A 139,182-nucleotide genomic window follows, 5' to 3' on the forward strand; every position below is an offset into this window, starting at 1 on the left:
TGAACGCCCTGAAAATTTCTTTCGATATATGTGGGATTTACCACTTCAAAGGGGGTTATGTCACTGTTTTAATCTCATAAAGCAGGGTTTGCAGGAATAAAAATGTTGGTTTTATCACTTATGTGAGTAGATGAACAAAGTGTTCCATCTGATATACCAACTGAAAAATAGAACATTTGTTGGTGTTCACAGTTGGCTCTGGTGTGCATACGCCTGCCTTTTGGGCCAAGAAACACCAGATACTGTTGTGATGCGTGGGGCTGTGGTCTCCAATACCTTCGCTTGAACCTGCCTGCTGACCTCGCACCTGTACACATTTTTGTTTAACTGTATTTATTGGGAAAGGACTAGACAGTAAACCATATTAAGAAAAACTTGTTGCTTACAATACTGTGGCAGACACTGAGCTAAGTGTTTTACGGGTACGATTTCATTCCAGTCTCCCAAGCACTCTCTACAGCAGGTCCTACCACTGTTTCCATCTTAAGGGGGAGTAAATCGAGAGACAGGGAGTTGAAGACGTGTGTCCCAGGTCACACAGCCAGTAAGTGGTAGAGCCAGGATTTTAAAAGCCTTCGTGGGCCCTGGCCAGTTTGGCTCAGCGGTTAGAGCGTCGGCCTGCGGTCCGGAGAGACCCGGGTTCGGTTCCCGCTAAGGGCACGTACCTCGGTTGCAGTTTGTCCCCGGTCCTGGTTGGTCGTGCGGGTGGCAGCCACTCGATGTGTCCCTTCACATCGATGTTTCTCTCTCTCTCTCCCTTCCTCTCTCTCCCTCCCACTCTATCTGTACAAAAAATGGAAAAATATCCTCGGGTGAGGATAAATAAATAAATAAATAAATAAATAAAAAATAAAAGCCTTCGTGGCCCTGGCCTGAAGGCTTCCTTCTTATTTCAATACCAGCTCACGCTCCATGTCTTGCTAAGTTACTTTACAAACACTTCCACTTTAAAAAATAAAAAATAATAATAAAAATAATAATAATAAATATAATAATGTAATTATAAATAATAATAAATATAAATAATAATAATAAATAAAATAAGTCTTCACCCAGTTCATTAGCATCACCAAGTCATATTTCAGCGCACAGCCTTCTGCAAAAGAAAGTCACGAATCACGGATATTTTTGCACAGAAACATCATTTTTCTATATGCTAAATGGAAACTCACTGGCTTCTTAATTGCTCAGAAACAAAATTAAGTAAACAATTCACGCTCTTTGCCCTCAGCAAAGAACTATCGCCACTTGCCCGAGGTTCGTGGCTTGAAACAGACCAAACCTATTCTTCTTTATGAGCTAGTTTAGGGAACCGGCGGCCCTGGCAAGTCTGCATCTACGTTTCTCTCCAGCAGCGACTCACCTGATGCCAGTGAACGCACCCCAAAGGCCGAGCAGCCCGAGGAGCCAACGGCCCCCCCCCCCCCGCGATCACTCTCGGCCACGTGAGACCAACTGAGCCTCTTCGCGGTGGAAGCCGTGGGTCGTTCAGGAGTTCGAAGGCACGCAGACACTGGCCCCACGTTCCGGCCGCCGAGTCGGAGGAGCCCAGAGGCACGCTCTCCACAAACAGTTCTGCAGCTGTTGAAAATGCCGAGTGGTTTAGCAAGTCCTCGTCTGAGAACAACTGCCTCCCCGCCCCCGGGGTCATGCAAGATCGGAGGGGAACGGGCTGCTCCGGGCTGAGTTCATTCTTCTCGGGCAAGTTGCCTGAAGCTCTGAGTCTGCCTCTGCCCCTTCCGTGGGGACAGAGAACCACCATTTACCAAGGCGATTTTTGACTGGACGGCAGTGCAGGGAAACCCAAGGTGAGGTGCGTTATGGCCCAGATAGGAACAGGAAGTCACTGACTGTGGATACAGGAGAAGAGCATTCTTCTCGGCCACGCACTGCACGTGCTGGTCACCACCTCCTAGTCCTCTCCGACTGCGACTGGCCCAGGGCTCTGCGTTCCCTAAGCAGCATTCCTTCTGGGACCTAACAAACACTTATCTGTAACTGGTATAAACATATCCAAGCATAAGGATATGTTTCCCTTTTCAGTACTCCTGCAATGAAAAAAAGGAAAGTGCATTTAACCCAACATCAGTGCCGCTATATTTAAACACACTTCGACATATATTTAAATGTGCTTCAACGTATATTTCTCCATCCAATATGGATGTTCTCTTGCATACATCTGACTATCACTTGCAGAGGCACCGCTGGTCTGTAACACAGGGTGAATGTCAAAGGACTGCAATGACCCTGGAGTTTGGACAACTGGAACTTGGCAATTCAATGAGACAGATGGACCACAGCTTCTCAAATTATAATGTGACCAGGAGTCACCCGGAGACAGTGCTGCACTGCTGGTCTTGTCTGTGTTGCTAACAAGCGCCCCGGTGATGGTGACGACGTACGGCTCTGAGGGCACAGAGGGCAGCTTCCAGAGCAGTGCAGAGTTTCCCCAAACTGGCATGGCTACATCACATCGGAAAGCGGTTTCAGGGCGAAGGCCCATGGGAGGCGGGGGGGGATGATTAGTCTTGTTTGCAGAGTTCGAGCTCTAGCAAAACTAAGACTTACCTGGTCCGCGATGGGTAGAGTGCCTACCAGACCAATTGGAAATTCTGCTCGTGCCTATTGGCATCGCGTAATCATGATACCAGCTGCAAGAAGTTGAAAGGACTAAAAGCAACCTTTTGTTTCTCAGAGGCAGATTCTGTTTCTTTCTTCCTGCGCTCTGTACTTTTCCTTCCATGCTTCCTCCTGACAACGTCTTCCTCCGTGGCTGTTCCTGAAAGACATCTCTTATGCCCCAGTTTACTCAAGAAATAGACGCTTCCGGTCGTCAGGACATCATTGTGTGGGCAGGTCCCAGCACATTCCACTTTGGGTTTTAAGCCAGACAAGTCTGATCTCTTAGGTTAAAGCGGGCCTGGAGAGGGGTGGGCACCAGGATAATGAGAGGAGAGTGCTGGGTTCAACAAGTAAAACCACTGCTTGTGTTCAGCCCTGGGGGAAACGTTTGACGGTCAGTGCTTTAAAACTTCTCCAAGACACTAACACGTATGGATAAAGATGTAGGAATAAAAAGATTTATCAAAGCAATCAAAAGCAAATAATCAAAGTTTCCACTGACAGAAGCCGTTCGGTACTCATAAGTATACATACTGGAATATTAGGCAGCCATGAAACAGGATGTCACCTACCTTAATTGACATAAGATGCTCATGATATAATTTGGAAAGCAGAGCAGGTAACAATAGTAGAATCCCATTAAGGTTGTATCTGTGTCTGTGTGTGTGTAAAAGTATAGAACAATATATTCTAAAGAATATGTGAACAATTAACTCAGAATTGTGGATAATGTTTATTTTCCTGTGTGTACACGCTAAGTTTTCTCAAAACGTAGTATTTAAAAAATAACAGCAATGACAATGGTAAGAAGCTATTTCCACGTGAGGGGAAAACGCCTGCTAGGCAAGTGTCATGAACCATGAACATCTGGGCCAGGGAGGAAGTAGTAACAGGAATTTTGTGAGTCATTGGTGTTAACGTTGAATTCTCTCCCGTGTCCTTCTCATTCCAACTCCGGCTTAAGACTTTCAGGCAGAAATGGCTAGCTCACCGTCCATACCGTTTTCCCCAAAGTGCTTTCCTTGACAGCACCGTGGATGATAAATGAATGGAAATTAATTTCATCATTAATTTTAATACAGTTAGTCTACTGCCTCTTGACCACCAATTTAGGAAAGAAGGAACAAGATCCATTTTTACAAGCATGTTTTAACTGGGCTGGACTGACCAAGCACGGTAGCTAGTCTTCAGAGGTGCCCCCCCGCCCCCCATGAACACATGTCCGAGCACTCACAGTGGAAATTACACCGTGTCATTTCCTTGCAGCTTCTGCCTGGGATGTTTGGGTCACTAGTTCTGGGAAAATCCAGCTGCCATGGAGGAATTCCGACTACTCCGAGATGGCCAGGCTGTGAGGAGCCCGAGCTAACCACACAGAGAGGCCACATGAAGAAAGAAATGCCTTATTAGGCCCCAGATTCACCCGTCCGGCCACCGCAGCCCAGGCACCGGACATGGGAGGGAAGAAGCCCTCGCTGAGTCTTGCTCGGATGACCTGACCACAACTGCGTGACCAATGACAAGCAAGGATCCTCCAGCTGAGCCCAGTCAGCTTACAGCACTCGGAGAAATAATCATAAACTGCTGTTTTAAGCTATTAGGATTCGGGGTTTGCTCTGCTATGGGAGGGGACCAGAACACCAAGAAACCACCACAGAAAGCTGGTATTAGCTCCGAGGTCTCTCTCCATTTTCTACTTTCACAGTGTCCTACAAAATCTTGGGTAAGCAAGCCAGGAGTCACTGTAACGGTGTACCAGGAAAGAAGGCATTCTGCCCATCAAAGGAAACAGCTAAAATACCTGCTACGTTAAACATGAAAGGAAAGAATGGCTTTGGAGTACCTTCCTATGCAAAGCACGAAAGGGTGTGGAGAAGTGGGTAAAATCACCTTCACACATGGTGTCCGAGAACCTCGTTTAATTAGGCCCCCTCCCATCCACATACCTCAACCTCTTATAGCAACTTAAAATTCCTAATGGCCAGGAAGGCCTCGCACTTAAGAAAAATGGAGGTCTGCAGCAATCTTAATACAGAGCAGGAGAAGACTTCAACGTGAGAGAGACCACTGTCTCAGGCAAGCCACGTGAGTGAGGAGTACAGAAGTAGGGGGCGTCCTCCGGTGTGCTCCAACTCTGGAAATGACGTCTGTCTGAGGTGAGACACTAGGGGCCTTTAAAGGGGTCGACTCTGATTCAGCAACATCCCTGTTTAGGCAATACGCAAGACAGAGGTGAACGTGTGCCTCTGGGTATAATTGGTGATCCATGCAAGTTGTCGGCATTAAGTCTGGCCGTTCTCCAGTGTGGATCAATGTGGATCCAAGTCAATCAGTCTAGCCACTCCGTCTATAAGAGAAACCAAACGATTCGGCAGACCCAACCATATTTACTTGTAAGATTTTCTTTCTTTCCCAGAACATCTGCATCACACCTGCTGATACAAAGCAAATTTCCTAATATTGTGTATAATGTGCATAGGATCCAGAAAAAATGTGGATGACTAGTTGGCCTAATAGCTCAGCGTCAGGAACACAGGAGGCCAAGAAGTCTTCGTCTTAATCTTTCTGTTTAAGCCATCTGGACTGGCCCTACCACAAGCCATTTGATTCTGATGATGAAACCCTGGCCTTCACTTCTAACCTAGCAACACCGGTCATGTGTAACTCTCACATCAATGTTTCTCTCTCTCTCTTCCTCTCTCTCTCCCTCCCGCTCTATCTGAAGATAAATGCAAAGATGTCCTCGGGTGAGGAAATATATATATTATATTATATATATTATATATATATATTATAGTCCGGCCCTGGCCAGCTTGGCTCAGCGATTAGAGCATCGGCCCTTGGACCAAAGAGTCTTGGGTTCGATTCTGGTCAAGGGCATGTACCTCGGTTGTGGTTCGGTCCTCAGCCCTGGTTGGGGTCATGGGGGAGGCAGCCAGTTGATGTGTCTCTCTCACATTGATGTTTCTCTCTCTCTCCCCCTCCTACTCTATCTGAAGATAAATGGAAAAATATCCTCGTGTGAGAATTAAAAAAAAAAGAGTATTAGTCCAAAACTCCCTGTGGATGAAATGGCTTTCTAATGAGTCTTTAAGACCGCACTACTGTTGTTTTGTTCCATTAGGTTTGGGAAGTGCGGTTAAGAGAGACGGGAAGAAAAAGTACAAACACTGCAAGCAAAGCTTTGACCTGTAGGGCTTTGCTACCTAAAAGCAGCCTTTCTGGAACAAAAGATTTCCATGAACCACTCAATTAATATACAGACTCAGTGCACTTTGGAAGATACCTTTTATTGGTTGTACATGTTCTGGTGAGATCAACGCTGACACCACTTCCTTGAAGGACACCGTGCTTTTGAACGCATGTTGTCTGTCCTTGCTGTGACAGGCACAGCTAACAGTTCGACACCGAAAGGTGGGTGGGTGTCTGGCCACTGTCACTGTCTTCTCCATCTTCAAACGTGTTTGAGTCCATTCACAGACTGACACACCTCCAAGCACAACACACGGTGCGCCGTTGTACACATGCATGTCCACACATCCGGAGGCCAGTGACAGCGTCTGTAGATTGTCCCTTCCTCCTCAGCAGCGGTTATGAAACGGAAGAACATCCTGAGATGGAAAACCAGAGTGTAAGCTCCTCATCCACAGAGGGGCCTACGCTTGACTTAATCTCTCAATGTCCTTTTCCTTGGGAGGTGGCGAGCGAGGAGCAGGGCAGTCGCCCGGGAGCCAGGGAACAGCCGCTCAGTTCGACACCTCAGCCGTCTCCTTGGTCAAGAACATGGATGCAGACAACCATATCCCAGCGCGTCACAGCCTTTCTCCTGCTTCACTGCGCTCTTACACCAGAAAGAGGAAACCACCAACTCACGCTTTCTACAAGATACCCTGGTGGGAGATTTCACCCTAGAACTACCTCTAAAAGGCAAAACTGCCCCCACCTTTGGCAATTATCATTCCTTGGTTATTGGTTGTTAACCCCGTGTTTGCGAACAAATGAAGTGTTCAAGAACAAGAACAAGGAAGGACAGTGGCCTCCCGGAGGTGAACAGCAGACCTGGTTTCTTTAATGCCACGCTTGCCCCAATCCAGTACATTTCAGGTGACTCTATAAAAGCTTAACCTACATCAGTACAAACGCTTGCGCATTAGCTAGTTCACTTGTTTCAGGATTTTGAGATAACATCAACAATTATAATAAGCAGTAGTTCAAAAGAAAAAAAAATGCACACGGCCTGGGTGGCGGGAAAGCTGAGCTAAAATAAAAATGCATGGCGGTCGCCAAAGCCAATAAAGCAAAGACAATAAAGTCACTCGCCCACAAAGAAGGTTTTGTTAAATACAGCCCTGCAGCTTGACTCAACTTATCAATTGGTATTCCTAATTTCCCCTCTCCCTACAGTGACTAGGGGGGAAAGGAAAGTTCCCACACACATTTCCCTGTAGGAAAACACAGAGTTAAATATATCTCCCAACTCCTTTGCTTCTGCAGCTCCCAAGCAGAAAATTCCCAGGGCCAGAACACAAATTGAACATTAACCTCAAAGGCATGGACACTCTCCACCCACTCCCTTCAGCGGTCTTTACTTGATGAACGTCTAATGAATCCCATACTCTGCAGTTCAGCCCACCTTATCCACAGCGAGGAGATGCCCCAGTGTGTGAGAGAGCTGATGTCCACAAGGGGAGCTGGCAGCACGCTGTCCATGGCGGGCGGGAAGAGGGGTGCCCGATGATCACGGAACCCAAACATGGTAGCCGTCCTTCTATTTCAGACTCTCCAGAGACACCGTGTTGGAGGTGGGTTTTGAAGGGCAGGGGTGCACAGCCCTCCAATCCCCTTCCAGAGTATGTCAGGTACCGGGAGAGGGCAGCAGAGCCTCCTAACCGGCACATGGAATTCCTTCATCCTAGCATCAGGGGATTTAAACCCAGGCATGTTTCCCCTTGTCCAACAGCTGTATTTACAACAAACATGAACACAAAACAAAGTTGGAGTGCAGCATGGGAAAACAGTCACATATACAAATACAAGAAAGGTCTATTATAAAAGCCACACGACATAACGTAAGGGGAAAAGTGGGTTGCTTTTTTTGCTTACAAAGACCAGATGAATAATGCAGGCAACAGTTTCAGAGATAAAATTGAAACACAAAAGAAGCTAGGGAAACCCACCTATTTTCCTAAAATTCTTGTAAAGTTCAATTCCATATAGAAATTATATCCAGTATCTCATCGAGATTTTCACAAAATATATAGAAAAAATGTCCACGTATTTAAATTAAAAATTGAACTACATCCCTAACACCTCTTTCAGCTTTAAATGGCCCAATGGGATTATTGGGAAATATGTTCCAATTTGGAAGTGAATTACATAAAGAAAACATTTTTCCTCTAAAAATACCTGTTACTTTTGTAAAACATCATTTCATCTTTTCAGTGCATGTAGAAAATCACTCCACTCAAAAAATATATTGGAGACTAAAGAGTAAGTCAAACACAGGAGTAGAATGACAGGTAAATGGTCTGCGTTTTCTTCATCGAATCTCCATACTGTCTTTTACAGAGAATGGCCGAGAATTCTACACATTGTTGCCAACCGGGGCTTTTTGGCGCAGTGTTCTGAGAGGCTGCTGTCAGCCGCAGCTGTTACACTGGGTTCTGTGGCAAACACACCGTGATCAGAACTCACCACAGACTCTTCCTGTGTGTGTAGAAGGCACCTGACACGATGGCGTTGAAGTCCAAGCAGTCCCTGACAGGTACACCTTTGTGGTTTTCAGCTTCCAAAGGCGGTACCAGGTTCCCATTCCGTGGAACCTCTGTAACCCCAGAGATTCCGGTAGCTTGCACTACAGCTCGTGCCCTTCTGTGCCCAGACTGTCCAAAGAGCGTTCCTTTCTCCTACGCATCAGGGAGCCACGATCACAACTGCTGCCTCTGCACACAGGCACTGAGAAATGCCGCCGCCGCGGAGCCCAGCAGTCACGCCGCCCCTGCCGCTGAATCCGGTTATTCTCGATCACTTTAGAAAAAGAACCAGTTCCATCCCGAATCGATCTTCGCATTTTCTTTCAAAGGCAGTCTTAAAAATTAAAACAAATGACCCTCTCTTCTTGCCCTTCCGCCTCCAAACTATCAATACAGCAAAAGCCACAGACTCACAGACAGTGTTGGCTACAGAATGTCCCAGATTCTTGGGCTGTTTAGGATCTTCAAGTTGTGACTTCATCCAAAGTTCCAAGCCTTGACTAGCCAGACTTCCAGTTAAATGGAAAAAAATATTGGTAGCCGAATCTTCTGAATGGAGGTTGATGGGGATCCCAGCTGGGCAAGGCTGCCCTTCATCACACTCTCTTCCCCTTCTCATCATGACGAGAGACCCCCCCGGGGACCCCTGAACAGAGCGTGGAAACCAGTTCTGTGCTCCTGACTCTCAACTCCCCATGTGCTGAACATGCACGAGGACAGACACCGTGGGGTCAGAAGAAAAGAAAGGGGAACGATGACTTTTCCACGTGATTCACTGCTTCTGAATATTCAACTAGCTGTGAGTGGTGTTTCAAATGACACCTTCAAGCTCTTCTGGTGCGGACCTGTGGTACATTTCCACGAACATTCACGGCTCTCTGCACGGTGGGAAAGCACACGTGTACCTCACCTTTGGTGCTCCCCCTTCTTGAGGCACCCAAACTAAAGACTGAGCGGCTCAGCTTTGGGTTGGTTTTCCTTTAGCCAGGAGGCAGCTGGGGATGAGTTGTCTACTCTCCGCGTGCGGCCTCACTCCTCTAACCGTGTACCTTTCCGGGTGCCCTGTCTCCAAATGGTGACTCTGTAGAATCAGTAACACCAGGTAAACACGAGAAAGTGTTCTGATATCCAAATCAATGCCACTCTCTGCATCTTCTTAAAGTTCATTATTTTTTTAGAGGAAATAATAAATAAAGGTTTGGCTTTCTGATTGGGTTTTTCCCAAAGGAGATCATCTCTATAGGAATACTGAAAATAAATTAAGGGATATATACCTGTCTTCCAGCTTCTTTTACCAGCTTGCTGGCCCGTGGGCCTCCTAGCTTAGCACTGCTCTCTGCATTTACCTTTTCTCCGGCCCTAAAACATGGCTTCACTTCACGGTCCAGCTTTACACTCCCAACTCCAGTGACCATCCCGAAGGCAGCGGCCTGACTTGTTTGTTGAAATAGCTTGCAGCCTCCAATACAAACATTGGTAGTGCCCAAAATGATGTTAACTACTCATTTCTGGCCACAATAGAATATGACTTAAGAGGAAAAATACCCAACCCAGCTGCTCGTCTTCAAAGGCCAAAGGGAAGTTTTATTATAAGGTCTAATATTTTGAATGAGGGTTTGGCTTAACGTTTCCTTGGATATCCTTTACATTTTCAAGATCTGGGGACAGCCACTCCATGTAGGCAGACCATGCAAAAGTGTTGATTCTGAGCTTTGATACATGGAAATAGCTGGGTCGGTTCCTTTCCACGTGTGGTGAGTCGGCCCAGGTCACATGTGGTGGGCAGAGGAATGACAAGATGTAATCAAGGAAAACCGAGGAGATGGCGAGGGCCTGGCTGGAGCCGCGGACCCTGGGGATTGCTCAGGAAGTTCTGTTTCCTATATGAAGACACAAGTAAGTGCCTAAGCCCTGCGTGCTTCCCAGAACTCAAGCTCCGAGTCGTAAGAGCGGCAGCCTGGTTCCTTGAGAGAGCCCCCAAGTCCCAGAAATGCACACGTGTAGCCTACGGAACACCCAGGCATGCCAAGATTACTGCCCACTGTCCGCACTGCCCATACTGACAACTGTTAAGAAAGGAATACAAACCTCCCCCAAATCGAACTGTAATCTCCCAAGAATAAAGGGCTCAATGTCCTAGCTCGTGACAAGATGAACAATATCAATCTGACATTCCTGGGGAAGCAGACTGGATGTTTTGAAATTCTATTAACATATGTTGGGTTACAAGGACATATTGATTTCTTTAAAACACACACGCACACGCACACGCACACACACATATATATATCCCTCCGAAGTCCTTGGCCTGTGTTTCTACACAGGCCACGTCCTCTTCACCTCAGAGAGAAAAGAGGATGCTAGAGAAATGCCGCCTGTAAAAGGAGCGTGGGCGGAAGTGAACGACTAAATCCCAGCTAGGTTTTCATTCCAATGACTGATCCAAAGACCTGCATGGTAAATGCTGTTCGCAGAGCTGTGGACCACGAATCTCTAACCCTCAGAAAAATGACCCATTTCTGTAGATACCAGGAACAGGTAGGGGGGATGGATCCGCAGGCAGTGGGCATCCCCCAGAGAATAATTTCATTTTCAAGGCTCTGGAATTCAGATTTTATTTCCCTAGATGACGAGAAACACCTTTTAGGTAAGTTTTCAGATCGAATACTTAAACATGCTTTCCCCAGGGGCTTCCGAGTGTCCTTCGAAGTGTGATTTCTGTTTGCTTGATGATGCAGTCTGAAGAACACGGAGACAGCGTGGGTGCCTGGCAGACAATGTATCTGTGTCTGCGCAGAAAGGAAGGTGTACTGACGGGCCGTGCAGACAGAAGGCGAAGCCAGCTATACAGCTGTTGTGGTCCCGCAGGGGAGACAGAGTTTTCACTAGAGGCTCTAGGGCCCAGAAATTCAACCCGGGCTGGCAACCCAAGATCATCACATCAGAAAAAAGGCAATTTGCATCGACCCCTTAAAACAGAAATGTACTGATGATTAAAGAAAGGATTAAGGCAAAGCAGCCCCATCTCTTCAAGTCCAGAGATGGTATTCAAAGGGTAGGCCGAGGTCCCTGTCACCATGAGGGCCTGGAGCTCCCAGTCCCCTCAGAACAAGTATTTTGACCCCAAGTCCATGGAGAACAAGTATTTTGACCCTACACCGTTCTTTCTTACTTTCTTCAAAAATGGCCAAGGATGAGGTGGATGAGTTGAAAGATTTTAAGAACTCTGTCTGCCGTCTGCTTCTGAGGTAAGTATGACCTCTTGAAGTCTCAAATCCTAACACAGTTCAGGGAGAAGGAAAACCAGATGATTAGCACCCAGGTTCATGACTCTCTGCACATGAATCACACCACAGAGAGACACCAAAAGAGAAGCTAAGAGACAAGCATGCAGTAATGTCTCAGAGAAGTGTGCCTTGCATTTCCAAGTTGAGGTAAGTTATGTTGGTTATTGCAAAAAAAGAAAAAGAAAAAGTAGGCCCTCAATTTAATCTGAAGAAAACTGTTCCATTGGCTTCCAGAGCAAGGAATACTTACCTGAGATTAAGAGGCAATCGTCATGGGACTGAACAGTCTCTCTCCTTTCCAAATGCATCTTTCTACATCCATCTTCCTAATCTGCCTCAATAGCAACTGAGCTAAATTCTCACTAAATGGAAGAACTCTATACACAGAGTCAATGAATTATTGAATTTGATGGTCTAGGGCAGGTGTTGGCAAACCATGGCCTAGGGGCCAAATCTAGCCCATTGCCTGATTCCCTAAATAAAGTTTTATTGAAACACAGCCCCACGCTCATTCACTGACATATTGTTATAGATGCTTTTGCACCTACTAGTTGCAACAGAGACTGTATGGAACACAAAGCTAAAGATATTTACTATCTGGCCCTTTGCAGAAAATGTTTGCCAGTCCCTGATCTAGAATGTCACAGTCCGCATTCTACAGAGCAGAGCTTATTGACCCTATGGGGTCTTTACACTGGGCTCCCTTCCCCTGCCCCTCAACAACGGATGTTTGTAAAACTGTGTTCATGTACAATGTGCATTTTCCTAGGGAAAAGTACTAGAAATTAACAGATTTCCAGAGGAATCCAGAGTACCCCCATTAAAAAGTGTCTTTAGTTGTCAGCACATTTAACAATGCTAACACACATACACATACACACACAAACCCCACACATACTACACACACCACACACACATATACCACACCCCCCCCACACGCACCCCCCCACACACACACCCACACACACACACACACATCCCACACCCCACATATACACACACCCCACAAACACCCCACATGTGCCACACACACATACCACACACATCCCCCATCCCCACACATACACCCCCCACACCACACACACCGCACCCCACACATACACCCCACACAAACCCACACACACACCATACACACCACACACACCACACACATACACCCCACACACCCCACCCCACACCCCACACATACACCCCACACACTCCCCACATGGACCCCACACACACCACACACACATACCCCCACATATACACCACACACACCACATACACCCCACCTCATACCACACACATACACCCCACACAAACCCACACACACACCCCACACACCCTACACACACCCCCACACATACACCACACACACATACACCACACACACCCCACACCCCACACCGACACTGCACCCACCACACATACCACACACACCTACATGAGAGGAATACCGACCCTCCAGAATAAAGTATTTTCTTTTCTCTTCTATCAGGTTTGGTAGCTTCCTCTTTCTACATTTACTCTGGCATTTTTCCACCTGAGTATGTAAATGTTCAGGGGTCCAACTGAAGACTGGGCATTCTACGTGCTAATTCAATAAAAGTAGAAGATTCCTTAAGCCAGCAAATCTCCCTTTAATTCATAGACAGACATTAAGAAGGCAGAATCCCCAGCACAGAAGAGGTTTAATTCATTTTACTAGATCGACCACTAGCTCTAGTGAATTTCATGGATCTGTGAACCCTACCTCCCAGGTCAGGGAGTGACATCGCCAAGAAAGCATTTGGGTAGGAAATCGGGAACCAGGCATCCACTGCACTTTCAGGTAAGAGATAAAACGCTTTTCTCGACATTGTGGAAAGAAAGAGAGTAGCTTCTGAGCAGAGCAGATGAAGCCCCTTGGTGAACAGAAGCATCTTCAGGTTCAACTATGAAAACACAGCCCCACCTTGCCTCCCTGGTGCTTATGTTCCACGGATACAAAACCAACTGCATTTGGAAAACCAGGGCCCGTTAGTCTTCGTGCTGGCCTCCTCTAATGCTGGGGCTGATGCATATTTCATTTCCCAGATAATGACTATGGCACTGCAGGACTGATGAACAGCAAAGGAGGCTAGGACCTCAATTAAAAAGCTAATCAAGCAGAGACAAGCAAAAACAATAATAATGACGGCAAAACACACAGAGTGAAGTAATACAGAAGATTGAGTGGCCAAGAATTCCATTTTGAGGATCACCAACTATGGACATCGCAAACATCAATATAACGTACTGATGGTCCCCAAACTGTGTGCTGAGACATATGAAGCAGGGCAGCAAACCACAGTGGTACCACCAGACCACGTAGGTTTGAAGGAAACACAGCAACTCTGTAGGACACTGTGCAAACAACCATGATTAAGCTGGACCTAGTTACCTACTAAGTGGAATTATTAAGTATTTATTTGGCCTAGGGTACCATGAAGAAAAATCACTAAGACAACTAATGGCACCATGAAGAGGGAGTTTGGGAATCCCTGATCCCTGCCATACACTTTCTTTTTATTTTTTATTTTTTTGGTGAGGCTTGGAGGATAGACAAGAACAGTAAAATACAAGCAATATTGAGCTCTCTCCACACATACCCATTGTCCATTTCAAAGGGCTTCACAAAAAGACAGAAGCTGCATTACCCAATTCTCTCTGACTATATCAGTGTTACCAAGTGGTCATTAGAATGATGGACTGGTCCTCCTTATCAGGGCTGTCCATCATGGTTAAAAGATGAGTCCTAAGTATGAAATCAAGGACAATCCACAGATGTTTCATCATTAAACGTTTACATTAGGTGAGTTCTTTCTCCTTCAAAGTCGTCAATTTGGGAAGCTCTACACTTATTCCAGGAAGGCAGACATAACTTAAAGACAAATGCACACTTTCTGGGGGACATACACATTTGAAATCATCTTCAGAGCCCATGACATGGTCTTTTAAGAAGGCTCAGTAATGGTAAAACTTCAGCTCTGAGGGCAGCCTGGAATTCTAGAAATTGCTAAACACAGCTGGGTGCTAAGTCTGACAATAAAAGGCAGGTACAGCCAATAAGAATATACCTCGTAAGGATTTTTGTAAAACAAACAATGATTCCGCATGTTATGCATATGGGAGAGGAAATGAATTCGGAAGCCTTTGTTGAAAGAGAAGTGGCAAACATATTTAGCAGCATTACTTATATAAATACATAGCCTTTCACAGTGGCTACTCCGAAGGGCAATACTATCGATGCATACACACACAAGGCAGCTGTCTTCAAGCCGGCCCATTGCTTTTTTGGCACACCTTGGAAATCAACAGTATATCAAGAAGGACATTTTTATGAACATAAAGCCAATTTATAATATGGACAATTATATGACATCAAAACAAATACATTTGTGAAAAAAGAGCAAGGTCTCTTTCGTAGAGACACAATAACTTTCTAATACACTGACATAGACAGGGCTAATATTCAGATGGTCCATGCTGCTCGCTCGCTCTCTCTCGCTCTCTCTCTCTCTCGCCTCTCTCGCTCCGTCTCTCTCTCTCTCTCTGTGTGTGTGTGTGTCTCTCTCTCTCTATATATATATATAGACACACACACACATACACACACAAAAACATACATATATATGTACCCATACATATGTATATGTGTGGGTGCATAGATGTATATGGGTGCATATGTGTATGTATATGTATACATCTATAAGTGTGTATGTGTATAATATATATACACACACCTGTACATGTGCATATACATACATATATATGCATGTATATATGTACAGGAGATTCTCAACTTATATAAACTTAAATATAGCTTATGCATCTCTATATTTATTTTAAAATTAGTTGTTTGTAACTGATAACACAGTTCTTAAAAAAAAAAAGCACATTCTAAATTTAGACTTGGAAGGCTATTAAGCCATTTGACTTTGGTACATAAGATACTTAATCACCATGTAGCACATGATTTCTGTGGGAAAAGACATCCTATTTCAAATGAGTCTTCCAGGAACCTGCCTTCTCTGATGCTGGCAAAGATGTCGCCAACGGTGAGGACAAGGAAAGAAGTGGGCTCCTGCTCCTCTCTACAGTCACTCCTCTCTCTCTGCAAATAGTCAAGAGAAATTTTAGGTCAATTCCTTCTTGAGGAGGCACTAGACCAGTGTTCTCAACCCTGGTGCACATCAGACTCATGAGTGGCTTGTAAAAACTACCAACTCCCAGGCCCCACCCAGGAGCGATGAAATCCAAATCTCTGGGACCCTGACACTGATGGTGTTTCCAAGTTCCCAGCAATTCAATGTGCACCAGGGTTGAGGACCATTGACTAACTCCTTCTCTACCTGAGAATGATTATTTTGCAAGTCCAGGCCCCAGGGATCACTGACTGGAGAGGCGTACACATGAGAAACACACTTGGTTAAGAATATTTCCAAGCAGAAATCACACTGAACAACAGCTAAGAGTTATCTAACCCAGACGAGAGATGTCTGACTTTGCATAGTTCACAAAGCTGCAATGGAAAGACCTAAGATTTGTTTTCTACTACTTTCTTTTGGCATAAAATGGATGAATAAAGCAAAAAAATAGTTGTGATTGTTTTCCTCTCTGACTCAGAGAGGAACCTGCAGATTTTGGAAGGGGGATCAGAAAGTGAATGGCCATGATCACTAGGATAATACCCCTTTTCTGGCTGGAAAAAGATGAGAACAGGGGGAGCTTCAACTGATGTTGAATCCAACAGGTATCTCTTGGAACTGAACACAAAGACATGTATGGAAATGCCATACCCACTCTGGGCAACTGCAATGAGCTAGAGAGAGGTCAAGAGCAAAGAGAAAATGCAAACACAGAAAAATATACGATTGTACTTCAAAATCCAAAAAGGGAAGAAGGGGAGGATTCGAGAGAGCAATCCTCTCTCCATATCTGTGAACTTGAGGCACAGAAAGAAACAGTGTGTGTTCTCTTCTTCCTCTTTTCATCAAAGTCTTCTGCCCTCGTATTGCAAGAGTAGCCTTGCATTAACACAATGTCCCAAAGACATGTTTCCTGGTTATTATCGGTAGTATTCTCCCCGTGGATCACTTCGCTCCTTGATCTTCGAGGAACCTAAAGCCCCAAATCAGAGAATCCATGGGTGTGTTTGGCCATGAGGAAGAGTCCTGTTCCTTGCTTACTCAGGCTGCTAGGAATGCAGAGGGGAGCGAGCCTCCTGCTGTGGAGCGAGCTACTGCATGCTGCGAAAGAGGGCTGTGGCCTCAAGTCAACTCGTGGACGTTTGCCAGTCTATTCCCAGGAATTAATTCACCCCTCCCCATTATCTCCTCATCTTATCAAAGAACAACTAAGTGCCTTTAATTTTCTTCTACTGCAGCCCTTCCATGAATAGTAAGGCTTCTTCATTGAACAAGAAAACAAAACAAGATAAAAAAGCAAAAGAGCACGTGACCTACAAGGCAATCTTTGGGGTCTGTCCATTGTAGGAAGGGCAACAGCAAAAGAAACCAATTCTCTGGGTGGCTTGATGTGATATTCCCCCTTGGGACTGACAAATGTCCTCCTTACTAAATACAGATGTTCACAGAAGCCACTTGGCAGAATGTGCGACTTATCAAATACACACACACACACACACACACACACACAGAAAGACAGGTGATAGAAAAATCACATCACAAATCACATTCCATTAATATTACACCACAAATGTCAAGAAAACCAAATCTATGACTCTTTGAGCTACAATAAAAGTGATCGCATGTTTTCCAACGCTGGGGAAAGAGTCTGACCAGGACACCTTGCACTTTACCTGGAGTATCCGGAGACTACCCAGGAAAGAGCAGGAATTTGAGAACATGCAGCAGCCACAACAACTGAAACAGATATTTCACAAGAAATGCTTGTTGACATTTTTATAATACTCTTAAAGATGCATATTAAATAATTTCTTCTGGACCATAGACACAATTGAACTTAAAAAATAAAAGCCCTATAAATATTGACAACCCAACCTTTTGTATCTCCTTCCTTGCATAAAATGGAATCTTTTCAACCAAGCGCTTAAACATAAATATTAAAATAATAAGTGGGACAGACTACAAATCTACTTACAATTTCATCACTACTAGCACCTTTTTACCAGGGCCAATGCATTCATTTTGCAAAGAACAAGAGAACTCTGAGAAGCTTAAGGACTCATTATGACACATCATTAAATATTTAATCACCTTTTTAAGTCCTAAGCCTTTATCATATTTCATCCATCTAGACAGTTCATTCTATACTATAGATTCCAAGGCCCCTTTTGGAGTGGGGGAAGAAAAAGAAAATAAGGAGAAAACAGCCTTCTGAGAGGCAGGGTTAAATTATTTCAAGGATGAGTTTCTATTGGCGCTTTAGTGAACCTGCTTCACCCCGTAAACCCACCAATCCACAGGAGGGTCAACCGATCGAGTCCATTGTATTTAGTCTCCAATAATCAGTTTTACAAAAGATGCCACGTCTGTTGCTTTGGATTCATGTAGGGTGAAAAATGGATGTTGCTGGGAAAGAAAAAAAAAAATACATGGTATTAATATTTGTCACTGATGATGTATGAGATTAGCTGATTAATAGATCTCTTTGGTAAACACGTTAAGCACCCCTATCAGGGCTAAACTGGACTCTTCCTGTCCCATCCCAAAATCAAGCTCGCATCTGGCGACACAAACGTTTTAAAGATATCTCTGCCTCACTGCCACTCGCCCGTTCAGATATGTTCCCACTGCAGCAGATCTATTGCTTAAAAATATATATGAAATGAGGCTACATAAGATCCCATCTATGATAAAATACAAAGATCAGCAAAGACAATCCAAACTGCTTTACACATAACCCCTGCCCTACAAAGTAATTTTAGACGGAGACACTAATAAAATAATTAGGAAGTTCATGGGTTTATGTGGTCATTTCTCGGGAAATGGGTGGTAGAATAAAAGACCGATTTTGCGGGGCAGTAAATGTGCAAGGCGTTGCCTGCCCCTGACACCGGAGAGCTGGTTTAGACAGAAAGAGTTACCAAAGCCACTTTCTAAGCCCCATTTCCAGCCACGTATGTGAGTTACACTTATGCTTCTCTTGAGGAAGAGTTGATCCTTCTGAAAAGTAAGGTAGACCTTCAAACTCTAGGTGTGTGCGGAGAAAACTCAACCCGGAGACCAAAGATTGAAAAGCAAAAGAAATGGTCTCTGTCCCTGAAGGTCAGATTGCATCATCTGCACGTTGCTGGGGGAACAGACACAGTACATGACAGGCCACACACTGCAAAACAGTTTTGAAGGAAACAAAGCTGTTTACTCTACACCAGAACTATCCTCCCTGAATAACTCAATTTTGTCACAATGAGCGCCCGGTTGGCTGTCGCACTGGAATCTTCCACCTTAGATTGGAAGGCGAGACATGGGCTCATGATGCACAGTTGTCACAGAGGAAAGAGGACCAACTCAGAAGGACATTCCTCCAGGTGGAACCAGTGCCGTGCCCTGCTCCCCACTGCCTCAGCCTCCACGGCTCCCTTCTGGGGTGTCCGCTGGTATTTCCAACGACGAGTAGAGCAGCTAAATATGAGCATTTTGCATGCAGACAAGCACGTACATGACTCACTCTGTTTCCCTGACTTGGGATTTTAGTTTATAACCTTCCTGTTGCCCAGCTGTGGGGTTTCTAATTATATTTGTTGTAAAACTGACAGCAGAGGGCTGATGAGTCAGCCCTGTGGGGAACTGAGTGCCCACCCATGGAAGTTTTAGGAAACAATGCAAATGGGAAAGGAACAACAATAACAACCAATAAAACCCCAAAGAAGGTAGGTGGTCACTGTTCAGTATCAGGACACAGAACATGGGAAAGGTTTTTTGCTTTGGCCCATCTGAGACAGAGGTCGGGTGCTGGCTCGGAACCTCACACCCATGACATGAACTGAAGCTCTTGATGTCGGGCCCTTCGCCCTGAGCTCTCTGGATAAATAAATACAGCACTACTTCTGATCACTAACCACTTACACAGCACACTTACCAAGTGCTTCACCATCGTGCTTATTAGCCTTCCCACATCCTCTTGACATTTGGCGATCTTTTAATGTACTTAAAAGCATTTTACTATCAAAACAGGACACGTAAACCTCAGATTATCTCAGTGACTGCTTCCCAGTTCCTGCCAGCCCCATCTTGCCTCTGGTTCTGCTGGTGGCTTTCAGCTCAGTGGATGTAGCCCAAGTCTGTGAATGAATTCAATAACCTGACCTGACATCTTAGAAAAAACAATTCTCAGACATCTTTCAGTTTATTCTCAGGCTGGGAAAATGCTGTGACAGCCAGAGAACAGAGAGAGGGGAGGCAGGCAGGCAAAATGGAAAGTGTGACTCTCCTTCTTCTGTGGGTTTACAGGCTATAAAGGTTAGGGGGGGACCCAGTCCCTTCTATAAGCACTAAGAATAGCAAGGACAGCAACGAGGAGATGAGCAAATTAGACACCATGAAATCATCTCCAGGATGGGTTTCTCAAAAAAGGAGCTAGGTGCAAAAGGAAGGGCTGTACTAGCGGTTGTGCCTGGAGAAAACATGGAGATCTGTGAACGTGATGCCAGGAGCACTGGAACAAGCTGCAATCACCCATGGTCTCCAGATCCTATGCACAGCACCTCATCCCTCAAGACAGTGGTTTTCTGTGGTTTCCGTCCTCCTTAACACTGCGATTCAACCTGGAAGGTCCCAGGATATTTGGAGAACATAATCACCTCACTAGGCAATCACTTGCCTTGCCTGATTATCATCTGGGACAGGGGTCAACAATCAATGGTCCAGGAGCCAAATCTAGCCCACTGCCTATTTTCCAAAGAAAGTTTTATTAGCACGTGGCCACACCCATTTGTTTGCATACTGACTGTGGCTACTCTTCCACCCAAACACAGAAGTGAGCAGTCCCATAAATTCCGAAACACTCACTATCTAACCGTTTACAGAAAAAGCTGGCAAGCCCCTACTCTAGAAGAACAAATCCTACTGAGTCTTGTCCCCCAATGGGAGTTTGAGAGAACAAGCAAATGAGACGATATGAAAGCAAATACACCCACTCAATCCAAGTTAGAAAGAAAAACATTTGAGATTTCTATAAGAGGTACATGTCTGGGTTGGGGCCTTAATTATAGTGTCCTTCACCTGAAAAAAGGATTTCTGTTTTCTTTTCTACCTCTTCGCCAACTCCTACAATCTAAACAATGGCCTCTCAGCATGCTTTCCCAATGTCAAGTCAAAGAGCCTGGACTCAGATTTTCCACTTAAAAACCTCAATTCCACAGACAAGCAGGGAGCAGTGATGGCCTTAAAAGGCAAGTCCAGTTGGAGCACCGCAGAGACGAATGCCGTAAAAGGAAAGGGCGGTCCACACGACTTTACAGCACTGATGTGTAGGCCACGGAAGACCACCATGTGAGAAGGCACTGGAAAGGGGAATCAACGTCAGCGCCTGATGCATAGTAAGCTGAACTCAGCAAGTTTTCTCCAGTGTGTCCCACTAAAACCTCTAACAAGGGGAAAAAAATGGTTTGCATTTTAAATAGTCAGAAACATACAGGAAATATTCTTCTTTTATCTGAAAATACTGACAAACAAGGCAAGTTTCAAACAGAAGTTCAGGCTCCATAGGACCCCACAGGGCTCACCCATGTCTATTGTACTTTAAGTAAAATTTATTTTTAAATGCTCTGAGGGCTACATAAGCAAACCAAGAAGGGGAACCCGGGACTGAAAAGGCCGCCAGCTGGCTACTGAACCCTAACCGGGGAGAAGGAGCCGACGCAAGCATGTAGTGCGCTAAGGTTTTCTCAAGCATCGTTCATCTTTCTCCCTCAGCTGTGGGTCGCAGTTGAGTAAAATGGGGAGACTGTTGAGCTGCTCTTCAGAAAAGGCAGGGTTCCTTTTCAGCCACCCAGTTGGAGAATGGTTCGGATTTAAAGCTTAACCAACAGAACTAAAAGTCCATTGGATTGGCTGTCGTAGATTCGGTTTTCCCTCACTCTTCCTGGCTTGACATCTCCAATCTATACCTTTTCTCTTTTTTCCAGCTCTACTGAGATAGGACATACAACACTGTAAGCTGAAGGTGATAATTTGATACATCTGTGTATGCAAAGTAATCATGACCACAATAAGGTTGGTGAACATATCCATCACCTCACCTGGTTACCATTCTCTTTAGGTTGGTGAGAACATTTAAGAGCTACTCCCCTAGCAACTTTCAAGTACACAGTACAATGTTGTCAACTGTAATCACCCTGTTGTACATCACACCCCCAGTATCTCCTTCTTACACCTGGAAGTTTATACCCTTTGACCACTGTCACCCATATTCTCCACCCACCACCCCTGGCAATGACCCATCTACTTTGTATTTCCATGATTTCTTTTTTTTTTAGATTCCACACAGATGCAATCATACAGTATTTGATTTTTTCTGTCTGGCTTATTTCACTTAGCACAATGCCTTCAAGCATCATCCATGTTGTTGCAAAAGGCAGAATTTCCTTCTTTTGCGGCTAAATAATATTCCATTATGTGTGTGTGTGTTTGTCACTATTTCTTTATTTATCCATCAACAGACAATTAGATTATTTCCATGCCGTGGCTACTGTAAATAACACTGCAATGAACAAGGGGGAACTAATACCTTGTCGAGACAGTGATTTCATTTCCTTCATATACATACCCAGAAGTGGAACTGCTGGGTCATATGGTAGTTATAATTTCAATTTGTTTAAAGAAATTCCATATTGTTTCCCACAGTGGCTGTACCAATTTACATTCTCACCAACAGTGCACAAGGGTTCCCCTTTTCTCCACACCCCTACTAACACTTCTCTCTTGTCTTTTTGATAAAAGCCATTCTAACAGGTTTGAGATGATATCCATGATGGTTTTCATTTGTATTTTTCTGATGATTTGTAATGGTGAGAACCTTTTCATGCACTCATTGGCAAAAATAACAAGTGGGATTACCTCAAACTAAAACGTTTCCGCACAGCAAAAGAAACCAACCACAAAATGAAATGGCAATCTACAGAATGGGAGAAAATATCTGCAAACCATATATCTGCTAAGGGGTTAATATCCAAATAATATAAAGAACTCATACAACTAAATAGCAAAATAACAAATAGTCTGATTTAAAAATGGGCAAAGGACCTCCTGAACAGACATGTTTTCCAAAGAAGATATACAAACGGCCAACAAGCTATACTTCTTCCAAGTGGGAGACACCCCACCACACCACTTGTTAAGAGATATCAGGAACCTGGACCTCTCTCACCTGCCCCGAGTTGGTCATGAAGCTGAGCACTGCTTGTGGGTGGGGTGGGACAGGAGCAGCGTTTTATGCCTGCTGAGTACCTTGCTCCAGTAAGAAATGGTGGCAACGCATTCCCTTAGCTCTTCCGAAATAGTGCATGCATAGAACTTGCCCATCCCCTGCTAAAACTAAAACCTGGATAATTGTAACAAATCTAGAGAGGGGTTAACACAAGTTAGTAAATCGTCTAAATTTTATAATATTTAAACAGAAAAGTGTTTCTCCTACATTCAACATGTACTGAGATAAGGATGGACAAGTTTAGGCACCTGCCATCTAAATTAAAAAATCATTTGTAATTAGCTTAGAAATGAGAGTACTAGAGCTTAAGAGAAATTGTTTTCATAGCAACAGCTTTAAAGTCTAATTTTCACTCTTTCTTCCTAAGTCACACAAATGGTAAACTGAATGCTGAAGTTGTACGATTCAAATTATTAAGGCTTTGCCTTTTTCCCACTAAAGTGAAAAGCAGAAGAAAAATACAAAGGGATTCTTCCCTGCCTAAGCATCCACCAAAAAGATGTTCGTCCAATTAAAACTAAATATTTTATTAAAAAGTCATCAGTCACATAGCACTTAAGTTTCTCTCATTAAAACCCATTAAATCATGCTTTCCTTCATTTTATGTTAGTGATTGGTGACTCTTTGTATCTTTAAAGTTTGAAATTAAAAAAAATGTTTAAATATAACTTTTATAGAATAATATGGTCTATATGATGTTGCTTATCAGCATGGAAAATTTGCTAAGACCGGTGACATACCGCAGGTTATCCTAAAGGAGGATTTCGAACAAATGAAGGGCTCAGCTCTTTTTCTTCAGTTCACTTCCGGTTACCCACGTCTCAGTGCATCAGCCTCCAGTGTGGTTGTTTGGCTGTAACTTAGGTCTTAGGCACTTTATCTTCACTAGTTGTTAGTTTTGGTATGTTTACACTGCTAACGATACTCACCATAAGCTCGGGATATGTTGGCCGTTCTTTGGAATTCTTCTTCAAGCTTAAAGAAAAGAATTTAATCCCATTAAAATCGAGAAACCATCTGGATTTTCACTAGGCTAGGATTTCAGAACTTGTAGAAAACTAAACACAACCCACTTTAAAAACGTGTTGAAAACATAGATCTCCTATCATGTCTTTCCTCTTCTGTTATACTTGCAAATTATGTTTTAAGTCATTCTGGGTGTACCTTAAGGGAAAGAACAGGTGTGTGTGTGTGTGTGCACGCGTGTGTGTTTACTTTCCTATGATACTTTACCAATGAAATACAAACTAGCTTTTCTGATCTACAACTATCTCATCTCCTTCAAAACAACTTTTACTCCGTCCCACTGGCAAAGAAATTGGCAGATGTTTCTTATATCACAATTGTTATCGCTTCACTATCATCAGTACCTTGTTCTCCTTGCTTCTGAATCCCCGGAACATATAATTTGCTTTTAGATATTCTTAATGAAACCTGCCTGAAATAGAAGCAATACACCCAGTAAAATGTCTAAGGTAACGCTACTTGTTTCCGACCTCTTTGCATTCTCTGAAAGAGAACGCACACTCCGCCAGTGACTTGGCAATTATCCTTCTTACAGATACTTTGTGGTCAGCTGTCTACAGACACAGACATTTTAATCACATTTGAAATCGGAGACGGCAGCAATAAAACTACAATCTAAAGAGCCCCCCACCTACACCCCACCCTGTATCCATCCCCAGCCTTAAAGTGGGGGGAAAAAGTGGTTTATTTGGAGTTAGAATCCCAGGTTACGGTGTGGAGAAAAGAAACAATTATGAAAACTGTGATTTGCAAGGCAACCTAGAGACTCCCTTGCTCACTGGGTCACAAAATCATACACGAATGGAAAGGAGCTTTGTCTGGTGTTGGGGGTTGCTGGGACCTGTGTTAATGGATCATTCTGAGCAAATGAGACCTAGCATGTGTGGCACGAGCTCTGCTGTAGCCACATAGCCTGACAATGAGGACAGGGATGGGAGTGAGGTTGTCAAGACGCTTGGAGAAACTGTGGTTTAAAACAAAACAAGATGAAGAAAAGAGGAAGCTTTTGAACCAAAACAACTTAAAGCAGCCTACCAGTTTATTCCGGGCAATTCTGTGGGTAGAAGCCAGGGAACCTGAGACAGGGTACAGGTAGATGTGAGGAGAGAAGTTTCAATCTGGAACTGAGGGCTGATCTAGGACCTAGTGACCTCAGTGACCAGACCACCTATGAGAGAAAGTTTCATCTCAACTGAGGATAAAAATAAGAGGGAATTAGCAAGAGGAATTATCAACTGTCAAAGTGGATTGACATGGGAAGGTGTACCTGAGTGAAATGAATGAGACCCTGTCACTCCACCTACGACTGTATGTCCCCTCTGTTCTGAGATTCCACAGGACTCTCCTGGTGGTTCCCACTGTGGGCGACTTTGCCCCCCAGGGGGTATTTAGCAATGTCTGAAAGCATCAGTTGGCAGAGCTGGTGGGGAGTGGCAGTGGCATCTATACATAGAGGCCAGGGGTGTTGCTAACCATCCTACAAGGCACAGGACAGCCCCCACAACAGAGAATGATCTGGCCCCGAATGTCACCGGAGCAGAGGCTGGGAACAGTGGGCTCTATGTACCAGGTGTACGCCCTCGTTGCTGCTGTCTATCCCCTTCTCTGAAATGAAATTTACTTAGAACGGCAATTTCCAGCTTTTTCCAGCTCATGGCACACATAAACTAAATACGAAAATTCTGCGGTACAGCAAAAACTATAATTTTTGCTGATCTGACAAAAAAAAAAGAACAGGTATAATTTTGATTCATTCACATTGGGTGGCTATTGTTGTTGGCTGTTGTCACTTTTTAAAAATTTGATAATCTAAGGGAAAAGCGGTCAGTGCTCCTAACCGAGTCAGGTAGCGCATGTTTTAAAAATTCTTACGGCACCCTGCTTGAGAATCGCTGATGTGGACGCATCTCGGCTGGATCGTCTGCTTCACGGGCACATTCTCACCACTACCCCACCCCAGGAAGCGAAAGTTCTTCCTTTTAAATTCAAGAGCTGCTTCACCAAGAAAGAATCACAGAAGCGGAAGTGCGATGCCAGGAGGGCTGCTGACTTGCACAGAGACCCCAGTCAAAACAAACGGGCTAATGCGCAAGTGCCTGTATCTCCAGCCAGCGTTCGAAAGCTAACAGGAAGCCAGGCCATGTGTTGTCTGCGATCTGAACAATCTAACTTGCTAAAACGAACTATGAAAAGCAGAGATTCAACGTTACATCCACACTGGATACTGAAGTGGTTCGGCAGACGGAACACAAGTCAGTCACCAGGCCCAAGCTCGACGCTGACTCGGAAATGCTCTCCTTGAGGACCCAGACCCAGGGCGACAAGAGAGAGAGAGAGAAGGGCCCAGGAAGAAACACTTGTGTCTCAAAGTGAAAACTATGGCCTCTTTGTCAGCCAGAGATCTCTGTGATGCTGCTGAATACAGCCCCTCTGTTTAGTAGATAATGAACTTATAATCTCTTTTCTCCTCAGGTAGAAGAGCTCAAAACTTTTGGGTTTTTTTAAGGAGAGGTCATTTTAAGTCAGAATGTCTTTTCACTTCTGGAAGAGTTTAAGAATATTTCTCCAGTATTTATTTTTCATCTGTATAAGAAAATGCGGGGAAAGTACCCCAAGTTGACCTCCGTCATCAAGCGTTGAGGATCCCTGAAATCTCAGCGACAGCTGACCCAGCTAGCTCTTGATCTATGGTCCCGATTAGAAAGCTCAGATGTACCACGAGCGCCAGCGCAGTGCTGATGGAAAATACTCACAGAGCAAACCAAGGCTGTTTATGGAGTTAACATAACTGATAGAGCCCGTTCTATCTTTTAAATTGAGAACACTTCAAAACATGGCCTGAAAATAGCGAAAAAACAACCTCAGTGTAAGGTTAGAGGGAAAAGCACATTTTCCATGTTTAATAGGACGTGCTTGAAATTCAGTATAAAATAACAACGATGAAGTTCAAAGCTACACTGATTTCTTTTTGGATTTGAGTCAGACTTTTGAATTTTCAAGTGGCTTGTCATTTTCAAGCGTGCAATTAGCTAACAGCCCTAATTCCTCTTCCAAATGCCACAACACACGCTCCTGACCGTAGCTGACACTAAAAAATAGCTTCATGCTCTCTTGAGAATTGCTAGCTTGAAGTTTGTGCTGACCAGAGGATTCCTGCCTGTTTGAACCCCCCGCCCCCACTGTTTCCAAGAAGGCTATGTGGCACACCCACAAAATAAAAACACTACGCCTCTCCAGCCATACATTTGTCATCAGCTAAATACATATTCAGTGCCTCTTTGTACTGTCCTTCCTGAACAAGTTGGAAACTATATCTGATGGTCTCTGTTTTACACTAGCTCCTCTGAGTCAGACAGTATCAATGTCTGGGTGGGCCTCCAACACACGCCAACATGCCGTCAGGCTGGTCAGCTGGGCACTGAGCCTCCGCAGCCGGCCTGGAGGGAGAGCAAACACGAGGTCAAGCTGTTCTGGTGTTTGGGAGTTGGTTTCCAGTGACCTCCTTCAGTACACAAGCCTGCGAAGCTATAGGAAGAGGTTGTGGGGGAAAGTGAAGCCCGCAAAGACCCCCTTGTCTTGAGGAACTCCCAGTGACTTTTCGATTGTGGAGGCCACACGAAGAGGACAGGGTCAGCCTGACTCGGCCCAGGAACTCTCTCAAACCCCCATGATAAGAAAGCCGTGTGTGAGGGCAAAGAGAGGAAGAACATACTATTCAGTAGTCCCTGTTTCAAAGCAAGTACATGGTGGAGGGGTTTGTAAGATATCACCGGGTACTTTTTTCTTCAAGTTCATAAGGAAGAAATGCCTTAACTTTTTCTTTCCGCCACCTCTCCCCTCAAGATAACGTCTGACATTATTGCAGAAGAAATAAGCCAGCTGGATCTCGGGGCTCCAGATCTAACTTAGGGTGTGCTAGGGATAGCCAGTGTGTGCATCCTACTGTACTCCAAACCTCAGCGTGCTGTCAACCGACAAATAGCGGTCAGAGGACAGGGGCTACCAGGCTGATTGCTTGGATGAAGGCAGAGTACTGAGCACCACTGTGATGTCACCAAATACATAGGGAGGGTGCACCCCACGAATGGTCACAAACACCCTGATGAATTATGGAGGCTGTGAGTGATGCACCTTTTTTTCTTCTAGCTCTACAGTTAGCCCAGAGACAGATGTGGGAGAAAGGAGCACAGGTGTGTTCATCTCACAACCCGAGATTAATCTTCCACTTTCCAAACCTGCAGTCCCCTTCCCTCACTTGCAGCCCGGAGCTGGGGCTTTCTGAGCTGGCTTGAAGAGTCAGAGCTGAACTGTGTCATAAAACACACACAAAGTATATGGAGATCACTTTAAAAAGGGTCTTCTCATGAAGACGTGTCTCAAAAACACAGTTTTCTACACAGGAAAATGGGGACACAGCTATAAAAGGGAGTTACACTCAGAGGCAATATCCTTCTCTTCGCCATGAACTAGAAAGTGCATCGTGGTCCATATGCAGGCAGAAATCACTAGGTTTCCTGGAGAAAACTGCCCTTTCCTACTTTCCTCAATTCCACTGGCAACTTTGATAAAAACAAAGTTCACAGTATGGCGCCTTTTATCTTTCCACTCCAGCCACCTTCAGTTTGCCACACCACACGGACACGTATAGCCAGTTAGCAAGTACTCTGTAGGAGGTAGCCTACACACACGAGAATGACTTTGCAAGACTTCCAGGGACCTACGTAATGCTCTGAAATTAGCCACTGCCTCTCATCCAAGGTCATTCTTTGCCTCTTACCTACCTACTTCCCACCCCTAAACCTCCAATGGGCCCTACCATCTTTCTGTTTATGCTCTATCGACATTCAATTGTTTCAAGTTCTTATAACAGAGTTTCTCGCATTTATGACATGATGCATAATGTTTCTTCTGCTTGGAACCCCCTTGACTCCCCTACTTGCCTTTCACTTGGAAAACACCTCACATGGTCTCAACTCAGGATTCGTCTCCTCTGGAAACTCCACCCTCATGCCTTTCTCTGAGTTCCCCAAATACCCAATGAAGAGTTCCCTCCCTGGACTGGCCACATTACACTATGATCCTTGCTCCATGAGGCTCCCCAACTCGACCCTGAGCTCAGTGAGGGCAGGGACTGGACAGAGGCATCTCTGCGGCTCCGTCCTGGAGGGCACACTCCGGAAATGAGTTGGAATGAATGTATGCATGATGGACTAAACCCGTGAGGGCTCCTCTTCCTTGGCCCTGGCCCTGGGGGGTGAGGCTCTCTTACCACTGCGAGGTAAAGTCGACAAACTCTTCCGAGAACTTGTCTGCTGGGAGCTGCGGCGACGGCTCCTCCACCACCTGTTTGAGCTGCTGAAAAGGAGTTCCCCAGGAATCGTAGGGAAACCGGAGGATGGCCAGCTCGATCTAGAGGGAGAGGACAGCAAGGAGACGACAGCTGGAGCAGGGTCCCTTACGGAGTGCGCAGTGTTTTCTCCCAGGAGAGCCAGCGGGAAGAAAGCACGGTGCAGCTCCAGTAAAATGTCAGGGTGAAGGAACAGTAATATGTTCTCGAGCAAAAGCTCCCCCATTCCCTAGTGCTAGGGATTGTCAAATATTATCTTACTAAGCCTGTTTACAACTGGGTCCTCTCCCAAACCCATGGTGACACTTTAAACTGACAAGCCAGCAGCAGTCCTGCGCTTCGGGAAGGAAAGCGGCCTGGTTTTCCGAGGCTCAGTCTGTGATTCTCGCCTGGGAGTTTACGGAGCTGCGGACATCTGCTGCCACCTGCAGGCCCCTCACGAGAAGGAAATAAAAACAACGTGGGACCAAAGGACGGATCTTTTTTTGGACTTGAATAAAGGCCACTTTGCTGTGACAAGATCACATGCTTTCTGGGCAGGGACGAGAAATAACTCACGGATTTAATCAGCTGCCGTGCCTGGGAAAGAGCCAGGACCGCAATGGAGAATTCCAGACCCTGGCCACACACTGAGCATCGATGATCACCATAGTAACAAGGCACTAATCGTATGACTTTAGGGCTGAGCCTGAGGACGTTCTAGTATTGTATCACGTCTTTCAGCTACACCTGACCTCAATGGCCAAGACTTCCTTCATAACCACAGTCCAAGAGCAGAGCCTACATCCTGGGTAGCACTGCTCCATCAGGGTCCGCACACACTACCTCTCTTTGAGTGGCTCCAGCTTCCTTGTGCCTTGATTGGGATAATATAATTTTACGAAAACTATCAAGAGCTATAATTAGACTCTCTCATTGTACAGACGAGGACAGTAAGACAGTCCGTGGAAGTCGGCCATCTACTCAAGGGCATGCAACTACTTAGAGGTGGAAAAAAAAGAAATGCTGGGTTTTCCCAATCCCTGTACAGCATTTCTTCTACGCCACACTGCAGACGATTGTCACTCGGCATCCCCTCTGTCTCATGCAGGAAGGGGGCTCAAGACCAGTATGTAGGGCGTTGGCCTCTCAGTCTGATGCCCAGAACCTCATCATCCACGATGGTTATCATACGCTACCATTGTGATGCCCAGACTCCAAATGTCAGACTTCACGCTGTATCCCTTCTGGTTGAGCTCTGGGTTTATTCTTTCAGGCTGGAAAGGAGACAGAAAAAGATAATGGAGATGACATTCTTGGCTCAATCAGGTTTCTGGGGGTGCGGCGGCGGTGGCGGCCGGGTGAGCGGCTCGAAGCTGTGAGCTTTCCCAGGCCAAGAAGACTCACCAGTGACCACACAGCGTCGTCTCCGCAGTCCCCTCATTCTACATTAGTCTTTTTCTTAGAGACAATAATAAGTCAAAGTCCCCCCACAATTCAAAACTAGTTTCCATTTCCCTTCAGAAGAAACAGGATATGAAGCTACTCTGGCAGTCTAGAATGTTCCTTGTTAAAAACACCAACAGTCTAGAACTCAGTAAAAAAAAAAAGAAAAAAATCAACCAGAGTCACTGGGCTGCCAGCTGGCGTTAATAGACTGGCACCCTTTAGGTTAAGCAGGGACGAGAGCTTTTCCTTCCGAGCGCAGATCCACGTCGACACAGACACAGTAGAAGTCCTCCAGTGAGAGGGCTTCTCCAGGCCTGTGCTGATGGCGACGAACCCTCCCGGCTACGAGTTGCTCTCAGGACTGACCCACCTGCCTGATTTGGGTAATTTAAATTCTATTGACTGTTCTGTCCTCAACAAACAAGATAACACTCTCCTGCAGCTCAGTGTGGCAAATTGTGTGGACTGTATGAGTTATTTGCTTGTGTTTTTTTCTTTTCTTTTCTTTGCTTTTCTTTGCTTTGCTTTGCTTTTCCTTTTTTTATCCTCACCTGTTGTTCAGATAGAGTGGAAGGAAGAGAGAGGCAGAAAAAAAACACTGATGTGAAAGGGACACATTGAGTGGCTGCCACCCGCACAACCCAACCAGGGCCGGGGACAAACTGCAACCAAGGTACATGCCCTTAGCGGGAACCAAACCCGGGTCTCTCAGGACCGCAGGCCAACACTCTAACCGCTGAGCCAAACCGGCCAGGGCTTACATGTGTTTTTTTCAAACAATATACCTTTTTTGCTTGATAAAAAAAAAAAAAAAAGATAGATGAAGCAAGTGGTGGAGGATTTCAGACAGAAAATCTTCAAGGAGAAAAGGAGATGCATCTCGGTCACACTTCCATCTCCCCTCTGCAGCCATCTGGTTTCCGTTCCCTGGCACGGTCAGCACTCCCAGATGCCACCCCAGCCCTGCACTCACGGCCATGTACGGTTTGCATCCTGCATCGATGGTCTTAGCAACCGAGTCTACAAGATAGCCGCTGATGCCGAAGTCGCACATCTTCACTTGGCCCAGAGCGTTGATCAGCACGTTGGAAGGCTTGACGTCTGAAAGCAAAAACAAGCAGGAGCCCATCATCCCACCTGTGTTGAAGATCCATTGCTCTACCACCAGAGGGCCTGAAATCTCCATTTCTCCTTCAGCTTCCTTTCCCAAGCCCAACGTAAAGAGTAAATGCCACCCCTGACTCGGTTACATAGGTCTTACTACTTTCACCTTGATTTTCTATTGCACAGTTTGTCTTTCTTGTAGGATTATATGAATCCACCAACGGATAAGAAATGTTTCCTCGATGTTATCATCTTCATTTCCCCCATCATGTAGTAAGAACCTAAAAAACCATTATTGAATCAAATGCCCAGTTCCAGGGGCACAGTCTGAATTACACAAGATGAGTAAGTTCTAGAGATCTGCTGTGCACCATTGTCACTGTAGGAATGAAGAGTACTATACAGTGCACTTAACACTGTTAGGACGAGAGAGCTCATGTTAAGTGTTCTTAGAACAATAACATAGTTTTTAAAAGCCCAGTTTCTAGAAACATCTGTAACAAAAATTAAAAATAAAGAAAATAAATAAAAGCCCCGTTTCTAATGATCTACTGCACATTTAGTGGAGGAATAATATAGATCAAGGAATGGAAAGGGATACTGTGATGTCACAATATACCAAATACAATCAAATCAACCAGTTCTGATTGAAACCCCTTCAAGAGGTGTGTCAGAGGTCACAGAGTAGGTCATCATGAGCTCAGATACTCCAGACCACGAGGCAGGTCATGACTGGACATGTGGCTGAAGGAGTGTTACTGAGTCCTGCAGCCTGGAAAGATATGAATGACACCTACCCACCCCCAAGTAGGTGTTATATCTGGATGATGGAATTAGAAATTACAGTTCATTGTTCCCTGTGAAGTACATGTCATCAGAAAAAAAAAAGTTATTCTAAAAACATTTTAAATTGTGCTTGATGATGTTCCCCTTAAATGGAATGGCAGATATACACATTTCATTTCATTATTTTTAAATTTTATACATTCTCTCACGTGAATGAAATATTTCATAATTCTGAAATAAACCCTTAACAATCAGCTTCACGTCTGTGGGTAATCCGCATTGTTCTTCCTCTCTGGATCCCGTCCCACTTTCTTCTCCTCCTCTTCTCCTTTCTATCTTTCCAATTTTTAATAATAACAATAGCAGCAGGCACACTTTTCAGGCATTTTACATTATTTTACAGCTCAGAGACTATAAAAATCACCAAATCACAGTGCCCTGTGAGCTATTGATGCTTCCCGCTAAGTTCTCCGAAGCCTGGTTGAGCACATCTTCCCTTGACTAGTCACCAGTGCCAATCATTCTTTTTTAATTTCTCTTTTCCTTTATTGATTTGAGAGAGAGAGAGAGAGAAACACTGATGAAAGAGAACATCGACTGGCCGCCTCCTGCATGCCCCCGCACTGAGGATTGGGCCCACCACATGGGCATGTGCCCTGACTGGGAATCAAACCGGCGACCTCATGGTGCCTGGGTTGATGCTCAACCACTGAGCCACACCGGCCGGACATGCCAATCATTCTTGTTTCATATTCTACCTATACTACTTCCATAGGTGGTATTTTCATATTTCCAATGTGTTTTCATGGGTTTGTTGTGTATTTGTTCATTTCCCTAGTAAGAATTCCTACATAGAACTTTAATAAATTAGAGTATGTTTTCTTCTCAGCCACCTCTTGGGGCATATATTATATCCTGTAAAAATACAATGCTATATAACGTTGGAAAATATAAGTGGGTGGGTACATGGATTGATGAAAGACGAAAGAATGATATATGGGTGGATAGGTGGATGGAAGAGATAACAGGTCAATAGGAAGGAAAAGGGAAAGGAAAAAGAGACAAATCTACCAATGTTTCCATTTCGTCCTGCCTTCTGCTGCCTGAGAGAGCTGTGTTTTAAACCAGAACTTTTCACACTTGAATGTGCACAAGAATTACCATCTGGTTAAAATGCAGTCAGTCGATCTTGTGACCCACAGTTCTGATGTTCTAACATGCCCTCAGGTGATGGCCAATGCTGGATGAATTTTTACCCTATTCTCTGCAGTTCTCCATGGTGTAATCCCACAGCTCTGCTTGGTAACAGGTATTTTATACTCTACTTGGGTGTAATATAAAGCCCGTGTCTTCTGATATCCTCAGACAAGATAAAGAACAGCCACCCCTATGATTTGCTATCCAGTCCCAAGGGAAAACCCTGCAGTTCTCTTCCCTGACTCAATTCCACTTCCATCCACTTCGGGGTGAACTCCAGTAAAAGAAACACACTTGAGAAAAGGAACAGCCAGGCAGCTCCATGGATGCTTACCTCGATGAATGACAGACAGCTTACTGTGTAAATGTTCTAATGCTTTTACAATCTGCAAGAGAAACACAGGATAGATTTATGTCCCCCAATTATGAAAGAAATCAAGTGATAAGTATACCCAGTTTATTATCCTTGACTTAGGTCATGAGGTGAAGTATTTTCTCAAATAGTGGTGCTCCTGCCCAGAAAAATACACAGGAATTTACCCAAACTGGACCCTGCCCACCAGAGAGGACTGTACCGTATAGCTGAGAGTATGCTGCACTAATATATCTCAGTTTTCATTTGGCCTCCAGCATGGTTTTCTCTCCACCCTCTCGAACCTCAATAGCTTTTAAGGGCAAACACGTTAATTTCCCTTCATTTCTCTCTTGCTTCCTTCTATGCCTATTATTCCTAAGAAAATGTGTAAAAGTCTATAAATAAAAATTAAACCGATCTCAGAACACAGACACCAGGAACGCAGTGGCAGCGGATGGGTTCACTGCTGAGAGGCCCTTACACTGCAGGCTTGCCCAGCTGAGCCAGTGGGAGACTGCTACTGCTCAGAGAGGAAGCATCCCCTTATCCACCCTCAGATGCACTCCTGCAGTTAGCGTGCACTGGATAGTTCTATGGTAACGTTTCCTCATACTGGGGACACAAAGACACAGGAGGCCTAGATGTCTCTCATTCTCCTTGTAGGGTCCATGATGTACTCACAGAAACTGCTATTTTTCCTAAGATGTCTTCTGGAATTGTTTGGCCTTTATCAATCACTTGCTTGTAGAATTTATCTAGCGACGTATCCATGAGCTCCATGCAGATCCAGACGTCACCCTGGAGATAGATTGGTTCCGAGATTGTTAGAGAGGACGGAAAAGAGAAGCAGTGAACACCTGTCAGAAAAAACGACTTCTTGCTTGAGTTTTTGGAGGAAATGTAGTTTCTCTTCAAGATCTCAAAGGAATTCATAAACAAGCAAGATGATCTCCAAAGAGCCAACTAGCAGACAGCCAAGCATAACTGGCATGTGATCACTTACTCCCTTGTGAAAACCAGCATCAAAATACGAAGAGAGACAAGCAACAGAATCCCCCAAATCCCAGCTCTCACTGTGTCTGCCCCTCGCACTTGAATCCAGAAGCCTGCTCCACGTCTGCCCTCCCACAGGGAGCACTGGCCCGTTCATCAAAAGGCTAGTTTTAAGGGTGAGGTGAGGCATCATAATCCATAGCAGAGTAAGAGAGAAACAAGCCAACCTGGCACAAAAGTAGGCTACGTAAAGCCTGGCAAGTAGCAAAAGGCCAGAATATTTCTGATTTTTAAAAAATGTTTATTGATTGACTGATTTGAGAGAGAGATTTGTTGTTCCACTATTCAAGCATTCATTGGTTGCTTCTCATATGTGACCTGACTAGGGATCAAACCCGCAACCTTAGTGTATCAGGATGACACTGTAACCAACTGAGTTACCCAGTCAGGGCACAATATTTCATATTTTTTTTCTAAATATGTTTTTATTGTTGTTTAGAGAGAGCTAGAAACATCGATGTGAGATAAAAACATCGATCAGCTGTCTCCTGCATGCCCTCCACTGAGGATCGAGCCTGCAACCCAGGCATGTGCCCTGATTAGGAATCCAACCGGGACCTCTCAGTCCATGGGACAACGCTCAATCCACTGAGCCACACCGGCCAGGAAATATTTTATATTTTAGGGACTCTATCCAAATCAGTCTAGAGACAGGCCGAAAGAGACAAAGCAAAACAGAAAGGAGAAACAGAGAGTCACAGCATCTTTCACAGGGCTCAACACATCTGAAAAGACCATTGCTTCCAGCCCCCTTCGCACGAGGGCATCGTGTTGCCAGTGCAAAGAATAAGGCCCTCCCCCGGAGACCTGTCAAGCAAGAGAGGGTACCAAGACCGTGCACGGCATTCATGTGATCAGAGGCACTTCTTTCAAGTTACTGTTCTCCTTGACCTTGAAATGAAGGGTCACCTACCTCCCGGAAGAGTGCGCCGTAAAAGGTGACCGTGAAAGGACAGTCCACTGTCCTCATGGAAACATCCAAATCCATCAGTAGCCTTTTCTGTTCCTGGCTATTTACTGTGGCCCGGATACGCTGAATGAGAATACATGGAAAAACGTATGGTTACTGCTCTGAGGATGAAGCAGTTCATAATGCAGGGACCTTAAAAGAACCTCATTCTGAAAACAGTACAAAAATCCACGGCACAATTTCTAGCAACAACCTTTCGGACACCCACCCTAAGCAATTGGCTATTTGTAACAAAAGAAAAATAAGAAAGATTGTTATTCATGTCATATCTTAAATAATCGCTGGTTAAAAAAACAGAACCAAACAACTAATAATATATTTTGGGGAAACATGCAGACACTTGGAAGTATATCTCCAAGTTACAAAAACAGTCTGGTTTATTGTATTATGCATGTTCAGTGCAAAGAGGCCATAGTATGAATTACCCTGTGGCCAATCTGGAGTCCTACAATAAAGGCCAAAAGCCCCTCTTTGGGAACAAGTAAGAATAGTTGGACTAAACAGCAACTGTAAGAGAACTGACACAGCTGTAGGAAATAGAAGAAATCAAACAGAAATGGAGAAATCCTCCATTCCTATCCCGGCGCTTCTGAGAGAAGAGAAACCTCGCTTTCACACCACCAAATGTGGCCTTACAGAAATACCATTATTTCATTAAATCACAGGAATAATATATCTCTAGGCATTTACACTTTTTGCCTACTTAGCAAAGAGTCTGTAGGGGAACAAACTGAAAAATCTACCAGTTAAGGTAAAGGTATATCTCCATTCTCCAAAAACAAAGGGATCCAAGTCATCTGAACATCCACATTCCTAACAATGGCCCAAATCTATTAATTCATCTACAGATGGCGATTCTCCAAGGTCCTTCCAGTATCCACTCAAGAAATATGCAATGATTATACATTTCTTTTTATAGTGCAGAAACTATGCAAATTCACTCAAGATGTATTTTACCCTCCTTTTTTCCACAAACGGAGACAATTTTCTCCCTCAATTCTGGTTTCCTGATTTTCAGGGACAATTCTTTAAAAGAAATAGAATATAGAATAAAGAGACTTTTGAGACATAACAACCAAATGCAATATGTGAATATTTGATTGGATTCTAATTTGAACAACCAATAGGAAAAACAAAAAACAAACAAAAAATGAAAACATCAAGATAATCAAGGTAATTTTAATTTAGACCTGCTGTGAGGTGACGTCAAAAAGCATCTTCCACACATTTGGAGGGCAATCTGTTCCTTACAAATAATCTTTTCTGTTTTGCCCTTTTAAAGATTGTCTTTGCATCTATGAAGATAGCTGATTTGCAACGGGGATGGACGAAAGTAAACAGCACAGACAGAAAGTGTTTGGGGAACATCAACTCTACCTTCACTGCCATGATCTGCCCGCTGGGCACGTGTCGCATCTTCTCCACCACCCCGTACGCACCTCGTCCCAGTTCCATTATAGGCTCCATGTCATCCGCCTTCACCTCAAAGTTCTACGGGACAGAAAAACCACACAATAGGAAAGAGAAAAATAAACATGACGTAGACTATGCTGTCCTCTCTCTGGTTTCTCCCAGTGTTCTAAAGTTCATTTCTGGTCCAGAAGCTTCTGGTCTAGAAGCTTGTTCAAGCAGCCACTGAAAGCAAGAAGCATTGGGAGATGTTTAGACTCCCAAAAAATGCCACCTGCCTGTCACAGGCAATACAGGCATACAACTCCAACTCAGCTCTCAAATTGCTCAGTTTAAGTTGTCTACACCGGGGTTCGTTAGCCATGCCTCCTTGAATACATGTGCAACCCATATGCAGACTGAAGGGAACTAGATCTATGCTTGGACCTTGAGAAATTATCCCCCTCCTCCCAAAAGAAACTCATCCACTCTCCACAAATGCCTTCCATCAGGACCACAACAGCCTGATTTCAATTCAACATTCAAAAATATCAAAAGAGTTCCACGGGTGACTTCTGTTTAAATCCAAACTTTTTAATCCATCCCCTGACAACATATTACAGAAAATGAATTTTTCAACGGGCAGTCAGAAAACATACACATAAAATGGTCAATGCCCTGGCCGGTTTGGCTCAGCGGTTAGAGCGTCGGCCTGCGGTCCGGAGAGACCCGGGTTCAGTTCCCGCTAAGGGCACGTACTTCGGTTGCAGTTTGTCCCCGGCCCTGGTTGGTTGTGCGGGTGGCAGCCACTCGATGTGTCCCTTCACGTCGATGTTTCTCTCTCTCTCTCTCTCTCTCTCTCTCCCTCCCCCTCTATCTGTACAAAAAATGGAAAAATATCCTCGGGTGAGGATAAAAAAAAAAAAAAATGGTCAAGATATCAGCTGGCAGACATCGATTTCCTCACCTGGTTTCCAATAGAAATGCAAGCTTTGGAGTCTAAATCTCGAGGTGGCCTAAGGAAAAAGAAGGGGAGAAAAAACAACAACACGTGAGATTTTAGTCAAAAAGGTCCTTCCCAAATCATATGCGATTGTAGGGATTTTTCCTTAGAAATAAGGAGGAAGTTTATGAATAAAATAAAGCAGCATACACGGTTTAACAGTGTGGGATTAAAAAACTTTCAGGTTTAAATTACTTAATCTCTTTGAGCTTCTGTTTCTTCTTTAACATGTGGATATTAGTACACCTACCTCATGGAATAGGAGTATTAAATAAAATATTCTAGGTAAAGTGCTTAGCAGAAAGCCTAACATATAGTAAATATTCAATAAATATGAGCTATATGTATATAGCTATATAGATCATTATATTTTTCCAGTAAGCCTCAAACGTTTTTCATCCAAGAACACCAAGTACCTAATCAATCCCCTACTTTATCCATAAATGTTAAATAAATAATGACTGGCAGGGGGCGGCTGGGGGGGGCATGGAGAGTGGAAGAGTGGGAGGCCCAGAGACATCAGGTGACTTCAGAGGTCACAGCTAACCCAGGTCGCCTGGTTCTCAGGTCAGAATGCTTCTGCTCCTTCAGGCTGTCTAATTCAGTTGTGGCGTTTGTTTCTTCCCTACAAAGGTGCATGCTGCCGAGGGCCATGCCAGCAGCAGGCCTGCTGGTGTGTCTCCGTAAGAGCAGCACTCCTCGCCTCCTGTGAGTATGTTTCTACTGCTTCAGAGCTGCCTGGATTCCTATCAAGCCACTTAGGAGAGAGGTGTTGGCTTTGGCTGTGCGCCTAACGAGGAGCCTAGAAAAGCATTTTCCTGAAATAAATGCACCGAAAGCATCACAACACAAGTAGTGTGTGCCAGGAAACATGCTGCCAACATGGCCAAATCATAAAGCGACTGAGGGGCCATCCACGCCAGAGCTGTCCTAGAACAATACACGGGCAAGTGGAAGGGATGGCAGAGAAAAGAAGAGAGAAGAGGACCCTTTGCCAATGACAACTGTTCCCAACCCTCATGTATTATGATTCTCTCCCTCCAACTGAAATTAAATAAAAAAAGAAAACAATAAGGAAAGCGTAGAACTATAAACACAGATATAAAAATGAATCTCAGGCTTTAATGGCAAGCCTTCTCTCACCTCAAAATCCCTTTGAAATCCGCAGAATACCTAACATAAGTTTTCCTATGCAAACTTGAAACCAGGGCCTGGGAGGGAAGGAGAGAGCAGAAAACACACGCACATGCGCATATACGTACACACACGCACACACGCATGCAGACACACGCACAGTGATGTTTTTATACATGTTTTTCCAAGCACGGAATGTTTCTTCAGAAACACTTTTCCAGAGGAATTAAATTAGTGAAAATCTCATTTCTCATTCTTAAAGTTTCCAAAGCTATTTTTCTTCAGTTGTCATTATTTGTCTGTATGAACTGCAGTGAAACTTTGAAATAAAGACAATCACTTAGAACATGTGATTAATATAAACAATAAAACACCCTTTGCAATTGTTTACCATTCTTCCTTTTAAAAGCAACAGAAAGGCCCTGGCCGGTTTGGCTCAGCGGTTAGAGCATCGGCCTGCGGTCCAGAGACCCAGGTTTGGTTCCCGCTAAGGGCACGTACCTCGGTTGAGGTTTGTCCCTGGCCCTGGTTGGGTCGTGCGGGTGGCAGCCACGTGATGTGTCCCTTTCACATCGATCTTTCTTTCTCTCTCTCTCTCTCTCTCTCTCTCTCTCTCTCTCTCTCTCTTCCTCTCTCTCCCTCCTGCTCTATCTGAACAAAAAATGGAAAAAATGTCCTCAGGTGAGGATAAAAAAAAAAAAATAACAAAAATAAAAGCAACAGAAAGGTCACCAGTATTTGGAGGCTACCTCCGTTTTCGTGTCATCCAATGAAGGTATTGGGTGAGACCTCTTCTGGGTCTGATAGTCCAGTATTCATACCAGGGCTCAGCAAAGGACAGCCTGTGGCCCAGCTAAGAATGACTTTTACAAGTTTAAAGGGTTACAAAAATACAAACAAACAAAGAATATCCAACAGAGGCCATTGTGGCCCAGGTAGCCTAAAATAGTTACTATCTGGATTTTTTGCGAAAAGTTTGCTGACTCCAGCTTTATGCTAACTTTGCAACATACCTTTACCTAATAGGAGAGTTTTGTGCCATTTTCCAGGCTGAAGAAAATGAAGCGCAGAAAAACTGCTGAAGCCACAGTCCTCAACAGAGCTGAAAATAAAACTCACATGACCTGACTCTCAGTCCTGACCTAAGGAGGAAAGAATATATGCTGAAAACTGGAGTAAAAGCTTTACCTTCAGCTCATGAACTGTTGTTTCTCTCTCTCTCTCTCTCTCTCTCTCTCTCACACACACACACACAAACCGCTATGAGTACCATTATTCCCATGTTCCAAATGAGTTTAGCTAATCTGCTCCCAAGTGATGAACCCATAATTCCGATCCAAGTCTGCCTGAACCCAAGGATCCTGGTCTCCACACTCAGGCTTCCTCTACTGAAAAGGATCAATCCACCTAAGCCTCGGGCCATACGGCTCATCAGGTCTGCCAAACACACCAAAGGATGGGGCCAGGACTGACAGCTCCTTGCAGATTAGCTGACACTGTGTTCTGTCCAAGACTGGGCACATAAATTTGCCTGGGGCACGGAGTCTCCCCAGGAGGTTTATTCTGCAGGTGGATATTCTCTGTCACTTTTTCAATAGTTTAGTCCACTGGGGAAAAAGCCAAGCTTATTACAAATTTCTTCCCTGGAAGGTATTCCAAAGGGCACCTAGTGTTAGTGTTTTATATGAATAACCAGCTTTGGGGTATTGCAATTATTTATTTATAAGACTGCATGAGCAATTAGTTCCCTGGCTATTGTTATGAATATTTTTCTCCTATTCAACAATAATGATTAAACATCTGCCTGGGCCAGAGTCTGGGTTAGACCCTTTATATAAAGTATCTTCTTTAATTTTCACAACTCTTAGAGGCATTATTATTTTAATATGAAGAACTGACATTGAAACAGACAAAATAATTTAAAGTCATTCAAAGAGATGGTGAGATTAGAACCCAGAGCTGTGCCATGAAATCTCCCTGCAGAAGTAAAGATCCTGCCCTCACTTCCTAGCCAGGGACGGCTTGGCTGGTCTCCACCAGTCTACCGTGGAGCTGAAAGGGCGTGCCCGAGAGTCAGGGAGCCCTGTACGTGTACGCCACTTCTCATTTAATAACAGTGGGGGATCGCAACAGCAGCAGCACTGGGAGCTACCTTCATTGAGAAAGTAGAGTAGGACTGGCCCTAGGACACTTCATGTGAATCGTGACATCTAATCTTCATAGCAACCATATCGTTATTGATGCCTGTTTTTCAGAAGGGGAAACTAAGTCTCAGGAGGGTTAAGTAACTTGTCTAAGGTATTCAGCTAGTGAAATTTAGATCCCAAAGCAAGCCTTGGCATTCTAGGGCCAGAACCTGCAGTCTTACCCATAAGGCTAAGCTTGACTGCTCTGGAGCAAGACACCTGACCCTTCTACAGGTCTGTTTTCTGACTTATAAAGTGAGAGTAATAGCGACTGCCTCCAGAGTTTCTTGTGAGGGTTAAAGGAAAGAATGCTGACTGGCACAGAATTGATTTAGAATTAGTTGCTGCCAGTCAAGTGAGGGGACAGCTCAGAAACCTAAGTCAAAGACACACTGGCATCAGTTACTCAAAGAAAAGGCTCAAGCAGAGGGACCACACACGTGGAACTAAAGAGAATAGAGCCCTGTCCCAGGCTATTTATTTCTGTGTAGCACAGCAGGAGGAGGCAGGGCATAAATGCTAAGAGTCACCAAGCCAACCTCAAAAAATTGCCAAGAAAAATTCAGTGTAGAAGGTTCTTCTTTGGGAGTAAAAATTGAAGGCTCAGTATTAAAATAACAATTATAATAATAAGGCTTTCCATGAGCTAAAGTGGTATAGTCTACAATCATGCTCTTGGCTTTATACAGTGAAATAGAAAAGTACATGCAAAGTCTATTTTACCGCATGAGAGAAAGACAACACAGAAACTACCTTTATCCTTGCATAGGTTTTTATTCATTTGTTTATATGAAGGAAAGATTTACGGTAGTTTTCAAAAATTTATCAAATACAGAAAATTAATATAAATCAGAAGGTGAAGAACAAAAATTTTAAAGGAAAGTAATATAAGAAACATTGACAGAATATATCCCAAAGGAAAAAAATAAAGATAAGAGCAGAAGTCAATAAAAATGAAAACAGGAAAAGAAAGTTGGTTCTTAAAAAAAAAAAAAATCAGCCCTGGCTGGTTTGGCTCAGCAGTTGCAGTATCGGCCTGTGGACCAGAGAGTCCCGGGTTCGGTTACCGCTAGGGGCACGTACCAAAATAATATTTAAAAAGAAAAATCAGGGTGGTGAGAGAGATAAATCACAGAGCTTATATTCATGTATGCATGAACAATGGACATGAACAACAAAGCTGGGGACAGGGCGGGGAGGGAGAGGGAGGAGGGTATCAGTGGGGGGAAAAGGAGAAACATCTATAACAAAAATAATTTTTAAAAATCAATAAAGTTAATAAAGCTCTAGCAAGATTGACACAGAAAAGGGAGAAGACACAAGTTACTAATACCAGGGGGATATGGGGACTATCACTACATATCTTGCAGCCATTAAAAAGATATTCAGGAAATACTATGAATAACTCTACTCTAATACATTCAGCAACTTACAAGAAATGGGCCAATTCCTTGAAAAGCACAAACTACCAAATCTTACCCATGATGAAAAAAATCAGCTGACTAGTCCTATAACTAGTTAAAGAAATGAAAATGTAGTCAAAAAGCTCCAGAAAAATAAAATACGCAAGCCCATTTTGTTTCACTGGAGAATTTTAGAAAACATGAAGAAGAAAAAAAAAAAATTGCATATATTGAAATATTATGTTGTATACCTGAAACTAGGATAATATTATATATCAATTTTATCTCCAAAATATTTTTAAAGGAACTAACACATATTTTATACAGTGCCTGCCAGAAAAAAGAAGGAACTCCCACCAACTAATTTTATGAGGCCAGTATTACCTTAATATAAAGACCAGAATAGCGCGGGCGCACACACACACCCCCACTATAGACCAACATCTCATGAAGTTAGACAAAAATTCTCAACAAAATTTTAGTGTATCAAATCTAACAATATATAAAAATTAATATACCACAACCAAGTAGGAATTATTTTGGGTACGAAAGGCTAGTTTAATGTTTTAAAAATCAATTAAATCCATATCAACAGGACAAAGAAGAATCTATGATTATATCAACGGATGTACACACAAAAATTCAACAAAATTCAACATGCATTCATGATAAAAACTCTTAGTACTTCAACCTCATAAACAGCATCTACAAAACCTTAATGTCATGCTTTAATGGTAAAGATTAAATGCTTTCCCTCTAAGATGAAGAACAAAGCAAGGGTGTCTGCTCTCACTAATCTTTTTTTTTTTTATCTTCCCCCGAGGACATTTTTGCATTCATCTTTAGAGAGAGAGAGAGAGAGAGAGAGAGAGATGTGAGAAAGACACATCAACTTGCTGCCACCCACACAACCTCAACTGGGGCCGGGGACAAACTGCAACCGAGGTTCGTGCCCTTAGCAGGAACCGAACCCAGGATTCTCTGGACCGCAGGCCAATGCTTTAATCACTGAGCCAAACCGTCCAGGGCTGCTCTCACTAATCTTATTTAACATAGTACAGAACATTCTTGCAGCTAAAGTTAAGGTAAGAATATAAAGGTTTAAAATATACAGTTTGAAAAGGAAGAAGTAAAACTGTCTCTTTTTGCATAAGTGAAACTATCTCTTTTTGCACATAAAGCTCTAAGAAATCTACAAAAACTCTTAGAACGAATAAGTGAATTTAGTAAGGTCACAGGACAAGAGCAACATAAAAATCAATTGCATTTCTATATAATGACAATGAGCAAGTGAAAACCAAAAGCAAAAATAGAATACCATTTATAATTGCTCTCATACTTAGGATAAAACCTAATGTAGAGACTCTTTATGATGAAAACTATAAAATACTGATGAAGAAAATCAAAGATAATCTAAACACCTGGAGAAATCTACCATTTTCATGGGTTGAAAGACTCGATGTAGTAAAAGATGTTGATTCTCCCTAAATTGATCTATAGGTTAAACACAATTCCAATAAAAATCTTAGCAAGTTTATTTGAACACACAGACAAGCTTATTCTAAAATTCATATGAAAAAAAGAAAAGCCCTAAATAGCCAAAATAATTCTGAAAAAGATGAACCAAGCGAAAGGAATCACTTTCCCCAATGCTAAGGCTTATTATATATCTGCAATCAAGACAGTGTGATATTCACAGAGGGATAGACACACAGATCAACGGAACAGAACAGAGAACCCAGAAATAGACCCACACAGTCTGTTCAATTAATATTTGTCCAAGGAGCAAAAGCAAAGAAATGGAGGAGAGATAGCCTTTTCAACAAATGGTATGGGAGGAACTGAAAATCCATTGGCCAAAAAATACAGCTCAACCTAAACTTCAGGGAGATGGTGCCCTGCTTCACCAGGGCTTGAGCTCACCTGGGATTTGGGCCAAAGCCTCAGCTAATTAAAAAAAAAAGTGTTCCTTTACCTCATTTTGCCTTCTGTTTATGTGGAATAGGATCTTAGGTGTCAGGATGCTGAGTATTCATCAAATACCATTTTCCATCTCAACACAAGTTTTATAGTAGTGGCTCTCACAAGGATTTACTTGTTTTCTCAAATCTATATGGAAAAGGCAAAAAGTCCACATCCAGGGACCTTTCTGGAAGTACATAAGACCCCATCTGCCAAATGCATTTGTGACACTCAATTTTTGGCCAACCAGTAATGTGAGACATGGAGTTCAAAGCTACCCATTCAATACAGTCTGACTGACCAAGGGTGGTTATTTCAAGTCTCAGAACAGTGAGCATGCTGCTTCCCCTTTAAAGGTCCCTTCCCTTCTCACCACTATTTCCACAGTCAAGATATTGCTCATCAGTCCTAAAATGAACCCCCACTACCCAGAAATCTGTAAAGTGTGAGTGTTTGGATGAAGATGATGATCTTGCCAACTTACGTGGAACTGGTCTGAGGTTGTTCAAATGCTTCTTTTGGAATTTTAAGGCCAGGGTTTCGCTTCTTGCCTACAGGGAAAGAGGTAAAGATGAAGTTAAGGTCTACATCACGCACTAGTGCAGGGTGGACACGGCAGCAGAAGGAAAGGGCGGACCCGGGAAAGCAGCTCTCGTCTCCCCATTCAGAACACTTCCTATGCAGGAAGTCTGTGAGTGACAAGCACCCAGCACCAGGCTGAGCAGAGCTTCCCAAATGTAGACTTTCACCAGTCATGGGTGAACATGTCAGTACAAGCATGCTGACTCTGTCTACCTAGGAAGACCTGGCCTTTCTCCCTGATGGGAATTTGTCATTCCAACTTCTCTGTTCTCTCCTGTACACAGTGATGGTAATGGTAGAGGTACTGGTTATGGTTTCTTTTTTCCTTTCTAATGTCAGTCAAATGTAGTCACCCTTTTACCAGTATCCCACAGTTTTCTAAATTGATCTGTGAACAACCGACAGAGTTAACCATGGAGGTAAAATAAGAAGTACTTTCCCACCATTTTCCCTGCCCATTCTCAACCACCTGTCAGAAGCTGAAACACCTGAGAGAGAAACAGAATAATATTTATTTACATTTGCCCTGTTCCAAAAAGGATTAAGATAACAGATGGGCTCATGCAAGAAGGTTATTGCTTCCCTGGGAGCCAGACAGGCAAGTAACTGATGTGTTCATCCCTGGGCTGAAACCACAAGACAGCTTGGCTCAAATACTTTTGTTATTGAGTAAAAAAGAATAGACTGAGAAATGCCAGCTCAGGAAGCAGATCAAAGAAAACAGTCATGTAAGGGCCCGGGATGTCCCCATCTAAGAAGATCGTGTGTGTGTCTTCATGACAAAGCAGAGCTGAAGAAAGTGCCCAGGGTTCCACTGTCTTTCTCACGCTGCCGGTGAGCATACAGAGCTGACACGGGCCCTGGACAAGTTCCTGGGTAGAGATTCTGCAAAGGAGCTTAAGAAATCAAATATTGCAACCCACTGGCTGGAAAATGACTTCCAGGGACTTCAGGGACTGCTCACCATCACAGAGCCAGCTATGACCCAGTCAGAGTCAGAATCTGGGTTTCCAGACTCCAAAGTCAGAGGCCTTTCCACTATTTCACAATGGAAACAGTTTAGAGAGAACCATAGAGAGGGGGGTAGAGGAAATATGGGATTTTTAGTTTTTAAAAAACCACAAAAGTAAACGGCTTACATTGGGTCCTTCCACTCACCCAGTGACCTTAGAGACACTTTTTGGCTGACTCTCCATATCCTCAATTATAAGATGAGGAAGTAACATCAACACCTACCTCATGAGACTGATAAGAGAATCAAATAAGATAATGTGAAAGAGTACTGAGATAGCTTAGGTAGCTGCTAATTACAATCGCTTGGAGAAAAAATCTGTACAGTCACATTAACGAGTAAGTCGTTTAAGAAATTTATGAACAAAACTGGCTTAAGCCCAATGTAATGCATAATTGAGTCTTTTTTTTTCTCCCATGCATTCAAAATCCAAAATATAGTTCAATTTTGCCAAGTTGTATAAAGCCAGGGGGGGAAAGCCTTTTAGGACCACCTTCACTATAACAGGTTTCCTCAATTCTCTCCTCATTTGGGCTTATCTATACATTTTATAAGATTCAAAACTCACCATTTACTTTCTTACTCCTGGTACAAGTTACTAAATCAGCCGGTTGTTGACAATACACCAAGCTATTCTGTGTACATGTGGGATTTGATTGTGAGAATCCAAATACTAGATATATGACCTAATTTTCATCTATGGGCCTCAGTCAAATAGATGAGGGATGCTATTTTAAATGAGATATCCTAGTACACAATGAGTAACAAATTTGACTCGTCCAGGTAGCTGGATACATAAGCCAGTACAGGTGACAGGTGATTCAGGTAATCCCAACACATACAACCCTATGATTCTTTTGACATTCTAAAGATAAAACTAAATTAAACAAAAGTAAAAACTATTGTACCTGTGATAAAGCCTCTTCAGGTGCCATTTCAGCAAACCCAAAGCAGAAGTTACTCTTCAATTCCTGCATCTCTCTCTCCTTCATTTACTCAGCTCTTACAAGATACACATCAAAAGAAATAGCTATTTACAGAGAAAAGCCCTTTGCCAATAATTATCAGAGCCATGGACTATTAGCCATTCATTAATAGCAATCAACTGTTACACTGTAGCTCAACAAACTATCAGCACGTCTATAAGAAGAAACAGTAAATGATAGAGAGAGACACCTTGTGGCATAGAGACTAATGGAATAAATGACCAAAACAACAATCAAGTCTTCAAGGTGTGAGAAAGGAAGGCCCCTAGTTCTCTTCTGAGAGCAACAAGAAAAGGAGTTCCAGAAGACACAAAACCTAGTTGAATTATAAGGTTTAGGGACTACTCTGCCTTCATTTTTAAAAGTAGATCAAATGACACGAAAATCACACACACACACACACACACCGACATTCCATAATTCACTTACGTGCCCACCACGGCAAACGCAGCCCAGCGAGAAGCCAGCAGGAGTGACTCTGATGAGGTTTCCGAGGCTGCAAGGCGGGCTAGGAGAAGACCCCACAGAAGGCATGCTTTACTTAGCTCCGAAGACCACAGTGCAGCAGAGGGAAACAGCACTAAACAGGCTCCACCCCTCCTCAAGTGAGGATCCGCAGCAAACCTCCGGGAGTTTATTGTTCCCGGGAAACTGCAACTTCAGGAAGAGAGAAGGGAAGTGGGCCCATTTGGACAGCAAGGCATGACATTAATCATTAACCAGACTTGGAGGAATACATCTATAAAGTAATTCTGCACAGTACAGCATTCTCTGGCCTTTCTATAAATGCTTCTTTCATTTCTTAAAAGGAAGAAAAACAATATGTGGTCAGTTTCCAGCTGTGTTGATTTCAAAGCAATCTGTTTCCCCTAGCAAGGCTGCCAACCCCTGGCACTAACATTTAATACTGTGTTATAAAAAATTAATGAGGGAGCAATATGAATAATAAAGCTAAGAGGCCGATGATGTTTAATGGCCTTTTCCCTTGATATTCTAAAGCAAAAGTGAAAAAATATAGCCAAACACAAGCTCAATGTTATGTGACATGCTGGTAACAAGCCTTCTCAAAAAGAGAGGCTTCTGTGAATTTCTGGAAGCTCAGCAAGCTTTGCCCTTTTATTGGTGCAAACTGCAAAGGGTAAGCCTCCCTGGCCTGACTGCACATATGCAAGACTGCATGACATCAGCCGTGTCACACCCATGGCTGTTTTCTCTGAAAACACTGTACCCCCACACACATACACACACCCATATATTTGCAAAATTCATCTTAAACCAAAGCTGGGTCACTGTGATCTTGGCCTGGAACAAAATGGCACTGGGAAAAAAACAAAACCTTGCTGATGGTTAGAAAACATTGACCAGGCCACAGAAACGTTCACTCACTTTGCCTGTACTGAAAATGATGGGGTACACAAGACCTCTTGCTTGCACCCACTCGGAGAGGCAGAGCACAAAAGACTCCTCTCATGTGCCTTATTACATAAAACAGAAGATCGCGCTCCCATTCCAACCCAAACAGCAAGAGAATCCCACGGGGTCCACAGAAGGTGGCATCGTGAAGATATGCTGACATCCAAATATTTGTCATCGTGGCCGACGGGGGGGGGGCATAATTATGAGGGTTTATGATTATTGACACTGCTCTACCAAAGGATGGCACTGCTTCCCACGCCAAATTTATTTTAAAAATCTGTTTCCCAATGTGAATGGGGTTGCCCGCCAAGTAACTGGCAACCTGGAGGCCTTGGCTGCCCTCTTCTTAATCCGTGCATCTAGGCTTACGTCCCAAGGGCAGCTGGCACGAGAATCGGCAGAGGTGTCATTCTATGTTATTGAGTCGCAATGATCAGATGCAAGGCAACTAATGAAGCAGGGCAGAGGGCAGGCAGGGCAGGGGGAATGCCGGCTCTGCCATGGTGATGTGAAAGTGGGCACAGATGCTGGGTTTCACCCACCACTGAGACGCCAACCAGTATGGCAGATTTCCTGGGAATTACATAAAATTTAGAGAAGGAATGCTGCAAAGCTCTCTTCAAAATGTGCAGTCATGCCCTGGCCAGTTTGGTTCAGAGGTTAGAGCTTCGGCCTGTGGTCCAGAGAGACCCGGGTTCGGTTCCCACTAAGGGCATGTACCTCGGTTGCAGTTTGTCCCCGGCCCTGGTTGGGCTGTGTGAGTGGCAGCCACTCGATGTGTCCCTTTCACACCGATGTTTCTCCCTCTCTCTCTTTCTCTCTCCCTCCCACTCTATTTGAACAAAAAAATGGAAGAATGTCCTCAGGTGAGGATTAAAAAAAAATTTTTTTTTTAAATGCAGTCATTTCAAGGAGGCAGAGGAGTCTCGACTTGACCTTCATGTTCCCTGTGCCTAAGGGCTGCAGTTCACTGGCGGACGGGAAACTCAGCCTTCTGAAGTCACTTCACTCCCTGCATGCCCCATACAACCTCACCAGACCTTCCCCAAATCACTACCCACACGGGCCAGCCTTCACACTCCAGCATCTAGCACACAACACGAACTCAGGGCGACTCAACCAAATCGCCCGCATTTTAGTTTAAAATGTCCCCTGTGTCTAAAACATATCTCCACGACCGTCTTCCATTTATATTACTCATACCTTTTCTCACAGTCTCAAGTTATTTTATTATTGCATTATAATTTATTTTTTCATGTATCTATTACTTAATTTGTTTACTGTCTGACTTCCCCATATAAATTCCACTGTGATGGCAATTTTTCCCAGAAACAGCAAGGTTGTAACTAATAATTTTTTAAATTTCAGATTTAAGAGGAGACATCATCTATGTCTTTCAGTAGAGTCATGCCATGTCCTCTATGTTTAAAAAAAATAAATAAGGTAACAAGATTCACCAAATATCTGCAAGATGTTCTAAAACTGTGGAAACTGTGGTACACACACACACACACACAATCCCACATTTATACACCTTGGTGTTTTAAGCTTCCAGGTCTTTGTTCATATTTTCCCTGGAATGTTTTTTTTTTTAAATTGTTGACAGTATTACAGATATCTCCTATATTATATATTCTCCTGTGGGCCCCCTCCACCGCCCTCACCCCACCCCAGGCCTTTCCCACACTATTACCTGTGTCCATGGGCTATGCATATAAATTATTTGGTTAATCTCTTCCCATCCCCCACAGCCTCCACCCCTCTGAGATATGTCAGTCCCGTCCATGCGTCCTTGTCTCTGGACCTATTTTGTTCATCAGTTTATTTTGTTCATTAGATTCCACATTTAGTAAGATCATGTGATATTTGTCTTTCTCTAACTGGCTTATTTCACTTAGCATAATAGTCTCCAGGTCCATCCATGCTATCACAAAGGATAGAGATCTTTCTTTTTTACAGCCACATAGTATTCCATTGTGTAAATGTACCACAGCTTTTTAATCCACTCATCTACTGATGGACACTTGGGCGATTTCTAGGTTTTAGCTATTGTAAATAATGCTGCTATGAATGTAGGTGTACATATAATATTTCTGATTGGTGTTTCAGGATTCTTAGGAAATATCCCTGGAATGTTCTTATCACCTGTCCCCACTGGTCATCTGCAACACTTAGCTCAAACATGTTCTCCTCATGAAGTCTTCCACAAAAAATCATGCACTAAATGCCCCTCATCTGTGTGGTCAGATTTTACTTGACATGCCTTTAATGTCTCCCTTCCTACAATGACTGAACCTGTCTGGTCATCCATCTTTTCCCTAGAATGCAAGCTCTTCAAAGCCATGTACCATGTTTTTCCCATGCACAGAATTAAGCATTAGACCCAACAAATAAGAGGCAGAGACCACAGTAACCCGGCTCATAAATAAACTGCTTAAACTTTTCAGGGACAAAATCTATAGGCTCGGTACTTCACTGGATAACAGGTATAGAAGATCAGATGCAGAGTTATAGTAAGTAATAGTAAATAGTTGTAGTAGATGTTGTAGCTAGTAGTAATGGTAGTAATGGAATGTGGTGGTGGCGGAAGTAGTTAGTAGTAGTTAATAGTAGTAGTAATCTGGCTTTTCCACACTTAGACAGAATTAGATGAAAAAGAAAAGCCAGGCCAGTTGGGGTAGTGGTGGGAGAAGGCAGATAAAGAACTGCAGTTCAAGTGTGTTGAGTATAAAATAAGATGCTGAAGAGGTGTGGCAGATTTCAGGCAGGCAAATGGAGCCTCAGACAAGTGTGTTGGGGGGATGTTAGATCTGGGAGTGACAGAGAAGTAGAAAATTAATGAGACAGGCAGAGAAACAAGAACAGCAGGAGAAAAGGGGCACCAAGGTCAGAACATTTGGAGACAATGAGATGCAAATGAAGAATCCGTGAAGGACACACAGAATCTCTGGACATGTCAAAGGAGAATGAGCCAGACTGTGGAGAACAGCACTAACAACTCATCCCTAAAGGTCCTTTGCAAAGGCTGGAAGCTCTTGGAGGGTTTTCCTAAGCTCCGTGTGATTGAAGCTCTTTTTTTTTAGACCTGGTAGAGCTCAAGTTTGTTTTGTCATGTCAACAGTGTGGGGCTATGTGCTCCTGAAAGAACCTAAAAGCAAATCACAGCCAATGCCCTTGAGTTGTAGTCTGAGCCCAGAGAAAAGGTAGGAGGCAGGCAGTGGTTAGATGGGAAATCCCCGCAGTCTGTGCTCATCTCCTTCCTCATTTATGTGCTGCTTCATTCATGAGTCCTGATCAAAAGGAGATGTAGTTATGAGAGTGTTAAAAAATACTTTAAAATAAAAACATGGCAACAGGTTGCATAAAAATTTAGGGATGTGTTTGATTGTTTTAAAATGCCTACTGAGTCTTGGTTAGGTTTAAAAACAGCATTCGTACCTTAGAGATAAATACTGAAATGTCTCCAGATGAAATAACATGGTACTAGAATTTGTTTGTTTCAAAATAATATTGCGGGGGCGGGGGAAATGGAGATATGATGAAATAAGTTTCGTCACTTTGGAGCAAAAAGTGTAGGTAATTATTATTATATTTTTTTAATAAAGCAATCAAAATTATACCTGTATCCTGTCAGATCAGCAAAATATATTTTTGGTGTGCTGCAGAATTTTAGTAATTAGTTTACGTGTGTGCTATGAGATGAAAAGGGTTGAAAATGACTGTTCTAGGATATCAAGTCATTTCATTCACAAACATTTTACCAAATATCTCTAAAAAAACGGACTATTAAAAAAATAATCATAATACCATTATTGCACATAAACAATTTCTTAACTGTACTGTGTTCAAAATTCTAATTGTCTCAAGTATCTCAAATAATTTTTAAATATGTTTTTACTGAGTTTTTAGAGAGAGAGATAGAAACACTGATGTGAGAGAGAAGCATCGATCAGCCACCTCCTGCACGACCCCTACTGGGGATCGAGCCTGCACCCCTACTGGGGATCGAACCTGCAACCCCAGCATATGCCCTGAATGGGAATCAAACCAGTGACCTCCTGGTGCATAGGTCAATGCTCAATCACTGAGCCACACCAGCTGCACTCACAAGTCTTTCTTATTGGAACATAGCATAAACAACTGAAGGAGGTGCCCACTCCTTTGTATATACAATCTGATGATTTAAAAGTAGCCATCAAAGTTACATACAATTAAGCTGGAAAACAGAAAAGAGGCCTGGTGGGAAAGGAGCCAAACCATAGCACTCATTAGCTGTAAAACCTTGGAAAGTTATTAATCTAAGACTCATCCTTAAAATGGGAATACTGGTAAGGACCTGTAGGAGTTAAAGGAGCTAAGCAATGTACGCAGTGCCGCCGGATAAACATGTGCTGGATAAATGAAAGTTGCCAAGTCAGCTACACTGCTGTTTTGGGCAGCTGCTTTCTTATCAACAAGTAGCTGCTCATGAGAATAATAAAAGCTACTAATATTTGTTGAGGATGTATTATATGTGAGGCACAGTGCTCAGCTTTTCACATAAATCCTTAATGAAATGGTCGCTACAACTGCATGGGGTGAATTATTTTTTCCTCCACTTCAAGAGCCTTGTCCAGATACACAGATCTGGTACAAATGTGGGCAGGCAGATTTATATGATATGATATGATATGATATGATATGATATGATATAATTATATTTAGTCTTACAATTGCAGTTGCTTTTCATCACAAGTCTTTTTGCACTAGCTTGTAGAAAGATTATTGCTGAACTGTGTCACGGCTATATATAATATCTGGGAGCCAAAAAAAAAGTCCTGGATTAAATCCCCAGTACAGGCTTTCTGCTCCTATGTCCAGCTCCTCCAGATAACAAATGCAGGTTAGAAAGCTGTTTACCAGGAACCATGGCAACATGAGCTAGGTCTATCGGGAAATCCGGACTCAATCGTAAAGCTATATTGCCATGAACTTTGCCCAAGATATTTTAACATTTCTGGACTTTAGTTCCCCTGATGCTAAAATGGAAAACATTCCATCCATCAACCATCTAATTTTCTCATTCAATGGTGCTCTAGTATTTGAGAGGAGCACGACACCAGCTTTGCACAGTCACAAAGCTTTTTGCTGTGAGAGGGCTGTATGATGTGTTTATAAACGGATACCCCTGCCCTGCGGGGGGGTCCTGATGAAAGTATAAGGCTGTGTCCTCCCTGACATTTAGCAGGAGGTTAATGCTAGTGACTGACAGTTGTGGCTGTGGCTCCTGTTTGCAAAATGCTGTGTCTTAGTGACATGTGCTGTGGGGGGGGATGGCCCCCCTCTCGATATCAAAGAAAGGGGCTCTCAGTCCACTAATGGCTTCCTTGATCACCTCATCCTGACGGTAATCTCCACCTGAGGCTGCTCCCTTTCCACAAAAGGATTAACCAGTCCCAGTCTAGACTAAACAGTCCATGTCACTGAGACTCTGAAATCTGGCGAAACACCAGAAACCTTAACAAACTAAAATAAATGCACAAAACCAAATGCATCTCCACAACCATCTTGGGGGCATTTTCTGTGAAGGAAGAACCTGTCTCTTACTGAGGACAGTATTTTCTCTCCAGGAGACTGCTCCAGTCTCCAGCATCTAAAAGATAAATAAAATGAGGCTTGACACCAAGCAGCATCCCATGGCACCTGGCCTGTAGCCAGAATACAGCCCACTCGTGGACTTCTAGCATGATGCCTGGGCACACAGTTTCCTCCACTCTGCTCGCCTCCTGCTGCAGCCTCATTTCACTTCCACATCCAGAATCTGACTAGGTATGATCTGTTCTAGACTTAATTTTAGCACAGGGCTCTCAACTTCCTAACCTCAGTTTCTTCATCAGAAGTACACATCAATGAAAATAGAAAAATAGACTTTTCCCACAAGATAACTGTGGAAAAAACAAACACACACACACAGAGAACATAGCATATGGAGGAAGAAAATGAAGATCTAAGGGGAAAAAATGGGGGGTGTCTTTCTTTTGTGTGTGTGTGTGTGTGTGTGTGCATTTGTTACTGCTTTCTAACAAATGATGGGGAATCTGAGCAACAGCCTAGCCAAGAAAAGAAGTAAGTGGGAGAAAGGGGCAAAGAGACCAGAGAAGTGAACAGAAATGACGGGTCCAGGTCCTAGTGGGCTTCATGAGATTTATAGCATAGTGGAGAGAGGTGAGACTCAGCGAAACAAGAGAAGGTCTCTCTTTAAGACAAGGAGAAAAAAGAAGGGCTTAAAGGGTGACAACCAAGAGAAAAATTCAATGTGAAGAAAAGTTGAGAGAGCCACTCACATTGACATATAACAGGGTGTTCTGCCAAGATTTCCCATGGGGTCCGAGGAAACACGCATAAGCCAAGGCATTAGAAAGGGCCAGAATAGGTCAGCAAAGGAGTTCCTGTAGTTTCAAATGAAATTTTACAAGCACTCTAGCTGGGTATAAGCTCCTGAGGAAGTAGTTAACGTTCTATGAGAAAATTCCAATAGGCAACTTGATCAACTATATGTAAGGCTGGGAAGCAGGAAGGACCTAAAACTTCCTCATTTCTTTAAGAACCTCCTCTGTTCCAAAGCTGCTCACCATATAACTGGGAAACAAGTGAGTCAGAACTGGTTACGAGCTCACGAACAACTCATGAGTCTCAAAGATCACATGTGAGTATGTGATACATTTCACTCTTTGAGAAATATTAGAAAGTCTGCTACTAAAGAGTTGGAATTCTTAATCTCCAGAGTTGCAAACCCTAAAATCTACGCTAGATCTATGACATTGCCTTTGCCCTCCAATTTTTATTATAACAGCTTTATTGAGATATAATTCACATATCATACAATTCACTTATTTAACTTACACAATTTGATTGTTTTTAACGCATTCAGAGTTGTGCAACCATCACCGCAACCAATTTTATAACATTTTTATTACCCACAAAAGAAACATCATACCCATCAGCAGTCACTCTCCCTTTTCCACCAATATTATCCTTCTTTCCAATCCTAGGCAGCAACTAGTCTGCGTTCCATGTCTATGGATTGGCCTATTTTTGACACGTCACATAAATGGCATCAGATAATACGTGGGCTTTCATAGCCAGCTCCCTTCACCTAGCACAATGGTGTCAAGGGTCACCCATGTTGTAGCACGCATCAGTACTTCTTCCTTTCTATTGCCAAACAAGATTTCATCATACGGATATACAATGTTTTATTCATCTATTCATCAATTGACAAACTTTTAGAGTGTTTCCACTTTTTGGCCATTATGAATAATGCTCTTATGAAAATTCATGTACAAGGTTTTTGCGGACATAGTTTTCAATTCTCTTGGGTATATACCTGGAAATAAAATTGCTGGGTCAAATGGTTACTCTAAACCTTTTTCAGAAAGAGCCAAACTTTCAAACTTTAAAGCTACCAAAGCAGCTGCACCATTTTCCATTCCCACCAGCAGGGTATAAATGGTCCAGTTTCTCCACATCTTTGTCAACACTTATTATTTTCTGTTTCTTTGATATCAGTCATCCTAGTAGATATAAAGTGGTATCTCATTGTGGTTTTGATTTGTACTTTGTTAATTAATGATCATGAGCATAGTTTCATGTGTTTACTGGCCATTTGTATATACTCTTGAAAAAATGTCTGTTCAAATCCTTTACTCATTTTTAACTGGGTTGTCTTTTATTATGAAGTTGTAGTGGATCTTTATATATTCTAGACACAAGTCCCTGATCAGATATAAGATTTATAAAAAAATTTCTCTCATTCTATGGTTTATCTTTTTACTTTCTTAATAGTGTCTTTGGCCACAGAAAAGTTTTCAATTTTAGTGAAATCCAAGCTATTTTTCTTTTCATGGGTTACTTGTGGGTTTGATTTCTTGTCTAAAAAAACCACTGATTCAAGGTCATAAAGATTTACACCTAATGTTTTCTCTAAGTATTTTCATAGTTTTAGCTCTTACATAGATCTCTGATTTATTTTGAAGTAATTTTTGTATATGGTTGGAGGTGAGGGTTCACATTCTTTTTTTTTTTTTATCTGTATATCCAGTTGTCCATGTACCATTTGTTAAAAAGACTACTTTTTCCCTATTGAATTGTCTTGACGCCCTTGTTGAAATCAAGAAATTGTACTGTGGGCTTATATCTGTCTGAACGTTCAATTCTATTCCTTTGATCTATGTTTATCCTTATTTCATTATCATACTGTCTTGATTATTTTAACTTTGCAATAAGTTTTGAAATTAGGAAGTGTGAGTCTTCAAAGTTCTTCTTAAAAGCTATTTTGGCTATTCTAAGTCCCTTGAATTGTCATATAAATTTTAGGATTAGCTTGTCAGTGTCTGCAAGAAGCCAGCAGGAATTCTGATGGGAATTATATTGAATCTGTAGATCAATACTAAGTCTTCTGACCCATGAACACAATATATCTTTCCATTTATTTCATTTCTTTTAACAATGTAACTTTCAGAGTACAAGATTTGCACTTACTTTGTTAAATTCGTTCCCAAATATTTTATTATTTTTGATACTATTATACATTTTTTCTTAATTTCATTTCCACATTGTTCATTTCTAGTGCATAAAAATACAACTGATTTTTGTAGAGTAAATGCAATCTTGCTGAACTTGATTAGTTCTAATAGTTTTTTAGTGGATTCCTTAGGGTTTTCTATATGTAAGATCATGTCAATTACAAACAGATATTTTTGTTTCTCCTTTCCAACGTGGAGGCCTTTTATTTCATTTTCTTGCCCTGGCCGTACACTGTTGAGGAGAACAGAAACACAGATGTCCTTATCTTGCTCTTCCTCTGAGGGAGATGCTCTCTGCCTCTGCCTTCACTCATGATAAGCCCTCATATAGACAGACATCAATAGACAAAGTAGGGCATGGGTTAGTATAGTAGTTTCTCCTCATTATTTAAAATTGTCTAAGAGGACGGTGAAATTAGCACAAGCCCTATAAAGGGCGGTTAGACAAAAATCCATCTTACAAATGCACGTTCCCTTTCTCTTAGCAGTACTGCCTCTGAGACTCTATCCTACAGATATATCTTCCACTCATACAAAATAATGTATGTACAAGTTTATTCAACACAGCACTGTCTGTAACACCAACTGTCCAAGAGTGGATGGGCCAAATGGAGTATAGGGCATTCAAACGAGATTCTATGTAGCTTGGAAAAAATAAAGAACGTGGAAGTGTTTTATATATCAACATAGAAATCTCTCCAAAATACATTTAGTGAAAAAAAAAATCAAGATGCAGGAAACTCTATGATACATTGAATTTAAAAATGACAAGAGGCCCTGGCCAGTTTGGCTCAGCGGTTAGAGCATCGGCCCGCGGTCCAGAGAGACCCGGGTTCGGTTCCCGCTAAGGGCACGTACCTCCGTTGCAGTTTGTCCCCGGCCCTGGTTGGGTCGTGCGGGTGGCAGCCACTCGATGTGTCCCTTCACATCGATGTTTCTCTCTCTCTCTCTTCCTCACTCTCCCTCCTGCTCTATCTGAGCAAAAAATGGAAAAATGTCCTCGGGTGAGGATGAAAAAAAAAAAAAATGACAAGAGAATTCATAAACAGATTTGTTAGTGAATACATAAAATCTTTTTATGAATATATTAGAAACTATGTTGGCTGTCTGTGGAAAGGGCAGGCAGGGTATTGAAGGACAAAATTAGGAAAATCACATTCTAGAGTACGTTTTGGTATAATTTTTCAATTTAAGCCATGGAAATATGTCACCTATTCAGAAAACTAAGTTTAAAAACCGAAGACTAGAATCAAATGCCAGAAGAGCCAGCAAGTACTTAACAGCAAACAGCAGAAGAGTCTCTATAAAGGACTGCAAGGATGTGGTGAATGGCAGTCCAGAGCCCAGACACTGTCAAAACCTAGGCTCTTTTTCTGAGTCTACTGCTCACCAGGTACTTGAAGACACAAATTGCTTAACTTTTCTGGACTTAATTTTTTTGCCTGAAAATTTGGGGATCAGAGAGTTTATAGTCAATACAACTAAATAGAGCCAACATTTTCCGGGGCCCACCAACCACATACTAAGTTCTTCGGACGCCTTTGGGTATACGCCCAGAACAATGCAAGCAGGGTCAGGAGCTGAACGGCATCCCGCACATTTCCTGTGCTGAAGGCTTAAGCCCCAGTATCTCAGGTTGTTTTTGGAGACAGGGTCTTTAAAGAGGTGATTAAGTTAAAATGCAGTGATTATGGTCACTTCTAACACAACATGACCCTCGTCCTTATAAGAAGAGAAAATTTAGAAATGTTCAATTTGAGCCATGTAAATATGTTACCTACTCAAAGGCAAGACCACATAAAGATACAAGAAGACAGCCATCTACACGCCAAGGAGAGAGGCTTCAGAAGAAAACAAGACCTTGATTTCAGACATCTAGCGTCCAGATTTGTGAGAAAATCACATTCTGTTGTTTCAACCACTCAGCCTAGAGTACTTTGGTATGACATACCTAATGAACTAAAGCACAGGCCTCAAGGAGCTATTCACACATCCATGTTCATAATAGCTTTATTCATAATGGCCAAAAGGTGGAAGCAACCCAAACATCCACTGACAGATAAAAAGATAAGTAAAATGTGACTTATACATACAATGGAATATTATTTAGTCTTTAAAAGGAAGGAAATTCTGACATATGCTACAATATGGATGAACTTTGAAGACACTGTGCGAAATGAAATAATCCAGTCATAAAAAGCAAATACTGTATAATTCCATTAGTATGAGGTCCCTAGAGTAGTTGAATTCATAGAGACAGAAAGGGGATCAGTAACTATAGGTGGGGAGAAAGGGAAATAGGAGCCATTGTCTAAGCAGTGGTTCTGAACCTGTGGGTCACGACCCTTTTGGGAGTCGAATGACCCTTTCACAGAGGTCGCCTAAGACCATCGGAAAACACATATTTCCAATGGCCTTGGGAACTGAGACCCCGCTCCTCTATCCGTCTCCAGGCGGGTCCGCCCACATGCAGATACCCACATACAGCATGCGGAACTGTATGAAAGGGCTGCGGCATTAGGAAGGCTGAGAACCACTGCTCTAATGGGTATAGAGATTCCGTTCTCTGGATAAGATATTCTGGAGATGGATGGTGGTGATGGCAGTACAACAGGTGAACATACTGAATACCACTGAAAGATACACATAAAAATGGTTAAGATGATAAAGTCTGTGTTATACATATTTTACCATAATTCAAAATAAAAAATTTTTCAGTAAAAAATGAAATATTATTCTCACTTTACAGGTGCATAAACTAGCATGTTTTCTCAAGTTCTGACAGTCAGTATTCCTATCCAGGTCCAGATCCCAAGCTAGATATACAACTTTTCCATCCTAGCACTACATTGTTTTTTATTTCAAATCAAGAACACTCATTTTTATTCTTTTTTTTTTCCCTATTACTTCCAAACTCACACTGTTTTCAGATGGTTTTGCTTTCCCAACAAGCATTTTGTCTGTTGAGCTGCTTGGGAGGTGTAAGTTTTCTTTGGAAGGTTCCTTGAGGTGTTCCCTTACCTAGTCTCAGCTCCTACCAATCTCCATATTCCTAAATTGAACTACGGCCTCTTATTTCAGAATCCAAGAAAAGAAAGGGAAGAATGAAGTGGAATTTTCCCAAAATACCCAGGGGCTATAGTGATGGATGCCAAGATATCCTCCCCTTTTATGCCAAGACTATGTTCTCTGAAGTTAAATGTATGACTATCTCTCCCAATTGCCTCAGTATTCTAAAGCTGCTGGGCCAGAAGCTTTGCTCTCTGAAACGCTGAAACTGGTATTGTCCCAGGGGTAAGACTGTGCAGAGTCCTGTCTGCCCTGTGTGCCAAGCTGCAAACAGGTTGGGGCTGGTGGGGAGAACAGAATGTCCTTTGACAAAAAGGAGGGGCCCAGAAGTAGCCACGAGCAACAAGAGGAGCTGCCATGGCGTTTCACGTGCTGGGGAATGAGAGTGAAAGAACATGAAGGGGCTGAGGGAGAGATGCAACATTCTAGGAAATGATGCTAACTAAGTCTTTCAAAACGTGTTGCTCTCAACAATATAAGCCCCATAAATGGCTGCAAAGTATTTTTTTTTAATTACTTTTTAAAAACAATTTTTTCCATTAAATTGTATAAACAAATAAGAAAACATTCAACCCGGGAATTATCAGGTTAACTCTCCAAATCCTTCTATATTGGAGGAAAGCAAACAGCCAACTAATCATGCAGCCAAAGAGATACAGAAAATAAAAGCACAACTCCTGGGCCCTGGCTGATCTGGCTCAGTGGTTAGAGCATCAGCCTGTGGACCAGAGTCACAGGTTCGATTCTGGACAGGGGCACATACCAAGGTTGCGGTTTGTCCCTGGCCCTGGTCAGGGTTGTGCGGGAGGCAACCAATCGGTGTGCCTCTCTCACATCAGTGTTTCTCTTCTCTCTTTCTCTACCCGTTTCTTCCACTCTATCTGAAAATAAATGGAAAAATATCCTCAGATGAGGAGTTAAAAAAAAAAAAGCACAACTCCTGGGCTCAGTTCCCCAAATAGTCTCACGGTAAGTCATAAATATCCAAGACATTGTTTAAATTCGATGGAGGTAGTGAAATTCGGTTATATGAATATGGCTTTGAACAAGTAGGCCATGAACTAGGGCTAAGACCATTTTTATATATAAAATAAATGGCTATGGCTGTTGTAGTATCTCTTCCTTTTACAGCCTGCAACCTGTTCTACATATTCTGGCAGAGGCTGTCATCCCTGGTGACACCACATGATCACATTATGTTTCAGGGAACTGAATACGTGTGCAAGCACAAGCTGAAAACCGAACGAAGAAGGAAAATAGAGACATACATTCAATGTGCATCTAAGCTCGAAACCCCTCAGGGAGTCTTTATCCTCAGGGCTTAAGAGCCCTCGCCTCCCCACTAGCTAGGGAGCAAGCTGACTGATCCCTTACAGCTGGCACTGGCAAAAGAAGGGCGAACGTCTTACCCAAGAGGGTCCATAAGCTAACAGTGCCACCAAGAAAAGGACAGAAGAAAGACACAGTGCTTTCATTCATTCATCCTGTCCTCAAATATCTACTCAGTACCTACTATGCATCAGTACTCAGTTATGCCCTTAAATTAAAATGAATTAGAACCAGCCTCCTATTCCTCCTTACCACCCGCCTCCCTGCTCCACCCCTACCCTATCCCAGGCTGGTGCTGCTGGAATGATTAAGTTACACTGGAATATTCCCAGAGGCTCCAGGAAGGTCAGTGGCAATGGTTACTTCCTGCATGGCCTAAATGAGCTAGGGGTGGAGAAAGCAAGGTGGCCCCTTTGGTTGAATCCCCAGTCTTTAAAGAAGTCTGTCTAGGCCTCCTTCCTGCCAGCCAAGTATACCTTAAACTACTTTAACTGGCATTCAAGAGCCTACCACAGTTGTACTATCTTCTACTTCCCCCTCTGAGAAGAACTAAAAGGCAGCCAAGTACAAGTCCTTTTTACTTCCTTGTACTCACCTAACCTTGATTTTGACTCCATTCCTTTAGCCATGCTGCTCCTGCCACCAAGACACTGTCCCTGTCCCTGCCTTGTGCAATCACACACAGAGCTCTTCTTCCTGCATTTTGGTCCAAAGGCTTTTTTCTAAGAACTCATGCCTCACCGCCATCTCCTGCCCTTCCCCTCCACCTACAAGACTAGAAAGTTAACTGTGCAGCTACTGCTTTGCATGGCCAGGTGGTGGCTCACTAATATTTATTCCAGGCACAGAGCAAGGAACTTAACAGCTAACCCTCTCAATTGCAGGAGTTATTATCCTCATTATGCAGATGAGAGGCTGAACTTTAGAACAGTCACAGGTGAATACACCATGTGATCACATTAGATAAGAGTGGAGCCAGATGTGTCTTGCTCAAATCCTAAATCCACCCTCACTCCCCCATTCGGAATGTAGTGTGTGCATGGGCCAGCTCCTCTCCACCCACCTACCACTTCAGACCCTGATGTGGCTTTCCAGTTCAGCACAGGTTCTGACCAGCTTCCAAAGAGACACAACATGACAGTGCCTCACCTCTGCAACGATGCCCTCTTCTGTCTCTGGATTCCTGTCCTAAGACTCCTCTGATGCTTGATGGAACCTGCTAGGCCTGCTCATGTACAGAATCTGGGGGTTAAAGCATGTGGAGCCACCTGCGATCAGTGAATAATGATGGAGAGGAGGCGATGACAATTTGTACCCTGGGAACACAGTTCTGAATACATTTCATGAGGCTCATAGAAGATCTAATGGTATTAAACATCAGTTATCCCTAGCAGTGACTACTGCACTGGCTTTCCCTCCTTCCTAATTTCATTTACTTTGTCCTACTTATTGAGATCACAATGACAAACAAGACCCTTGCACATAGTCCTCTACTTCAGGTTCTGCATCCAGTCAGTAGGTAGCAGAAGTGCGGGCCAAACAGATGAGGGCAGTGCAGGCTGTGGTGCAATCTGTCCCGCCCTTCGAGCTCTATGAGTCAGAAGATCCAATGGTGCTGGAGGTGTTCTCGGAGGAATGCATGACCCACCTGCAGATGTCAGCCAGCCTCCACTTCTCAGCCACTCCGGTGCTGGCACAAGGGACGTACGAACGGAAGGGCTCAGGTGGCAGGAAGGGAGGCTGTGCATGGGTCCACAGAATGGGCTCCCTCTCACCACTGTTACCAGTGGCCTAGCCATTGCCACTGCTGAACGTCCAACCAATCGGTAGCAGATAGAGGTGCCAATTCCTATAGCACCTTCAAGGGCATTAGCTAGCCCCTTGGTGGGAGGTTGATTATAGCAGACCACTTCTGCCTAGAAGGGAGGAGGAGATTGCAATTCATTCTTACTGCAATTCATGCTTACCTACTCTACACATGGCTTTGCCTTCCCATGTAAGGCCTCTGCAAGCACACTACCAGAGGATATAAGAATGCCTAACCCACCAGCATGGTATCCCAGAGAACACTGTTGCAGGCCAGGGGGCTGTTTAATATCAAAGGAGGTGCATCCACTAGTTTGATCACAAATTTAATTGTTAAAAAACAGGCAGTGTAACTGTGAAAGGATCAGTTAGGGCACTAGCATGAGAACAACTTTCTCTTCCAGTATCACCTTGATTCATGCCCCACCCCTGACAGTTCTGCAGGAAAACTTGTTTCCTCTCAAGGGTCAATGGTATCACGATCTGGGTACTAGGTGTGTCATCGTTACTTGGGGTATCACTTTTTCTTGGTCCTTTCACCAACCAGAGGTAGGAAATATATGAATGTGCATACACATATATATACATATAAATATGCATACACTCATATACAAAAGTATATATATGTACACATCTGCACATGAACATACATATATGCATTCACATATGGCTAATACCAATCCATTCCTACAGGATTCTTTTTGCCTTTTCTCATTTACTCAGTCTGTAATGCAAGATTGTTTGCTCCATACACCTGTATGTTTCTCATTTGAAGAGGTAAAATTTGTGTGGTTTAGTGGCTTGAGTGTTGTCCCATAGACTGAGAGGTCCAGGTCCGATTCCCGGCCAGGGCACATGCCTGGGTTGCAGGCTCAATCCCCAGTAGGAGGCGTGCAGGAGGCAGCCGATCAATGTATCTCTCTCACATTAATGTTTCTCTCTCCCCCTTCCTCTTTCTCTAAAATATCAATAAAAACATAGTTTTTAAAAAAGAGGGGTAAAATTTGCCCCAAAGCTCCCCCCGCAGAATTACACTCCTGTCTTATTGGCCAACAAAGTATCACACACCTATGCTAGAACCCATCTCTGGCACAGGAACATCACGATAGACCAGTCATCCTCCCACCACCTCCATTCCTGAGGCTGGGGTCAGAGCCTCCCTCAAGTACACGGTCACATGGAGAAGGGTGAGATACAGAAAAAGAATAGGGTTTCCCTCTTTTTTATCTTAAATTATACATATATACATATTCAAATTTTTTATTTATTGGTTGGAGAGAGAGACAGGAAGTGAGAGAGAGAGAGAGATTAATATCGGTTTATTGCTCCACTTATTTAGCTATTCATTGGTTGATTCTTGTCATGTGCCCTGACCAGGGATCAAACCCGCAACATTGGCATATCCAGACGATGCTCTAAGCAACGGAGGTACCAGGCCAGGGCCAAGAGCAGGGTTTCTAACAGACAAAAGGAAGGGAAGCACGGAGCATGCACATCAGGGAGTCGACCCTTGTGTCTGCTACCTTAGTCCACAATCCACAAAGTAGACTGGGCAACATAAATCCTCTGAAAGTACATGTAAAGTTTTCTGTGTGTGTGCACATGCATACTTTTCTGGAAGAAGATCCTCAGTCTTCATAATTTCTCAGAGGGCTCAGGGACCCAGGAAAAGTCTAGAACCATTTTCTTTATTTTAAACTAGCACAGTCCTTAATCTTAATTTACAGAGCACGAGAGGTTTCTAGGAACTTAAAACCCCAATTCAGAAAATGCAAGCATTAGGCCAATCCCATTTATTACACTTGTGCTCCCAGGGCAGGAATCAGAAAACTGCATGGCCTTTGTCAGAAACAAACATTTGTCTCAATTTGAGCCCCTCTTCAGCTTGTTCTTAGAGACTGACTTTTCAGGCTTTTAGGGCAATTAAGGGGCACTAAATCCTCTGCGAATTAGACATGCTGCCTTTCAACTCTTATTCTTCTGAAGGAAAGGGGGAGCAAGGGGGAGTCCCCAAAGGAATAAAGGAAACAGGAGTGTAAACTGTCATAAAGAAGAAAAAAATCCATGGCTTAGGAGCCAAAGAGCAAATGTCGAGGCAGCTTGTCAGTTTCAATGTGTTCTCAGGATTTCATCCCACTGGCCCCAAATGCAGAGTTCAGAGTCCCAGAAATATTACCACCATCTGGGACAGCTGTGGTAATAGAAAGAGACCGACGTGTCCAGGGCTTTAATCTGGTAGGGCTCCTTCAACAGTGCTATTTATCTATCTGAAAAGGCTGAGTACAAAGGCAGCTACCGAAGGCATTATGCCGGCTAGGGAGGGGGTGGGGGCATTAAAAAGCATGTGCCCTTGGGTGTGGCTCTTAAATTTTTGCCAGGCAGACAACTGCTGTGCAGACAGAGATGAAATCACAACATCTAGATTGTTCTTAGCCACCTTGGTCATAGGGTAACTCTATAAAGTGATCATCCCAAATGGGACACTTTTGAGAGTGAAAGAGACCACACTGTTCATGATTAAACTAAGACAAGAGCTGTGAAGAGGAGAAGTCCCAGCCAACCAGATGGCTGGCACCCTACTCAGTCAGTACTTCACAATCCTCTTCTCTACTCTGGTTTCTGTCATTCATCCAACACTTTGCATGCGCCTTACATTGTGGTAAGCAACACAGAGACTATGAAAAATAATTAAAACACCATAGCATAGCATAACATAGCATACCATGTCATCCCTGCCCATCAGGAGCCATCTCTCTTCGCTCTGACATTATCCTGGCTGCCTTGAGCAACAGCTCTCTTGGTAGCCTTGAAATCAAAATTAACTGACATTCACCCTGAGCAAAGGCATTAGGACATTCTGCATGGTTTGGTTTTTAAATCTTTGATTCAGAATATATCCAAGTGACTCACTGGACTATTTTGGTCTTGGGAATTAAGCTGCATTCAGAAAGTCCCATTGCAATCTCACGTACCAGGGTAGACAGAAGCCTTCCTCAGAAACCTCTGGACATCGATCTGTTGGGGAGCCAAACTGAGCTGTTCGACGACACCTTGAAATATCGCTTGAACTCTGGTGATATTTTAACATTGTAAGTCCCCCCTCCAAATCCTCTCCTAGGTCAATAATCATTTATGTATATTAACCTCCTTTCTCTAGTCCTCTTGGCTTTCAAAGCATTTGAAATTAAGGACTCCTGGTTTCTTGCTGTCTTCACTGGCCAAAACAAAAAATTTAAATAAAATTTAAAAACTATCTTACCACTCACCGATGCTTTAGGAATGCAAAGGCATCTACTTCAGCCATTATGTGGGTTGGGAGTGGGAGGGGCATTAAAAAGCATATGTCTTTGGGTGTGGCTCTTACATTGTTGCTAATAATAATAATAATTTTTGCAGTAATAACAAATTACTCTTCAAAACAAATACTACAGATTTTCTGAATTCAAAAGTAGAAAATATTTATTATAAAATTTAGAAAACAGAAAAAAGGTATAAAAATGAAAATTGAAATTACCCAAATTCCCACCACCAGGCAAAACCATTTATGAATATTTTGGTGAACTACTGTGCTGTTACTTTTGTACACACATCTATAACTATATAAACTTACATAGATACATAAAATTCTCACAAGATTAAGACCATACTATATGTACAAATGTTTCTAGAGAGAGTGGAAGGGAAAGGGACAGAGAGAGAAATATCGATGTGAGAGAACATCGATCGGCTGCCTTCTGCATGCTCTCCTCTGGGGATTGAGCCTGCAACCCAGGCATGTGTCCTGACCGGGAATGAATCATCAGCCTTTCAGTATACAGGATGACGCCCAACCAATTGAGCCACCCGGGCCAGGGACTATATGTACAATTTCTTAAATGCTTTCATCCCTTAGCACTTGACTGTGAATACATTCTGCAGGCATCAATCATATTTTTGTAAACTTCCTTTTCAGGTGCAAAATGTTCCATTCAAAGCACTACAAATACAGTGCTTTGGGAGTTCTGAGAGAGCTTGTATATTTGTTTGTAATTGTTAAGTAACCACTTGCATAGCTAGCATGCTTTTTAGTGGCATGTGTGAAATATGTCTGCCTCTTTAAAAAGAACAAGTTGAAGAACAATATGCTACGGCGTTCAGCTTTAGGGAACTTGAAATCAATCCACTTAGGACAACCCAAGACCACTGAAATGGATAACGAGATCAAAAGCAGGGTTGTCTCAGACTAAAGGCTGATCAGAGAACAGATGGGACATGCCCTGGGAGAAAGACTTGGTAGATATTACAGATTCTAGAGAAACAACTTTAAACTCACATGAAATAATTTGAACAATTTTATGCTGTCTACAGGCTTTGCACTGTGCTTAGTAATGGTGACACAAAGATGACTAAGCCATAATCTTTTCCCTGAAGGACTTCACTGCCTACAGGGTAATACAGACTCAAAGCCTGGGATGATTCTTGAGCCTGCTGAGATCCAGCTGTGGAGAGTGGGCAAAATGAGTTTAAAACAAGTCAGGGAAGAGTATAACAGTTCATGTACACTAAATAGATTTTTGTCCCCAACCTACTTTGATATATATTTTTTTTCAGTCAATATACCTGCGTGATTCTACTAAATTCAACACATATTTATTGAGTTTTTATTATGTGCAGGCACTGTGCTTAGTGCTGTGGATACAAAGAGATATGCCTCTACCCTCAACGGAGTCACATTTAGTAAAGACTACAGATATACAACACATCAGCATCTCAGGACTAACAAAAGTGTAAATGGGGAGTTCTGAGAGAGCGTGAGCAGCTCACCAACCTGTGTCCTAACTTCTCCTTTCGTTACCCAACCCACCGAGACATGGCCCTCCTTTACCATCACACTCCTGAAAAGGCTCTTGGCAAGGTCACCAACCACCTCTGTGAATACTATTCTCATTTTACTCTGTGGTAGGCAAAGTAATGCCCACGCTCCAAAGACGCCCACACCCTAATCTACAGAACCTGCGAATATGTTACCTTACATGGCAAAAGGAACTTTGCAAATGTGTTTAAGGTTAAAGACTAGAGATGAGAAGATTGTGTGCATTGTTTGGGTGGGCCCAATCTAATCATATGAGTCCTTAAAAGTGGAAGAGGAAGATAAAGGGTAATACCTTCTTCATCTCAGAGATAACCACCCCCCCCCCCCATCCATGTGTTCAAAACAGCCATCTTTAATTATCTCCTATTCTTTTGCCCCCGTCTCTAATCCAAGAGGAGATTCCATTGATTTTATCTCCCAAATACATTCTAAATTTGGCCAATTTCTCCACCTCTCTTGCTGACACCTTAGTCTACACCATCGTGATCTCTTACCTGGACTTCCACAACAACCTCCTACCTAGTCTCCACACTTTCTCTCTCTGCCTCCTCGGACCTACACTCCACAAAGCAAGCATGATAATGAAATGTAAACTGGATACAACTGCTCCTGTGTTTAGGATTCCTTATGGTTTCCCATTGAACCTGGGGTAAAATGCACTCCTTACTTCAGCCTACAAGGTCCTGTGTGAGATACGATCCTGCCCATTTCTTTCATCCCATCTTAAATCAGTCTCCTTCGATGGCTCTGTACATTAATCATTCTCTCCTAGTTTTCAGTTCTCTGAGCCTACCAAGTTTTTCACATCTCAGAGAATGTACAGACTGTCTTTTCTGCCTGGAACATGTATGTCCCCACCTCCTTCCTTCTCATCCTTTGAATCTTAGCTTAAATGTCATCATCAAGGAGAGCCTTGCTCATCTACGCTATGCAAACATGTCCACTCTTTTATGCTCCATCTCAAATTCTTGTTTGTTTCCTCTTGATACAGTTTATAAACACGTTAGTTAGTTAGTTACTTGCCTGTGTACCTGGCTTTGTTGGTCATCAGTACGAGAAAATAAGTGAGAGCAGAAATAGTGATTAGTTTGCTGTCTTACAGTCAGCCCTGAAAAGAGAATGACTGGCCCATAAATGGTTTCTGAATTACTTACTTCTTTAGTCATTCTGATGGCAGATAGAGAGTGGATCGAGATGGGGAACAAGACTGGAGGCAGGAAAACAGATGGAGAGATTACTGTAGAGTTCCAAGTGAGAGAAGGGAGGAGCCTGGGCTTGATCAGTGATAGTAAAGATGGAGAGGAGGAAAATGGAATTATAACCAGGGGGAATGGCGGGACTGAGAACAAGAATACCAGAGAAGCAGATAGGGAGGGTGGGAAGAGGGATGAATTTGAGTTGTGTGGAGTGAAGCTGAGAGATTATCCAGGTAAAAAGAAATAGGATTAGATAGGCAATCAAGATTTGAGAGTTATGGTTACCTACAGGTTTGTGCATATTAACATTTTGATAGTATAATATTTCCAGGATGGTCCCAGCTATCTCATCAAAAATCATCCATGTCTAAAACAACTGTTTAATAGTCAACCTAGCAGTAGTGGAAATGGAAAGGGACTCAGTTCAGAGCCTTCCTCTAGAACAATGGTTCTCAACCTTCCTAATGCCACAACCCTTTAATACAGCTCCTCATGTTGTGGTGACCCCCAACCATAAAATTATTTTCATTGCTACTTCATGACTGTAATTTTGCTAGTGTTTTGTCTTAGGTGACCCCTGTGAAAGGGTCTTTCGACCCAAAGGGCTCGCAACCCACAGGTTGAGAACCACCGCTGCTCTAGAAGATCCAATCAACACACAGTGAAAGGGAACTGACCACAGTGACACTTGGGAGCTCAGTACAACCCCCTTTCCTCACACCTCTTCCTTCCTCCTCGATCATCTTAAACCTTCCTGGCTGCAGGTGGCAGGCTTCCTAACAAACACCAGCCCATGAGCACCAAATGGCGGGGACACCTGCAGAGCACAGCAGCCAGATGTTCTCCAGTATCAGATACAGTGCCAGCACAGGATCTCTCCTGACAGGCATTGAAGCGCAGAGTCTGATCTTTCCAGTCTCTTCCTATATATGTTCATCAGACGAACTCTTCCTTTAATTAATCCCATTTCTTTGCCATTTCGGGCCCTCTATCCCTGCCTGGTATTCAGGCAGAAAGAAATAACTGGCTGAGGAATACCCAGCCTCAAGTATAGCACTGACCAGAAGGCCAGAAATGGGATCCAGCAAGATGACCAGTTCATGAATCATCACTGACTTACTGTAATTCATGTAAATAATTAGGAAGCACTTTCCTGCTTTGTTAGTATTACCTTTGACGGATTCCATGGCAGAATCAACCTCAACAAACAAATGGTGTATCAAAAGTTCACTTGCTAATCTGACTATTTAAAACTCTGAATTTATTTGTATAGATACATAATATTTCAATAGGGAGTTTCCTATAACTGCCCACCAAACATCCATTTAACAGATAACATAAGCGAATCATACATACATCTTTGAAGCTGGAACAAGGCCTTCAGTAAGTAAAAGTCAACTTACCCTTTACAGATGAGGAAACTGAGACTGTTGCAGGTCATATTACTCCTGCGAATAATCCTTTAGATCCATGTACCAAGTATAACCTGTTTCTATGAGCAAAGGCAGGGCAAACACACATCCAGGGAATCCAGACAGAAAGAAGTTAAAGCTGTGGTTCAGGGTGGTTACACATTCTACATAGGCAAGTAATGTACCCAAGGCCATCAAACTGACAATGGGCAGAACTGGGACTTGAACTTAAAGTTGTTTAAACTGCTGGTCTAGAATCCACTCGAAGAAGCCACCTTTGTCGTGACCCTTGGGGGAGAAAAGTAGAGGGCTCCATATAAACTCAGCAGCTCTCAATAGCACACTGTGTTCTTTGGTCATTTTATGGAAGGACGGCATGTTCTGGAAGCCATAGAGACCAGCCAAGCATTTTTTCTCTGCTGGAATGTACTTGCCACACCAATCAGCTGACCAGAGTCCATAGCGGCTGCAGGAGGAGCTAACCTGCCCCCCGCAGCCGGGGTGGCTCTCCAGGTCTCTCCTGCCGGGCTCCCCCGCCATCGCCAGAGCCTGCCGGGAAAGGAGAGCACGTGCCCAGGGACAGGGCAGAAAGCAGCTCGGCCAGAGAAGGAAAATTCAGCATTATGTTTGCACATTACAATCCCAAATGTGTGTGATTCATTCCAAACACAAGCTGAAAACCTCACTAATTTCACTTTCCTTTCCAAATTGCCTCCTTTCAAGTTTTTACACATAAATTCTGACTAAAACTGACATCGTGTTTTCTGCAAAAGAAAGCAATCTGACTGCCAACCATGGAGGAAAGGTTATGAAAAGTGGTACACAGCTGTTGTTGGCATTTTTTTTTTTTTTTTGGTAATATGATTGATGATTAAAATGGAATCATACTGACCAGGGCTCCTTCCTGGCTACTATTCAGCTGGTGAAGTTGGTGGCAGTTTCTCTTCCCCTCACTATCAGGGGTAGACTTGGGCTGAGGACACAGAGGCCTCGGATGACCTCCCCTGGGCAAGGGTGCCTTCAGGAAGCTAAATGGCAGCTCTCTGAGAGGGCCTTGGAGGTAGCCCCAGAGGGAAGTGGAGCCCCACAGCTTTCTCAGCAGCCTGCTTTCTCAAACCAGCTCTCCCTAGAACAAAAACGACCCTGTCGGGTACCGTAAACAGTCAGAAAAACATGCCTCTAGACAAAGAGAGGCTATTCAGTGGTCCCCAAGCTGTCTCTTCCACCACTCAAGCTCACTGACCCGACAACTCATGCAGAGTCGGCTATAAAAATTGGAAGAAAGAGCCCGGCCAGTGTGGCTCAGTGGTTGAGAGTCGACCCATGCACCAAGAGGTCACGGGTTTGATTCCCAGTCAAGGCACATGCCCAGGTTGTGGGCTGATCCACAGTGGCGGGCAAGGCAGCCAATCGATGTTTCTCTCTTTCTCTCTCCCCACCTCCCTCTCTCTAAAAATCAATAAAAACATATTTTTAAAAAATTGGAAGAAAGAAATGTCTGCGGAAGGAGGAAGGAAGGAAGACGATGGGAAGGCATTTCCCTTATTCTTTCCATTTCACGGCAACCATCTGCTGCTGGCCAGCCCAGCAGTGCGGTAAGTGGGTTAGACCAGGGATGGGGGTGGGTAGGGCCACACATGACAACAGGGAGTGTGTGACCCAGAGAGAAAAAGATCAAGGGAAATCAGGGAGCTTTCTTCAGTCATTTAAAGAGCTGTCGCTGTCGTGGTGAAAGGGAAGCAGAGTCATGCTGAGTTACTCCTGGAGGTGGAGGAGTAAGGGGACATGAGTTGTTTCACCATAAAACGGCCTTCCTTACAACTAGTTGGAAAGGGTCGTAAGCATTTTAAGTCTGCACCACAGGTTTTCCTCCTCCTTCTCCAAGCAACTCTTCCTTTACCCTCCTCCGTCAAGAGTCTTCCTGACCTAGACTCTGACTTTAGCCTCTGCTCTCCCTGCACCTCTCCCTGTGCTATTGTCAAGGACCCCAGACAACTTCTCAATACCAAACCCAGTCTGCCAGTCCAGCTAGATGTTGCACTGGTCTTCCCACTGCCCTCCCATCTTGCAGGACTGCATACTTCTCCGAGCCACGGTCCTCTGAGCTGTCACCGATACACCATCATGCTACTTCCTACATGAAAATCCAGATTGTGTCCTCTCTTCCCCAGCCTCCTCAGTGAATACCCCCTCAGGACACTGCAGCTGCACCAGGTAACCTCACACCTCCCGGCCCTAGACTGCTCTTGCGACTGCAGTGCCTAAGAGAAATACAGCTGCAACAGGACAGCTGCTCATCTTTCACAGCCGAGTCTCTCCTGCTTTCCACTCACCCGCCCTCCTCGCCCCCCCAGGCCCACTAGACCCTGGCCTTCCCTGCGTGTGTAGCAGCACACTGCTGTATTTGACCATTTGTGCCGTGCTAACCCCGGAGCATCAAAAGGCAAGGGGCCGAGTTCGTTTCTATCCCCAGCACCAACGTCCTGTTTAGAATGTTTGCTGAGTATGTAAAAAGGAGAAGGAAAGAAAGGAGAAAGGGAAAGAAAGGCAGAAGGAAGAAAGGGAGGAAGAAAAAAAGAGAGGAAGGACGGAAGGAGGGAGGTGGGTTTGGGGGGATTGCCCTGCATTTGGTGCATTCTTGTTCTATTTCTTTTCCTTTTGAGTACTTTCCCTTCCACTGGATTGTAAAGATTTAGTTTACAGGCTCTCAAAGGGAAGATACTGCCTGACTTAGCGACTCTGAATGTGGGTGCATTCTATAAAACAAGGGAGAGTCTAGTCAGAATTAGCCACAAAACATCTAATGAATCATATGGGCAATTATTTATATGAAGAAATTTGGTAGCTGAATGAATTAAGAATTAAAATAACTATCTTAATGCTAAAAAAATTGCAGTAAACCTGAATTTGTAAAACATGTTTTTAAGTATAAAAACCTTCAGTGACTGACTACTTTCCTGCCCTGAGGGTTGGCAAGTGAAGGGAGGGTAAGGTCCAATTTCTCCCTGGCGCAGAGGCTGATAGTCATGCTCAACTGTGCACACCGGCAAAGAAGTTAGAATACATGATTTTTTGTAAAGTTGCCAATCTCTAAGAGGTTTGCTTTAAATCACTCAAAAAGGTCGTTGAAAATGAAAAGAAAGAAGTCCCCGATGACTTCTGCAAGAAGAGATTTGGTGGCAGAGCGGGGAGAGAAGTCAGACTGCACCAGGAACACGCGGACCCTGAAAGCAGAGGTGTGGCAGAGGGGGACCGTCTAGAAGGGCAGCGGGTGGAACCGAAACATCTCTGCCTTTGCTGAATCCCAGTGGCACTGCACTTTGTGATGCAGGGTAAGAGTATGCCAGCAACGGGGGAAAGCCGCTGGAAATCTGGTGGCAGCAGCAGGAGGACAGCGCTATCAACTCAACAACAAAAAGAACTCAGCACAGCTGACACTACTTGTGAGGAGGGGCCTCCCAAGTCCAAAGTTCTGGAGGAAATCGGAGACAACGGCAGGGTTAAGATTTGCCCTGGGATGTGGTTCTCAAACGTCAGGGTCTTATAAACGTCCTGGGTACTTGTTTACCAGGCTGTGGCCCTACCCTCTGGATTCCAATTCAGTAGGTCCAGGGCAGGTCTTGTGCCTGTGCATTTTGAAAAAGAAGAGGGTAAAGTAAGTAAGTAGGAAGGAAGCAGGGAGGCAGGCAGGCAGGGAGGCAGGAGGGAGGGAGGGAGGGAGGAAGGGAAGGAGGGAGGGAAGGAAATTAGTTATAAATTATTTAGAAGGAGCCCTTGTATTCCAGGGTAAACGTATTATATATAGGTAGTAAAGGGACCATGAATCCAGACCAGCATAGAGCAGTACTTCCTAAATTTAATGTGCAGACAATTCCTCTGAAACTTGCTAATTTTCTGTGATTGATGGCTGTCATGTGCACTGCATAATATTTAGTAGTATATCTGACCTCTCCCCACTAGATGCTGATAGCAAGCCCCACCCCTTTGTGACAACCAAAATATGTCCTTAGACATTGCCAGATATACTCTAGGGAGTAACAACTCTCCCAGTTCAGACTGTCTGAGTTAGAGGAATATTCAAAGGGCAAACGATGGTGCTTTTGACATTGCAATGATCAATCATACTGAATTTTCATACTGTAGTAATCCAATGACAACATACCTTTCACTTCTATCGTTTTCTACTTCATTCATTCTGACTTCTAGAAACTATCAACAAGATTCTGAACTGTATAAGAAAAGGAAAAGGCATGGGAAAGGAGAAGAGTGGAATCTAAAAATAAAGAAGAAAATGGGAAAAACAAGAGTTTCAGCTAAGATAGAAGACAAGGGACTGGAAGCTACTGGTGTTAGAATGGTGTAAGTTCATCAGTTCTCTCCTTCTGGGGATCAGGAATGAAGCAGTGGGGGCGTGGGAAGGAGAGCAATACTCAGTGCTCCATTCATTCCCGTATTTCCCAGCCCTCCTTGCAGGTGGAGTAACCCATGTGATCTGTTCTGGCCAGTGAAATATGTCACTTGCAGTCTGCAGCAGCAAGAAGCTCAAGAGCTGTTCTCCACTATCTCTTTCCTTTGTGGTACAGCCGAGAAGGCCATGTGCTCCCCATGGTGCAGCCACACCATGGTAGAGACTCTATGAGGTGGGGTCACCGAGTCACTGAGTGGAGTAGGGTTCCTTGCTGATTTGTTTGGGACATGTAGCAAGCCACTGAGATTTGTGGGGTAGGGTGTTACTGAGTCTAACCTAACACAGTAAGAATAGTAACCCCACTCCAATGAGAGGACTTCTAAAGTCCTCGGTGTTCATAACTCAATTTGTCCTCATCAAAGTGCCCATTGCCAAATTACTTTAAAATCTGCATAAATGGTCAAGATAAGGAATTTAGAGGCCACAATTGCCTACAGCGGAGGAAAACTGAACCAGCTAAAAATCATGAACTACTGCTTTACTGCGATCTAATCAGAATTCCATGCTTTATTTAGTTATCTCATTTAATAATCATTACAACAATTTTACAAATTAGATATTGAGGCAAACACAGTTGGCTTCCCACTCAGTTTTCTGAGAAAATCACAGTATTGTTAGGAAAATGGGTGGCAATGGTGGACCACTCCACCAACCTCTGGAAATGAAATGGCATTGATTAGCTAGTGCCTGGCACACAGCCCTAAATCGAACAGTGGTTTCTATATTTTCACAGGGTTAAGAAAAGAAAAGGAAGAAAATGGACCAAAGAACACATGTGGCCTACAAAGCCCCAAAATGTTCACAATCCGATTTGTATATTAGTCTGCCTACCTGCCCCTAGTCTGTGCCAACCACAGGAACCCCTTTTTGGGTTCAAGGGTGAACAAGATACATAGCTTTGGGCTCTGGGTTTGAAACCTGAGAGGAAGTCCACTGAGAGCTCCTGGAAGCTTTTCCTTCCTGATTAAAATAATAAGACCCAAGGGAGAAGTGCCCCCCTCTCTTTCTGCCTTTTGATGTGGTCATGTGATGGGGAAGAAAAAGTCAAGGGAGCCAGAAACCAAATGAGATACCATCCAAAGCCAGGGCATGGCTAAATTATTGGATTAACCAGCCCTGGAACAATGATGCATCTCCAGGTATTTTCACAGAGTGGGTAATAAACCTCTGTTGTTGCAACTACTTTCGCCGGGTCTTCAGTTACTTACAGCGGACAAAATCCTGTTGACTTTCCATCACCCCTCAAACAAAGCAACTCTCACATCTCTTGTATAATGAAAACTGAGAAGCTGTAGGAGGCCTCGAACCCTTTGCTCCTGGGTAGAAATCTCTTCAGACCATTGTAGGCCACCTCCAGCGCTGCCCTAAAAAGTCATGATTCTCTTAACTCTTGCTTAGGAAAGAAAGCACTAAATCTTCCAAATACAGCCTTGAGCGTTAAATGCTTGAGCAACCCCAGTGTCACAAGGTTAGAATCTTTCATTTGTAAGATGACAAAAACATTGTTTCTGAACAAAATGCTGTTGGATCCCTTAAAAATGTCCCTACCCACAAAACATTAGTATTCCTATATCTACAGTTTCAAAATATTTCAGCATATCTTCATAAAAGTTCCTTGAATTTATCTTTTGAACTGCCCTATGTCTCCCTACGCTTGACAAAAGAATCACCTTTAGCTTGGTCAATTAGGTTCTCTTTAAGAAATACCATCAAATATGTACAGGCCCATGATGATGCTCAAAGGTTATTCCCTCTGGAAGAGGCAGAACATCTGTCCTGAGCATTTACTCTGGTAAGACTGGCTTCTGTGGATAACGACCTAGTCACTGGAACCTGGAAGCTTTCTCCGTGTTCAAAGGCTGTCACTGAGCTCGCTGATGGAAAAAGCCCTTCTTGTTAGAAATACACAGTCAGCCAAAGTCACAGTAGCTTCCTGGTATTTCTTTTATCGCCTATACCAAACCACAACAAAGAGTTTCTCCTGTGTCACTGGGAAATAAATGTGTCTGAATATAGCCCCTAAAATCCAAAGAATCTTATTTTCCTACTTATAACTTGCAGGCCATAAACAGTTACCTAGGCAGGTTAAATTCCCCATTTTATTTCAGCATCTGAAGCTAGCACTGGGGAGATTTTTTTTGTCTTTTAAATCCAAGGTAGTGGTTCTTAACTTTGGCTGCACATTGGCGCTCCAGGGAGCTTTAGAACATAATGATGCACTATAGTCTGTCCCTAGAGCTCTGATTAATTGCTCCAAATGCAGCCTGGGCATCGGGATGTCTAAGAGTTCGCCAGGTAATGCTAAGTTACACTCATGGTTGAGAACCATTGACCCAAGGTCAATGGCAAATAGAAGAAATGCAATTAAAGAGCTACACTCAAGAGAAAAATCACCAATTTGCAGTTACAAAGGTCTAAGAGAAAGGGCTAGAAAATGTTCCTCCCACTACATATTTAACACTTCTAAAAATAAGAGGAAAGCGATTATTATCAATCAACAAGCAATTCAACTAGATATGTATCCATTGGAAATTATTTAAAGGAGAGAGATGACCAGAAGAGACCAAAATAAAGAAAATGAACGTGTTTGGCCCACATTAGTCATAAATCTTACAGTCATACTTATGCCTCCATAACCAACTCTTCCTTAAATAGCACATATGTTTACTTACAAAAGTTCTTCTCTTCTCTGTCCATCAGTCAAGTACTGTCTCCACTTGAACCATCTGCTATTGAATCATGGACTCAATTCCCAGATTCCCAGGGCAGGAACAGGGGTAAAGGCTCCTCACACTTCCTTTATTCCCAGTATCATATCAATTCTGGCACTACTAACATTTGAGGCCTAATATGTCTTTTTTTTTTTCTTTATTGATTTTAGAGAGGAAGGGAGAGGGAGAGAGAGAGAAACATCGATGAGAAAGAACATTGATTGGCCACCTCTTGCATGCCCCCTTCTTGGGATCTGACCCATAACCAGGGCATACCCTGACTGGGAACTGAACCGGCGACCTCTTGGTGCATGGGTCGATGCTCAACCACTGAGCCACACCAGCCCGGCCAGGGCCTGATATTTCTCTGTTGGAGGGAGGAGGTATCCTGTGTATTATGGGATGTTTGGCAGCATCTCTAACACCTACCAATGAGATGCCAGAAGCACACACACAGACATACAACCCTCCCCCAGTTATGACAACCAAAAACATTTCCCGACATTGGGGGCAGCCCTGCCGTGAGTTAAGAACCACCGCATTAGAAGAACCTGTGCCGTAGGCCCTACCTTCCCACTTGCCGGTTCCTACCTCCTCCGTCACCATGGCTGCTCCTTTACTCTAGATCAGCGGTACTCATCTGTGGGTTGCGACCCCTTTGGGGGTCAAACAACCCTTTCACAGAGGTGGCCTAAGACCATCGGAAATATGTGATTAGGAACCAAGACACCGTTCCTCTGTCTTTCTCCAGGCGGGTCCGCGCACATGCAGATACGCCCACATACAACATGAGGAACTGTATTAAAGAGTCACGGCATCAGGAAGGTTGCGAACACCTGCTCTAGGCCTTCATCATCTGTAACCTGGACTTCTGTAACACTCTTTGGACCATTCTCTGTGCTTCCCATCTCCCACAGAGCTCATATCCTCCAAACTGCCACCGGAGTGATGTGGATGATGGGGTGCAATACCGAGAATGTCCTCCAGGCCTCAGGCACTCACTTCCCTACTTGTTGACCCTTTTCCAGGGAGTCCCTCAGTTGAAGAGAGTCACTTCACTGTGGTTATGTACCCCTCCACAGGGTCAGCCTTCATATAGGGACTGCAGGTGTACAAAGGCCTGACGCCTGTGCCTCTGGGCGGAACCCCCTAATGGACCTTTCCAGCTCCAAAACAGCCACGTGGAACCCGCCTTACAGCTGCTTCATCATTCAACTCTTCCTGCTATCCAATCCTGTTTCGTTTGCTTCCCCTCAAATGTTAGTCCCCAGAATGCTCCCCAATATCTCCCTTTCTGGGTCTGTTTCCTCGGGGACAGGACCAGGACCAAAGACACAGAGTTGTCTTTCTAAATTACAAATCTGATCATACTGCTTCCCTGCCAGCCAGACTGCACTGGCTCCACCCGGCCAACACAGAGGGGCCCTAAAGAGTCATTATCAGAGTGGCATGCAAGGGCATCACAATCAGTAGAGTGTTGGTAAAGCAACTCCGCAGAGGGGGGAAAAAAAGCCCTGATATGTAGCACTTGCTGATCCCATGGTGTAAGTATTTCCACCACTGTCAATTTCAAGCGACCGACAGTTAAACAACCAGCTTGCAAAACTACTGGCTAGTTAATAAATGGCTCTTTCCCCTGAGCCTGACACAAGCCAGCTCCGGCATGCCACTGATAACCCCTGACCACTCGCTATTGTTAATTCCCATTGTTCTTCACGCATACTTCATGGCAGCCATGGCAGATTCTTGTAATTCTCAGACCACCAGGATGCTTTGAAGTTCTCTGCTCTTATTCATGTTGTTTTCTGTCTCAAATATGCTTCCTTTCCCTGACTCATGCAAACCTACTGGACATTCTGGATTCAGCTCAAATAAAATCTCTTTCATGAACATTTTCAAGATTCACCCCTGCCCATCCCATTTCACGCAAAGGTTAAATACAACTCTCTTGCTTTTGTGTCTACAAGTGCCAGAAATACTTTCTCTTCACAGTGGTCCCATTCTATTTTAGTGTATGTGTATATGTTTACAAAACTGCACTTCTAGACTCTAACTACTCTGAGGGTAGGATCTTATTTAGATTTTTTCTGGCACGGGAGATGCTCACAAAATGTGTTTTTTAAATATAAAATTGGCCTTACTTCCTAGCTCAACTTTATCATGAAATGCAGCTCTTAAAAAAAAGTCTCAAGGAAAAATCTTCCTACCCCAAATTTAAACATAAGGTTTGATGCCCTGCTCCCCCACCCCAACTCCAGAATGTTGCAGAGAGGGAAAGCATGGATGAAGGTTGGGCCTGAGCCTGGCCTTTAAGTCTTCATCCCAAACTCAAGACTTGAAACAAAGCCAGAGCAGAGAAGCATTGGAAACAAGAGCGCCCTCTGCAGGACCAAGGGATGGGCAGGTGGACCGACTGGCCAGGCAACCTGGAGACCAACCTTTCCAAAGGCTACTATTGCTTCAGTCCTAGAGTCAACCAGGTGCTTACTGTGCCTCAGATTTAAATCAAGCTGCACATGCTCACTCAGTGCCTGCTACTTGCAAACTACTTTAAAATAAGGACAGAAATGACAACCAACCACTCAAGGGAGTATGAGAAATAATAAGCAGCCTTGATTATAAGTCAAAAACAAAAACGTATTCCCTTCACAAATCCCAAAAAATAATAGCAGCAAACTCTTGCCCTGGCCAGATTGGCTCAGCGGTCGATTCTGATAAAGGGCACGCATCTCGATTGCAGTTTGGTCTCTGGCCATGGTTGAGGTCTTGTGGGAGGCAAGCAACTGATGTGTTTTTCTTGCATCAATGTTTCCCTCTCTCTGTCCCTCCCTCCCCTCCCACTCTATCTGAAAATCAATGGAAAAATATCCTCAGGTGAGGATTAAAAAAAAAAAAGTAAATCCTTATATATCACCTGCTTGTCCTAAAGGCTTTACATATATTAGCTATATATGGAGTTTACATACTATATCCTATATATACTGTTATTATATATAATAGCATATAGCATATGCCATATATTATAATATATAGTAGTACAATATATACTACTACAAATATAATACAATATAATTTAATATAACTATATTTTATATTTGATATATAAATAAAATATATTATATACCAGAATCTTCACATCAGCCCTATGTCCTAGGTACTAGTATTATCTCTCTTTTACAGATTAAGAAACAAAGATGTTAAGTAATATGCTTCAACCTAATTAGGGGAACAGCCAGGATTTGAACCCAGGCAGCCTGGCTCCAAAATCCATACTCTTAATCAAACTAAGAGAAGGAGAAAAACTGGCTCCTCTGTAACTTTCGCCACTGTCATCAAAGGATCGGTGAGGTCCCTTTCAAAGCTATAACCTGGGAGCGCCGATCTTTGCCCCGGGGCCTAGGCACAGCCACCAGCACCTCAGTTGTCAAGGACGCCTTTCTTCTAGCAAAGTCACCATGTGGAAAAGCCAGGAGCCCCTGGGACAGAAGAAACGAGAGGCAGAAAAGGGACAGAAAGCACCTCCACAGCAGCACTGCAAACAAACGCTCTGAGCAACGCTGAAAAGAGCCAAGATGAGGCAGAGACCGACCGGACGTCCGGCCCTGCACAGTCCGTCACTGACCAGAGGAAGGAGCCCCTGGTTACCTGGGGATGGCTGAAGAAGGAAGCCACGGGGCCAGGAGTGGGGATGTGGCTGGGGGGAAAGGCAAAGGAAAAAGCCATGGAGAGCGGAAAGAACCTTGGCTGGTGGTGGCTGCAGCTGGGCGTGGGGCCAGGACGGCTCGGCTGCTGCAAGGCAGCGGGACGGCAGGGGGAGGCCTCAGAGGCACTCAGTGCGCCGGAGCAGGAACGCCCCACACCTTGGCCACTTCACAGGAGCTCCCCGAGCCCTCCAGACCATCATGATGGTCATGTTCCTTAAATAAAAAGATAGATTACCTTTCAGTGACAAGGAAAAAGAGAGTGCCTTTGAGAGTCTCAAGAAAAACAGAGTTCAATTAAGCCTCAGTGCTTACAGGACCAAACTTTAGTTTTAAAAAAAAAAAATGCCCTGTGACTATTTCCCTACAGAGCTAAACAACTAAGCTGTTGCTCCATATGGTGGGGTGAGCAGTCTTGGGCAGATAAATGAGGAACAACAAGACAGATTAGAGGGCCACTGCAACAATACTTAGGTGAATGTGTCTCCCTGTTTCAGTCTTAGGCTGACTGGCTGATTTACCTTCATCCCCACCCTAAGGGTCACATGGTCCTCTTTCTGCTGTGTTCCAGATGCAGTCTCTCAAATTCAGGTTGAAAGGGGCCTGCCTGTCTGCCAACTGACCTCAATAGTCTGGCAGGTCTGCATTTCCCTGGACACGCCCCGTCTCTTCCTCAGCAAGTCTCCTCCGCCTGACTCCCTGCTAGGGATCCCTGTCCCTTGCCTGCTGCTCACCCCTGTTATGCTTTTCTTAACTGACTCTTCCCTGGTCACCCTTCTGAATGCCCTCGGGGCCCCAAGTGAAATCACTGCTCTAATTCTCCCTCTCTTCATCTCCCTCTTCTAAACTGCCTCCAGGCAATCATCAAATTCCATTACCCAAGCCTACCTTTTCTCAGGACTCCTCCGTATGTAGGAAACAAAGATTCCAATAAAATATGAAGTTATATAAATTGCACACATCCTCAAAACTGCTAACAGCATAAAATTCGATGACTACTTCACAAAATTGCATAATTTGACATTTTTCATTATGAAGTCTAGCCATTGTGTTTTCAAGCACCCATTCCCCAATAAACTCAGAACACAGCCACTGTAAAAATGGTGAGGAGGAGGAGGCATTAGCACTTGTATTTCGGTGTCTGTGTGAGAAGTGAAAGTGCCCTAAAGGCAGAGGATAAGAGGCAATTAGGCTGAGTGGCTCTGGAGAGCCCCTGATCTAAGTTTGCATTCCCCACCCTGCTATTAACAAACTCCATGGCCTCAAAGAAAATTACTCAGCCTCCCTCACCTGCAAAAGGCAGAAAACAACATCTACTTAGTAGGTCAGTAGTGAAGTAATGAGCCTAACATACATGGAAATCTGGCAGAGGGCAGACTAAACATTAGTGGAGAAACTGAGGAACAGAATATAACTTGGCTCAGCTCGCCCTGCTACTACTGATTTAGCCCCTGTAACATGATTCTTAATCCAGCAATTCAATCTCTAAGCACTTGGTATAGTTTAGGCTTCCCGAGCAGCACTCAAAACACTTGTTGACTAGTGTAAATCTAGGCTGTACCCTTGTACTCTGTTCTCATTCTCTGGGAGAATGCAGAGTTCTGTCACTCAACAGTAAACTGTCAATTACTGGCTCAATTATATAAACGTGGTATTAATGGAAACACCCCATCTCCATTAATCGTCAGAAGAAGCTAAAGCAAGGAAAGCTAATATAACGCTAAAAGAGGCAGCAGCTGGTAAGACAACATGTTATACACCCAAAATACCTTTGTTGCAGGGTAAAAAATAAACATTTTTTTTTCTTGATTAAACTCTTAACTATTTAGAGGTGTGTACCCGTTTAAGCTCCTGTGCACCCGTTTAAGCTCCTGTGCAATGTGAATGAATTGAAATAAATTGTTTAATGAATTGAAATAAATTTGAACTAAAGTTGGGACTGATACATTTGCAACTGAACTGGATAGTATAAATATCTCAAAATAAGGAAGAGAGACCTTCACAAGGTTTACTTTTTCAAGCCAGAGACAGAAATGCAACATATCTCTCATCCAAATAACCACCCATGAATAATTAAGCTACTGTGATGGCCTACCAACTCAATCATTATACATCAAATTGAGGGTTCTTTTAATACTCCTATGGTACTCAGGCATTTACAGACAATTCATTTGTTACCTAAAGAACAGGGAATGCTCACTGGGAAATACCTATGGTACAAGAACACTGAGAGAGAAATGGGAAACCCAGGTCCTAGCCTCAGGCCTACCACCTGGTAGTTATAGAACCCCCAAACAAGCTACTTCATTAAGACAGGCAACAAGTATCCCTTCTGGGAAACAAGAAAAATAACTGCTCCACTACCTCAAGTTCTTAAAAAGATAAAACAAATGTTTACCTATGATTTGATCCATGATTTCTGAAAAGTGTGCACAAATCCAGGCAGTACATCCCCATTTAAAAAGTCCCTTTTGTTAAGGGACCTAGAATTAGCTCCTGACAGACCTAGCTAAGGCTGAGCCAGCCCTTTTGCTTTTGAGGTCAGTAAGTAATCTAAGACTCGAGAGCTTTCTCTCTACTGCTTACTTCCCCGAGTCGAGTTTCCTTCCTCTATCTCAGAGATGGTACAGTCTTTTCTTGATGCAAATGCACTTTGAATTTCCCATAAGTCCCCAGCTAAAGAGAGTTGGTGACATGCATACAATGGCCAGCTTAAAGGTGACATCCATCATGCATTTGGCCTCTGAGTCCCTTTCCTGTGTTTGGAGAGTCCTCCACCTCATGAGGCAGCACCAGCCACCCATGAGGTGCTAAAAGTGCTGAAAACTCACTTTCCTAGCATCTTTTGCACTAGAGTCATGGGCCCAGGACACTCACTGTGGATCTAGGCTCAGTCCCTGGTGATGTAAACAGGCAGGGACAGCACAGGAGCCACTTCAGCACTTGACCATGGCAGTGGCCATCCAGTTTGGGGGAGCTTTGCTGGCAGCAGTTTCGACGATGACCACACCTCACTTCCAGCAGTGGTGGTGCAAGCTGCAGGCTGCCTACCTGTTCCCACTGGTGGTAGCAGTGGCATCTGCACGAGCCCCCTTTTTGGGTGTATTTTGGGGCTTTGTTCCAGCTCTGTTGTCTCTGATTCTAGTTCTCTGGCCCTTTGGCAGCTGCTATGAGCTACCCCAAATTCTTGCCATGGATTCCTTCAATGCTGAGATCAGCATGAATCAATATACCTTTTGACAACGAATTCTCATTGACTTAGAAATCATTCTCAAGGCTAGGAAAACAACCAAGACCAGCAGGGCACCCTGCTCCATCCAGAAACTTCCAAATGAGGAGCCACGGACCTCATGACTCTATTCAGCCTTTCCATTCACAATGTCCTTCACACGGCAAGCACAGGGATAGAAAGGAAAACACAAACAACAACAAACCTGAAAGTAACCAATTGTTGTTCAATGGCACAGAGAGACAAATTAGACTTCAGTATCTAGTGTAAGGGTAGGTTACTTAACAAGGTTGCAGGGCCAAGTTTATTCGGACCTTGCATATGGACTAGAATAGGTACTAAGAGAGGAGCCTGGACTTTTTAGTCAAAAAGAAAATTTGAATTTTGGTTACTCCAGCACCTCCTCTCCTTCAATGCCCTATGAACAATGCACCCCAGACACACCCCAGATGTACCAAAAGCTTACATACCACACTGGACATGCATGTTCACGCCTCCTTTGCTTTTCCTATACTCTTCACTGATTAAAATCTGTCCTCCTTGATGGTGAACTTTTACTCATCCTTCAAAACCCGGTTCAGATGTCATTTCCATTGTGAAGCTTTCCTAATGCCCCCTCAGTGAATCACTACTGCCTCTGTGTTGTTAGAACCTCTGCTGATGCCATTATGCTGCCCTTTTTTCAGAGTGTTAGTCATTCTCCCCTACCCCACCCCGTCAGTGAGCACACAGGACAAGTGAAAGTCCTTACCAGAGCTGGGGTGAGGTGGAAGAAGGAAGGTACTTAGAGAAGCACTCACTCTGAAGTACACGCGCATAAGACTGGTCCTTGCTATCTTTGTTTCTTAATTCAGAGCCTATCATAGAATAAGTCCACTGAATGGTGGATAATACAAGAAAAGCATGTGTGATTCAGAGAATACTTGTATGAAATAGAGAAGGCAGTGTCGAACAAACAGGTTGATCATCTTACTGAAGACACTTAACCTGGCTAAGTGGGAAGAATGACGTGGTGCCTTTCATTGCCAGTCTATGGCTCTATGACTCCAAGTTCAAAAAGAATTTCATAAAGGAAGAGAGCAGGACAGGAGGGACTGATCAGAGGAGACGCTAACACTTGAGACTGAGGCCTGACAAACAAGCAGTACTTTAAGGAAAGGTGCGGGGGACGGTCGATCTAAGGAAAGGCACCAAGTACGGGAGGGTCAGACATGTGAATGGGAAAGAAAGATAAGAGGCTGGCTGGAGGACAGAATGTATGCCATGGGGTAAAAATAAGATGAATATAAGTTGAATGGTTTGGGTGGAAAGAGATAACAAAACACCCTAGAAAACCAAGCAGAGTAATTCTGGGACTTGGGTCTGAATAGTAGGATAGAAAATACTGTTTTATAATAATAGTTGGAAGACCAAGAGCTACAATTTGTAGTGTCTATTAGCTGTCAGGCATCTTTAGTATAACATGGAAGTGATCTCATTTAATTCTCGAATTGAGCCTCTGCGGTTGCTGTCATCATCCCATTTTACAGATGTGAACACTCAGATTCAGTGCAAAACATTGAGTTTTCCAACATCTCATTTACAGACTCCTCAAGTATAAGATGCGAATACAAATTAAAACTATTCCATACCATGTTCAGAGGATTAAATGAAATAATGCATGTAAGAGTGTAGTGGAGGGTGTGGTTGAAAAATCAAATCAAGACCACAAACAAAACACGGCTCAGGGAAACGCAGACAATACAAGTTCACTAATTTGCTCCCACATACTCAATCCAATGTCTTTTCCAGTCCCACCGCCATTGGTAGACTTACAAGAAGTCAGACAGTCATAAATATGTTAATTCTCTGGCACTAAAGAAGTCCCCTTGGAAATGTTTCCCTATCCCTGAGATTTCACCATTAGAAATGTATTCCTTTATTTTTAAGCTGTTTTTTACTAACAGTGCAAATTCCCCTAGATGAATTTTTCATTTCAGTTCTATTAGCTACATTCATATGTAATTTGTTAACTACTTTTTAGCCTGTTCTTTAGAGGCTAGATTTCGATAGAAACTATAAAGATGGGAAAACGTGATCAATCCATAAATGCAATGCTATTCAGCCATAAAACAGGAACGAAGCACTGGTACCTGCTACGGCGTGGATGAGCCTGGAAAACACGATGCTCAGTGAAAGAGGCCAGACACCAATGGCCACACACCGTGTGCTTCCATGCACAGGGAGTATCTAGAACAGGCAGATCTATAGGCAGAAAGTAGATCAGTGGTTGCCAGGGTGGGAGGATGGGGGACGGGGAATGACTGCTTTCCATCTGGAGTGATGAAAATGTTCTGGAACTAGACAGTGGTGATGGCTGCACAGCCTTGTGACTGTACCAAAAACCACAGAATTGTACGTTCTAGACTTATTTAGATTGTGAATTTCATATTGTATGTATGTCACCTACTAAAAAATAGAGATGCATGAGGATTCTGCAGGTGTGATAAGAAGTTCTCATTTGAGAAATGAGAAGGAAGGCTTAAAAAAGGAGACTGAACCCACCAAAGGCCAGCTGAGTCTACTTTATAAGTCTGCATAAGGCTAACCCTGTACACTATTAATAAATCACTATTCAAACTGTACTTGTTGAGCACCTACCATGTGCCAGGCACTGAACCTGACTCTGCGGATAAAATAAACAAGATAGAAAAGTATTTCTTAAAATTCTCTCCAGTCTATAGTTAACCAGAGCAAAAGCACCCATCTAGTCATTTTTATCAAAATACATGCAGAATATTTACCGTAGAATTTTTATAAAATTAAAAAAAAAAAAAAAAAAGACAGCATTGCTTCATCCACTTTCATTTTAAGATTGCCTGATGGGTAGCATATCCAACAATGAGGAGAAAAGAAGCGAATGCTGTCTGGATCAAGAGAGCCAAAGGACCGGCTCTGGGAAGGGGATGTAGTTGGGGTGGCGAAAGCTCCAAGGGAAAAGAATGGAGTTTGGATGAAATCCGTTAATTAACAAACCTGTTATCTTCCCAAAGCTACATCTCCACAGAGGACAGAGAAGTGTGACAGCTGCTCACTTCTGAAGGCATCGTTTGCAGTTAACAATCTATCACGGCTGGCAGGGCTTTTCATTTTCTCCTTTAAATCAATTCCAAATGATTGGAATATATTTACTTTATTATTCTGTTTTTAAAAGATTTTCTATTGATTTTTAGAGCGAGAAGAAGAGAGAGAAAGAAATATCCATGTGAGAGCAAAATATTGAGGGGCTGTCATCTGCACACACCCCACCCCCACTGGGGATCAAGCCTACAACCTGGGCATGTGCCCTGACCAGGAATCGAACCTGCGACCTTTCCATGCACAGAATCAACTGAGCCACATCGGCCAGGGCTGACTAGAATATATTTTAGATTTTTTTAAAATACTTTTAGGACCATTAGATCTAAACCAAGTCATAAAACTGATTCTGTCCTTTTCTTGTAGATGTCAGGACCCTTCTTAGTCACAAATTCTTGCATTTACAACTCTCCGACAAGGAACAAAGTTCTTCCTCAAGTTCCATTATTGACCTTTTATTCTTAGCAGAGTGAAAATGGATAAATGCACTTTGGAAAATAAATGAGTCCAAATGAATATAAATCCAGGATACTATGAGAGTATGGTTGAAGTAGTTGATTTCTTCCAAACATCTACCAAAAACCATGAAAGCATAGGTGATTTTCTTGAGCCCAGCTGGAGTCGCAGAAAGTTGAAATGTTTGAAATACTTCATCCACTGGCATTCATCCTTCTTAATTTTATGCTTCTTTATTTGCACCACATATATCTCTATTCTCCACATGATGTAGCCTTCATGCATCTTCCCAAGTTAGGCATTTCTTTTAAAACCACAGAATGTAGTGACCATCCAGTTACAAGAAGAGGAAACTGAGGTTAGATGAGGTGAGATCACAAATTATTTTAAAATATAGATAACACATTAATCTCTTTTCTGTGATTTGTTGCTAAGTTTGCCTCTATGAACTATGCTTATGCAAGGCTGCGAATATAGACTTTGGAAATTATTATTAGTTAACAAAATAGAGACAGTTAAAAAATAATATTAATTCTTTGTAATTTGGAAGAAACCACCTTAGGTGTGGTTTCGCATTTCATCAATACCTAGGCGATCCTTCCTGCATTTCTTTTTTTTTTTTTTAATCCTCACCCGAAGACATTTTTTCGTTTTTTGTTCAGATAGAGTGGGAGGGAGAGAGAGGAAGAGAAAGAGAGGAAGAGAGAGAGAGAGAGAAACATCGATGTGAAAGGAACACATTGAGTGGTTGCCACCCACACGGCCCTGGGCACAACCCAACCAGGGTTGGGGACAAACTGCAACTGAGGTACATGCCCTTAGCAGGAACCAAACCCGGGTCTCTCTGGACCACAGGCCGACGCTCTAACCACTGAGCCAAACCGGCCAGGGCCCTCCTGTGTTTCTGTAAGACTCTAACCATGGAGCTGTCTCCTCTCCCAGAGATCAAGAATGATTTCCAAAGGTCCAGACAGTGGGAATCTCTGGCTCCAGAACACACAGGCTGGGGGTTTCTGTTCTGTTAAACCTCCAGAATCGCAGGCACTCAAATGTGACCTCATGGAGGAAGCAAACGGGGTGAGCAGACAAGCTCCCCAGGTCTTGGCAGGTAGGAATGTCAAGTTAGCTGAAAAACAACAACAGAAAAATAGCAGGGTGGGAGACAGGCCCATATGAATGAAAACTGTGTAATCAGACCTCAAGGCACGCCCTGTAGAGCAGAGGCAAGTGCAGGTTAGTGAACCGCCAACAAAATGCCATTATGAGTTGAGTCATCAAATGGTAAGTTAAAGAAAACTACGTTTAATACTAATCAACCAGGGCAAACTCCCTTCCCTATAAAGGTTGATAGCTTTCCCCCCTAACTGATAAAGAAAGCTAGTCAAAGACTTGCCAAAGGAAAGCTCTTCAATGCCAATTTGGCTCTCCATTTCATACTGAGCACATAACATTAACAAAACCTGTTGCTAAGGGACAAAGATGCATGGTTGAGTCTAAGATGCAAAATTATATTAAATATAGCTGCTGGAAGAAACCCTCTCTCAGCAGTACTTCATATTGTGTATTTGGGTAAGGCAGCAAATGCTTCCGGAGGGGTGAGGCCTTCCATACCTTGGCCTGTTTTTCCTACTTATCTCTCACTGCTCTGCTAGATGACCCCGGCATTCCAACCAGTTTTGGGATTTTTTGGACACCATGCCATTTCACAGTGCTCCACAGACCAGCACTGGGTCTTCTTTGATATTCCACTTCCAATCTCTGACTCTCCCATTCGTTTTCCAGGATCCGAGCAATTAATCATTTTTCCTTTCAGCTATCATTAAATCAGAAATGTTGATACATACGTCTGTCCCCATTAGACGTGAACTTCTTGCAAGTAGAAACTGTCTTCTCTGCACACTCCCTGGTGCCTCACTATGAAACACACTGAGAAGAATCTAATCAATGTACAGGGAATGCATAAATGGCTGCCTGCATGGTTGAACAGACCCCCTTCAATCATCTGATGACAGATGGAGTAAACAGAGGTCCTGATTTCCACTGTGCCTAGTGCTCTGGTTTATATTTTATTCTTATGCTCAGGAGTTAGTTTCTGCATTGATAGGAAGAATATAAGGGCTCCCCAGAGAGTCAAAGTTTGGCTTAGCATCAAGATGCCTCTGAGATGCTAACAACAACCCAGATGTGAGTGTTAAGAGGTCTGTCTTCCAGACCTAGCTCACTACCACCTTAGTTTTGTTACTTAATCTCTCTTGAACATAATTGTTTAATCTAAAAAATGAGGTGTTCAGTGTAGATGATTTCCAAGGTCCTTGCTAACTGTATGTAACATTGCTTGGTTATAAACTCTTTACATTTTGCTAGGTATCTATTACCCAGACTCTTTGTACTCTTGGGCCACCGTCATAGTATCGAAAAACTAGCCTTGTGTTTATCACTTAGCCATTAGAGAGCACCAGTGTGCCTTTTCTGTGTTCTTCTCTCATTGTTCCTTTTTACTGCTCAAGTGGCCTGCTCATAAAAGCTATGAGCAACAGAACAAACATGTACGGTCTGGGCCTCTCCCACTCACGGAAAATGGGAGAATCTGAGGAGATGCGCTGCCTCTTTAACAACCAAGTTCTTTATTATTAACAGTATGCAAATTTTAAAATGATACAAAACAACAGGGAAAAAGGAGAAACACCTGTAACAAAATAAATTAATTAATTAAATTAAAAAATAAAATAAAATGATACAAAACACCAGTCACAATGGTGTCAAAGGTTCATTCCAGTTTAAGTCTAAGCAGCCATATTTGTTTTCATTTTTCTCATGTATTTCCTCCCCACATGCTTTATTATGTCAACCTATTTGTCTCTTGCAATTGCGCCCCCAACTCGGATTAGCTGCTTCTACAGCACCTCTAAGTGGGCAGTGGACAGCGGGCCAAGGGCTTACTTACCCCTCATGCATGCAGGGTTGGACACCTGACACAGGTCTAGCCAATCCAGCAGCCACTCATGATCAGAGAATCTGATCTCAGACCAGACAAAGTAACTAGTAAAAGGATGGTGGGTACTAAAACTCTGGTCATATAGATAGATGCAGGACTAGAGCTCTTTTAAACCATGTGCATATTGATGAGTTAGCAAAAGCCTGATCTGCAGGGCAAAGAAGAAAAGACTCGGAAAAGCAAAATGAGGGCTCCTGTGATGCGAGAGAGGAAAAAAGAGGGAGTCAGAAAATTCAGGCTCAGCTGCAACTGGGTTCAATGAAATTCTCCCCAATATTCCGAATTGAGATAAAACAAAACATACACAAATGCGTACATATATTTCTTATATAGGTATATATTTATCCATTCTTCCTGGGCCATAAGCATCTTTCCATTAATGTTATCGCCCTCTCTTCATAACCGATTGCATCAGGTAGGTATCTGTCACTTAAGCAATTCCCTTATTATTATGCAACAGGGTGTTTTATTTTTCACTATTTTGACATGGCAGTTACATAGTGAAAAACATGAACTTTGGAATTTAAATGAACTAGATTCAAATCCCAGCTCTGCAACCACTCTCTGTATTATCCTAGGCAAGTCACTAACCTGAGTTCCAATGTCCTCCTTTGTACAATGGGGATAGCTTTACCTACCTTGCAGGATTTTATGAAGGTTAGAGCTAATGAGTAAAGTGCTTATCACAAAGCCTTGCACATAGTAGGCACTAAAAAAATCACTAGCTATTATAGGATAGATTCTCATAAAAAGAAAAGCTGGATCAAAAATTGTACAGGCTCTTGATACTGCCCAAGTACTTTTCGCGAAGACTGAGTCTACATCCCCTGATACGCTTTAAGAACAACTTCCTCTTCCCAGCTTTGACCTGGAATTGGATGTCTGGGAGCCAAGGCTGCTTCTCACCTCCTACCCTGAGAGAGAAAAACCAGTGGTTGGTTTCATTCTGAAACCAAGCGGCTGACACTCCAGCTGGATCACTGTTTCCTGTTTTCCTCTGACTCTGTTGGTCCCACTCAGAGAGCTGTGCACAGGTTCTCTGTGTGGAAATAAGTCTGGGCTTGTTGTAAACAAGCCCCAAACTAGTTTCTGTTGCTTCTTTTCTGCATATCTTTCTACACCCAACCTCCCCAGGCTTCCTATGATGCATCGCCACACAATAGGCAGAGAAACAAAGATTGCTTCTGAAGCTGAAAGAAACAGATGAGGTGGGTACTCATTTCTTACAGCAGGTCTCAGATGGAATAAAGTACATATATTCCCACCTGGGTTCTGCAAGCTGGGATCTTGGACACTTTAGCTCTCTGATCCCTGCTTTCCCACTGACCTCCTGATTATGATTTCTTTCTTTCCCCTCTGTGTTGACTCATCTAATACCTGACTTCCTGCCTCACGTCTGCTACCCACCTGTCCTCTTGTTGTTTGGATCACCACTCCCAGGACCATGCACTGAGCTCTGAAGGATTCCTTACCTTCCTGTGGCTTTTTCTTGAGTGCCCACCTGGTCCCTGTGCTTGAAGCATGCCACCATCAACACCCTAGCAGGACAATTTGACAGATGATGGGAGTCTGTTCTAAGCTGGAAAAGTTCCCTCCCACTGACCTAACCCCCAATCACCTCACACCGACATGTCCTGACAACTTCATCCCTTACTGTCCCCTCGTACCGAAGTGGATCCTGGTCTTTTTATACATAATTTTATGCTAAACATACTCAGACCACATTAAGAAAATAAAGCTGCCTATTAACATATTAAGTATACACACAGTTAAAAAGACTTTGTTAATAATCAATTATTGTAAGAGCTTGGTAATGCTCGAGTATTATTTTTATTTTTTTTAAGTTTACAGGCCTTTTCTAAAAATAAGCTTTCCCTGGCTGCAGACCCTTGGTTCTTGTTCTCATTCCCTTTTAGGCTCTGTTCCATTAGGACTAGAACCATTTGTTACAAAAGGAAGAATGTCCCGTTTCCCCAAACTCCAAGCACCACCTCTGTATACATGAAAACTGCTTGTGACAACTGAGTGATTTGCATGCCACATTACCACTAAACACAGTAAGTTTTGGGAATCAATATAGCAAAAGCATGTGTGTGTGTGTGCGTGTGTGCGCAAACTTAACACCCCCCATTTAGAAGCATCCAGTCTGTTATTGTGATAGAAAATCAGAAGAGCGAGCAGGTAGTCTATTCAAGGATCAGATGGCAAGTCTCTTATTTCTCTTACTTATCATTATAAGAACCACAGTGAAGTTCCATTATACCAAGATAATATCCTCCCTCTTACCCACAGGTTTTCCTGATCTTCAGGAAAGTTATACCCTTCACCTTCCTTAGTATCCCACCTGCATCTTGTACCAAAACTTACATGCACAGCACACAGAGTAGCATTCGTTTGCTGACATGTTTGTCTTCCCATGGTATGACTTGAACTGTGTCCCCCTGCCCCAAATTCCTATGTCGAAGTTTTTATTTTTAATTTAAATTTTATTTTTCAATTACAGTTTATATTCAATATTATTTTGCATTGGTTTTAAATGTACAGCACAGTGGTTAGATAATCATATACTTTGTAAAATGTTCCCTGAGATCCTCTGTTGAAGTCTTTACTTCCAGTTCCTTAGAATGTGACCTTGCTTGGAAATAGGGTTGTTGGATAAATTAGTTGAGACCATACTGGGTGAGGGTCAGCCCTTAATGTAATGACTGGTGTCCACACAGAAAGGGGAATTTGACACAAGAATACACACAGGGAGGACACCGTGTGAACATGAAGGCCGAGATCTCGACAATGCGTCTACAAGGTGAGGCATGCCGAATGTTAGCAAACCACCAAACTCATGGAACATTTTCCCTCACAGCCCGTAGAACGAACCAACCCTGTCGCCATGTGGATCTCAGACTTCCGGTCTCCAGAACTGTGAGACAATACATTTCTATGGTGTAAGCGCCCACTTGGTGGCAGCTGGGAATGGCAGCCCAGCATACAAATCCACCCCACTAGCTGTGGGCTTCTTGAGGGCAGAGGCAGAATTCTGTTCATCTCTGCACTCAGTTAGCACAGTGTTAGGTGCAGATCATTTATTTAATTTTGTTAATAATGTTTGTTAAAATCAACCAAGAAGTATATGGCCCTCTGCCCCTCCCCCACCACCACCATCCCCATCCGCTTCATCCCCTACCAGCTACCACTGACCTCTTGTTCTTAGGTCACATCAGAAAAACAAAACAAACAAACAAACAAAAACCTGAAATTTGGAAAAAGTCATTCTAATCCTAATGTATCAGAATTGCTCAATCTCATTTTTAAATCAATCCCAGTATTAAATCTGCATTTCCCCCACTACTTTACCTATAAAAATAGAAGCTCATTCAGAAACAAAGTCCAAAGCGAGAAGACCTGGTGAGCCACTTGAATGAGGGAATGATATAGCTGTCAGGTCCCATCTGCCTGGCTGGGTCACATGCTTCCTTTAATTGTACAGCAATGTGAGGCAAAAACTGCCCTGCGCCTTGCCGGACTCTGGGTGACTCAGCCCACCCACCTGACCCATGCTGACCCTGAGTTGAATACAGTCACGGAGCAGAAGGAAGGTGACTAAGTAATAGTTATACTGAGAAACAACCTATTGTCACATCTAGAGCTTAGGTCACTGTGCACTTGAAACTAAGATAATGAAAGAAAAATTAATTCAATCTATCAATTATATTAAATATATTTATCTTTTCAATGAAACTTTTTTCTGAAGTTATAAATACACACAGAACAATTTTATAAACAGCCTTGCCAATATCCAATACCATGCTTGAGAAAGTAAATTTGGTAAAATAAAGAGCCATCTGGAGCTCCATAGTAAAATGAAAATTCAGAAGTACAATAAACAGTGTTCCTCCTCCCTAACTGACTTCAGATGATTCTAGAAAAGGAGAAAGCACTAAGAAATGGAAAAGGCAGGTTAGCAGGTTATGAAAAATGAAATTTATAGCTGTGGCCATGCTCTGGGAAATATTCCCTGATCTAGGAAAGCATTGATTATTGAACCAACAGCTTGCTTATATCATTACAGTGTGCCTATAAACCCCAGTGATATGATGATATACTTGTTTAGCTATTAACTGCTAGATTTCCTGGAGTTTCCACAATCCAAAAACACCTAAAAGTACATGATATGATATATTCCATTTATTGACCTATTTTGATTATAAGCAATAACTACAGTATATAGCTTCGTAAGAAAAAGAAAGTTCTTAGAAAATGCAAGTAAGGTCTTTTAAGCTCAAGGTATTTGCTGGGGCATCTTCTTTTTTTTATTTTCTAAAGAATTGCTCTGCCTATATTAACATTCTATTGTTGCCCTTAGATAGTTGAAGTCAAGATTCCATCTCCGTGTCTACTTTGGACCTAGGACACAATCTGCTCATTGACTCTGAAAGTCACGTTGATACTTCTATGCTCGTTGTAAAAACATTCCTGATCTCCCCCTCATCCATCGGAACTCCCAACTCACAGTACCTCTTCTAAGCACATCTAGGAGTTCTAGCCTGTATTCTGCACATTTCTGTGCTTTTCTTACCTCCTACTAGACTATAAGCTCCTCAAGGGCTAGAGAAAAAGAAAAAGAAAGCAAATGTATGATTATGGTGAGTTTATGATAGCACAATGCCTGAAACCCAAAAGTGCACTCAATACATAATTACTGAATGAATGAATGCCAAGCACTGGTCAAAGCATATAACATACGTGACCTCGTTTAAGTTTCAGAACAATCCAGTAAATAAGGGTCAGTCTATCCATTTAACGGGTGAAGAAGCTGAAGCTAGAGGGTAAGTTGATTTTTCAAGGCTCACAGCTAGTTAAGTGGAAGAGGAGAGTGGGATGCATTTCTGTCTAATGCTACCTTGCACAATGTCTTAATGTCTTAGCAATAGATCAGAAATTTATTTGTTGAAATAGATCTGAACAAATCCCTTATCCAACTTCTCACTTTAGGTATATTTAGAGTCTTTAAGGGTTATTTTTTTCAAATGGCAAAGGAGTTTAGGGTGCAGGAAGGAGTAAATAAAGTGGGGGAAATATGCTTATAAAGTTTTCAAATATCACAGAAAGGCTGTCTCTGAACATTCACTGCAAAATGATTCCCATACCCCTTGCTATTTGTTCCCACTAGTTCTTCAAATTCTAGCCTTACCCGTCTCTCTAACTCATCCTTCGCATGTGGGTGTGGCGGAGGGCGAAGAGACTTGCAGATCATCTATCTATTCCCATGGCTTCAGCATAGATCATGGGAAACAACTCACGCACATGTGTAACTGTTCTGCTTTGGCTGGAGAGGAAGCTGGGAGAGAATCCCAGCTTAAACCCAAACCCCCGCTACCACAAAAAGAGGTAATTCTAGTTCCTCCCACACCGTCCAGTACAAAAGGAAAACAAATGGAGACATAGGTTCATTTACAATTTCAAGGAAACTGCACTTATTACATTTACATAGAAATACCAGGAAGAAAAGAAATCTCTAAGCCAAAAGGGGCTGCAGCATTCCTCTAGTTAGGCATGGTGCCAAAGTGGCCATGTTCTTATTACTGCTTTAAAACAATTTAACTTAGATGTGTAGGGAAATACAAAGTTTGGGTCTCCTTAGTTACAGCCCAGAAGACAGCTAATGGAATCAAGGTTCATTGCTGATATTTAACATAAACTTCCCCTCTGTACAGACCAGATCTATCAGTAAAACCATTGTAACTAGCTTCCTTCATCCAGTGGGCAATTTATACATAGAATTCAACATTAAGAGTCAGAGTGAGTCAGACTCAGTCTTCTATAATCAACAGAAACTTAAAGGGACATGTCAAAGGGAACAGAGACACAGGGCAGCCGCTCTTAACTACTATCCTTATCCCTGGTACCCATTCATATGTTCTATCTCCAAACATGTCTTTTGGGGAATAGGTTCATCAATTTATTTTGCAGTGACAAACCAAGTGGAGCAGCCAGGAGCTCAGGTTCTGGGGTCAGACAGACCTTGATTAAAGCTGCTGCTCTGCCACTATCAGACCTGACATCAAAAGCAAGTTCCTTAGCCTCTCTGGCCTCAGGTTGCTCATCTACAAAGTGCAGCATCCACCTTGCCAGGCCCTAGTGAGGGGAGGATGAGGTCATTCCTGTGCATCACTACACACAGTATCTGGAATGTAGAAAGAATCCATAGTGGGGTTACCGTCTGGGATGGTATGAATTAACACTTCCATGTATGTGACTTAACTTAGCTCATTCTGTGCACTTGAACAAAATCTAGACTCATCCCACCAAGTGACTCAGTCTTCATGTAGCTCCACCTCACCGCCTCTTCCCTTAATTTTTAGAACCTTTACCATGACCTTCCCTCTTAAATACACATATTCCCCACAAATTAAGTGACTCTGTAAGCAAAAGGATACTCATAGCCTCCTAAAATACTGTCCACCCAGGGTTGGGGGCGGAGGGTGTTAATGAGAGAAAACGCTCTAACCTTTGTAAGAGATGATAACTGGAAACCTCTCTGGGTAAGTTGAAGGCTGCCTTTCCATGGAGGGAGGTTTCCATCTTTACGCCACACAAAAGAAAGGATGGAACCTCTGATCTGGGTCATGATAATAATCAACAAAGCCAGGCAATGGTGGTATTATGAGAGTTGCTTTTAGTTTATTTGCCTTTTAAACAAAATGTGGAATTAAAAAAGGGAGAATTAAGGGACAAAGAAAAGAACTAATGAGCAGCTTCTCAGTGGGAGGGGGAAAAGAAAAAAATATATATAAAGCAAACAGGAAGAGTACAGCCGAGGGGAAAGGACCCCAGGATGGGCTGAAGGAGGCCAGTCGCTCAGTTCAGCGGAAATGAGCAATGGCCTAAAAATCTCATAACCAGGAGAAACATCTCTCAGACATTTCCTGTGGGTGGGCCCCAGAGGTCGCTGGCTGAGTAGCGAGTGAGTAGTTATCCAGGTTAACAACTTCCAATTAAAGCCAAAAAGCAATGTAAATGGGGTCCTCATCATGAAAGGACTTTAGGTGATGACTAAGTAGGTCACAAAGGACAAGATCATCAAAACTCTTTTTTTTTTTTTTTTTGTAAAGGGCCAGACAATAAATATTTTGGCTTCGTGGGACAAAGAGTCTTCATCACAACTATTCAATTCTACCACTGTGGGCAAAATGCAGCCATGAACGACATATAAATAAATGAACGAGCATAGCGGTGTTCCAATAAAACTTTATTTGTAGACACTGACTTTGAATTTTATAGAATTTTCATGTGTCATAAAATGTTGTTATTTTAATGTTTTTTCCTAACAGGTGGCGCTGGATTTGGCCCATGGGCTGGATTTGCTGAGCCCTAGTTATGAGCATGGGCCCTGCCATCAGACAGGCCTGGCTCTGCACCCAGCCGCTGCCACTGGCTACCCAGCCCCGGGCAAGTTAGTTCACTGCTTCGAGCCTCACTTTCTTCATTTGCAAATTAATGATAACAGCATCTGTCCCCATACAATTTCTGTGAAGTTTAAAAGCATAATACATGGAAAGCGAGTCACGTAAAATAAATGATGATGATGATGATGATGTGGGGGTGTGGATTGTGATCAGCATCTAGATCTGCATATAACAGTCTTAAAAACAAAAAAGGCTGAAAGGCTGATCCTAACCCAACTTAAGGAGATATGCATAGAATAGAAAATAAAACATATGACCAGAGTTCCAGCAAGTGCCTATTTAATGCTTCAACTCAGAACTGAGTCAACTAAATTATGATGATGTGTGACAGAATTCCCGCGTACAGGTACAGCCTGAACACCTCTCACTGCGAAAGAGCGGCTTTCGAGGACGCACACCGAACTGCAAGGAGCAGCTCAGGGAGAGACCGTCTACGGAGTGGGGGACAAAAGCCAGGTGGAAGAGGGCAGCGGTGGCAGCGGCAGGGGTCGCAGAGGAAGTGGGGAACCTCTTTGCTTGGGGGTTATCCATGCAAAGTTCCCTGTTTTGTCACAGTGCAGCCAGCTGTTAAAAACTTTCAGATTATCTCTGACAACCCTTCCGAGGCTCCAGTTCAGAGGTAACTTGCAACCAGCACAGAATGGAGGGACTCACTCCAACCCTTTCCCATTAGATTCTTTGGACAACTCATCTTACTTCCACATATTTTTAAAACGGAAAGTTAGTCAGTCAAGGATCCTGCAACCTTTAAATCTGTTAACAGGGATCAGTAGGAGAAATGACACTTCTTCAGCCATCGTAAGTTGCTTTTTATGCTATTCTTACAGTTTCCAAATAATGGGAATATTAACGCAAACAAGGAAGAAAATTACATTATAATTTAGTTGCACCAAGCCTTTTATGAAAGGTAGGGGGAAATGATAGAGATCCCTACTAATGAAAAATACTTCCACTGTCAGATATTTATTGAGCACCTATTATTTATAAGCACAGTTCTACAAGAGGTGGAGAGGCAAAGATATATAGGAATAAATGTTAGCTACCCAGCAGGGGCTTTCAGAGATTGTCGGGAAAAGGCAAACAACAATTACAGTGGTTAAAACTTGCAGCTGTATGGTGTAGGCAATGGGAATTACAATAAGAACATTTGCAAAGTATCCTTTGGCAAAAAACTAGTAAGAAACCCCACCACCATGATTCATATATCACCATTTCTTGGGCACACAAAAAGAACCCCCACTGACAGTACCGTCAGCCCCCTTGACAATCTGCTCCCCACAAAAGCAAACAAGACAAAAAAACAATGTGAAATATACTAAAGATTATGAAGAAAAAAATGTTTTGTAAATGTGGATGACTAGTGCTTGTGTGTGGTTTAGTGGAAAGAATTTTGGGACAGAGGATCAAGAGACATAGTTCTACCTCTGGCAAAGCACTTACTTCGAAAGCATTAGTTTGCTAGTTTGTTAAAAGATATGGCTGGACTAGAAAACTTCTTTTCATAGCTCTAAATTCTATCACGTATACCATGATGCATAAGTAGGCACAGTTACCAAGGAAGGCTATGTTAAGAATATGTTAAGTGTGACTGGCTTATTTAAGTTGTGAGGTCATCAAAGTTGATCCTAGCCTTACTTCTTCTAACAGATCTAGTAAACTAGAGTAAACTACCCTTTATGATTAGACACTGCACCCAAGGACATGTTTTTATTTTTTTAATTCATTATTATTATTGTTTTAATCCTCTTGAGGATATGCTTATGGATTTTAGACCAAGGAAAAGGGGGAAAGAGAGAGAGAGAGAGAGAGAGAGAGAAACATCAATGTGAGAGAGAACATCAATTGCTTGCCCTCCATATGTGCACTGCCAATCTTTTTGTGTATGGGATGATGCTCCAACCAAATGAGCCACCTGGCCAGGGTGGTAGAGATTTTTAAAAATTATTCTACCTAGGATAAAGAAAAGTAGGTATAACCTTTCTGGAAAGCAATTTATTTGGCAATATTTACCATGCTGTTTAAAATAACAGAATGGACACTTCCAAATATTATTGGTGGGAGTAAGAATGTGTTATTAGCTCTCTGGAGGGCAATTTTGCAATACATCCATGCATGCCCTTTGACCTAGCACTTCCACTTCTAGGAATTCATCCTAAAGAGAGAATAGGGCAAATGTGCAAAGATGTTTGTTCAAGGTATTCCTTGCAATTTTGTTTATAGCTATAAAAAAAAGGAAATTGTGTGAAAGTCCAAATGGAGATTGATTAAATGGCTACATTTTTACAAATTCAAATAAACAATTGAAAAGAATAAGGTAACTATATGTGTACAACTATGGAAAGATGTTCAAGATATATGGTAAAGTGTAAAGCAAGTTGCAAAATGCCATACATAGTGTGTAAAACAGCATGCATACGTGTGTGTGTGTGTGTGTGTGTGCAAATGCAAAGATATTCACCAAAATGTTAACAGTAATTAGCTCTGGGTGGTGTGACTGTGTGATTCTTATTTTCTTATGAATTTCTCTTTGGTTTGAATTTATTTTCAGCGACTAAAAAGGCTATTTTTAAAAGATGGAGAAGAAAGTGGAGAGTGAGAAAGAATTGGATAACCATGACAATTTAATCTAAAGCCATAGTATCCATTGCATAATAACATATAAACTGGGATGATCATCATGGCAATACTCATAATAATGATAGTAAACAGCACTTCCATGATCATTGCAGCATTATTTACAATAGCCAAGATATAGAAACAACTGAAGTCTCCTTCCACAGATGAATGGATAAAAAACTGCAATTTCATATATATATATATGAAATATATATATGAAATATATATACATATGAAATATATATACATATATATTTCCATATATACAATGGAATTTTTTCAACCATAAAAAGAATAAAATATTGCCATTTACAACAATATGGATAGAACTTGAGAGTAGTATGCTAAGTGAAATAAGTTAGACAGAGAAAGACAAATACCACATGATCTCACTTATATGTGAAATCTAAAAACCAAATAGCAAAAGATCAAGCTCATAGATACACAAAACAGATTGGTGGTTGCCACAGGTAGGAGTGATAACATAAATAAGTCATGGGGATGTAATGTACAGCATGGTGACTAGAGCTAATAATACTGTATTGCATATCTGAAAGTTGTTAAGAAAGTAAATCTTAAAAGTTCTCATTACAGCCCTGGCCAGTTTGGCTCAGCGGTTGAGCGTCGGCCTGCAGACCAGAGTCCGGGGTTCGGTTTCCACTAGGGGCACGTACCACAAAAAAAAAAAAAAAGTTCTTATTACACACACAAAAAAATCTGTAACTAATATATGGTGATGGATGTTAACTAGATTTGGAATTATTTCATGATATATACAAATATCAAATCATGTTGTATACTTTGAATCTAATATAATTTTGTATATAAATTATACTTTAATTTGAATTAAGTTAACAAACACTAAAGTTCTATTTAAATAAATGCAACAGAACTAGATATAATGAATGCTGAAACAGATTAACTTGAAATATTTCACAGTATATTGGTAATTAAAACAAAAGGTAACTAAATATACATTAATTTTATACATACTTTGGATTCAGTCATATAACATACAGAAAAAAAGCCCAGGATATATGCCAAAAGGTACGTGACTCTTATTTTCCTTTTCTATATTTTTGAATATTTCTATAATGAATAAGTATTACTTATGTTTTTTTTAAGTTTTAAAAATATTTTTTATAGAGCTTTCATATTTTAAAACACTGAAAAGTGGTTACAATAACACTAATCTGCGAAAAACAAAGGGATGAGAATCTTAACCATTTCCTCCAGCATGAAATTACCACCCGAGACCCTGTGCAAGCCCCTGCAGCTGACATGCAGCTTGCTGCAAAGTACTGAATGCCACACCAATACAAAACAAGCTCAAGAAACCCAAAGTACCTATTCTGATTTTGTGCCCTGAGATGGACGAGGTTATAAAACATACTGGCTCAGATTACAGGCTAAGCATGACAAGTTCGTCTGGTACAACCTAACAAAGAATTTACACCCGGAATGAGAAATTAACACATCTCATTTCCCAGGGTGGAATGAACTACAAAAGCAAAGAACCCATGGAGGGTTAAATCCTTGCCTATCTCTCTTTCACATGCTTCTGGATTATGCCTTACACACATTTCTCACATCACGATTGACCTATTAGTATATTTTTTAAAGGTGAATTTTTTTATTTTAAAATTATTTTAAAAGGTGATTATCTATCTTAAACCAAGATAAACTAATAATTTTAAAAGGTGAATGGAGGGAGAAGTGAGGAAGAGTGCATTTTAACAGGGTCAAACTTTTGGTAAATTTTCAGGTGAACTGGCCACCCCACCTCCCTCCCCTCCTGTTTCCCTCCCTCCCTCTGATCATTATGGCTGATAACAATAGTTTTTCTCTCCCGGGTAATGTAGATGACACATTTTTCCTGTAGCCTGTCTTCCTGTGAAGTGCAGGAATTCCTGCACTTTCTGGGTGCCCTTCCTGTTAACTTACATTTCAGATTTCCTCAAAAGGCATTCTACCACTTTAATATTTGAAAAATGTCAGCTCAACCCCAGACAGCTAATATAAACAAGCTGAAAAGCATACCACCTAAAGTTACAACAGTGGAAAACAAAATTTCTTTTTAAGAAAATCTTTCTCGGAATCTCACTGTTGGTAAGGCTGGAAAGAAGCAACCAAGTCCTTTCAGCTCCCAGGGAGTCTGTAATTCTTTTGCCTGTGCTGTGCCTTAAATTAGAGGTCTGTAAACCAGATTATAGTGATCTAGAAGGTTCGTAAAGGTCCTTGAATCCAACATGTTGTTAAATTCTTCAGTGCTAAGAGGTTGTATCCACCTTTCACTTTTCCTCCCATTTCATTTGGGTCTAGTATTACAAAGAAATTTGGTACTGCAAAAAATGTCTTGGCTATTTGAGAATACAGTAGCTGAATTAGGCCAACTCCACATTTAAAGTACAGGCCAAGGCTCCTTTGCCATTTCTGAAATGGTCACCTACTTCTCTCTATCAATAATTTTCCTTTTGGACAGGAACTTCATGTTCACACAAGATGCACCTTCCAAATGGGACCCAATTAATGAAACTACCTGATTTATTACAGTATACCCATAATGGAAGCATACCATGCTAACATCTCTTCTAGCTTCCCAACTCAGAAACTTGCTCTACTAGCAGGAAACTCTACCTTAGGAGTGTGCCTAAAAAATGCAAATAGAAACCCAATTTAGTTTAGACCCTAAGGTCCAAAGATAAAATTGCTACTAACACTACCTTCCTCATGGAAGCTTCCTGACTATCTCCCAGAGAGATCACTTTTATCTTTAAACTCCAACTTTGAGCATTTCTCTTCACTATCTATGCAATTATCTTGCATTATAATGACTTGCTGTCCCTCACCAACCACATGGTAAATTCTTTGATGAAAATGCTCACGTTTTAAATATTTTTGTGTGCACCTAATCCTGTGCAATATGTGGGAATAGATATATTATATCATATCATATCATATCATATTATATTATATTATATTATATTATATTATATTAATACCCATATACATACACGTCATAATACATTTATACATATATTAAACTAAACTGAATGAGTGTATATATACCAAATACAAACTAACTAGATGCCATCTCTTTAATACATCAAAGCATGGAACTGTTACCTTTCTGCCAATTACGAGAGATTGTAGGTTTCCCCTATATTAAGGAAACTCTGCACCTCAGAATGCCAATTTCCAAATTCTTCAGCTCTTAGCTTTTTAGATGTTCATGCTCCCCTAATACTCAAAAGAAAAGCAGAACCCTACCTCAAACTTTTGAGACTGTCTATCACTTTCTTCTTGGGCTAACATGTATGATTCCAATCCAGTAGAATTAAAAAGTGATACAACAACTCCAAAAAAAGTGACAGAAAGCATATGAGACACTTTAATTTCACTATATTTTACTCTACATACTTACACTGCATTCTTAGTTACATAGTGCCCCAGGTAGCCTAACTTACCTAGTACTTAACTCACCCCTTCAATGCATGTGTTCTCATATGGCATATGCTTTCTCTACGCTGATTTATTCTGAAACAAGTGATTTCGGGTCCTAGAGCACCTTACAGCACCCCCTCAGCTCTCTGATGCCATGTCAGAAATGTTATTTTTTTAATGCTCCCCAGCATGACAGTAAGCCTCCAAAATATAATGTTTTTTAAAAAATTAGAAAAAGAAAAAAACATTTAAAAAACAACACCATAACCCCAAACTTCTGATCTTTTATAGCTGATTAAATATATGCAATAACACTTAAAAGATTTCATTATGGTTGTTAATGAAACAAGATAGCCCCTCCACACTGGTGTAATGCTTCAAAATACAGTTTCCTCCCAATATTTTCCCCACCGAGATGCAACGCATCTCCCAAATGGGAAGACATAAAACGTCAATGTCTTCACTGCTGCTTCTAAATACTGTGAACCAATAAGTAATTAGTGTAAAGTGCAAAATCTGGGAAGAGAAAGATTTCTTGTCGGCTTTTTGTTGTTGTTGTTATATGCTATTATGCACACTTCACCTTTACTTCCTTTAAAAATCAAAAGTTGCTAAATGTTCAAAACGTATCAATGGAAATTTAGCTAAATACTGGCACAGCAACGGCTCATTCCCAAAGGAATATGAGATTACATTAATTTCCTATTAGTTTAACTCAAGTTTTACCTTTCATCTTCACCCAGACTTTTTAAAAGTTTGTATTTCTGCTGCATAGAAAATTCTTATAATATGCGTGCATACCAAATGAATTTTACAATTATATAAAGCATTGCACATTTAGACGCTACCAATCTGCTCTATCTCTCCTGACTGTGCAAAAGGCAAAAAGAGCTCAGTAATCCTAGCAGAAGAATGCAAATAACGTCAATGCACAGCTGAACTGCAAGCCCTGCCTTACAGGAACTCTGTGTCTGCAAAAAAAAAGACACATACTAAACAGGAAATGCAACTGAGCTGTGGAAAACCTCAAACTTAAACATGCAATCGCTAGGCGAAAATTGCATCCATGCATTCACAAATGCATGCACAACCCTTTGCATTTTTGCAATTAATGCAAATAGGCTCTTACCTTTCGGCTGAGACATTTTCCCCTTTCCTTTGATGGGGGAGGGGAGCACAAAAGACTTTGCCTTGCTTCTCTTCTGTAGCTAGTTTTGCAACAAAGATGCAAGCTGCAGGCGTGCAATCTTCATGCAAGTGGAGTTTCTCTTGACCGATGCAGCAGATGGACTTTCAGGGGATCAAGATGGAAATGCACACCTTGCAAAACAGACTGGAAAGTGATTTTTCCCCCAGTTGCAACGTTAGGGAAGGCTGTGCTGCAGCTACATGATGGGCCAGGGCTGGCAGCTAAAAGCTCCAAACTTGGAACTGAGTATCTTGTGCGCAGACGTCCTTCCTGCGAAGGGCGCGGGGTCTGCTGGGTAATGTAGTTCACAAGCAGAGTCCACCGGGCTCTGATTTAAGGAAACGTGGTCGCGCGGGTCGCTGAGCAAGATGACTGGGTGCGACAAAGATTGGCCCGGATAAGTCAGAACGCACTCGGTCGTAAGTGTTGGGCGAAAAACATAAAGGCCAAGGGGAGGGGGAATTTTTGTTATCGAAAAGCCCCTGAAGAATATGTTGGCTGAAAGGTTTTGGCTCGCCCCGAAAGTCCGTTTGAGTGTTTAGTATTTGCTGGAGCACCTGTTGTTCTGTACCTGCCTGTGGGTGTTTTATGCTCACACCTCCATTTTTAAAAACATTTTTCTCGCATGGAGAATCTCTTGGTGACTTGGCTGGCTATAGGTAAGGTTACCTTTGTAACTGCAGAGAAGATGAAACATGTTATTTAAAGAAATTATCCAGGTCGGTTATTTTTAAGTAACCTGAAATTCAATAGTGGGGGTTGGGGTGGGTGGGTTGGGGAGTTCTTACTTATTTGGGTAAAGAGGAAGTTCTGCTTTTGATATATCAAAGCTACCTTTATCAAAGTTAAAATATTTATATGCTTTTTCTCACCTGAGCCCCTCTACTGACATGATTGTGAATTAATCAGTAACCTCATGTTCCTATCAGCTCCCTGCTCCTAAGAGAAAGGGGTTTCTGTCCCTTGAGCACAGATGGCAGGGACTTACTAACTCACTTCACTGTCCAGGGCAAATCCATGCTGCCTGTTTCTTCCTTGCTTTCTTGCATACCCTATCTCAGGGCCTCAATGAACCAGCACTTTTTTCCTGTCATTTAACCAGGAGGCACGCTGTATGGAGATCCACTGCAGTGCATCTACTCCACTTTTCCGCACACTGATGGAGCACCTGCTATGTAGCAGGCCCTAGGAGAGCATGTAGACCCGCTTAGCCCATGCAGGGTTGAACAGCCACCTAGAGCTCCCTTCAATTTGCATTTTATGTGGTCAGTTTCATTGCTCTTAAATTGCCCGGACTCCCTTCTTTATGGAAGAGTTTTAATCACAACTTGTCTCATGCATTTTACTACTCTCTTTGTGCTTGTACATTCTCTGCATAGGCGTGCACAGTTCAGAGGGCAAATGGATTGCGTCCTGAAAGTCAGCCTGAAATCCACATTCCCATAGAAACAATGATATGTTCAACAGCCAGTACACAAATACACATGCATGTTAAACACCTTTGGCCCATAGATGAGCTGAACCATAGCTTTAAAAATAGCAAGATTTATCATTTTTCTTTCTGGGAAAAGTATAGTATTTTGAATTTCCATCAGGAAATCGGCCTCTCTGTGAAGCCCGAGATTCCAGAGGAAAAGGTTTTTCTCTTGCCTTGGTGGGAAGAGGGTTCCTCTGCCCTCATGCCTGGGGGGAGGAAGGAGCTGCCCCTCTGTGCAGTTGTGGGCCTTTCCTCTTCTTGCCAGTTTGTGGCAAAGCTCCTAGGACAAGAATCCCTCCCACGCTGGGATTGGCAAGAGTGAGATCTGGCACCCTTGTTCTTGTACTAGACAGTACATCAGATGTTTATCTTGAGGTGGCCTGTACTCTATTTTGAATTCCCCATATTTGAAATTTTCTGTATTTTAGACCTTTCTAAATTGCAAGTTTCATTTAACTCCCCCAGCTTCTAGTTACCTTGAAGATCAATTCCAGACTCCCTGGCATGGTATGATTGGCTCCTCAAGACCTGGCCCTGCTTCCTCTCCAGCTTCATTTCTCACCCTATGTTGATGCTATAGCCGAATCCAGGTTTTCTCCCTCCTTGCTTTGCGATAAACTACTCCCTCTGGCTACAAGCCTTTTCCTTTCTCTACTCTGCTCATTCTCATTCATCCTTGAAGAGACGGCTTAGCGGGCACTTTTCTTTCGGCCGCCTTCTGCAACACATCACCCTATGACCACCTTCAATGTGACTGAAGTATATACTCTAGTTGTGTAGCACCCTGCACACACCTGTCTCCTAACACTCATCATAAGGCTGACAGATGTTCATTTACATATTTGTCTCTCCCAGAAGACTGGACTACTGAAGATCAGAAATTTGTGTGTCCACTGTCCAGTATCTAGCATGTAATGGGCACTCAAATGCATGCTGAAATAATGAGTGGAAGAGATGAAGACAGGACCTATGATCATGGCTAACCTAGAAAAACTAGATTCCAATGATGGGAGTAAACTAGATTCCAACTGCAAGAGAAACTAGCGCACCTGGGGAAGGCCCCTACTGTCAGGCTACAGGTATTGGATTCTTGGAAAGAGACCCTTAGGTTAGGTCAGACTGGCTAAGAAAGAATTATTATAGCCTTGGCCGGTTTGGCTCAACTGTTAGAGCGTCAGACTGCAGACCAATGAATGGTGGGTTTGATTCTAGTCAAGGGCAGGTACCTCAGTTGTAGTTCAGTCCCTAGCCCTGGTCAGGGTCATGTGGGAGGCAACATATCAATGTGTCTCTTTTGCATTGATGTTTCTCTCTCTTTCCCTCCCACTCTATCTGAAGATAAATGGAAAAATATCCTTGGGTGAGGATTAAAAAAAAAAAGAAGAAGAATTATTGTAGAGGTATATGTGAGGTAAGGAAGGTGGTGGGAGTACAGTGTCACAACCAGTGATGACACCCCTCTCCCGCCCAGGATTCATTTGGCAATGTCTAGAGACATTTTTGGTTGTCACAGCCAAGGGGGTAGGGGTGGTGATGCTCTCATCTAGTGGGTAGAGATCAGCGTTGCTGGCAGTCATGCTACGATGCACAGGAAGCCTGCACAACAAAGAGTTGTCTGGTCTAATGTCCATAGTGCTGTGCTTGAGAGACCCTGCTACAGAGTGATACCATGAGAACTTAATGCTGCTCTATTTTTTAAGTTAATTCAAAGCTAATGACATTTGGTAAGACGTAACTTTTGATGTGAAAAAAACACTAGAATTTAGGAGATGTCTGTTCTTGTCCTGGGTGTAGAAAAAGTTAGCTGTGTCTCTTAAGGCAGGTCACTTCTCCTTTCTAGACCTCTTTTTTGTTCCACTAAAATAAGGAGGGGTCAGACTACGGCCGATTCCAATTCTAACATTCCACAGCCCTGAGCACAGCTCACATGTCTGATTAAAACCATTAATGATTTTTTTTATCCTCACCCGAGGACATTTTTCCATTTTTTGTACAGATAGAGTGGGAGGGAGAGAGAGGAAGAGAGAGAGAGAAACATCGACGTGAAAGGGACACATCGAGTGGCTGCCACCCGCACAACCAACCAGGGCCGGGGACAAACTGCAACCAAGGTACGTGCCCTTAGCGGGAACCGAACCCAGGTCTCTCTAGACCGCAGGCTGACGCTCCAACCGCTGAGCCAAACTGGCCAGGGCTAAAACCATTAATGATTTAAAGAGAGGAAAAGAGTTATGATCACAAATTCTGTTTTTTACACTGGCTAAATATCTTTCTGTTTGAGAATTAGAAGGGTTCCTGAGCCCCGGCTCTGGAAAAACAACTAATGACCATCATAACAGTATCACTGAAGAGATAAAGCAAGAAATATTCCTATTACAGTTTGCAGTATTGCCTCCCAGGTAGCAATAATCACCTGCACATGACATTCATGTTTTCCAACAGTATCTACTAGATGTCAGGAACATGGGAAAAGAAGGCGCCAATAGTTCGAGTCCGAATATCTACTTCTTTCGATTCTAGAAAATTATGGTATAAATAGGTATGTTATAAAATGAAGTATATCGGGAAGAGGCATGTAGGAGATTGGCTTACGGGAATGGATGATGAGTTGCTGTTGTACAATATATTTAAGTACAGATTTTCTTTTCACTGCATTAAAATATATCACAATGAGCCCAGCCGATGTGGCTCAGTGGACTGGGCAACATCCGGACTGAGAGGTCTGGGTTTGATTCCTGGTCAGGGCACGTGCCTAGGTTGCAGGCTTGATCCCCAATGGGGGGCATATTGGAGGCAGCCAATAGATGTTTCTATCTCTCTCTCCCTTCCTCTCACTCTCAAAAAAAATCAATAAAAACATATTAAAAATATATCTATCTATAGGTAGATATAGATATATAGATATATCACATTATGAATTATGACTGTTGACAGGAATTTTTAAAATCCCAAAATAGATTCAACTTAGCTTCTAGTATTCCCCCCAGTATGGCACAACTATACCTGAGACATGAATTTGTATCACTACTTCTGTATGTTAACTGATGCTATTCTGAGTTTTCACATTTCTCTGGCCCCCACCTAAGTCTTCATTATTTATTTATTTATTTATTTATTTATTTTTAAAATGTTTTCATTGATTTTTTTTGGGGGGGGAGAAACATCGATCAGTTGCTTCCCATATGCCTTGAACCAGGACTTTTTGGTGCAGGGGATGACTGGCACTCAACCAGCTGAACCACACAGGCCAGAGCCACCTAAGTCTTCACGTTTCTGGATTCTGTCTCTCCCATGAAGTTATCCTTGATCACATCCTTCTTTTATAAGAGCATCCTCCCTTTAAATTCTGATGGCATTTGTTAGCTATTATGGGCCATATATCTAACATTACCTTGCAGTAATACTAATTGAGTACAACTCTAACCTCGTTCGCTACAGCTCTAGTTCCTTTCATATTCCTAACCTGCTCCCGTGGGCAGACCTGCTTGCTTGCCTGGATTTGTCCATTGAGCCTAAGCTTGGGAGGAGACAGTTTCATATGTACCATGTGGCCTCAAGCCTATGAATGTCATACTCATAATATGTGCTCAATCAATACTTCTTGATCTGATGGAGGGATTTGTTTGTTGTTGTTAATCCTCACCCAAGGACATTTTTCCATTGAATTTTAGAGAGAGTAGAGAAAAGAGGGAGGTGAGGAGAAAGACAGAGAGAGACATTGATGTGAGAGAGACACATCAACTGGTTGCCTCCCATATGACCCCGATCAGGGCCTGGAATTGAACCTGCAACCCAAGTATGTGCCCTTGACCTGAACAGAACCAGAGATCCTTTGGTCCCAGGGCCAACGCTCTAACTGCTGAGCCAAACCAGCCGGGGCTGACGGATGGATTTATTAATACAAAATTGCCAAATAAATTCATCTAAGACAGCGTTCTTTGTCAAAAGTTAAAAAATATAATAGCAGCATAGCAATTTGCTATGATATCTAATTATCTAAAAAAAAATATTTGGCTAATATTTTATTAAAGCTCCTATTAAGATTCTAGATTTTCAAATAAGTATCAATAGTCTTTTAAATTAACAGTGTCTGATGCATCTTATGGAAATGCCAACCAACTATCTAGAGTCCTCATTAGGTTACACTCATTAAATTAAAAAAATGTGTAATATGAATGTCAGTGTTTCTTAGCAGTCAAGGAGCTATGTAGAGCTCCAGTGTGAGGTTGTTTCAGCCTTGCCCCAAAACCAGATTGAGTCTCGGCCAAATATGTTAGCGTGAGCTAACTAACAAAAGGTGTAGGTTCTAGGAAAGAAAGAACAGAAATTATTCCAGCTTTGTATTAACCCTACCAGGGTGTTAGTGTATCATCTATGTGCTGTGTTAAAGCACTGAACTTTGAATCCTCCTTCCATCCTAACCAAATCAATCAATCTCTTTTTTACACACACATATATATGCACGTATATATGAGTGCACATATTCCTTTCTCTCATACAACACTCATTTTCTTCTCTGGTCGTGCGTTATTTGGCTTTGAAAGTCTGAAGAAGTCAAAGCTCTACAGAAAGCCAAATAAATGGTTGTATTCTGTATGTGAGGTTCAAGTTACACTTAAATTTGGAACGACTTTGTAACATTCCTAATTCCACATTTAATTAATTGCTGATTTGCGTTATACAGGTTGATTCAAGAAGAATTGCACCTTGGCGCCCAGATCCCCAGATATCTCACTTTGTAACTTCTAGAAAGAATACCTCCAGAGCTTCATGTTTATACTGCACCTTCATTTCCAGCCTTAAAGAAATGAAGAATGCCGTGACTGCCATTTCCATTGTCAAAGGTGATGTATTACAAAGGGGTCAAGGGTGATTGATGCATGCTTCAGTAACATGAAAGGTACATACTGAACATTTATTAAATTATAGATAGAGCTAGAAGAAGTTCTTTATAATGAGAGTTGTCAAATTATGGCCCATGTTCCAAATTCATCATGCCTGCTGTTTTTGTAAATAAAGTTTTGTTGGAACACAGCTACGCCCATTCACTTATTCATTGTCTATGGCTGCTTTTGGACTACAACAGAATTGAATGTTGTGACAGACTGTCTGGCCCACAAAGCCTAACATATTTACTATCTTGCCCTTTACAGAGTATGTCCAGACCCTGATTTACAAATTGATCTTGACTAAATGTTTCTATAAATCCCAGTTACTGGTTAATGCATTTCCAAAAGGTTTTAATTCTGTGGAATCACCCTGTACTTGAACTGTTTCTGATACAAAAGTCTTCACTCTCCAATTATACTGTAACATCCTTCAGAATACTCCTGAGCACCCTGAAAATCCTATATCAGCACAGGGGGTGCATAGCAAGCCTGTTATAAATATTTCTTCATAGGTTCATTAAATTAAACATCTGTTATAAAAATCATGGACCTCGAAACATAAGAAAAAAATTAGCTTTCAGTTTTCCTTAAGTATATCTGACTTTCCATCTATTTTACTTTTCCTACATATCTCTCAGGATGTTCAAGTCCTAGTATGTTAAAAGGATTGAGAAAAAAATCAAAGTATAAAATACAGGCAATGCCACCTATAAAACACACATGTCACAAATATTTTTATCCCAGGCAACAAAGAAGAGAAGAGAAGAGAAGAGAAGAGAAGAGAAGAGAAGAGAAGAGAAGAGAAGAGAAGAGAAGAGAAGAGAAGAGAAGAGAAGAGAAGAGAAGAGAAGAGAGAAGCACTCTAGTTTATTAGGACCCATTATAAAAAGTAAAGACTTTTATCAAGACCTACAGTTATGACAGGTATGGTATAAGTTAAGAAAATGAACAAAGTATAAACCCTGGTCTGAGAAGCTGAAAATCTTGTAGGTAATGTTAATAACATCTTTGTAATATTTTAAGGTTTACAAGCTTTTTCCACATACACCATGTCAGTGTCCTTACAGTGACACTGTGAAGTGGGTTGTCCCAACATCCCAGTTTATCATCATCACCTCATGTTGTTGCTTTACTTGGACAAGATGGAAAAACATGTGATTTAAGCCCATCTTGACTACAGATGTAAAGACTTCTCTTCTGATTCCTAGTTTCTTTCTTTAAGCTATCCAATCTAGTCTTAAGCCAAGTGACTTTTAATAAATGCCCTAGAATTGTGCCTTTTTCAGGCAAAGAATAACCTGGTAACATTTTGTTTCATTTTATATTAGTTATGAATGGGACAAGCTCAGTTCAGGATTTACAAAGTCCAAAATAAATCTATGTATCTCCTTTACACTCTGTACTTTAGCCAATACACTGTGACAATTCAGTAAATGCTGCACTATTTGAGGATGAGTTAGAAACACTGAGATAGGACAAAGTGTTGTGCCCTTCAAGGCTCCCTGATCTGTTTATATTAGTATTAATAGATGGCTCTGGGCTCCAGTCACAGACCTGAATAATTCAGGTCATACTGACCTGCTACACTTTTATAAAAAAATATAAAGTATTCTGGGAAATATTTTAGATAGGTAATATATGCAGGTTATAGAAGACATTCAAAAGTCCACAGATAATTAAGAAACGGAACCACTGTGGTATAGAAATAATTTTAGATAACATAATAAATTAACTTCTTCTTGACTATTCCGTTAGGATTAGTGTCCAAGGGGAATTTTCACTGTGAACAGCATATGGTAGATAAGTAGGAAAAACTACTGATTTTCCATATTTACTCTCTTTTGAGATGGGTAGACTAATAATTTTATTTGTGGGCCAAACTCATAAAAATGATGGGCTCTATATATGTTTTAAATTAATATATTGCATAACCAAATAATATTTTATAAGTATTATATAATTATATAGTATTAGAAAGTAGCTGTTTGTCCACAGAACTTATATGCATGTATGCATGACCAATGGACATGGACAACTAAGCCGGGGACAGGGTGGAGGGGGGGTGGGGTTGGGGGTGCCAATGGGATAAAAAGGTAAAATATCTGTAACAAAAAAATAAATAAAAATTCATAAAAAAAAAAAGAAAGAAAGTAGCTGTTTGAGAATATAATGAACATCTGATGGTATTTTATCGATTGGGCTTCCTACCATAAAGAGGTTAAGGTTAACCTCTGTATGATGCAGTGGCGTGACCTACATGCCCCAAGCCTTGTTCATGATTCTATATGCTGTATTATATGGAACATAACAGCAGAGATATGTTCACGTCCACTGCCTCTGAAACTCTTCGGCAATCTATTTTATAGCCTCTCTCCAGCAGCCTTACCTTACTCACGTTTAGATGGGAAATGAAGATAACCGCAAAACCTCTCAAGTTTGCTAAAGACAACTAGAGATTCCATCTTACAGGGCCTTATTTATTCTTTTGTTTCTGGTTTTTAAAATACAAATAAATATCAAAATGCATTGATTAAACAGTTTTGAGGCATATTGCCAAATTGGGTGCTACATATATAAAGCGACTGGAGTATGGTAACACCATCTGGCACTGTGAATAAACTTTGGAATTCTTGTAGAAATTTCAAAGAAAAATGTAGGAAATTTTGTGTATAATTTTCTTAAACTTATTCCCATGAGATCCATGATTTATGAAGCTTTTTCTATAGGTTTTCAATAGACATTTAAAGGTTTTTTTTTTAATACCCAGATAATGCTTTGTGAAAAAACATAATTATTGGCTCTCACCTTTTAATAACTCATCAATTTTGGTAAAATAGAGTTTCTAGTAATATTTAAAATATGCTATGTGAAAAATCTTTTAAAGAATTTATGAACTTTATAATACTAGTTCTTACTCCATCTTAATAAAGTGGCAAGCCAAGTGCATCTCAGTTTAAAATTAGGGAAACTGCCCTGGCCAGTTTGGCTCTGGTCCTCAGTTTCGATTCCTGGTCAAGTGCATGTACCTAGGTTGCAGGTTCGATCCCTGGCTCTAGTGAGTTTTTCAGGAGGAAGCCAATCAATGTGTCTCTCTCACATTGATGCTTCTCTCTCTCCCCTCCCCCCCCTTCCTCTCTATCTAAAAATTAATGGAAAAATATCCTGGGGTGAGGATTAACAAATAAAAAATAAAATAAAATTAGGAAAACTGAAGCATATCCACAATTTATCGTTTGTGACTTTATGAATAGAATCAAAACAGGAAGCAGAGTCTAATTATGACATCTACCTACCAAACTAGGATAAAAAAAAATGTATTATTATAACACAAGATGTGAGCAAAAAGGCATCTCAAATGTAAAATACATTGCTCTATTTATTCCTGTATCCATAAATACCTGTTTCTTGGTTCATCAACGTTGAGGAGTCAACTTGATTCAGATTGTTTTGATTCATGGTTTGGACTCTCAGCTCTTCTAATTACTAGTTCTATGACTTGAGCTAAGCAGGTCACTTCTCTGTGCCTCAGTTTCCCTCCTACCTAAAGATAATGAAAATAGTACTGGGGTAGTTGAGAAGGTTAGGTGAATTGATACACTTAAAGCTCTAAGAAGAGTGCCTGGTCTGTGATAAATGTTCATGGCCACTAGCTATTGAGGCTTTGGGCTGTTATTGTTTCTGTTAGGTTTCCAGGCATTGGCTCCTTCAGAATGAACATACTGGATTTGAAATAGAACACGGGGATGTAAGAGCATGTGTCCTATCGAGTGATAAGAAAAAAAACAAAGCCTTTTAAGACAGGAGATAAGAAGCTTTGAAATTAGAAGAATGTTACCACTGTCATAAGGAAATATGAATAGAAATGCTTAGTTTAATGAAGGGAAAAGGGAGAAGAAATATTTTATTATTGTAGCAAGTCAAAAAACACTGTTGGATGCTTGTTAAGAGGAAATGGAGGCCATCTGGAGAAAACAATGCCATTCCACAGTGTGGAATGGATTTAAAGGACAGCTGAATGGCGAAGGCATGAATTATGTAGGCTTTCAGCCATATAATGTCATAGATTAACACAGCAAACAGCAGGGAATGTGGTGGTAGTTAATGAGAGGTGGAAAGAGTTGTCAGGCTTTGAAGATCAGTTTTTATATGCTTTTCCTTATTAAAGAAATACAGATAACATTATTGTGGTTTTTTCTGATCATTTGAACTCATTAGGACCTTAATATTGTAAATCCTCCATTTTATCTATATATTTCTTATATTCATTGCCTTTGTATTAACTTTTATCTTGTAACCATTACTAGTGGTTGCTCCCTTTTTATTATTGAACTCCTTAAATAATTCAATTTTAAAATTTATTTTACACATATTTTTTAAATCACCAAAATATGTTTTCCTGGCAGCCTAGTTAAGCTAATAACTAAACTGTAAGAGGACTGAAGCATGTATTTGAGGTATTTTATTATTATTTAAAAATAGAGACATTTTAATCAAGAGTTATTGCTTGACTGTATGTTTAAAAGCATTGTTTAATATCTATGCAAAATGATCCACAAGGACCAGGAAAAAAAACGAAATAATATGGTATCTAAAATATCTTACTTTCTGATTAATATATATATATTTTTTATCCTCACCTGAGGACATTTTTCCATTTTTTGTTCAGATAGAGTGGGAGGGAGAGAGAGGAAGGGAGAGAGAGAGAGAGAAACATCGACGTGAAAGGGACACATCGAGTGGCTGCCACCCACACGACCAACCAAGAGAAGTCCAGACCTGAAAATCATCCAGTAAAAATCTTCAGAATTTCAAAAGGATAGGATTATATTGAAATTTTAGTAAGTATGCAAAAAGTCAGCCCATAGGTAGCATGTTCTGTTGCTTTCCTTCCTTGATGCTACTATTTTCTCCAGTTATTATGGATTCTAAATTTTGACTTAACTAAAAATGTATACAGGGTGAGGCACAAGTAGGTTTGCACTTGTGAGTATGGGTAACAGAGTTCTTATATATATATTTTTTTATCCTCACCTGAGGACATTTTTCTATTTTTTGTTCAGGTAGAGTGGGAAGGGGAGAGAGGAAGAGAGAGAGAAACATCGGTGTGAAAGGGACACATCGAGTGGCTGCCACCCGCACGACCAACCAGGGCCGGGGACAAACTGCATCCGAGGTACATGCCTTTAGCGGGAACCGAACCCGGGTCTCTCGGGACCACAGGCCGACGCTCTAACCGCTGAGCCAAACCGGCCAGGGCCAGAGTTCTTATATTATTATTTATTAATTATTGAATTATTTTCCATATGAACAACTGTAAACCTACTTTTGCCCATCCGGTTCATTAAACTTTTAACTATAATTTATCTGAATGCATTACTTTAGGAATTTATGATCAGTGTTCGTTTCGAGTAGATAATAAGTGAGGTACATGAAGTATTTTTTTTTTTTTTTATCCTCACCCGAGGACATTTTTCCATTTTTTGCACAGATAGAGTGGGAGGGAGAGAGAGGAAGAGAGAGAGAGAGAGAGAAACATCGACGTGAAAGGGACACATCGAGTGGCTGCCACCCGCACGACCAACCAGGGCCGGGGACAAACTGCAACCGAGGTACGTGCCCTTAGCGGGAACCGAACCCGGGTCTCTCCAGACCGCAGGCGGACGCTCCAACCGCTGAGCCAAACCGGCCAGGGCACATGAAGTATTTTTAAGATTTCATGTTCACAGTGACTGAGAATCCTTCAAAGAAAAGATGGTTCTGCAACAAGAGCTGAGCAAATATCTAGCAGTGTGCCTTCTAAAAAAGATGAATTGAGCCTCATGTCTTAAAAACAGCCTTTTAAAAATAAGTCATAAGGGAGATGAAGAGCTGAGCTGTGGTAGATGATATTCTAGTTATCTCTTCAATCAATTTTGTATAATGCTTTAGAAGTGGAACAACAAGTAATATGAAATCATTTTTCACGATGCTATATGTGCACACTCTTTGTTCTATTTCTGTATTCATTGGAACAGACAATTTATGCAATGTGCTTGTAACATTCCAAGAACAAAGACCAATTTCCCTGAAGGTTATGAGCACTCCTGAATTTTACAAATGCAGAAATAAATTTTATTTTCATGTTGTCACATTTAGATAATGAAGTGTGCCTGATTTACAGAGTCTCCATGATGAGTCTTGGGAAATCTGCCCACTGTGTATATTCAGAAAGTGGATGTAGACAGTTCTTAACAAGCATTGACAAGTAGTAATTAACTGTGAGTGTTGTAGAAGATGGAGGGCTGAAAGGATTTGGGCACTGGCTTGTGAACAGGAGGTATCTTTAACTCTTGGGAAAACCAGTATCCAATTGATCTGTTAATGATCCTCAGTCTAGGTTTCAGGATCAGAACATGAATCTCTTTGTGACTGAAATGAACCACCTGTTGTCTTTAAGTAAAAGTGAAGAAAAGGTTGAGTAAGGACAATATGTTAATCTTTTGGGCACTTTGTAGCTCCATTGCTGGTTTTGTTTTATTTTGGGGAGCTGTGTAGGGCTGAGAGTAGAGATGCCTCACACTTGGACCCCGCCCATGGTTCCATGCATGACCATGGCATGCATTTGAGCACGATAGCAACGTAGAAGATCCCAGAGAACACGTAGCCCTGTATCTTTGCTCACCTGTTCCTTCTTGAATGTTTACATGGTTTTATTTGATCTTTAATTGTACCAATGGTGCCTTGGGGGAGAACCTTTTCCCTCACAGCATACACAGAAACAGTGTTCGTATTTAAGCGTTCATAGCTACCTGAAAAATAATCCAATGTGGAAATTCATGGACTGCAAGAAGCATGGATACTTTACAGTTTTGCTCCCATTTCATGAAATCTAACCTAAAGAACAGAACACACTCTCTATGCACTCCCTCTAAGTTCCCCCATCTTTGGGGGCACAGTCCTGCTTAAACTTGTTTCTGTCACATTCCATCCACACAGAGGGCAGAGTTCTGAATGTGTACACACTCTACCCTTGCCCGCTTTCATGTTATGCAATAGCTGTAAATGCTCTTGTGTGCCTGCATATAAACTATGAGAAGGAGGGGTCAGGGCTAGACTAAGTCTTGATGTGATTTCTACCAAAGAGAAAACTTTGTGGCACCTCTCGGTAGTTAGGTACAAACAGAAAGGCACTTCTGTCCATTTTGTTAAAGTTAGGACCCCATTAGAAGATCACAGAAGAAAATTGAGACAAGAAAGAGTTTGAGTTTATAAACCCTTGTCTGTTAGACCTGAATGCAGAAAATTGGGCTGTTTTGAGAGTTTTCATGTACTTTATTAGCTTAATAGTTGGAATGTTACTCTTAGATTCTGGCTGTTGAGAAACTAACAGGCTTATTCAGATATATCCAACTATTTGGAGTTGCCTCATTTAGTGACTAAATTTAGGGGGGAAAGAAAGGAAGAACAAAACTGCAAGAACCTAGTGGGACTAAAAGAGTGCTTTTAGGTGAGCTAGTATGATATTTTAGTTATGACTTCACAGGTGGTCTAAACAGATGAAGAGGAAAATGGATGGCTATAGAGATCAGGCAGTCCACCTCTTGAGTTCTGCCACTCATTCTAATGGTGTTTTCATTTATTTGTTCATTCATTCTGCTTGAAGAGAAGATGGAGTAGGGGATAAGAATGAGTTCAGACATCTCACTTGATAATCTTCTTCCCAAGAGGATTACCTTTGCATTATGAATAGGAAGAACTTTGCTTGTAGGATCGATTTCAGCTAACTGTATTTAGGTGGGTTGTGATCATTTTTCTTAAGGTTGCATTTGAACTTTAAATATATATATATGCTTTATACTTCAAATGCACGCACACATAAAATATACATATACACACACACACACATACATACGCATGTGCACGCGCGCACACACACACACGTTGAAAATCCAAGAGGCCACAGCACCATGATGTTGTAGCTGAAATGAGCCTTTGGTAAAGGAAGGATAGCTGAGGAGTAGGTGAGGGTCCCAATAAAACCCTGGTCGTAATAATATTAAGGCTAACTAGTTTGGTAAATTCTTTCAGTTGTATAATTTCTTAATAGTCTGCTGCATTCAATAGTATATGCCATTTTTTGGTAAATGTATATTTTTAGAAGTAGGCTAGATAGAAATGATAAATGAAATAAGCATCCTCATAATTTATCTCTTCAATTACATTGATCGTCATCTCAATTCATATCAATTAACCTGGCCTTCCCATTCTCTTCCCTATCTCTAGGGCAGGGTTTCTCAGCCTTGGCACTGTTGATATTTTGGACCAGGTAATTCTTTGTCATTGGGTGCTGTCTTTTGCCTACTGGGTGCTAGTAGCAGCCACCTAGATGTGAAAACTAAAAATGTCTTCAGATACTGCCAAATGTCCCCTTGGGGGCAAAAATGCCCCTGATAACCACTGCTCCAGGATGAGCAGATTTTCCAAGGTAGTCCCGGTTTACACGTTTTCTCAAGTGCATGGCATTTCCCTTTCACAAAAGTGTCATCATAATAGTCACCCAATATATCTCAGTAAATAGCAACTCCATGTTTCCAGTTGCTCATGCCAACACTTTGGAGATGCTCTTAATTCCTCTCATTCTCTCTCATCCCTGGTCGACCATTAGCAAATCCAGTTGAATAAAACCAACTTCAAATGATGTGCAGTATCCAGCACTTCTCTCCACATCTACAGATACCACACTGGTCCAAGCCACTTCCTCTCTTTCCCAGAAGACATGGCCCCTCTTCATGCTGTTCTCAGCATAGCTGCCAAAGTTATCATGTTTAGTTAGCAAGTTGGAGCATGCCATTCCTCTGCTCGCAATCCTTCAGTGGGTTCCCATTCCACTTAGAATAAAAGCCAAGGTAATTACAATGACCTATACGTAGCCTTGCAGGATCTGCCTAACCACCACCCTCCTCATCCCAGTTAGCCTCTCTAACCGTATCCCTTGGGGCCCAGCTATACTGGCCTCTGCTATTCCTTGAACACCTGGCACATCCTACTTTAGGGCTTTTCCTCCATCAGATCCTTCTACCTACAACTCCAGGTACCCATGTAGCTTGCTCCCTCGTTTTTCAAATCTATGTTCTAATATCAGCCTCATGGTGATGCTTTTTCTGACCACTCTATTTAAACTCATACCCTCAGTTCATCTCCCCAATTTATTTTTTACCGCAGGCCTCATCACTATCTGTCACTACAAATTTTACTCATTTATTTACTTCCTGATTTTTTGTGTGACTCAGAATTAGTATGCAGACTGCAGGAGAGCAGAGATTTTGTTCTTGGTTCGCTGTCCCATACTCAGTGCCTTTACTAGTTTTCCCAGGAAACACATAGTAGGTACTCAATAAATATTGAATGAGTGCAATAATGAATTTATTGAATACTTTCTATTTTCTAGGCTATATACTGAGTGTGCAGAAGTGAGTCAATACTGTTCCTGCCCTCAAGAAGCTTAGAATCTAGTAGAGGACATACACATGTAAATAAAAAAGCTCTGATGAGTGAGAGACACCTGCAATAAGCATGGATGTAGTGTAGAGGAACAGAAGGGGTTGGTGGAGCACTTGCAGTGTGTTGCAGAGGAAGTGGAGGCAGTGAAGGGATAATATTTAAGATGCCCCTTCTTGGGGCCCACTCCCAGTCCATCATCTGCAAGGCCAATAAATGGCAATGTAAAGCCAGTGCTTGCGCCAATGACCCCTCATCCCATGCACCTACGCCTGCAGTGTGGAACTCGGACTCTAGCATGGCTTGGAAGGCTTGCCGTAATCTGGCTCCCTGTCCACACTGACCTATTGCTACTTTCCTGCTCACCAGACTGGTGGGCACAAGATGTGTTCTTAACATTTTCAGGCTTTTCCTTGTCCCGGAATGCCCTCCCCGACAGCATGGTCTACCTGACATGTTTCAAGATTCGGCTGGAATGGATTAGCCTCTCCGAAGCCTTCCTCAGTGTCACCTTCCACGTAGGTGAATTATCACACAAAAGGCAGGAGGTGGCTGCATCATAAAGCTTAGAAGAGTTATGCATTTGTTTCTAAAGAACCTATTACAAACGTTCAATAAACAATGCAAAAAAATAAATACCACCAATCAAGACTTGCATGAACTTAAAGTAATTGCAGTCTGAGATTCACATTCCCAGAGCAAAGAAGTGACAAACCTATCATAGATCAATGTAAACAAGGGGACAGAATAGCAACAGAGCCTGCTCAATAAAAGAAGGGGAAGATTGGTACCAGATCAAAACATTTCCCTTATCTGCCTAAAGTTTAAAGTAGGAAGGACTGGAATTAAGTTCTGGACCATACTGTGCTTATGAATACAGATTAATTGTAGTTATACAGTATATATATGTGTGTGTGTGTGTATGTGTGTATTTAAGTTAAATGTTTACTAAAGTTCATTTCATGTTTTGACGTTTATGATTTAAAACTTCTAATTTCTATTATAATTATAAAATTGTGGGTTGAAAGTGTCCATTTGAGGGTTTTAAAAAGTGAATACAGCACTGGGCAGTTTGGCTCAGCGGTTGGAGCATTGGCCTGCGGACCAGAGAGTCCCAGGTTCGGTTCCTGCTAGGGGCACGTAACAAAAAAATAAATAAATAAAATAAAATTAATTTTAAAAGTGAATACAACAGTCAGGTAGACAAAAGCAGTTACAATCAAGATTCAAGTGACCAGAGTCAGATCAGCTGGGCCAACAGATGCTTTATATAATAGTATCTTGGTAGTACCTGCTACCCTTTGACTGTTTATTCAACAATTGAAGAATTCAATATTCAGTTCAATGCTCATCTGAATAATTCAATAACTGAAGGCCTAAATATCAGGCATTGTTTTGATCTTATAACATTATTAGAAACCTATTTTCACCACTTAAGCATCTTCACCAGCCAGCAAGAAGAGGACTCCACATTAGAATCCAGTTCCTTATAAACTTAAAGCTCATTCTTAACTGCTAGGCACATCTGCCTCTGTGAAATATCTCTGGATGATTTCACTTGGGGGCATCTGTGCTGAATTAATTGGGTAGCTTTTGCATCAGATTTATACAGAGTTTGATGGTAATCTATGTATCTTGAATCATGATTAGTCACAGAAGTTATTTATTCAGTTTGCAATTGTTACACCTTAAACTCATTAAGATCAGTGAAATGGCTGAATATAATTGGTAGCTTGGGCAGTTGCACTGCAGGCTTGGTACTGAATCACATAATGTGCCTTTGTGAAAACAGAACAGTTGTAACAACAGTATCAGCATGTCCTGAAGGAAGATTCTAAGCAGCAGCTGACAAGACCTGGAAAATTCCCCTGAGTATTAATGGATTTAATTTTCAGTGGAAATACAAATAAATTAATTTTTTTGTAACTGAATTCCATAATTAAACATGATTCCTATAATTTAAATTTATTTAAAAGTGAATAACCTAGAGATTCCAAAATGGTGGCAGAGTGAATGGAAGCTACACAGACCATCTCCCAAAACCAAACTGGAATTACAACTAAAATAAAGACAAATCATCAGGAAAAAGCAACAAATCATCAGGTTATATGCAAGGACCATATAACCAGGGACACTGAATTGATCCTGGTGGGATTGTGGAGGCGTGAAAGGGGGGCTGGGAGCCCACAGACAGCAGCGGCCTTAGCTGTGAGCAGCACCCTTGGGTTAAACTCCCAAGCAGCTCCATAGCGCAGACCCGGGACAGACACTAAAATAGCCACAGCCACTCACCTTGGGCTCTGGCAGAGGGAGGGTGGACTGGACTGGAACTGTGTGGGGACACTCAGGATTTGGGGGCACTCAGAGCTTTTGCTAAGTTGTGGCCGCACAGGACTATGGCCATCTTACTCCTTCCCAGGGCTCTGGGGAGAGGTGGCAGCCACTCCCTCGATAATTCAACCCCACACAGGTGGGCCATTGAAATGCAAATTGAGGCTGATTATCAACCAGCATCTGCCCCACCCTCCAGAAATCCCCTTACCCTGAACACTTGTGGGAGTTTTTCATTCAACTGAGAACCTAAGGCTCTTCAAATAACTGTGACTAATAGCCTCCAGGCAAAAAACTAGAGAATAACTGAACCATTCCTGGGCTTGCAACTCTACCCAGGAAAGTAAGACTTGACAGTGGTGTTTAACATGGGTCCTCCCATGCTCATCCAAACCCATCGGAAGGAGCCACAAACAGCAGAACACCAACACACACGGAAAATTTGGCAGGTTCCAAAACCCACTGACATAGCCAAAATGGTGAAGTAAAGAAAATCCCAAATGAAAGAACAAGAGACTTCTACCAAAGATGAGATGAATGAAATGCAATTAAGCAAGTTAACAGAGCTAGAATTCAGAGCCATGATCTTGAGGAAGCTCAACAGCATGAGTAAGGACATCAACACCATGAGTAAAGACATAGAAACATTGAACATCAACCAATTGGAAATGAAACATCACCAAGAAGAAATGAAGAATGACATTTCAGAAATAAAGAACACATTAGAAGGTCTAAATAGCAGAGTAGAGGAAGCTGAGGACCGGATCAGTGAATTAGAAGATAGGGTAGAAAAAATCAACCAATCAGAAAACCAAAAGGAAAAAACAATAAAAAAAACCAGGAAGCCAGCTTAAGAGAACTGTGGAATAACTGGAAACGTAATAATACTTGCATCATAGGACTCCCCGAAGAAGAACAAAATGAGCAAGGGTTAGAGAATATATTTGAAGAAATAGTGACAGAAAACTTCCCTAATTTGGTGAAGGAAGAAGGCATTCAAGTTCAAGAAGCACAGAGAGTCCCAAGTAAGAAGAACCCAAACAGGCCCACACCAAGATACACAGTAATTAAAATGCCAAAAATTAAAAACAGAGAGAATCCTGTTAGGCATTGCTATAGGCAGCAAGAGATAAGCAACAGGTTAGCTACAAAGGAACCCCCATAAGGTTCTCAGCTGACTTCTCAACAGAAACACTACAGGCCAGAAGGGAATGGCATGAAGTAATCAGGGTCATGAAAAACAAGGATCTGAATCCAAGATTACGCTACCCAGAAAGGCAATCATTCAAAATAGAAGGTCAAATAAAGAGCTTCCCAGACAAAAAAGGGCTAAGGGAATACATTAGCACCAAACCAGCACTGCAATAAATGTTAAAAGGACTGCTATAATTAGTAGAAGAAATAGGAAGAAAAAAGTTTCCGCACTAAACAAAAATGGCAATAAATAAGTACATATCAATAATCACCTTAAATGTAAATGGATGGACTGCTCCCATAAAAAGACACAGAGTAACTGATTGGATAAGAAAGCATGACTCATATATATGTTGTTTACAAGAGACTCACCTCAAAACAAAAGACTCACATAGGTTGAAAGTGAAGGGATGCAAAAAAATCTTCCAAGCAAATGGAAAGGAAAAAATAGCTGGTGTAGCAAAACACTCATATCTGATAAAATAGATTTCAAAATGAAGGCCATAACTAGAGACAAAGAAGGTCATAACTAGAGACAAAGAAGGTCACTACATAATATTGAAAAGATCTATCCAACAGGAAGATATAATCTTGGTAAACATATATGCACCCAACATAGGAGCACCAAAATATATTAAAAATCTTCTGGAAGACTTCAAAGATGAAATCGACAGCAATACAATCATAGCGGGGAACTTCAACACCCCGCTGACATCACTGGATAAATCCTCTAGACAAAAAATTAGCAAGGAAACAGAGACTCTAAATGAAGCACTAGACCAAATGGATTTAATAGATATCTACAGAGAACTACACCCCAAAACTATAGAATTCACATCCTTCTCAAGTGCACATGGGACATTCTCAAAGATAAACCACATGTTAGGACACAAACTAAGTCTCTAAAAGTTCAAGAATATTGAAATCATATCAAGCATCTTCTCAGATCACAGTGGCATGAAACTAGAAATCAATTGCAACAAGAACATGCAAAGACATTTGAACACATGGAGGCTAAATAGTGTGTTATTAAACAATGAATGGGTTACTGAGAAGATCAAGAAAGAAACTTAATAATCCCTGGAATCCAATGAAAATGAACACACAACAACAAAAAAATCTATGGGATGAAGCGAAAGCAGTTCTGAGAGGGAAGTTCATAGCACTACAGGCCTACTTCAACAAACAAGAAAAATTTCTAATAGACGATCTAACCTCACAACATAAATAACTAAAGAGCAAACAAAAAGAAAACCCCAGAGCAAGTAGAAGGAAGGAAATAGTAAAGATGGGAGCTGAAATAAAAGACATAGAGACCAAAAAACAAAAACAAACAAAAAAAACCCCCACAATTCAAAGGATCAATGAAACAAAGAGTTGGTTTTTCGAAACGATAAACAACATTGATGGACCCTTAGCCAGACTCACCAAGAAACAGAGAGAGAATAAGGAAAATCAGAAATGAAAGAGAAGTAACATCTGACACCACAAAAATACAAAGGATCATTAACAAATACCATGAACAATTATATGGCAACAAATTCAAAAATCTAAGCAAAATGGACGCATTTTGAGAAACACATAGTCTCCCAAAACTGGACTGGGAAGAGATAGAAAACTGCAACAGACCAATAACAACTAAGAAAATTGAAGAGTTAATCAAGACTCTCCAAGCAAACAAAAGTCCAGGCCCGGATGGCTTCTCAGGGGAGTTTTACCAAACATTCAAAGAAGAACAAACACACATTCTCCTCAAACTGTTTCAAAAAAAATCAAGAAGAAGGAAAACTTCCAAGCTCATTTTAGGAAGCCAGCATAATTCTAATTCCAAAACCAGAAAAAGACACTACAAAGAAAGAAAACTACAGGCCAATATCCCTGATGAACATAGATGCCAAAATCCTGAACAAAATACTAGCAAATCAGATCCAGCAATACATCAAAAAAATTATTCACCATGACCAAGTGGGATTCATTCCAGGGATGTAAGGCGGGTACAATACTCGCAAATCAATAAATGTGATACACCACACAAACAAAATGAAGGATAAAAACCACATAATGATATCAGTAGATGCTGGAAAAGCATTCGACAAAATCCAGCACCCATTTCTGATAAAAACGCTGAGCAATGTAGAAATAGAGGGATCATGTCTCGACATAATAAAGGCCATATATGAAAGACCTACAGCCAACATCATACTCAATGGGCAAAAACTAAAAGGATTTCCCTTAAGAACAGGAACAAGAGAAGGATGCCCACTTTCACCACTCTTATTTAACATAGTACTGGAAGTCTTAGCCACAGCAATCAGACATGAAGAAAAAATAAAAGGGATCCAAATTGGAAAGGAGGAAGTGAAACTGTCATTATTTGCAGATGACATGATATTATACACAGAAAACCCTAACCACACCAACAAAAATCTACTAGACTTAATAAATGAATTTGGCAAAGTAGCAGGATACAAAATTAATATCAAGAAATTGATGGCATTCATATATACCAATGATGAACTCACAGAAAAAGAAACTAAAATAACAATCCAATTTACCATCGGGGAAAAAATATTAAGATACCGCTGTGGCCGGTTTGGATCAGCAATTAGAGTGTTGGCCTGTGGTCTGGAGAGACCCAGGTTCGGTTCCCGCTAAGGGCACGTTCCTCGGTTGCAGTTTGTCCCCGGCCCTCGTTGGGTCATGTGGGTAGCAACCACTTGATATGTCCCTTTCACATTGATGTTTCTCTCTCCCTCCCTCACACTCTATCTGAACAAAATATCGAAAAATGTCCTTGGATGAGGAAAAAATATATATTAAGATACCTAGGAATAAACTGAACCAAAGAAGTAAAAGATCTATTTGCAGAAAGCCATAGGACATTGAAAAAAGAAATTGAGGAAGATATAAAAAAGTGAAAGCACATACCTTGTTCATGGATTGGAAGAATTAACATCATTAAAATGTCCATATAACCCAAAGCAATCTATTGATTCAGTGCAATCCCTGTCATAATACCAACAACATATTTCACAGAACTAAAACAAATACTTCAAAAGTTCATATGGAACCAAAAAAGACCCTGAATAGCCAGAGCAATCTTGAAAAAGAAGGACAAAGTAGGTGGGATCACAATCCCGGATATCAGGTTATACTACAAAGCTACTGTAATCAAAACAGCCTGGTACTGGCACAAGAACAGGCATATGGACCAGTGGAACAGAACAGAGAACCCAGAAATGGACCCACAACATTATGTTCAATTAATATTTGACAAAGATAGCAAGTGCATACAATGGAGTAAAGACAGCCTCTTTAAAAAATGGTGTTGGGAAAATTAGACAGTTACATACAAAAAAATGAAACTGGACCATCAACTTACACCATACACAAGAATAAACTCAAAATGGATAAAAGACTTAAATGTGACTCATAAATCTATAAAAATCCTAGAAGAAAATGTAGGCAACAAAATTTCAGACATCATACTCAGCAAAAGAAACAAGGAAAAAATGAACACATAGGATCACATCAAACTCAAAAGCTTCTGCACAGCAAAAGAAACAACCATCAAAATGGAAAGACAACCCACTGTATTCAAGACCATAATTGCCAATGATACATCAGATAAGGGGTTAATTTCCAAAATTATATAGAGTGCTCATACAACTCAACAAAAGGAAGACAAAGAACCCAATTAAAAAATGGGCAGAGTAACTAAATAGACACCTCTCCAAACAGGACATACAAATGGCCAAGAGACATATGAAGAAATGCTCAACATCACTAATCATCAGAGAGATGCAAATTAAAACAACAATGAGGTATATCACCTCATACCTGTCAGAATGGCCACCATCAACAAATCATCAAACAACAAGTGCTGGTGAGGGTATAAAGAAAAGGGGACTTTAGCACACTGCTGGTGGGAATGCAGACTGGTGCAGCCAGTATGGAAAACACTATGGTGTTAACTCAAAAAATTAAAAATTGAACTTCCATTCGACCTAGTGATTCCACTTCTAGGAATATACCCTAAAAAGCCTGAAACACCAATCAGAAAGAATATATGTACCCCCATGTTTGTAGCAGCACTATTTACAATAGCTAAGATCTGGAAACAGCCCAAATGCCCATCAGTAGACGAATGGATAAAAAAGCAGTGGTACATATACACAATGGAGTACTATGCAGCTGTAAGAAAGAAAGATCTCTTATCTTTTGAGACAGTATGGAGGGACCTGGAGAGTATTATCCTAAGAGAAACAAGCCAAAAAGACAAATATCACATGATCTCACTTACTTGTGGAGTATAGTGAACATAACAGAGTGAGGAACAGGGTAGACCCAGAAACGTGGAAGTAGGGTACAGACTGACAACCCTCAGAAGAGGGGATGGGGAGGGGGAGGGAAGAGATAAACCACAGAAGTTACATGCATGTATGCATAACCGATGGACATGGACAACAAAGCTGGGGACGGGGTGAGGGGGATGGGGAGGAGGGTCTCAATGGGGAAAAAAGGAGAAACATCTGTAACAAAAATAAATTAAAAAATTAAAAAGAAATAAAAAACAATTATATTCTTATAAAGCAAACACACACAAAAATAATATGAGATAGATATGAACAACCTTGATTTCTTGAAAATATGTGTAAACACTGGTACAAATAGAAGATGCAGATGATATGTCAAAAGAGAAAACAGTTTTGATCTTAGGACAGTAGGAGAGCTAGGATGATTTTTCCGCTTAAAAAAATTTTCAGTATTATTGTTTTAGTGGTTTCCGATAGTTTAAAGAAACAAATGTAAAATAAGTAAAACTTTTTTCTATTTCATGCATAGTAGGACATAATGGGTTGGAGTCTAATTTACTATTTATGTGATGCTATATAAGTCACTTAATTCTATACATTTAGAATATTTCACTATGTATAAAATATAATTAGAAATTTGGATGTTAAAATATATATTTTATTTTTTTCTTATCCTCACCCAAGGACATGTTTCCATTCTTGTTCAGATAAAGTGGGAGGAAGAGAGAGAGAGAGAGAGAGAGAGAGAGAGACATCGACATGAAAGGGACACATGGAGTGGCTGCCTCCCGCATGACCCCAACCAGGGCTGGGGAAAAACTGCAACTGAGGTACATGCCCTTGACTGAAATCAAACCCGTGACTTATGGTCCGCAGACTGCAGCTCTAACTGCTGAGCCAAACCGGCCAGGGCTATTTTATTTATTTTTAAATATATTTTAGAGAAGAAGGGAAAGGGAGATAGAGATAGAAACACAGATGTGAGAGAGAACCATCTATTGGCCGCCTCCTATACGTCCCCTACTGGAGATCAGCCCACAACCTGGGCATATGCCCTGACAGGGAATCAAACCAGCAACCTCTTGGTGCATGAGTTGACACTCAACCACTGAGCCACACTAGCTAGGCTAAAATATATATTTTAAATATTTTTGTCTCAGTCTTTCATTAATTTTAAAATAGGGATTTTCCAGCCTATTTTAAGTAGAACTGTAATTTGTGTCTGGGATGATACTTATGCTAAAGGCAAATTTGCTTTTATTTCCTCCCTTTGTTCTTTTTTTTTTTACAAATAATAAATGAAAACTTTATTTTGTGTATGTGTTCTCTAGTTTTTATTTATTTATTTATTTATTTTGTTACAGATGTTTCTTCTTTTTTACCCCATTGACACCCTCCTCCCCATCCCCCCCACCTCGTCCCCAGCGTTGTTGTCCATGTCCATTGGTTATGCATATATGCATATAAGTTCTGTGGTTTATCTCATCCCACCCCGCCAACCCCTCTTCTGAGGGATGTCAGTCTGTGCCCTACTTCCATGTTTCTGGGTCTACCGTATTCCTCAGGCTGTTATGTTCATTATATTCCATATACTCTAGTACACTGCTGGTGGGAATGCAGACTGGTGCAGCCACTATGGAAAACAATATGGTGTTACCTCAAAAAATTAAAAATTGAACTTCCATTCGACCCAGTGATCCCGCTTCTAGGAATATACCCTAAGAAGCAGGAAACACCAATCAGGAAGAATATATGTACCCCCATGTTCATAGCTGCACTATTTACAATAGCTAAGATCTGGAAACAGCCCAAATGCCCATCAGTAGACGAATGGATAAAAAAGCAGTGGTACATATACACAATGGAGTACTATGCAGCTGTAAGAAAGAAAGATCTCTTATCCTTTGAGATGACATGGAGGGACCTGGAAAGTATTATCCTAAGTGAAATACGCCAAGCAGAGAAGGACAAATCCCACATGATCTCCCTCTGTTCTTTATTCTTTGCCCCCTTGCAACAATAGGCCTTCTCCCTTTACAAAACCTATGCTACTCACTCTATTACTTCAGTGTCTATTGCATCCATCTTTTAGGAATCTTCCCAAATTTCCTGATAAAAACAAACAGAAAAATCTAGGAAAGCAGACCAAAGATCCATGGATGACCTCCATTAAAAACTGGATTATAAGCACTTCCCACCCTTTCTATTCCCAGTATTATCTGTTGAGAGCAAAGCACCCGTTGCAGGTTTTTCTAAAGAGACGTGTTCAAGGCTTCACCTCTGGGAATTTGACCTTATTTGGAAATAGGGTCTTTGCAGATAATCAAATTAAGACTAGGTCACAGTGGATTAATGTGGGCCTTAACCCAATGCTATCCTTATAAAGTAGGGAATTTTCAGTGCATAGAAGGCACACAGAGAGAAGAACGCCCTGTGAGAGCAGAGGCAGAGCTTGGAGTAATGCATCTAAAAGCCCCGGAATGCCAAGGAGTGCAGGCAGTCACCAGAAGCTAGGAAGAAGCAAGAAAGCAAATATAGGAAGGAAGGTTCGTTCTAAGTACCTTACGTTAGATGTGCTTTGCTCCTTGGCTTCTACCATTACTCAATTTAAGGCAATGGAACTGAAGCCCAAGTATGAGGGATCAGCAAACATCTTCTCTAGGTCAGAAATATCTTCGATATTCTGATGTAAAGCTTGGCTACATTTTTTTTTTTTTTTGAAATAAATAAAAAAACAACACATAAGAACACAAAAATCTAACTACTATTTATATCCTCTAACTATATCCTCCTACATATGTTTTGCTACATTACTTTTTAAAAATTATTCATGCTCTTTTGAAGTAATTTAGACAAGGAAGAAATCTAAAAATGTAAGTATTTAAGAACTTGAATTGCCGCCATTAAACAACATTCTAGACACCACTGATGCATATGCAACTTTTTTGATATATAGACAGGTAAAATATTGATGGTGGTTGGGTAGCTAGAAAGATAAAAATAATTGTGCAAAAATAATGCTATTGTAATTAAATTTTATTGAATTTAATGTAAGAAAAGTAAAAGGAACTGAAATTGAGGGAGTTGCTAACTACACGTCTCTTTATCACAGGAAAACTCATTTCCTAAAACACGTCTCTAACGTTAATAAAAAGAAAGCACGGGTGTAAACATTAAAAACATTGAGGTATGAGAGTCTTTATGGTTTCTGAAAACATTACATGCTTCAAATTTAAAAAGTATTTATCTACTGTTTGCTGTGAAGGATAGCGATATTCTTCTTCCCATCTTCCTTGTGAATTATATCATTTTTACATCATCCAGGTTACTGTGAGCACCTTCAGTTCTTAAACTATAATCCTCATGGTTGTTTGCTCTCTTTTCAAATAGATTCAAAGTTAACACGTGCTTTCACTTCTTGATTCTCTGTTCCTGAATTCTGTGAACATCTGAATTTTGTTATCAAGCCTTCAGAAGGGCTCATGGGTGCTGTTTCCCTAAGTAAGTTCATGATTGAAAATATGACCTTCTAAATAAAATGACATACTAACTGAAATTGAATATTCCTGACAACACTTTCTTTCAGTGAAACCTTTGTAGATTACTGATTTTCAAACTTTAATATGCTTAGAAATCGCCTGGGGACTTGTTTAAAATGCAGATTCAGTAGGTTTGGCATTGGGCCTGAGATTCCTCATTTCTACCAAGTGTCAAGGTATTGCCCATGCTACTTGCCTGTGGATGCCACTTTGAGTAGCACATCTGTGGACTTTGCTTTACTGTCTCAGGATCCTGGATGCTGCTACAGAGAAGCCTAACACCAGCTTTATTTCTCTCCTCTTGAAGATGATTTGCTTTTCCTGCCTGAATGTCTGAAGAATTTTTCTATCTTTAAGATTCAATCCTATTGGATTTGAGTATTCTCTATTAGATTAACTAGGGGAAAACTTTGTTCTTTTAAATTAGGGGATGTGTTCTTAATTTGTAGTATATTCTTCTTGAATCATAGTGTTAAATACATCTGTATCGTCTGATGGGTTTCCTGCTGGGTCTCTTTCCCGTTCCTGGCTCACAGCTCCCCAGATCCTTAGAATTTCCCGAGCAATAAGTGCAAGGGGAGATCTTTTGTCCTAATTTTGGTCTTTGCCCTTAGTTTCTGCAAACGCTTCAGAGTCATATAGGTGAAATGGGTGTCGTTATTCCTAACATGTCCCTTTCCACCAAGACTGGGTTTATGTTAATGAGATGACTTTTGGAAAGCAACTAAAAATGGGGACTAGTTGCCGCTGGAACCAACAGAGAATACAGGGCTGGAATTTTCAGCCCTACCCTCTGATTTCTGGGGAGGGGAGACAGGCTGGAGGAACCAATCCCTAGTGGTCAATAATTTAATCAACCATGCCTCCAAAATGAAGTCTCCAAAAACAAACAAACAAAAAGAGAGGGTTCAGAGAGCTCCAGGTTAGGGAAAAAGAATGTTTCCACATGCCACCATGCTGGGCCCAAAACTCCATAACAGAAGCTTCTTTGTTCAGGACCTTGCCTTCTGTATGTCTTCATCTAGCTATTGACCAGCATCCTTTAATATCCTTTGTAATAAACTGGTAATCTGGTGAGTAGATTTCCTGAGTTCTGAGAGCTGCTCTAGCAAATTAAACAAACCCAAGGACGGGGTTCTAGGAATCTTATTCACAGTCAGTCAGTCAGAAATACAGGTGTTCTTGGTGGAAATGGAGTTGTTGGGTGCCACAGGGTAAAGAATTTCCGGAGTCCCTCTCGGGAGGATGGGGTTTCTTGGAAAGCTTTATTGATGATGTAAAATTAAGTGGGTTGCCCTCTAAGGTCCCATCTCTGTCCATTTTGCCATGGAAGAAGTCCAATCTTGTCTTCAGCAGGGCTAGAATTAAGGCCACTGCCCAGAATTTCCATTTCATATTAAACTCCTGTCCAGACCAGCATCTGGCTAGCTTAGCTCATGTTCTCAGCTGCAGTCCATCGTGTGTGGGGTCTGCATGGCCATGGGCATACGAATGCTTAAGGCCACATGGCAGGTGAGCGTGAGTCATGGAGCAAGAGAGAAAAGAGGGAACAAGAAGGCAAGCGAAAGAAGAAGAGGAGAGCAAATTCTTTGGACATTTTAACTTTCCAAAATTTTGTGGGCTTGCATTGGGGTCCACCCTTCTAGCCAATCCATGGTTTCCCAGGCTAGACTGACAGGCAAATACCTTCCCTACATTACCCCAACTTCACTGCACATGTGCTCATCTCCCCCTTTGTTCGATCCCTTCCCCCAGTGATCTTCAGGGAATGGACAGTGGTCCCCTGGGAAGCATAAAGCTGTAGCTTCCTGGTGAAGCTGCCCAAATGACTGTGCTTATAATGTCTGGCCTCCCCTTTGCTCTCTTCCAGCTATTAATATTAATAACTAGCTAATTATGACAATAACACAGGTAACAACCTGGATTTGTGACTGGAATCCGAAGTCCAAGACAGGGTTCCTGGGAACCTCCAATCTGTAGACAGTTGGTCAGAAGCACAGGTCACAGACAAATCTAGACTGGAAACTGGCTTCTGACGTGAGGGCAGCCTTGCGGGTCTGAGCCTTTTACCTGTGGAACCCGATGCTATCTCTGGGGAGACAGTGTCTCAGAATTGGGACGAATTCTAAAACACTAGCTGGTGTCCTGAGTATTTCTTGATGGTGTGGGGGAAAACACCACACACACTCACACACTGGAACTGAGTGTAAAACCCAACATAAACTGCTTTACTAATCCTCAATTAAAAGAGAAAAAAAAAGTGAATGAACCAACTTAATTTGGTAGTCTTCAGATTTGGGGAGGAAATTTGCACTATGGCTTTTTGGAGGTATGGTGGTGCCGGTTATAGGGGCAGTTTAGAGCCAAATATTTCTTGGTTTTCCTCTGAAGACTCTTCTATTTCTTGTTGACCCTTTCATTGTTGAGTGAAGTTGCTGATTTTCTTTTCCCGATGATGTAAAATGTAAGTCAGGCCATAGCACTTCGTTATTTGAGATTCTCCCGTGGCTCCTGATCTCTCAGAGTGAGAGCGGAAGACTCTGGCTCACCTCACCCGTAAGGATCAGCCTTCATCCTCATTCCCAATACCTCCTTGACCTTATCCATCCTCATTCTACTCATTCTGCTGAGGTCAGCTGGCCGCAAGCACACCAGGTGTTCACCTGCCTCGGGGTCTTCTACCTGGAACATTCTCTCCTCCCTAACCACCCCATATCCTGAGGGCCTGCTCCTTCTCTGCCTTTAAATCTTTGTTCACATATCCCCTCAAAGTGACCTTCTCTGTCCAAGCTACTTAGAACTAGTCTTCAGTCCTTTCCCTTCTTGTTGTTTTCGTTTTTCTCCACAGCATCTATCACTCTCCAACATACCATATCATGTATTTCTTCATTTTGCTCACTGACTGTCCCTCCTGCTCTGCAGACTCCCTGCTCCCTCCCTGGGTCAGCTTCATGAGAGCTGAGATTTTTCTGGCTAAAAAAGTATCTGGCACATGGGGAATATTTCATAAATGTTGATTGGATTTATTACTTGTTTTTGTTGTTGTTTATTTTGCTTATCATGGTATCGAGGGAGAGAGAGTCTTTGAGGACAGTTCTCCTGCCCCTTCAACTCCTCTCACCTTATCTTCCGTGCAACCTACTTAATATATCTTGATGAAGGTCAGTCTTGTTCCTAGGAAACCTGTTCCAGTGTGTAACAAGCTCATAATCTGAATTCCTTCCTATTCATTCAAACTGTATCTTTAACCACAGCCAGCTCAGGTTTCTTCGTTCAGTGGGGTAACAGAGAAATACATACCTAAATAAAATATCCTTTACTTCTCTGCATTGCAATGTGGTAAGACAGGAGGAAAAAAAAATAGAGGGCAGTGGGTTATTTTGACTCCCTTATTTCCATACTTTTATTTGCCACTCCTCACATATCCCACATGGTGATAAAAGCCATTTGTTTAACTAGTCAGCAGTGAGTGACTTCTGTAAGTGGCGGGATGGAGCACAGAGAAGTTGGTTCCCTTCGAACTTGACTGCTTGTTTTTCCAGGTGCTTTTCTTGAGCCTCTGCATCTCTAGGCACTTCCAGTGGTAACTAAATCTCCGCTAACCCCATTCATAGATTTTGAACATATTTAAAAGAAAATCAAAACATGATTTTAAGTACATATGAATATTTAAACATTTATACAGAAATATATGTAGTCTAAACTGTCTTTCTACCATCTTAGCTAACCTTTATGTTATTTTGAATTCTTACCAGTTAGCTGTGAAGAAGACACTTGTGAACTAAATAAAAACTCGCCTGATCAGTAGAATAAATATGAATCATTATCATTGTTATGTCTCAGATGCTTTGCCAAGTGCTTAACCTGAATCACTTATTCAGTCCTCACAGTAATCTAATGATTTAAGTAAATTAAAGAATACATTTTTAAAGGTTAAAATCATGAGCCTAATACAAATATACTCTGAACACATGTCTAAGATTTTACTTAACTTATTAATTAATGAGGAAACCAATAAGATATTATAACTGAGTCAAGGAGAATTCAAAGAACTACACATATTGAGGCAATTAGGATTGCTGAAATGAATTTACAAATACCTGTAAAACAGGTTAACATCCAAAGCAATGATCAATTACATTTCAGTGGACACAATTTGCATATCTAGGGACAAGAATCACTTGACTCATAATCTACATTTCACATCTTCTAGAGTTATAAATAGCTCAAAGACAAAGGTAGAGATAGTCCAGAAGGATGTTCTAAACAGGATGCCCAGGACTATGCCCAGTTCAAAGTCTTTCACTGTTGTTGTTTCAGTGTTTTCCTGACAGTATTATTCCAATTTCATAGACCTTAGAACTCAATACATAGAAACAAAAGATCAGCATAATATATATAAGATCTTCAATTTTTGGAAAACAAAAATGATCTTTTAAAAAAAAAAGCAAATAGCCCTGGCTTGTTTGTTCAATGGTTAGAGCATCAGCCCACGGACCAAAGAGTCTCAGGTTTGATTCCAGTCAAGGGCACTTAACCTCAGTTGTGGTTCGATCCCTGGCCCTGGTTGGGGTTGTGCAGGAGGCAACCAATTGATGTGTCTCTCTCATGTCGATGTTTTTCTCTCTTTCACTCTCTCCCTATTTCTCCCTCACACTCTGTCTGAAGAGAAATGGAAAAATATCCTTGGGTGAGGATTGAAAAAAAAAAAAAAAGCAAATAATCACAGAATATTAGATCTGGATCAAACATTGCAGATCAAACTTCATATATTATAAACAAAAGAAGCTGAGGTTAAATAATTTGCCAAAAAATCATAAAGCTGGTTGTTGGCAGATTAAGGAAAGAACAGAGAAACTAGAACTTTGTCCTAGAAACAACAACAAAAAATTTTAAAAACCTCATGTGTTAAAATAACCTTTAAAT

General features: G+C 41.9%; 1 protein-coding gene across 3 annotated transcripts; it reads right to left on the reverse strand.

Annotated features, from left to right (window-relative positions):
* Positions 1–10,938: 10,938 nt before the first annotated feature.
* On the reverse strand, positions 10,939–107,286 carry MAP2K6 (mitogen-activated protein kinase kinase 6). Of its 3 annotated transcripts, XM_036268458.1 has the most exons (13): positions 106,974–107,263; positions 45,905–45,971; positions 38,700–38,748; positions 37,721–37,834; positions 36,287–36,406; positions 35,002–35,118; positions 34,300–34,351; positions 31,852–31,979; positions 30,629–30,706; positions 29,373–29,512; positions 24,007–24,052; positions 18,104–18,219; positions 10,939–11,652 (listed from the first exon to the last, which is right to left on the reverse strand). In XM_036268458.1, the coding sequence occupies exons 1-12, from the start codon at positions 106,987–106,989 to the stop codon at positions 18,142–18,144; spliced, it is 1,005 nt and encodes a 334-aa protein (XP_036124351.1). In that variant the 5' UTR covers positions 106,990–107,263; the 3' UTR covers positions 10,939–11,652; positions 18,104–18,141. The 3 variants fall into 3 exon arrangements, with proteins under 3 accessions (XP_036124351.1, XP_036124348.1, XP_036124350.1); XM_036268455.1 differs by lacking the exon at positions 10,939–11,652 and having other exon boundaries at positions 17,868–18,219; positions 106,974–107,286; XM_036268457.1 differs by lacking the exons at positions 10,939–11,652; positions 106,974–107,263 and adding an exon at positions 84,923–85,050 and having other exon boundaries at positions 17,872–18,219.
* Between the last annotated feature and the right edge of the window lie 31,896 nt (positions 107,287–139,182).

Source organism: Molossus molossus, unplaced genomic scaffold, assembly GCF_014108415.1.
Source record: "Molossus molossus isolate mMolMol1 unplaced genomic scaffold, mMolMol1.p scaffold_m16_p_19, whole genome shotgun sequence".
NCBI lineage: Eukaryota > Metazoa > Chordata > Mammalia > Chiroptera > Molossidae > Molossus > Molossus molossus.

What these genes read in the sequence shown, in the direction of transcription:
- MAP2K6 (XM_036268458.1), bottom strand. An exon ending in GATGCAAACCGTACATGGCC is followed by an intron (nt 30,707 to 31,851) that starts GTGAGTGCAGGG and finishes TCTCCTTTCCAG; the next exon opens with CCTGAAAGAATAAACCCAGA. An exon ending in CAACATATCCCGAGCTTATG is followed by an intron (nt 18,220 to 24,006) that starts GTGAGTATCGTT and finishes TTTCTTTCCCAG; the next exon opens with CAACATCCATTTTTCACCCT.